Genomic DNA, 144,179 nt, shown 5'->3' on the forward strand with positions numbered 1-144,179 from the left:
CTACCTTCTTCTACTCATTGCTTTGTCCCATTCATAATCCCCCTGCCAACCTAAGGGTCACTCTTGCCAGGACAACAAATAGGCTGAAGGTGAATTCACACCTTTCCTCCTGATCCTCCAAATCCATTCCTCCCTGTGTCCTCCCCAGATCTTTAACAGAAAACCTGCTTTTGTCACCTGTTCATCTCTGATCTCATCCCCATTGGATCCACCAGATCTTTTCCCCCACATTTCCTTCCCCAAAGCCATACCATTGTCCTATTGTTCAACAGGAGCAGGCATTTCTTGAAAACATACAGGAAAGGTAAACACACAGCAGGCCAGGGAAACAGATAAGCCTAATGAAGACTTTCACCATTCTCTGTTCTTCTGCAATCCTATCTTCCAGTGTCATCCCTAGTTCTGCAATGGAACACTAACTACAGTGTTTGTTACTTTCCTGCCCATATCTCATGTGGATGTCAAAGACCATCTCCTCTTTACTTCCCTCCCATCACTCATTATTTTTTCCCATTCCTCAAATCCAGAAAGTGCCACCTGATAACCCACAAGCCACACCTGCCAGAAAACAAGCTAGCCTTATAGATTTTCTCTTTTATGTCTTTTCTCACAGATCAGCTACCCCAGTCTCATCTTAAGCTCAGAATTCATTCATTATTATTAATGTCAATTTTAACTTGCCCATGTTTAATTCTTTAACTTTTATTATGAGTTATGCAGTTTGTCACAAGTTTTATTATTTTTATTTTTTAAAACACTATCTCACCAATGTAATGCAAGTTGACCTCAAATTATCCAGGCATACCAATTGTTAGAAGTTACAGGTCTGTACTATCCAACATAGTTATATGTTCCAAGAAATGCTTTATAAGTATTTTAGCAATTATTATGAAAAACAAATACACAAATCTCATATTTTGTTATCATTGATTTATATGTTCAGTCTATTAATTTACAAAAACAATTTTATTTTGTTTGGAAGTGTACCATTTTGTGAATTAATGTTTTTAACTGCTTTAAAGACTATTTTGTGTACATTGGAAAAAACATCCCTTTGCTCCATGAAAGTATCTTAGCATCTCATGATACTGGAATCCAGGCCACATCGGTAGATTCTTGGAACTATTCTATCAGGTGGGCACACCAGCAAATCTATGAGATTCAGAGTATCTCAGGTACATCTCCCCACTGCAGTAATATTTGTAACCTTGGTTTTTAAGCCACAGGATTCCTTATTCTGTTCTGCCTCTGTAGAAGTGGGGGAATGAAGGAGGTATGTGTCAGAGAATCCCTTCTATGTCATATGACCATGCTTTCCTACTCACTGGGTAGCTTCATGCAAATAAAATACTTCCTATAGTCCTTTGCTGTGGTCAGAGCATCTTCGTGTTCCACTGGATCAACACAACTTTCTAATTGTTCTCCCAGAGAACTGCTTTCATCCTGGCTGGTTGCTAAATCATCATCACTTTGTTGAGAGGAAAATGCCTGAGAAATCCATGTGTGGCAATTCATGGAGGTGACTTCTAAAATCAGAGAACTGCAATTATGTACCATAACCTCAAATGTATAAGTCATAATATACACCTACCATCTCTTCATGAGATAAGGCAGTTAAATTTGGAGCACTGTAATACGAGCTAGTTTTTTGGTTTAAAAAAATAGTCTTTTACATATGAAAGTCATTTCTTGTAGCAGCAGCAACTAAATATACTTGTAAATTATATATACTTTGCTAGCATATCTGAAAACCTTCAAAAACGTAAACTCGTTTATTAAGTCTATCAAGTACAAACTTTTGCTCATGAGTTGAGTGAATTATAGGTCTGAGAACTTGGCATATTTTAAAGGAAAGCTTTGCCTCCTCTGCTCTCATTTTTAAGAAACGCTGCCAGACTTTTAGGGAGAGTTCTTAGCTTGCTGTCAGCTGTGCAGCAGGGACACTTCGCCTAGCAAGCTTCCTGTCATTGGAGGCATAACTCTTAATTACAAAAAATCATCATGGAGTTAAAAACCTACAGGGAAATTAAAAGACTTGCAGCCAAAACCCTTGATAAGGAGATCTACTTTGCACAAATTTAATTGACTTATGTTACACAAACAGGCCCAGTGATTTGGAAAGTCTGTCTCTTTTGCACTGCGGACTAGTTGTAACTACCTAGTTCATTACCTAGAAAAATATAGACATGCTCAAATTGAAGCAAAAAAAAAAAAGACTCTCTGATTTAGAGGAGAAACGTAATGGAAGATCGACCTATTTAAATTAGACCGTGAATCTCTTGAAAGAAAAATCTTTATATGCACAATTCCAATAGAAGCAATTTTTTAAAAAGTTCTCCTTATCTAGTATCCTGAACTTTTCAATATTCAGAAATTAAAATATTTATGTTTCCACTTAGTATCAAAAAGGTGTTACAAAAGTTTTATTAAATAAAATGTTAATAATTAATATATATTAATAGGCACATACTTCAGCTATACCTTTAATTATTTGTCCATGAATGAAATTTCTGATCAATGAAACAAAGCAAAACTGATATGTAAGCCTAAAAAGCAGTTTCTTCTTTTATATCTGTGTATATATGCACATATTATATTTATATGTGACAACATTGACATATTAGGGAATACAGAGATTAAATAATACATGGCATATATTCTAGGACTAGGAAGACTGTAAGATTTGGTTATAAAAGCCAAATAAGAGGGCACCATGACCTAAATAAATTTTATAATGTGTTTACAGAAAAAGAACTATGTTTGTACAGAGCCACATGGAACTTACAGCCAAGTTATTAACACATTGTTTCAGTCACAAAGAAGATACTCAGACAGTTGTGCACACAATGAAAAGCTTGGGTGTCAATAGGCAAAGGTATTTATACCACTGAACTATAGAGCTCAAAGGAAAGAGTGACTTACTGGAATCCTAAGAGTCCAATCTTGAACAGCTCGTGTCATGCTCTGGATAGAGTGACACCACAAAGAAATGATATAAATTTAAGTTGGGGCTGACACCCAGCTATGGAGAAAGTATTCATGAATGAGTTGCAGACTGGTAGTTAGGAAGTGGTATATAAAGGTGATATTGGAATAGAGAAAAATAGCCTGAAATAGTTTTTCATCATTCACTTGTTGTGCGAATAAGCCTTGAGTGCTGGGTCAGATAACCTCATATAAGACAGATCTGCAACAGGTCCATCACAGCTAACAGACCAGCAATGTTTAACTCTCTGCACACTTTTACTTTTACTTTAGTGCCTCATCTTTCTTTTTCCTTTCCTTTAATTTTTCGTATGTTTCCCTGTGAGGCTTTCAGGAGGAAATGTTTTCTTAATAAGTGAAATATTACACACACACACACACACACACACACACACACACACACACCAGTAAACAGCATTGTATCTATCAAGAAGAGCACGGATACTGATTTCATTAAAAATAGATGCATATTAAAATTTTAACCTTAAGAAAATGATAAACTCTCAAGCAGAATTTGAAACTTAAATACCTACTGGTTTGTTGAAGTTTTCTCAAAACATAAATAAAGCACCACACTTCCTGATATTAGCATATCACCTATAAGTCCTATATTTATACCTAGTGAAAATAATGTGTCTCTATACATAATACTACTGCATACTGTTCATCTTCCACTGGGAAATATGGGTAAAATTAGAATCAGATAATTTCTAACATTTCTTTTAGCTATGCATCAGTTACAAATTCTAAGAGATAATAAGGCCTAATTTCATTTTGTATGAGAACATGAAGGACTACACATAGCTATTTCTGCAATTAAAAGATGAATCTTTATTCAGACAGCTCTCTGAATCACCTCACTTTACTTTTGAATTTGAATTTATAAGTAATCATCTCCCTTTCCCTCATAGAATTTTCCTTCCCTGAAAGGCAGGAGATATGATAATTTTATCAATCAATAGCCACTTTAGCATTATGTACCCTAAAGAAGCTCATATAGTTTAATGTACTTACTTCCTTTCGTGTGAATTCCAGGTGCTTTGAAACAAGATTCGCAAATACTGAAAGGCAAATATCCATTAAGAAATGTAGTCTATTCTTCCTTTCTCTGAAAGTGTCAAGATGAGCACTCGTATTTTGTGCATTTCTACCAAGCTGCCCTAAGTATATAATGCAGCTGCATGGCTATTTCTTTTCTAAGTTTCTTATTGATTTTATTTGCATGAAAATAACATGCATAAAATCTTAATTCAAAAATATAAAATAAAATAGTTATTATTTTATTATGACTTCATTTATTTTTATATCTAGTATCATATTGTACTCACCTCTAATGTAAACAAAGTCATAGGAATTAATAGTGTTATCCTTGGCATGTATGCCATGTATAACATCTGAGGATCAAGCTTCAACTAGGTCCCACTGAGAAGGCCAGTATCACATTTGTCTGATTAAATGATAGGGTGAGAAATTCGGAATAAAGTCCTTCTTCTACCTGCTTGCCTAATCTGAATACAAGGATAAGAAGTGTATCCTATCATCTATTCCAAAACAGGTCACATGGTTAGGATACAGATGGTGTGCAAGGAAAGTGTGCTAAACCATTGAGCTAAGACTGAACAGGAATAGGTGACAGGAAGAAATTTGTCTGAGAAGTGAAGGAGCAAGACTGAACGTGTACTGCAAGTCAGTAAAAGAGAGAATCAGTAGTTTTATATTTAAGAATTGCATTGAAAAATGAAACGAAACATTTACAAACACTGAATTTTGTGGTACATGGCTGAATTTATTCTTAATATAATATTTGTTCATACATATTTTTTTAGAATCTGAAATAAATGCTTGCATGCCTCATGATTCAATTATTTCTTAAATTCTTTCAACTTTATGAAAACTCTTTAACAGTTGCTTGATTAAAGATATTGTCTCAGCCAAATATATTTATTTTTTTAATCATGTGGTATTTAAATAGGATATATTCATCTATGTTTTCTTACATGTCATTTTTATGTAAAGTTTTCTTATATCCCTTCTAAAAGAGATTCTTCTAAATTTCCTAAGACTTAAGTATTTTTGTTTTGTCAAAGATAGAAAATATTAATTTGGAATTTCAGGGAAGCACATCTCTAAATGTTCATTTGTATATCTTGGAAGTAAAATACACAGAGTAAAACTGTAAACACATATCAGTGTTAAATACAAATAATATTTTATGAACAAATTTCATCTTAAATAAATAATATATTTTCATGATAAAATAAACGCACATTAATTAAAGCTGGCACAAAATTAACAGAAATTGATATTTACAAAGTGAAGAAGGTAACAGTTATTTTATTATAATACTGATCACAGAAACATATATCTGTCACTAGGAAAAGAAATTGACTAGCTTTGCAGATGTTACAAAGAAAGTATTACTAAGCACTCAGGGCAAGATATTTCACCATACAAACTCCTGCTAGATGCCACTAATATCAGAGAAATTTATGGCCTAGGCTTCACTTTGACACTGCCAGCTCTGGGGAGAGAATTTAAAGATTCATTGCAGACAAAAGATGAATTTAGACTTTTCACAAATATGCACTCTCAGACATGAGTATCTTTGAAATATTTGGAGTTCTGTAATACAATTTAATTTTCTGATGACCTTTGATGAATCTCTGGTATTTATAAATCACATCATTCTATAGTACATTTGCTTCACTTCTTTACCATTTAGTCAACACAAAAACAGATTAAATAATGAGAGGAGACAGCAGAGTTCACCTCACTGTTTTAAAATTAGGTGATCCGTATGAGTGGAAAGAGGCAGGCAGGGTTAGCATGTTACCACCAGACTCTGGCATTCCCTTGTGCATATGCCTACCCAGAGGCAAGGGTTATTACAAGGTCAAATTTTTTCTCATTCTGTTTCCCTTCGTTGAACTCTTCCTGTTCTAAATAATTTAAGATCAACTGTCAAACTGTAGTGAGAATTATAGTAAAATACTAGAAAGGAAAGTATGTACACACTCATACAAACACAATAAATAAGTGTAGAAAAGTAGAATTCAAGTATATTTGTAAGACAGTAAGCATTGGAAAATTACATTTTTTATGATTTGCGTCTCAATTCTTCTCTTACTGTCCCATATGCTATGCAAATATTGCCAGATAGTTACATTCTAAATACCATATTATAAAATTTGCCATTTTATACAGAAAAATATTTATCATATGACTTCAATTTAAAGTAGAAAATCACACTTTACTTAAAAAAAAAAGAAAATAGCCAGCAGGTAGCCATGTAGGGATACTTACTTCTAAATAAAATTAGCAATTTTAATTTCTGAAGTCCAATAAAGTGGTTACCATATTGAAGGTTATAAATATAGAATATTCTAGTTTTTAAACACCTTTGTGGTCAAGAGTAACCTAAAAGCAACCTACAAGAAAGGAAATTACAGCTGAGCAGTGGTCCCAGCCAGGCTATGATGGCATATGTCTTTATTCATAGCACTCAGGAGGCAGAGGCAAAGGCAGAGGCAAAGGCAGAGGCACAAGGATTTCTATGAGTCTGAGATCAGCCTTGTCTACAGATTGAGTTCCAGGACAGCCAGGACTACTACACAGAGAAACCCTGTCTTGCAAAACAAAATAGAACAACAACAAAAAAAAATCAAAGGAAATTAGAAACATCAATATTTGCTGTGAAGAAATAATGGAAGGCCATGTAATAAAGAAGTACAAGGGGTTTGAGTACATATACACACCCAAACAAAACAAACTGGACAAGCAGAAAGGTGGGCCAAAATGTGGCACAGGTACATAATAGAGTATTTCTCATATGTTAAAAATTGGCATCATGAAATCTGCAGAAAAACGAACTAGAAAAAAATCATATTGAATTAACTAAGACCAAGAGAGACAAACATGATATGTACTCACTTATAAGTAAATATTTGCTACTAAATAAGTCATAATCATGCTAGAAGCCAGAGGCCCAGAAATGCTAAATAACAAGGAGGACTCTAAGGGAGATGCATGGATCTACTTGGGAAGGGGAAATAGATTTTCAGGTCGATGCACGGTGGCTGGGGTATGAACAGGAGGGATTGGGTGTGGGAAGAATAGTCGGTAAGGTTATGGGGAGATATGAGTAAAATTGGAGAGCATTTGGGGTAGGAGGATGATGTGGAAACATAGTGCAGTAGAAACTCCCAGGATTCTAGGGTAAGGCTAACTCCTAGTAATGGAAGTTTTAAAGCCTGAACTAGCAATCCTCTGTACCCAAGCAAGCCTTCCAATGGTGTCACTGGGCACTGACCCAGTCACAAAACTTTGCACTACAAATTTGTTCTGCCTGAAACATGTGCTACAGGAATGGTGTCACAGAATTTGTGGCAGTAGTCAAACATTGTCTGGTTTTATCGAAGCCCACTCCACGAGATGGAACTCACACCAGAAACTGATTGGTTAACCAAGACACTACTAGCCCAGAGACTTAGGGTAGGTAAAGCCAAAAAGTACTAATCTTAAAACAATGTAGCATGCCGGGCAGTGGTGACAGATTCCTTTAAACTCAGCACTCGGGAGGCAGAGACAGAAGGATCTTTGTGAGTTCAAGCCCAGGCTGGTCTACAAGAGCTAGTTCCAGGAGAGCCTCCAAAGCCTCAAAGGAACCCTGTCTCGAAAAAACAGAAAACAAAAAATGTATCAATGGTGGCTCACAACCATCTGTAATGAGATCTGGTACCCTCTTCTGGCCTGTGGACATACAAGCAGACAGAACACTGTATGCATAATAAATAAATAAATAATTCTTAAAAAAAATGATTCCTAATGATATTTTACTATACTCACAGATCAGTGCCTTATCCAGTCATCATTTGAAACCTTCCTCAAGCAGAATTTAGGAACAGATCCAGAAACCGACATCCAATCATTATACACTGAGAGAGTTTAAGTAGGATGTTGCCATGAAATCCCCCTACTCCCAAAGCTAAGAAAACCTAGCAAAGTGAGTGAGACAAAAACAGAGGCAGAAATGGTGTAATCCACAGAGATCCAGGATGGAGGACTCCAGGAGAAGAAGGCCCTCTGAATCTGCAAGCAAGTTGTTGAAACCACAATCACAAGGCCTGCACAGATCTGCTGTGCACATATTACACAGCCTTTATTTTAGAATGGGACTCTTGAGCATGAGAACTACTGGATCTCTGATAATTTGTGTGCTTTTAGAACTCTTTTCCTTTTGTTGTTTTCCCTTGCCCAACTTAGATATAATATTTATTCCTTCATCTTGTTATATTTTATCACTATGTCATATTTGGTTTTTATCTCTTAGACACCTGTTCCTTCCTAATGAGAGAAAGAAAAGGGAGTGGATGTGGAGGGGCACGGATTTGAGGAGGTGCTGGGAGGTTTTGAGGATGTGGAAAGTATAATCAAGATATAATGTTTGAAAAAAGAATCTCTTTTCAAGAAAATGAGAAAAAGAATTTACTATATTTCAATTGATAAGTAAAAATAGTTTATATGTATGTTATATAACAATACATATTTACTTATTTATAAATTGTGGATTGGCTTTATCAGGTAATTTAAACTGTTGCTATTAATAATACATATTTAAAAAAAGTTAAGTAGAATTACTGAAACTCTGTATAATATGTTTGCCATTTTGTGTTTCTTTTGTGGTCTTTTAATTCATACTTCAGCTTTTGGTGAGATCTATAAAGAATAATTCTAGTTCTGCAAGATGTTTTGTGGAGAAAGCACTTATGTCACAAACACAAGGAGCTGAATTTGAACCCCATAACTCTTATGAATCTTGTAGCTGTAACACTCTCAGTCTAATGAAAAGATCAGATGGACAGAAACGGAGAGCCCAAGAAGGCTAGTTAGCACTGGTGTCAACAACAGTGGGCAAAAAGAGAGACCTATATCAAGATAAAAGGTAAAGACACAGACCTGAAGCTTTCCTGACACTCACTGTTACACACACACACACACACACACACATACACACACACACGCACATGCACACGCATGCATGCACAATCATAAACACATGGCTACATACCACAGTACACATAGACATAAAATATACACCAACATGCCTAATACAAATGCAGAAAGAATTTTCAAAATCCTAAAGAAATTTAGAATTTGAAAGTAGCATCATTTTACATAAAATATTTCACCCATTGATTCCTACTGTTCACCTCCATTTAAAAATGAACTTTCACTAAAAATTTAAATCATTCCTGACTGAATTTGATGTCTAATAATACAGTTTTACCTACTGTGTATACCTGCAAGAGTACAAATGGATTAACAAAGTGAAAATTTTCCTAAGCGGAGACTGACAACAGGGGAAGCCAGTCATTGAGAACTTAGTTGTCCTTACTAGTCACTTACATATCAATGACACAGCTTTTGTCTTAGTCAGGGTGACAATGGCTCTGATGAAATACCATGACCAAAAACAACTTAGTGTGGATTCCACATCACTTAGATATCACTGTTCCTCATTGAAGGAAGTCAGTGAAGGAACCAAGATCAGACACAGAATCCATGGAGGAATGAGCTTACTGGCCTACTCCTCCTGGTTTGCTCAGACTACTTTTCTATGGAACCCAGGACAACCATCCCAGACATGGTACTATCACAGTGGCCTAGAGCCTCATCCAATAATCACCCAGTAAGAAAATACCTGGTAGGCCTGCCTATGTCCAAATCTTTTTTTTTATTAATTTTTATTTAAATTAAAAACAATCTTATTTTACATACCAATCCCATGTCCCTCTCCCTCCCTTCCTGTCCTCCCATTTCTCCAACCAACACCCGACCCCACATCCCATCCACTCCTCTGGAAGAGTGAGGCCTCTGATGGGGGAATCATCAAAATCTGTCATATCCTTCAAGGCAGGACCTAGGCCCTTCCCTGTGTTTCTAGGCTGGGAGAGTATCCCTCCATAGGGAATGGGCTCCCAAAGTCCATCTGTGCCCTAGTGTTAAATACTGGTTCCACTGCTAGATGTCCCATAGACTGCCCAGGCCCCCCCCAACTGACACCCACCTTGAAGGTCCTGGTTCAGTCCTATGCTGGTTCCCCAGTTATGAGCCCCCAAGTCATCAGCCCCCACTTGCTCAGGTCAACTGTTTATGTGCGTTTCCCTAGCATGGTCTTGACCCCTTAGCTTATCACTCCTCCCTCTATACAACTGAATTCCAGGAGTTCAGGTCAGTATTTAGCTGTGGATATTTGCCTCTGCTTCCATCAGCTTCTTGATGAAGGGTTTTTGATAGCATTTAAGGTAGTCATCAATGTCCAATCTTATGGATTTTTTTCAATTGAAATTCCCTCCACTCAGATAATTCTAGATTGCTTGAGGTTGACCTAAAACTACACAGCACAACTGACCCTTATCTCCTTGACACAAAATAAATCAATTTTCAATTAGAACCTTCCTTTCTTATTTATTCACAAGATTACAAGTTTATATTAATATCACAGTATAAACAGTAAATAACTTTAACAGTTCCAAGTACTTTACAAACTCAAACATATTAAAAATTCTGTACTTTTAGAAATCTAAGATGTCCTTGAAAGTTCAAATTCTATTAACTATGGATACCTGAAAAATAAGAAGGAAAAAACGTTAAAAGAAAGTAACAGTTTCTTATTTCAAGTAGGAATAACCAGTGTACAGTTATAACCTGAACAGAACAAAACCAATATCTAGCTGTAAAAATAACTTAGAGGCTACTGTCTAGGATTCACTCATAATTTTGGGGGTTCCTCCAAATGACCTAGGCCACCTCTCTGACTCAACCTTCTGGATCACACAGAACTAGTCTTGCAGGCTTCACTTCATGGCTGCTGCTGTACTTGGCAGTCTGCCCATGGTGTTGATATCTCTAAAATGCTGGGGTCTTTTATGGAAACTGGGAGGGACTATCATTAGTTGCCACTCCTGGGCTCTCTTTACAGTGCCACGCTTCAAATTCTCCCCATAGATCCTTCAATTCTGGTACTTCGAGATTCTGGCTGTACCTTCACTAGCGGCCTCTTCTGAATCTTACAGTGCCCAACATCAGCTGATCTCCATGATCACTCTCTACATTTAAACACATTATTAGCTAGCAGAATTTTACACATGACCAATTTTGTACCCTTGCCTGCCTCTGAAACAGAGCCTCCGTATGTTGAACCTGACCCCTCCTCCACAAATCATTAAGAAAATGCTCTACATGCTTTTCCACAACCTAATTTTATGGAGATGTTTTCTCAACTAACATTCCCTCCTTTCAGATGACTCTAGCTTGTGTTCAGTTGAAATAGAACTAAACCAGTTCAGGCCTGTCACCTAAAAGAGCAAATTGAAGATCTCAATATGCCATGTTTTCCTGAATTAACCCTTACTTACAATTTATTTCCTAAGACAAATTATCATAAAAGAAATGAGAAAATGAAGAAACACAGAGCCTATGATTCACCTTTTACCACTTGTGTGAGCCAAACAGATTCCAAAATCGGTAGTTGCCCAAAATGAACACATATTCATTACTGGAGCAGCTGGCAATATTTTGTACAAGCTGGGCTCCAGAAATTAATTGTGAATATTAAGAATAATTCCAACCATGGTTGCAGCTGCACTGAATCGTTTTTTGTCCCATAGGCCTTTATGAGGCCCAATTTTTCTTCTATATAACTGAAAATCTGGTACTACAGACTACAGCATGAAATACCTGCCAATTCATAATGAACCTATGCAAGTAAGACATCTGTTTAAGACTCCATGACTTTAGTCTTTTCATGATTGGAACATGCCAAATAGGGAACACCATATGAAGCACTAAATTGTTCTGGCTCACCTTCCATTGTTAGTTAGTTTATATTTTTTTAAAGATCATTTAAATTAACAAGCTAATCAAACTTGAGTGATTGAATTTTTCATGTTTCCAAGAAAAAGAGGCAGTTATAATAATATAAATTCCAAATCAGGTATGTTACCTTATGGTTTTAATGATATAAACTTGAGAAAATCATTGTTTACACATTTAGCAGAAGTTCTTTTCTATTTTTGCTCATGCATAGACATACACACACTGTCATGAGTCCCCCAAAACACCAAGTTGTCACCCATAAAGTGCAAAGGTAGAGAGCAGATGCATTCAGGCACTCTGCTTGCCATTTGAGTTTTGGTGATGCCCAAATGAGCCCTGCTTAGTTCATTCACTGGGCCGTACTCTCCATGTGTCCTCCCTCCAGCCTCTCTGACTCACATGATCTTCCTCTCCCTCTGCTGTATTTTTTATTCAACTAATCATGCACTATTGAAAAAAAAACTAGATGTCAATGTTTAAAAGGGCCAATCCAAGTACCAAGGGAAATAAGAGAGAGAGAGAAAGACAGAGAGAGAGAGAAGAAAACACACAAATTCATGATACACAAATAAAAGTGACATCAATTGATTATATTTTGGGGAATAGAAAGACGGTCACTCAGTTGTTAAGCCAACTAGTTCTTGTGAAGGATCTGTATTCAGTTCTCAGTACACTCTTAGAAGCTAACAAATAGGTATAAGTCCATTTCAGAACATTTAGCATACCTATCTTGTCTCTTTAGACACCAGGTATCAAGAACACATGCAGTATGCATGCATCCATACAAGTAAAATACTTATATACATGAAATAAAGAAAAAACTTTTTAAAATGTTAAAAAATAGAAAAATTATCTTTTATTGAAACAGCCAAAATAAATTTGCATGCATGACTATACACTCTCCGATATTAGGATCATTACTTCTACCTCAAATCAGGTATAATGCCTATATAAATAATACTTTTGTAGATTTGATGATATTGAGCTTGAAAAGTATTATTTTCTCAATATACCCAGAATGAAAGTCAGCATTCAATTTGTCTCAGTAGGTTTCAATTTGTATAATTCCAGGCAGCAAATAGTTTAGACCTATGAGATAGAAAACAAATCAATTTTTCATAGCTTGGAATTTTCCTTAGTTTGAATCAGTGTTCTCTAGAGAGGAGAGTCTTGATAAGCTATTAATACCAAGAGATCAGATTATGTCATATGTCAACAATAAATGGATTCAGCATGCTGCTATCCGTATATGTGATTATTTATAAATACATCTAAATATATACATGTACAGTCATCTATAATTAATTAAAGAAGATGTCATAAACTTGAGAAAGTTGAGAAGCAAAAGGTGTAGAAATTATGTAAATACAGTATAAAATATGATTTTTACTTACCATTCGCATAGACAAATGCTTTAAGAATTTTAAAATTAACTTAGAAGCAACTGGGAGGTTTTACTGGGAAACTGATAATCTTAACAGATAGAAAATTAAATATTCTGAAAAAAATCTAGGAAGCAATGGCAATGAAGCTTTAAATATGATATATACAATATAATTAATGTTAACCAGGCAACTCCCTTAATTATTGATGTGTCTGTAGTAGCCATTACCAGCTTCCATTCTGGCAATGTTTCTTATTGTATGCATTTCTCTGTAGTTTATTTCCTTGTTTATGTACAGAGAGATAAAATATTAAGTGCTTTTATTCCTACACAGCAGAGGTGAAAGCAAGAGAAGAAATCAGAGAGTCTACTTACAAATCAGGAAGAATGTAATCACTGTAAGTCTCTGCTAATTGGCTTATGTTACATTCTCCATAAACATAAGCTTCCTAATAAAGCACAATAACTTGTGTTGAATAGTAATTATTAAATTTGTGACTTTTATGTACATTACCCCACATTATTTCATAGAGGACTCTAGGTTTTAAAATATGTAGGTTGAAAACCTGCACAGAATATGGAGTAACCACCTTATATTATCTCTCATGTAAGCATAAAAACATTGTTCTGAGGACAGTTAAATGATTCTTCTATAGTAATACTCACCTGTCTATCCATGTTAACATGGAATCATTAATTATTAATGTTCTCTTCTGTAGTTTACATGACAAACGCTTATCTTCTATATTTGTAAAATTAACAAATTGGCTTAAATATTGAGTATTGAGACAATACTTTGGTGCCTTAGGGTAAGTGGATTATAGTCTCAGAGTGGCTATTGCATTGTAAATCACAAATCCTGATTCTTGGCTGATGCTGAATTGTCCATTTGGCTATTCGCTCTAATTTTCTGTATGAATAATGCATGGTAGTATTAGCGAATGAGGAGACCATCGATAATGGCAGAAGAGTGTCTGAGTTCCATTAGGTATCACAATCTTAATGTTGTCAGAGCAGTACTCTATTATTACCTAAAAATATGCCTAATTTATCTGTTTAGAACTTACATGCAATAATTTTATGAGTGACACATATAGATACTATAGAAAATTCCAGATTATTTTATTGCATAAGCAAAAGTATTATCAAAATATTATTGAAGCTCAGTTCATTCTGTAATGCTATGGTCTGAGTTCTTCATCATTGTGAGAGGACATCTGTGGTAATATGTGCGTGTTGCACCTATGTTTTTGTTATATGTCGTACTTCTTACTCCGTAATTATTTATTTGTTTAACTTACGTGCATGCATCCATTTTAATAGTAGAAGGGAGATCAACACCATTTTGTGTTTATTAATGGACTGTTAACCATTGGAAATCCTGTGATACGTGGAAGAAGTCACTAAGACCCAACTCTTCTGTATGTACCATATATTTTAATAAATATAGTGTTGCTTTTGTCACCAATACAACATCCAAATAATTAAACTTGATTGTAAATTTATATTATTATATGCTCATAAAATTTCAAAGCCCATGTATGTGGACATATATACAATTATAAAAGCTTTGACTGAACTTTAATAAAATTATTACAAAACAAATGTTTAATTTTTTTCCTTTTTTAAAATTTAAATTAGAAACATCTCATTTTACATGTCTGTCCCAGTTACCTCTCCTTCCCTCCTCCTCTGTTCCCCTACCGAACCACTATCCCATCCTCTTCTTGCTCGCCAGGGAGGGTGAGGCCTTCCATAGAAGATCTTCAAAGTCTGTCATATTATTTGGAACAGGGCATAGACCCTCCCCATTTGTCTAGGCTGAGAGAGTATCTCTTTATGTGGAGTAGGCTGTACCAGTTGGCAGTCCCACCAGCAGCAGAGGAGTGTTCCCCTTTCTCCACATCCTTTTCAGCATAAACTGTCATTGTTGATTTTGATTTTAACCATTATGAGAGGAATCAGATGGTATCTCAGAGTTGTGTTGATTTGCATTTCCCTGATGGCTAAGGATGTTGAGCACTTTCTTAAGTGTCTGTCAGCCAATTTAGACTCCTCTATTGAGAACTCTCTATTTGTTTTGTACCCCACTTTTTGATTTGATGCTTTGGTGTTTTGGTAGCTAGGTCCTTGAGTTCTTTTTATATTTTTGAAATCAGCCCTCTGCGAGATGTGGGTTGGTGACTATTTTTTCCCATACTGTGGGCTGCCTTTTTGTCTTGTTGACTGTATCCTTTGTTTTACAAAGGAAGCTTCTCAGTTTCAGGAGGTCCCATTTATTAATTGTTGGTCTCAGTGTTTATGCTACTGGTGTTATGTTCAGGAAGCAGTCTCCTGTGCCAATTAGTTCAAGGGTGTCTCCCACTTTCTCTACTAACAGGTTCAGTGTGAGTGGATTTATGTTGAGGTTTTTGATCCATTTGGACGTAAATTTTGTGCATGGTGATAGACGTGGATTTATCTGCAGTCTTCTACATGTCAGCATCCAGTTATGCCAGCACCATTTATTGAAGATGCCTTCTATCTTCCATTGTATAATTTTAGCTTCTTTGTCAAAATCTAATGTTAGTATTTTTGTGGGTTAATATCAAGGTTTTAAATTCTATTCCATTGGTCTACCTGTTTACTTTAGTGCCAATATCAAGCTGTTTTCAGGACTATAGATCTATAATAGAACTTGCAGTATGGGATGGTGATACCTCTAGACGTTCTGTTATTATACAAGGTTGTTTTGGTTATCCTGGGTCTTTTGTTTTTCCATATAAAGTTGATTGTTGTTCTTTCAAGGTCTGTGAAGAATTGGTGAAGATTGCATTGAATTTGGAGATTGCTTTTGGGAAGGTTGATATTTTTACTGTGTTGATCCTACCTATCCAAGAGCATGGGAATTTTTTCCATTTCCTATCATCTTCTTTAATTTAGATTCAAAGTCATTGCCACACTTGTCTTTCACTTGTTTGGTTAGCAATATCCCAAGATATTTTATTTACTTTATGGCTATTTTAAAGGGAGAAGTTTCTCTTATTTCTTTCTCAGCCCATTTATCGCCTATATATAATAGTGCTACTGATGTTTTTGAGTTAATCTTGTATTCTGTCACTTGGCTGAAGGTGTTTATCAGCTCCAAAAGTTCCCTGGTAAAGTTTTTTGGGTCATTTATATAAACTATCACATCATCTGAAAATAGTGAAAATTTGACTTTTTCTTTTCTAATTTGTATCCCCTTAATCTCCTTTTGTTGTCATATTGCTCTTACTAGAATTTCAAATACATTTTTGAAGATGTATGGAGAGTGTGGACATCCTTTTCTTGTTCATGATTTTATAGGAATCAAGTTGATTTTCTATCTATTTAGTTTGATGTTGGGTGTTGGTTTGCTGTGTATTGCTTTTATTTTGTTTAGGTAGGTTTCTGTTATACCCGATCTCTCTAAGACCTTTAACATGAACAGGTGTTGGATTTTGTCAAAGACTTTTTCAGCATCTAGTGAGATGTTCAGGTGATTTTTTCCTCAGTTTGTTTATATAATGGATTACATTAATGGATTTTCACATGTGGAACCATCCCTGCATCCCTGGGATGAAGCCTACTTGATCATGCTGGATGTTTTGCTAGTGTTTTATTGAGTAATTTTGTATCAATGTTAATGAGGGATATTGGTGTGTAGTTCTCTTTCTCAGTTGTGTCATTGTGTGGCTTGGGTACCAAGGTTATTGAAGCCTTGTAAAAAGACATTTTCAGTGACCCTTCTGCATCTATTGTATAGAATACTTTGAGGAGAGTTGGGGTAAGCTGTTTATTGAATTTCTGGTAGAATTCTGCACTGTGACCATTTGACCCTGGTCTTTTCATAGTTGTGAATCTTTTGATGACTGCTTCTATTTATTTGGAGTTTTAGGTCTATTTAAATTGCTTATCTATTCTTGATTTAATTTTGGTCCATTTCCTTTAGATTTTCGATTTTTGAGTAATGTTTTAATTTGATACACTAAATTTCAGTGCCTGTAGCAAATATTCATGAAGATCAATTTCAGATCTTCTACTCTTCCATTTCTGTTATCTTGATTTTGTATTCTTAGTGTGAAGATTTTCAAATTCTCCCTCATATGTGTATCCCATAAATCCATCATTTTCTTCTTCTACTAGCTTTTTTTCCTCCACTGTTACCTTTCAGTTGCTCATAAAATTTATCTGTATGTTGCTTAAATGTATTTTTGTGACATCAAAAATCTTTTATACACTCACACAAAGCTGATGGACAGAAGTTTTTGGACTCACTAACAATATGAAACCCCATGGGATTTCACACTTATCTTGTAAATTAAGAGTCATTTTATACTGGTGGAAAACATACACTTCTACTGATTCTGTTTTTACCAATTAGTTGCAAGATACTAATGGCTTATTGCTCAAAAGTAATTGAAATTCAGTATATAAAAATTGGTAGTACATTACCACATCTCAGGGATTGGCAGTTGGATTTTTTACATCATCAAGTTATGTAACCTAGGTTATTACTAAATTTTCAGCTATTATCAATGTTCAGAGTGCTATAATTACTAGCAAATGCTTCACATAGGGCTTATCTATTCAACTAATAATCTTTTTTTGTTTGTTTTTGTTTTTGTTTTTGTTTTTATGAGACAGGGTTTCTCTGTATTGTTTTGGAGGCTGTCGGTCCAGCCTGGCCTCGAACTCACAGAGATCTGCCTGCCTCTGCCTCCTGAGTGCTGGGATTAAAGGCGTGTGCCACCACCTCCCGGCATCAACTAATAATCTTATACTTACAATTTAATTAACAATAAATGGGTTTTACCCCATCTCAAATCCTATTTGTTTAATTAGCTACTTTTTTATTATAATATCATTGTATATCTATATGGAAGTTTTGGGTAACTTGAATCATGTCTGAAGACTTTGTTTACTATAGTTAATGAAGACTTACCCTATAATATTAAGAGGTATTTTTCACCATCTTTTTTTATTATTTTAATTTAAAATTATTTAATTTTAAATAGCTTGCTTCACATGTCAATCCCAGTTCTCTCTCCCTCCCTTCCTCCTGCACCCCCCACCCCGCCACCCCCCCAGCCTCCCAACCTATCGCCATTTCCTTCCACATAGGGGATATCTAGAGTTTTTAATTTCACTCAGGGCAGGGTCCAGGAACTCCCATAAGAGTCCAGGATGAGAGAGCATCCCTCTTTGTGTTATGGACACACGAAGTCCGTTTGTATGCCAGCAATAAACAGTGATCCACTGCCCAGGGCCCCATAGTTTGCCTAGGCCTCCTCACAGACTCTCACACTCAGAGGATCTGGATCAGTCCTCTTCTGGCCTCCCAGCTGTCGGTCTGGGGTCCAAGAGCTCTCTGCTGTTCAGGTCAGCTGTCTCTGCTGGTTTTGCCAAACCATTCTTTGCCAATTTGCTCATCACTCCTCTCTCTCTGTCACTGGGTTCCATGGGTTCAGTTCAGTGTTTAACTGTGGGTGTTTGCCTCTACTTCCATCAGTCACTGGATGAAGGCTCCAGGATGGTCATAGACATCAAGTTAATTACAAGGAATGGGCATTCAAAGTGGTCTCTCAACTATTGCTTAGCTTGCCAATTGGTGTCATCCCTTTAGATCACTAGAGGTCTCACTAGTGCCAGATCTGTCTTCTAACCTATGATTCCCTCATCCCCCAATTCTACCCCCAACTCAACCTTCCTGTTCCCCCATGACCTACTTCCTCTTCCTCTTCTCCCCCTCTCTTCTTCTGAGCTCCCACTCCCCCACACCCCTCACCGTGTTCCCAATCTGTTCAGAAGATCTTGCCTAATTCCTCTTCTCTGGGGTACCATGCATATCTCTCTTAGGTTCTTTCCTGTTTCCCAGACTCTCTGTCAGTGGAAGTGCAAACTGGCACTATCCCGATCCATGTCTAAAATCCATATATGAGTGAATACATACCATGTTTGTCTTTTTGTAACTGGGTTACCTCACTCAGGATGGTTTTTCTAGTGCCATCCATTTACCTGCAAATTTCAAGATTCCATTCTTTTTTTTTTAGAAAAATAACAGGAAAACAAGTATATAAAGTAGAAAGATGTGATTTTTTAATTTATTATTATTCTTTTATTGATTTTTAAGTTTAAATTTAGATTAGAAACAAGGTTTCTTCACAAGTCAATTCCAGGTCCCTCTCCGTTTCCCTCCCCTCAACCCTTGCCCTCCCCCTACCCCCCCAATATCCCCTCATTTCTCCAGGGAGGGTGAGGCCCTCCATGGGGGCATCCACAGTCTGTTATTTAATCCAGGGCAGGGCCTAAACTCTCCCCCAAGAGTTCAGGGTGAGAGTGCATCTCACATTGTTGGATGAGAGTCCAAAGTCCATGTGTATACTCGGGATGAATGATGATCTACTGCCCAAGGCTCAATAGATTACCTAGGCCTCCTCACTGACACCCCCAGTCAGGGGGTCTTGATCAGTCCCATGATGGATTCCCAGGCATCAGCCTGGGATTCAAGAGTTAACCCTTGTTAGATCAGCTGTTTCTGGGGGTTAAACCAGCCCAGTCTTAATCACTTTGGTCATCAGTCCTCCCTCTCTGTTACTGGCTTTCTGGAATTCAGCTCAGTGCTTAGCTGTGGGAGTCTGCCTCCTCTTCCATCAGTCACTGAATAAAGGTTCTGTTTCCCAGACTCTCTGGCCATGGGATTGTAGGCTGGCACTCCCCAGATCTATGTCTAAAATCCATATATGAGAGAGTACATGCCATGTTTCTCTTTTTGTGACTGGGTTAACTCACTCAGGATGGTTTCTTCTAGTGTCATCCATTTGCCTGCAAATCTCAGGATTCCATTGTTTTCTTCTGCTGAATAGTACTCCATTGTGTAAATGTACCACATTTTCTCTATCCACTCTTCGGTTGAGGGGCATCTAGGTTGCTTTCAAGTTCTGTCTATTACAAATACTGCTGCTATGAACCTAGTGGAACAGACATCCTTGTTGTATGAATGGGCATTTTTTGGATATATGCCTAAGAGTGGAGTTGCTGGGTCTTGTGGTAGGATCATTCCAATTTTTCTGAGGAAACTCCACACTGATTTCCAAAGTGGCTGAACAAGTTGGCACTCCCTCCAGCAATGGAGGAGTGTTCCCCTTTCACCACATCCTCTCCAGCATAAATTGTCATTGGTGTTTTTGATTTTAGCCATTCTGACAGGAGTGAGATGGTATCAAAGAGTTGTTTTGATTTGCATTGCCCAGATGGCTAAGAATGTTGAGCACTCAAGTGCCTCTCAGCTATTTTAGACTCTCTATTGAAAATTCTCTATTTAGTTCTGCTGTCCACTCTTTTTTTTTTTTTTTTTTTTTGGTTTTTACGAGACAGGGTTTCTCTGTATTGTTTTGGAGGTTGTCGGTCCAGCCTGGACTCCAACTCACAGAGATCCACCTGCTTCTGCCTCCCGAGTGCTGGGATTAAAGGCGTACACCACCACTGCCTGGCGCAGCCCACTTTTTAATTGGATACTTTGTTGTTTTGGAGACTTGCTTCTTGAGTTCTTTATAAATTTTGGAGATCAACCCTCTGTCAGACATAGGGTTAGTGAATATCTTTTCCCATTCTGTGGATTGCCTTTCTGTCTTGTTGACTGTGTCCTTTGCCTTACAGAAGCTTTTTAGTTTCAGGAGGTCCCATTTGTTAATTGTCGATCTCAGTGTCTGTGCTACTGGTGTTATGTTCAGGAAGTGGTCTCCTGTACCAACTCGTTGAAGAGTATCTCCCACTTTCTCTTCTAAAGGTTTCAGTGTGGCTGGATTTATGTTGAGATCTTTGATCCATTTGGACTTAAGTTTTGTACAAGGCGATAAACATGGATCTATCTGCAGTCTTCTGCATACCAGTACTCAGTCATGCCAGCACCATTTGTTGAAGATGCTTTCTTTTTTCCATTGTATAGTTGTAGCTACTTTGTCAAAAACCAAGTGTTCATAGGTGTGTGGGTTAAAATCAGGGTTTTCAATTATGTTCCACTGATCAACCTGCCTATGTTTGTGCCATTACCAAACTGTTTTCAGGACTGTAGCTCTATAATAGAGCTTGAAATCAGGTATTGTGATGCCTCCTGAAGTTCCTTTATTGTATAGGGTTGTTTGGGCTATCCTGGGCCTTTTGTTTTTCAATATAGAGTTGATTAATATTCTTTCCAGGTCTGTGAAGAATTGTGCCAGAATTTTGATAGGGATTGCATTGAATCTGTAGACTGCTTTTGGCAAGATTGACATTTTTATTATGTCTGAGTGTGTTTTTGTATTGTGTCTTTCCCATCTCTTCTTCTAGTGGGTGCAGAAAGAGCCCCTTACTGGTCTGGTGGTTAGAGGACCAGGGTTCCCTTTTGGTAGGTGCTAGCAAGTCCAATAATCTGGTAGTTCTTCTATTCCTTGTCCTCGTTCTGGTCTCGTGGGTGGAGAAGAAGACCAGGAATCTGGGATGCTTAGCCTCCTACCTGGTCCCTTGGTCCTTTTGCTGGATCAGCTGGTTTCCTGGTCTTGTTGATGGGAGAGAAGACCTGGAGTCTGGGGTGTTTGGCTCTCACTGGGATTGGAAGCTCTGTGCAATTCCCAGGAGATCCCCAGGCACTAGAACACTGGCCCCTATGCAGGGCCTCTTGTACCTGGTCCCACCAGAACAGTTGGTCCCTCCATTGTTTTTTCTGCTCAGTAATACTCCATTGTGTAAATGTACCAAATTTTCTCTATCCACTCCTCAGTTGAGGGGCATCTAGGTTGCTTCTGGCCCTATTATATACAGATGATGAAGTGGCTGAGAAAGAAATCAGAGAAACATCACCTTTTACAATAGCCAAAAACAGCATCAAATATCTGGGGATTATGTTAACCAAGGAAATTAAAGACCTGTATATCAAGAACTTTGTGTCTTTAAAGAAAGAAATCAAAGAAGATACCAGAAAATGGAAAGATCTCCCATGCTCTTGGATTGGTAGGATCAACATAATAAAAATGGCAATCTTGCCAAAAGCAGTCTACAGATTCAATGCAATCCACATCAAAATACTGGCACAATTCTTCAGAGACCTTGAAAGAACAATAATCAACTGTATATGGAAAAACAAAAGACCTAGGTTTACTAAAACAACCTTATACAATAAAAGAACTTCCAGAGGCATCACCATACCTGACTTCAAGCTCTATTACAGAGCTATAGTCCTGAACACAGCTTGCTATTGGCACAAAAATAGCCAGGTAGACCAATGGAATTTAATTGAAAATGCTGATATTAACCACATACCTAAGACCACAAAGAGAGATGCTTTCTCAGCCTGGACTCTTAGGCGAGTGCCTGGACCCTACCAAGAGTAAAATGACAGACTCTAGATATCCCCTATGGGGAAGGATTTGGCTATAAGGTGGGGGGGGGAAGGGGAGTGCGGGAGAAGGGGAGGGAGAGGGAACTGGGATTGACATGTAAAACAAGCTATTTGAAATTAAAATAAAAATGATAAAAAACAAATAATACTGCTATGAACATAGTGGAGCAGATGTCCTTGTTGTATGCATTTGCATCTTTTGAATATATGCCTAAGAGTGAAATTGCTGGGTCTTGTGGTAGATTGATTCCTATTTTCCTGAGTGAAAGCTTGACTTCTTCTTTTCCTATTTGTATTCCCTTGATCTCCTTTTGTTGTCTTATTGCTCTAGCTAGAACTTCAAGTACAATATTGAAGAGATATGGAGAGAGTAGACAGTCTTGTCTTTTTCCTGATTTTAGAGGAACTGCATTGAGTTCTCTCCATTTAGTTTGATATTCGCTGTTGGATTACTGTATATTGCTTTTATATTATGTTCATGTACATTCCTGTTATCTGTGATCTCTCTAGGACCTTTATCATTAAGGAGTGCTGGATTTTCTCAGAGGCTTTTTCAGCATCTAGTGAGATGATCATGTGGTTTTTCTTTTGCAGTTTGTTTATATGGTGGATTACATTGATAGATTTTCTAATGTTGAACCATCCATGCATTCCTGGAATGAAGCCTACTTGATCATGTTGAATGATTTTCTGATGTGTTTTTCAACCCTATTTGCTTGTATTTTATTGAGTATTTTTGCATCGATGTTCCTGAGGGAAATTGATCTATAGTTCTCTTTCTTAGTTGTGTCTTTTTGTGGTTTTGGTTTCAAGGTATTTGTAGCATTGTAATAAGAGTATGGCAGTGAGCCTCCTGCTTCTAGTGTGTGGAATACTTTGAGGAGTATTGGAATTAGATCTTCTTCCTTGATCTTATTTCAACATCATTTGAATATGCAATTCCAACTATCAATTTTGTGTTTCCTGATACATTTGATTCAATCCAAAATGTGCTTATTTGTCATAGAACCAGCTCCTAATAAGCTCTACTTCACAAGATGATCATTTGGATATAGGCTTACAACATATATTATTTAATTTCACAATGAAAACCTGGATAGTTAATTAACTATTCACCACAAGGGATATTTGATTACTGTGATGGAGTTTAAATTTCTATAAAGACTCTAGCAGAGCATGTTCATTTAGACTGTGCTAAGAAACCAGACCTCCCTGGTTATAGCATTCCTGACCAGGGAACCCAGAATGTTTCTGGAACTGCCACTTTTGGAGTAATCCCTCTGAGCAGTGTGTCAGACTTCTGTCTCCTGCCCTTGTCATTCCTTTCTCTCTTTTTTTAGAAGAAATTTATAATTTATAATTTATTAATATATATAAATCTTTAGACAAATGTTGTTTAGTGTTACTCTATTTCCCTGAGCTGTCTTGTCTCTGGTTCTTGGTCACACAAGCAGTGCCAGTTATGGGCTCCTTCTTGTAGAGTGGGCCTTTAATCAAATCAGATACTGTGGTTGGCCACTCCAACAAGGTCTGTGCCACTGCTGCCCTAGCATATTCTGCAGGTAGGATAAATCATAGGTCAAAGGTTTTATGGCTTGGTTGGTGTCCAAGTCTATCGTTTGGTAGTATGGAGAGTGTCTTCAGGCACTAGAGTCCAGAATATAGAAGTGAAGGCTCCATAAAGTCATCAGTTTGATCTCTCCATGTTCAATGAGTTGTGTGGGTGTTGACCTCAGCAATGTGGATACCATGGTCAGTCTGAAGAGGGCAACCCTTTATTTTAGAAACAGCCTGAGTTGTTTGGGAATTTCCATGGGGCCCCCTTGGCCAAAAACTCAGTTGAATGTAACCCCACTGGAAGACTAGCCTGGTGACAAGAGATGGACAGATGAGATTCTGTATCCCACTGCTACTCAGAGTCCTCATTAGGACTAGCTTCAGACATTCCAAGAAGTTTCCATTTCACTAGGTTTCTCCACCACTCTCCAAGGGCTCCCCAATTCTTTCTACCTCTACCCACACTTTTTCCCTCTGCATCCCCCCAACCTGATCACCCTGCATCCTTCCAGAACCAACCCCAGTCTACCTGTAAAATCTATTCTATTTTCCTCTCCAAAGATAAAGAGGTAACTCTAACTGTCATTCAGGAATTGGGCCACAGTCTGATCTAGCTTCTTTGAACTGAATGGGGTAGCAAGTTGGAAGTTGGGATATACCTCTAGTGGATCTATTCAAAATACAGAAAAAGTACCTCTGTCTTTTTATTTGTATGGCTGTCACATAAGGCAGGGAAGGAATCTTTCCTGGAAGGAGACAATAGTGAAAATTAAGATACAAGTCAGTATCATTACACCATGATGCTATGTGCTGGTTTTGAAATGCTTTACTCTTTTTTTATTTAGCATTTATTGATTCTATGTGGGTTTCACGTTGTGCATCCTAAACCTAATCATCTCATATCCCTTTACATCTAACCTCTATTATTGAAACCTCCCCCAGAAAGTAAAATAAAAATTAGAGAAAAACCAAAATAAAAAAAAAAAAACAGTAAAAAACCAAACAAAATTAAAACAAAAAACCATCAAAAACAAAACAAAACAAAACTCTCCTTGGAAGCTGTGGTGTGGCCCAGTGGGTCACACAGTACAACCTTTAGTCGATATTTCCTCATTTATAAGTGTTCATAGCAATGAGTCATTGGTCTGGTTACCTTTTGCTACACTTCCAGTACTGGATTCTCACTGGGGCTTCTCTTGGATATCTTGTTGTATTGTGTCATGGAGGTCCTGCAGCTTTGGATATTCAGGTCCAGCCCCTTCAAAGGCTCCAACAGTTCATAGATGAGGTGGATGTTGAGTTGTGTTAATTCCTAACTGTGCTTTGGGGCCTGAGTGGTAGCTCACCTGCTCTCATGCCCTCGGGGCTGCCTCACCTGCACACATGCCAAGCAGGGTGAGCTTTACCAGGTAAGGTACAGGACCCACTATCCTGATTTGCTGCTGATGGTGAGGGGCAGGACCAGTTCTCCCTAGGGCCGCAACCAGTGAGGAGTGGGCCAACTGTGTGTAACCCTGCATTCACAGCTTTTGTTGGTAAAAGGAGCCAGGGACATCAACTCTAGACCATGGCTGCTGCAGGGCCAGGGACCCAGATCAGTTCCTTGGCAACAGCCCAGGTGTAGACATCACAAGAGCCATAGTTAGCAACACAAGTTAGTCAGATTTGCATGAATCCAGTAGCAGTGTGGCCCTGGAACACCAACATGGTCCCAGGTGGCAGCCCAGAACACAGTTATCCACATAGCCCTAGATAGAAGCAGCAGCCTTGGACATCAACACAGACCCTAGTGCAGTATGACTAAGTAACCAGACATGGATGTTGGCCATGGTTCAGGCCTAGATATCATCATGACCCTGAGTGGAAGTAAAGGCAACCCAGAAGTATATGGCCCCAGCAGCAGGTAGATACTCAAAGATGAGTATGCCTCAGGTGTTGACCAAGAATATAAGCCTGTACACAGCACTTGGGGGCAACAGGATCCAAAGATGTCAAAAGAGAGACTAACTACAACAAGGCCAACCACCCAGACACAGCCCTCAATAGCAGTCTGGTGCAGATGTCACCATGTTACTGGGTGGCAACACAGGGCTTTTAGATCAGCATGGCACATCCCTTGGACACCAACATGGTCACAGGTGGTGACCCAAGCTCCAGGTACCCTTGAGGATAACAGGAACCACAGACAATACTATAGACCACCACTGCTGTGTCAGTACCATGGACCAAGACATGGCCTTTGTTAGTGGCCCAAGTCTGGATATCATCATGGCCCCTGGTGACAAACAGGCCACCCATGTTATCCCTTGACCTTTCCTCACCACTCTTGCCCCTTCAGATCCTCCTCTTTTTTCAGTACATAAACAACTCTCTCTCTCTCTCTCTCTCTCTCTCTCTCTTTCTTTCTCTCTCTCTTTCTCTCTCTCTCTCTCATTCTCCTACATTGTACATATACAACACTCTGGTGTCACATGTGTGGGACTGCTCATGGTTGATTTCTGCAGAGCCCAATCAAGTAGCCTGGAGTGGAGATGTGGTTGTCCTCCATGAAACTTTCAGGGTCTAATGGTTTACTCTTTTTGTTTTTAATTAATGTGAGTTGAAATGCATTTCCAGAAAAATATACAGAGAATAGGTTGGAAAAAATGTTAATAAAATATGAGGTGACCCAGAAAGACAAGAACGCCATATATTCACTCACAAATGTGGTTAGCTATTACGTAAATGATAATCAAGCTACAATCCATAGACTCAAAGAGCTTAGGTAAGAAGAGAGGTCTAGGAAGTGTGCAGGGATCTCCCAGGAAGAAGAAAATAGATTAGATTTTATGAGCAGATGGGGATAGGTAGAGACAGGATCAGGGGAATCAGGTCAGGGAATTGGGGGGGGTGAAGATTGGGTGCAGGAGTAGTGTGCAGAAAAGTAGCTGAAATTAGAGAGGGGCTTTTGGGTGGTAGTGTGGAAGCCTCGTGCAGTGGAAGCTTTGGGCTGTAACATGGTGATCCTAATGAGGATTCCTAGTAATGGGAAATATGAAATCTCAGTTGTCCATCTCTTGTATTCAGGTGAGGCTTCCAGTGGTAGGACTGTGTTGAATTCATTTGAGTTGTTGCTCATCAGGGTCCCAGGGAAATCCACAAACACATAGGATATTACTAAAACAAAAGGTTGCTCTCAAAAAAACTAATAGTGGGGCTCCATTGCTGACAGCAATACCAACACAGCTCACTTAACATGGCGAAGATGAACTGGGACTTTCATGAAGCCCTCAACTCTATTCTAGTCTCTTGAATATGGAAAGGTACTCTGCAGATTTCAAAGAATAAAAGAGGACACCAACCCAGCCATATAACCTTTGACCTACAATCTGTCCTGTCTGCAGACTATGCTAGGACAATGTTGGCACAGAACTTTTGAGCTCAACCAGTGAATGTCTGATTTGATCTAAGACCTACCCCATAAGAAGGAACCCATATACAACACTGCTTGGGTGATCAGAAGCAGATACTAGATAGGCCAGAGATCTAGCATAAAACCAAACACCACCTGTAAAAAAAATAAAAAAATAATTCCTGATGACGTTTTGCTGCTATACACATTGATCAGTGCCTAATCCAGGCACCATCAGGGAGCTTTCTCTAAGAGCAGATGGGTGCAGATACAGAGTCACAGTCAGACATTATGCACAGAGAGAGTCTAGATGGAAAATCTCCAACACACTCCTGCCTCATTTCACAGGGAATGTTGTGAAACAGGAAGTGGAAAGACTCAAAGCCAGAAGGTACAGAATCTACTGGGAGAACAAAGCCCTCTGAATCAACTAAGGAATGTGCAAATGAGCTCAGTGATTAATGCAGCAAGCATAGAGCCTACAGGAGTCTCCAACAACTCTTCTGTGTAGCCATTAGCTTACTATTATTTTGAGACTAAGGGGAAAGTGAACCAACAGATCTCTTATTCTTCTGCCTTCTCATGAGACTCTTTTTCTCCTGTTGGATTGCCATGTCCAATTACAATATGATAGTTTTCGCTTCATCTTTTATATATTATTCTGTCATGTTTGGCTATTATCACTTAGAAGTTTTTTTTCTTTTCTAATGAAAGACAGAAAGGGAGTGGATTTTGAGGAGAGGGAAGAAAGGAGGAAATGGGAGGAGTAGATGGAGGGTAAACTAAAACGAAGATATACTGTTTGAGAAAAATAATCATCAATAAAAGAAAAATATATAAAATATGTAAATCTCTGTTAAGAAAAGAAGATATAATAAATCAACAGTTTATAAAATAGAGATAAAAAATTGTCATCCATCTCCGAAGGAATAAATCAAGTAATTTTGAAGCAGGTTTGGAAGATACCTAGAGGAATATATTATAGTTTAGCACTTAATTTTATATAACACTGATAAGTTCTAATAATAGCCTTACAATACAAAATGTATCTTGTACCTCAAAAATATCTGTGGTTTCAAAGTTTTCTTTGACTAATTAATGTCTCTAATGGGCAGTCTCTTTCTTGAAAACATTGTTTTAAGTTCATCTACTGTATTTTTCAATATGTTTACCCTAAGCAAATGTCATAGCCTACTTCTTTTGAAAAAGAAACAGATACTCTCATGTGTGTATTTCATTGAGTTATATTTTAAGCTAAGTTCAATTCCTCATTCCTGTTCCTGTCTCTAACATATCTTGAGGGATCTTGTTCCAGTGATAATTCTGCCTTTATTTTATAAAGCAATCAATTTTTACACCCATCTTTTCTCTTTATTTACAATAATTCTGTCACTTTCAAACTTCTATTTTCTTTGCATTTTTCACTATCAATATTACTGATCAAAAGAAGAAATGACATGTAATAACTATTTCCTTCCACATTCAGGACATGTACATTTCAGTTTCAAGTTTAGAGCTGAGGTGACTACTCTCATGGTAAGTGGACAGTTCATATTGAAAAAAAATAATACATTGAATCACTTTTGTATCTTTTCTTAGTTCCTAGGATAGCATTTCTTTGAGTTTTGTATTTTGATTTTTCTGTCTAATAAAATCATTAAATCTTACATATTATTAATTTCTTGGGAGGATCGTTGTGCAATATTGGGGTAACAACAAGTATGTAAGCTTCCAAGATATTGCCTAGGATAGATAATTTCATGTCTAAAAAATTTCTTTTTTTTACTTCTTTTTTTACTGAAAATGCTTAGAATATTGTTATTCTAATGTGCACTACTCAGGAGCCTTGATTTATATAGCTTTCCTGTTGAAGGGTGTCCGCTCTTATATCTGGTGATGCTGTCTTCGGCTCCCACATCAATAGTCAGTCTGTCATGGGATACACATTTGTATTTCGAGTCACCCACTCAATTTCACTCTGCAGAATCCACTGAAGCTACAAAATCTCTCTTGGATGTGAAGGCCTAACATTATCTCTTTCTGACCTCTGCATCTGAGCTCACTGAAACTTACTTAAAACCTTAATTTTCATCCTTAGAGGCACATTCCAGAATCTGTCAATTCCTAAATGTAAGAAATGTAGCAGGCATTTGATTTCTGTTTCCATCTTTCTAGATTCTTTATTTTCAAAGTACATAGAAAATCCTGTTGTTTTTACTTTTTTTCCAATTAATTCATTTTCATTAATATACACTTACATTGTTACCTTTTTTGTTTATTTGTTTGTTTTTTTTTTTTTGGTTTTTCCAGACAGGATTTCTCCATATTGTTTTGGAGCCTGCCCTGGAACTTGCTCTGTAGACCAGGCTGGCCTCGAACTCACAGAGATTCTCCTACCTCTGCTGGGATTAAAGACATGTGCCACCATCGCCCGGCTCCATTGTTACTTTTACATAAAATTTTCACTTTCATGACATGCCATACTCCTAACTAAACTTCATGATATCATTTTATCTAGGTCTATTGTTACATAAACCATTTCACTATCATATCCATATCTAATCTCTTTATCCACATTCTAGATGCTCAGGTGTTATTTATCCACTGTCAAATTCCCATAAAAAATCACACAACAGTGCTGTATGTTGAAATATAAAAATAATGCTTCTTTACTTCCTTTTGTTATCATCATAAACATTTGAAAGTGATGTACTATATATAAACAAATAATCAAATACATAATGAATCTTTGCTAATGACTCACTCTTTCTCCACTAAATCTTATTGCTATCAACGAGTATTTAATCCTGTAACATGGGTGTTGTTTAGTAGTAGAGTTTCATATATAGTTATATTTCCATTAAAAATTTGAATTACTTCATAACTGTATGTCTCCCTTCTATTTAATTTCCTTGCAAGCACTAACCAATTTTAATTGTTACAGCGAAAGTTTGATGTTTTAACTAAATAAATTATTTCACTTAAGAATTTTCTCTCACAGATTTGATTTGTTCTTTATATATAGCATTATATTAGTAGTTCATATATATCCACTGTTTTATTATATAATTTGACTTTTACCATTAGCTCTTGAGCATATTTTCAGCACTTTATTCAATCTTACCAATATTTTATATAAATATTTATCTTGGGAAATCATTTTGTAGCTTGTGGTAATTTGAACATTATTTGTTCCTCTAAGCTCAGATAGAGTGGCACTACTAGAAAGTGTGACCTTGATAGAGGAAGTGCGCCACTGTGGGGGCAGGCTTTGAAGTCTCCTGTACTCAAGCTACACCCAATGTGGACACAGACTCCTTCTGCTGCTTGTACACAAGGTTATAGAATTCTCCAGTACCGCATCTGCCTGTATTCTTCCATGTCCCTCTATGGTGAAAATGTACTAAACCTCTGAAATTGTAAGGTGCCCCATATTAATGTTTTCATTTATGATAGTTGCCATGGTCATGGTATCTCTTCGAAACTATAGAAACCCTAACTAGCACAGAGACTGGGACAAGGGCCTGGAGTTTTGAGAGGTTTGTCTTTGATATTTTCCTGAAGAATGTGTCCTTTTTTGTTGTTCCTGTTTCTCTCTCTCTTTTTTTTTTTTTGTTCTTGTTCTAAGAGTGTGCTCTACGATAAAGTGAGGAGTTTTGGATTAAGTCTGTTGGCAGAGGAAATCTCAAAATGCCACTGTCATGTGGTTATCAGTGTTAATTCTATGAAAATTTGTAATGAAAGGGAGCAATGTGAGTAAGCAAAAATATAAAATGCACAATTTGAGGGAACAAGGAGCACTAGGAAGTAGAATTTTGCTAGGTACTGTGTTCAAGGAAATAAACAGATTAAGAAATGGAATGAAGAGCATGGCAGCCTCAGGGCAAGTTACCATTCACATCAGGTTCCAACCTGTGAAAAATAATTAAAGAAAGTCTTGGAACATGCCATTATTTCCAGCACTCAGGAGGCAGAGGATGGGTTTTCAATGAGTTTGAGGCCACCCTAGTGAACAGAGTCAGTCCAGAAAAGCTGAGTTTAGGGAGTGAAGGGTACCATCAAAGACAGAAAGCTGGTAAAGATGCAATTGAAACGTCCTTACTTCAAGGCCAGTCTGGTGTACAAAACAAGTCTCATGACAGCCAAATTTAGGCAGTGAAGGAAACCATGGAAAACAGAAAGGCACTGAAAATAATTAAATAAGAGTGGTATGTTCTAGTCCTAGGAAGCAGCAGAAGTTGGCTGCTTTGTGCATGTTTTTCTGTTTTTAAAATCAAGGATAGAAGGAAGGAGTTATTGAGTCTTCCTCCACAACTAAGGACGCCAGGAATGTGTCAGGGGTGTTGCTGTATGGAGGCCTAGAGAGGCCATTGAATGAAGCTATGAAGGTAAAATATGGATTACCATGAAGAGGCCCCATGATGGTAAAGGTATCAGAGCCATGGGATACCTGCCACAAAGACTTGCTGACACAGATTGGAACCAGCACAAGAGAGAGAAATATGTCATATCAACAACTCATAAAGGAGTTGGAGATCTCAAGAGCCTTTGATATTAGGCATGGAGATGTGCAATTTGGAATTTGCCCATGTAGTTTTTGATCTTGCTTTGTTCTAGTATTTCTGTGCCATTATGTGCTAGAAATTTGTAATCTGATTTTTTATATATGTCTGGAAGTTTGTAATCTGATTGTTTTATATGTCCCTTTTATTTTAGAGGTGATTACAATTAAGAAATATATGAATATTAGAAGAGACTTTGAACTTAGACTTCTAAATATTATTGAGATGGTGATAGACTATGGGAAATTTCGAAGTTGGACTAAATGCGCTTTTGAAGTTGGGTAAATGAATTTTACTAACCACTAGGATCCAGGGAGTGGAGTGTAATAGTATTAATGTAATTGGCCCCAGTAAGCTCATATGGGGGTGGTATTCTTAGGAAGTGTGGCTTTGTTGGAGGAATTGTATCACTCTTGGTATGGGCATTGAAGTCTCTTATAATGAAATTATACCCACTGTGCACATAGAGATTTTCCTCTGCCTGCAGATCAAGATGTAGAACTTTCAATTCCTTCTCCAACAGCATGTCTGCTGTATGCTGCCATATCTTACCATAATAATGGACTAAACTTCTGAAACTGAAGGAACCACAATTTAATATTTTTCTTTACAAGAGTTTCCATGGTCATGGTTTCTCTTCATAGCAGTAGAATCCATTAGACATAGTTTTTGTTATTTTCTTCTTCTTCTGAAGAGGAAATTCCTTACCTCAGTATAGTATTGAACTCATTTTTATCATCTACTCCTTTCCCAGTCTGTCTTGTCTCAAGACTACTATTTGAAAATAATCCCTACCACTTTCGCTTTTTATTAATTGTGTTAGGCAGTAGTATTTTGAAACAAGTGATTTTTTTCACTTGCTCCTTGTAATTTTCAGTAAAGTGGAACATTTTTCCAAAGTATTTTCTTTTCTGATACTAACTATTGAACTTACAGTGTCAGGTGTGCAAGGAAAGCACATCAAAAATAAACTAGTGACTCAGTGTCATAATACATATTACCAATGCAATCTTTTTAATATATTTAGTTATTTATAGATACAGTAGCTTCACAAACTTAAATTTTTTGCGGTTTTAAAGCATTAACATTACATGCACTTCCTGCATAAGAGAAACTGCCTTCACCTAATCCAATTAAGACTAAATAACATGACTTAAATCAAAATAAAGTTATCTGAGACTATACTTTGCTTAATCACTATATGAAAACTATAGTCATGAGGATCATGGCAGTTTTATCACTAGATTTGTGAAAAGCATTTTAAACTACTTGTTTTAAAACACAGCTTACCTTTTAGTTGAGTTCTTTAATCCTTATCTGAAAACAATAATTCTAGGTTTATTAATGATGCTGCAAATTTAGGATTTAGTAATTGAGGATTACCACCGCTGTGAGAAACCCCCATGACTAAGGGAATTTATAGTAGAAATCATTTAACTGAGCGTGTCTACAGTTTCAGAAGCTTAGTACATGATCATCACAGTATGAAGCATGATGGCACATGGGCACTGAAGCAGTGGCTAAAACTTGACATTTGATTCACAAGAAAAAGGCAAAGAGAGAGGGGGGAGAGAGATAGAGACAAAGAGACACAGAGAGAGAGACTAGGAACAACATGCATCACAAGTGACACTAGTGACACACTTAATCCAAAAAGATTACTTTATAAGAACACTACCACTGGAACCACATAAAAAATATCTGACATATGAAGGTTGTTTTTGTTCAAACCACCACTTGTTAAGAATTTTGGTCTCTGGGAAACCAGTACAGGACTGAACCAGGCCTCTTGAATGTGGGTGATATCTTGGTGGTCTTGGCAGTCTATGGGGCCTCTAGTAGTGGAACAATATTTATCCCTAGTGCAAAAATGGTCTTTGGGAGCCTATTCCCCTATGGAGGGATACTCTCTCAGACTAGATACACAGGGGGGTACCCCAAATGATATGACAGACATTGATGATCCCCCATGGAAGACTTCACTCTCCCTGGGGAATAGATGGGGTTGGGGGGGCATGGGAGGATGGGAAAGGATAGGGAGGAGAGGCAACTGAGATTGATATGCGAAATAAGATTGTTTCTAATTTAAACAGAAAAAGAATTTTGATCTCATGTACAGTAAAATGAATTTAAAAAGTGATGCTGGGTCTGGTGCGCGCGCACATGTGTATGTGTGTGTGTGTGTGTGTGTGTAAGCGCATGCAGCATGCACATTCTTTTAGATCAGTGTTTTGAAAACTTTGGGTTGCCATCCCTTTGCTAGTCTAATGCCTCTTTCACATGGATCACCTAAGATCACCAGAAAACACAGATATTACCTTAAAATTCATAACAACAGAAAAATTAAGAGTTATAAAGTAGCAACATGAATAATTTTATAGTTTTAGGCCACCAGGCCATGAGAAATTCGATTAAAGGGACATAGCATTTGGAAGGTTGAAAATTACTGTCTTAGATGAATATATTTTGTTTTAATAAGAATTATAGTGGACTGTTAAGGAACATTATATCAAGGGAAATAATAAATGAATTTATTTATTCTGAACAATTTAATGATGAAATGATAAAATAACTTAATATTATTTCAGGTAACTACATAATAGGCCACAAAATTGCAAGTTCCATTTGACTGATCATGGTTTTTTTCATTATTTAACAATTGTTATTTAGTTTCTTTTGTCAAATTCATATTCTCCTTTCAGTTGTTTATTTTATATATTATTTAAGGAAATAAGAACTTGGCCTATTAAGTAGAGATGTTCACCATTTTCTTTTAAATTAAAAACTTTTGCCTTACATGACAACAACATGCATAGAAATGTATGTATGTAAAGCTATGTCCAAGTTGTTAAATGTTTCCAAGCTCTACTTAGCTATGACCTCAATAGAATTTGTATAATGAAATTAATGTGTGCTGGTCATCTCTTCATGAAGGAAAACTAGATATATATTTTAACACTATGTTTAACTCTGTTTCATAGCAATATAATTCTTTTATATATAATTCCCCTACCTCCTGGTCAACTTTTATCAAGGTAAGACTTTTCCTAGTAACTTGAGGATGCAATGCCAGCAGTGCCCTTCTCAAAGGCCCGTGTTTTGTGTTTTCCCTTTATGAGTATTATGCAGTAATTGTACTTGGAATGAAAAATAAATCTGTTCTGTATGTTCTCAAATGTTTGCTATGCATTCAGTTTTGACTTTTCAATACTGGTTTTAGTTGTAACATTATCCAAGCTTGACTCAATGTAATTTCTTTTGACATTAAAGCTACACTTGAGATGTTGGACTTGCGATTGTAATGCTAATTCTCATACCACAGACATAGCCGTGTTATAATCAGTAATAAAAGCTTACTGAAATATTGCAAAAATTCCTCATGCCCGCATTATCTTTTGATCTTTGATAACCTTTGTTTCCAGATGAAAGTAGTTTACAATAGTGTATCAGTTATAATGAGTACCAATAAACAAGCTGCCTCGCCAAGGGCAAATATAATTCCAAGCAATAAAATTGGATCTATGACACTATATCTTCTACTCTTCATTTCAGATTCATTAACTATTATGGAGATCAATCTTTTTGACACAGTACATTTCTAACCACGTTTATGCCAGAATATGTACTCATTAGCATGCTTGAATTCCATAGCTAAAGTGACAGGGTTTTCCCCCCTGCTTCATAATACCAAATATAATTTGAGAAACAAGCCTTGAGGATTGTGACAGCCACAGTACTTAGATAGATTTTCCTTATATACCTACATGTATTTATGCACACCAAAATGCATTTTGAGAGTGTGCTTATTATATGAAAGATACTACTACAATTTGTTTTCAATTAAAGAAAATGCAACTTTTTTTTTTGGTTTTTACCAGACAGGGTTTCTCTGTATTGTTTTGGAGGCTATCGGTCCAGCCCGTCCTCGAATTCACAGAGATCTGCCTGCCTCTGCCTTCCGAGTGCTGGGATTAAAGGTGTGCATCACTACAGCCCGGCCAAAATGCAACTATTTTATACATTATTTTAAACTGGAATCTTTAGAAACACAATGTATTCTTATTCTTCTCTCAGGTAATTTTATCCATATATATACATATATATAATATTATAGATATATAAAATACATACATATATAATATTATGGATATAGTTGAAATTACTAGATTTAATATCTGAAAATTTATCTTGTGGTACCTTACAACTTTCCTATATATATGTATATATATTAGTCTTTCAAGACTGGGTTTTTCTTAGTAACTTCCCTGCCCGCCCTGGAATTCTTTCCATAGACAGGACTGGCCTGAAAGTCACAGAGATCCACCTGCCTCTGCCTCCCAACTGATGGTATTAAAAATATGCACCACCACTAATTGGATAATAATATTCTTTAAGGTAATATATTTTCTGTTTTTATTCACATGTTATTTTTCACTATAACACATTGGAAGTCAGTTACAAATAGAGAAAAAAACAAAAAGTAAAACGGCACCAAATATAGTATATAGCATACATAAAAATATTTACATGTAATTTAGATTAGTAAATCTTCTGTTATCTCTCCAATAATATTTATATTAGGACAAACAAAAAACCACAGTTGTTAAAATTACAGAATTGTAGTGTCCAGTCCCAATGGACTGAAGACAACAATAAACATGCTAAAATGGATATGGGAAACGCTTGCCAAAGAACTGCAGGAAAGTAAGGAATGCTGTCAGCAGTAGCAGTAGATGTAGTCTCTCCTAGCATATCAGCTGGTTATCCAGTAAAAAAGGTTACCTCTGAAAACGTATATATATACAAGTAATAATAAACAGACTAAATAAGTTGAATTTGTATAGTTAAATATACACACACAATACATATATGTAACAATTATAAAAGAAAAAGACCCACAAGTTTTAATGAGAATAGGGTTGGTGAGATGTTCATGGGGGTGACTGGAGGGAGAAAAAAGGAAGGGGAGACTTGATGTAATTATATTATAATCCCATAAGATGAAAACATGGAAAACCTAAAAATAGCTAGAATATAACTATCGCAGGACTCAAAGAAGATTTACATTTTATAAAATAAAAGAGACTGAAGTATTCTTTTTTTTAATTTAAATTTAAATTAGAAACAAGGTTGTTTCACATGTCAATTTTGGGTCCCTCTACCTTTCCCTCCCCCTGAAATGTTCTTTTAAACTAGCACAGTACAGTATCTTCTCAGACTTTCCTTTTATTTGGATGCACTCCAGTTATTGAAGCTTCCTTAGAGGGAAAGCAGATGGCAAATTTGAGGATAAATAAATAGTTGGACGTGGCTTCAATGGGCAGTAGAGGAGGAAACGTAAGAGGAGCTTATAAGAGACTTGCTTGGAAAGAAAAGGAAGTTTATTTGGCTTGAGTGGTGGTTCATACCTCTAATTCCAGGACCTGATCTCCATGCCAACCTGGGTTACACAGTAATGTGCTTTTAACAGAGAAAGAAATAAAACTTAAAAATAACATTTTAATCAGAAGATCTGTAATAATGGTTTTATCTGGGAAAATGTGGTTTTATTTACTTTTGTCAAGATTTTGAAGAGACAGGTAATACTCACAAAAAGATTATTAAGGGAATTGATACATGACTTCTTATTATCTAAGGGAGTTAGGAAGGGGAACCCATCCTTAAACATTTAAAAGAAGTAAAATCCTTATGAGACTTGTTTGTAATCACTTTTAATTGGAAAAAAACAGCAGCTGGTTTAATGCTAAATTTCGTCATATGTCTATAGAATCACCTCTGTTATTAAACCTGCAAATATTCTGATTTTTTACAGAATTTTACAATGTTGAAAATGGATTAAGACTATCTGCCTAATATACCTTGAGGAGAGTCCTATGAACTCCAGGAGTACATGCACAATTCACATTTTTTTTTCTGTAACAGCAGTGAAACACCAATCTTATTTGTTCTAGCTGAGGTGATAGACTAAAAATCCTGGGTTCTTAATTGGATATTAAAAATAAAGACACACTGAATGGGAGCAAAACCTTATTACAGCCAATTAGGTCACATTTCCTAATCTTTCTAAATAGTCCTTGAACTAGTGCTACAGTATTCAAGAATATGTGTCTATGAGGACTACTCTCATTCAATCCACCACAATAACTCTTTCTTCCAAATTTTCCAGGGCCTACATTACTTTTTATTTTCTTAAAACTTTATGTTGCTTCCATACCATATGGAGTTGACATTCCAACTGCACAAGATTATGTGTTGTGGAGACAAGATCCACGTAAAATTACTTTTTTTATTTTTATTTTTATTATTTTTGGGGTGTTCAAGACAGGGTTTTTCTGTGACTTTAGAGGCAGTTCTGGAATTAGCTCTTGTATAGCAGGCAGACTGGTCTTGAACTCACAGAGATCCACCTATCTCTTCCTCCCAAGTGCTGGAATTAAAGGCTTGCGCCACCACCGCCTGGTCTGCACAATTCCTTTTTGTCACTTTTAAATTTGTATGAGTTTGCATATTAACTTACTCAGAATAGTGGTGGAACATTTGAGACTTGAAAAAAGAATATAATATATATGCATATATATATATTTAATCATCTATTGTATACAGCCAGAAATATGTATCACTAACTTCAACAATATTTTCATAGTTTACATGCCAAGGATAGCCACTGTATAGCATTCCAATAGTGAAAAGCATTATATTAAATTTCTCAATGAGGTAACAAAGAACACAACAGAAGCACTCTTAGAGAATAACAATACTTTCTTTTCCCTTCTTTTCAACTTATTAAATCCAAGTTTGGTTATTTTAAATATGTTATAATATATGCTTAAATCATGGTGATTAAGAGAGAGGCATCCACAAAGAAAGACACCTGAGAACACAGAGATGTCTCCCTTAGAGAGAGTCTTTGACTTCCGTGTATTTTGTTGCCCCAAAGACTCTGAATTTTATTTAATCATGAAAGATGAAATCAATTTATCTATAATACTCCTTGACAGACATGGTTGGTAAACACTGTGAGTAGTTGAGACACATTACTTAGTGATATGGGATGGAATGTTTCCTTGTCTTCACAAAAGGTGTGTGTTCCTTTAGAGGCTCAATGTTTTTTGTTTTGATTGTTTGTTTGTTTGTTTTTTAATATTGGGCATTGAAACCAAGGTCTCAAAGGAGCTAAGCAAGCACTTGGGATTAAGGTTCATTCCCTGCCTGAGCTTCTGAAATTTTAGTCCCAGGAGTTATCCATAATGGGTATATGTAGAATTAATACCTTCCTTTGTCACGTCTATTTGACTGTTAGAGTAGAAGAATGCTGGTAAACAACCAGATATTTATGGGTAAATTGGGGTTCTTCTTATTTACAAGATAAAAAAGTACATGAGAAATTTTGGAAATAAAATACTGAGATTCAGTCATTGAAGATATTTTGGGTAATCATCAATATAAAAATACACCATGAAAATAAATCTCAGATTGTAGTGAAATTTCCCTGTGAGAATGCCTCCTGAACACAACCCTTCACATAAAGTTCCATGATCCCTTATTTAATTGTGCTGACTATTAAAGATGTGTCTATTTGGTATTGACACAGGAATGGTCTGAACAATCATCACAGGTGGGGCACAATACACTTTAGGCAATTATGCAATTTGTCTTTATTTATATATCACAATGTTGCCAGACTTCAGATTATTTTTAAATAAGGGATTCATTTTTACAACATTATTGAAAACAATATGGAAGAATATGTAGTTTATAGGTCACAACTAAACTTTTAATTTTTTAAATATTAGCACCTGGGTATTCTTATTTAGCAATGTATATTATGGTGTTATCCTAATGTTTTTAAAGTTAATCTTTAAGAAGACAAATGTTTCACATAAAATGTGAATTTTCAACTGCAAAAAAGAGGTACTTGATTATACAGACTAATTTATTACATTAAATAATTAAGATAAAGCTACACAAGGGGTATTAGCATATAAAATTTAATTGCAAAGTTAAATTACTTGTGTCAAAATTACAAAATTAATGATGAAAACAAACTGGAATTTGTTTACAGCATTCCTGATGGGCATTCTTATCTGTGGGGACACAAATTATGAGCAAGGTCATGATTTAGTTCTTGTTAAGTCAAGTATATCAACTGGCAGTTTTTTCTCAATATTACTTATAGGGAAATAATAATGAAAAGTTTTAGCTAGATGGAAATTTGTACAATTTTGGTCAAGGAAAATCACCCCCTACCAATCGTTTAGTCGATAGCCATCTATCATTTTGTTTTTGTTTTGTTTTCTAGGAAATTTAACATCTTGTCATGTCTGTGAAAAAATAACATTTGCATCAGTGTCCTGGATTTTGATGAGTGTTGTAGAAAGAAGAAAACTTCATTAGGAAAACACTATCCCTGTATTCCCTAGTTCATTCTACTTCTTTGTCTAGGATGGAGGTTTGCGATGACAAGGCAAAATGCCTAAGTGGTGATACTGGAAGCAGACATTGACCATCTGTAGCTTTGATCCTTACTCTTTATCTTTCCTTTAAATGTTTGCCAACCATCAAAGCATGGAAGTTAATACTAGGGCCAATATTAGGAAATCTTTCTCATTCTCCTACAGCTGTGTTCTTCATACAAATTGTCTGAACATAATAAAGTGCTTTTGCCATGCTAGCCTTAGTTACATGTCTGACTATGTGAGTATGTGTGCATTTGTGTTGAAAATTCAGGTGTCATTCATTGGTCTTTCTTGTGTGCTGGATGATGTTGTATACTGAGTAAATGGTGACAGAAAGTAATATTGATGGAAAAATATAATTGGAGTGGTAGGGATTTCCATGTGGGTAAGGTGTTAAACTTAAGCTTATTATCAGAATAACTGGGCATAATGGTGATGTTTAAGGTCTTTCTCTGAACCATATTGACTAGGCTTGCCTATGACCACAAATTATTTATAGTCACTTTTTGGGTAATGTCTGTAAGACCCAGATAACTTATTTTATAGACCTTGTCACTTGTCTATAGCTCATGCCAGCATTATTTGCAGGCAAGTAACTGAATTCATTAAAATTAATGACCTTTTTTCATCTGTGTGTGTGTGTATGAGAGCAAAGTTGCAAGGATCAGAAAAGGCACAGAAGTATGATTAAAGTTTTTACATAATGTTATAGCTGCCTTCCATAAGGAATCATCAAAATCTGTCAATTCATTTGGGGCAGTGCCTCCACAATCCCCTGTGTGTCTAAGCTAAGAGAGAATCCTCCATGGGAAATGGGCTCCTGGAGTCCGTTCCTGCACTAGGGATACATCCTGGTTCCACTACCAGAGGTCCCATAGACTCCCTAGTGCTACTAGATGACACTCACATTCAGGGGGCCTGGTTTGGTCCTATGTTGTTTTCCAAGCTGTCAGACTGGGGTCCATGAGTTCCAACTTGCTCAGGTCAGGTGTTTTCTGTGGGGTTTCCCAGAGTGGTTTTTAGCCCTTTGTTCATCACTCCTCCGTCTCTGAAACTAGATTCTGGGAGTTTGGCTCAGCGCTTAGCTGTGGATCTTTGTTTCCACTTCCATCAGCTACAGGATGAAGACTCTAGGATAGCATTTAAGGTAGTCATCCTTCTCATTATAGGGGAAGGGCATTTAAATAGCCTCTCCATTATTTCTTAGATTCCTAGTTGGAGGTCATCCTAGTGAATCTCTGTACAATTCTCTAGTGCCAGATTTCTCTTTAAACCTATAGTGGCTCCCTTTATTGATGTGTATCTTTTCTTGATCTCCTCTATTCATCTCCCCACTCAGTCATTCTGATCCCTTATGTTCTCCTTATCCCTGCTCTTCTCCCTTCCTCTTTCTCTTCCCTCTCTCCCCGATGCTTCCAATTTGTTCAGGGGGGTCTTGTCCATTTATCCTTCACTGGGGGATCATGTATGTCTTTGTTACAGTCCTCTTTGTTTCCTAGCTTCTGTAGAGGTATGGATTGCAGGATCGCAATCCTTTGCTCTGTGACTAATAACCATATATGTGTGAGTACATACCATGTTTGTATTTCTGTGACTGGGTTACCTCACTTAGGATGGTTTCTTTTAGTTCCTTCTATTTTCATTCAAATTTCAAGATTCCCTTCCTTTTTTTCTGCTGAGTAGTATACTCCCTGTAAATGTACCACATTTTCTGTATCCATTCTTGAGTTGGGGGCCTCTAGGTTGCTTACTTGTTGTGGCTATTTTTTTTTTATTTTAATTTTAAATAGCTTGTTTTACATGTCAATCCCAGTTCCCTCTCCCTCCCCTCCTCCCGCACTCCCCTTCCACCCTCCCTCCCACCCTATTGCCAAATCCTTCCACATAGGGGATGTCTAGAGTCTATCATTTTACTCTTGGTAGGGTCAAGGCACTCCCCTAAGAGTCCAGGCTGAGAGAGCATCTCTCTTTGTGCTATAGGCACATGAAGACAGATTGTATACCAGGGATAGACATTGATCCACAGCTCAGAGCCCCATAGGTTGTCCAGGCCTTCTCACTGACACTCACATTTGGGGGGTCCAGATCAGTCCCATTCTGGCCTCCCCACTGTCGGTTTGGGGTCCAAGAGCACTCCCCTGTTCAGATCAGCTGTCTCTGCTGGTTTTGCCAGCCCATTCTTTGCCAATTTGCTCATCATTCCTCTCTCTCTGTCACTGGGTTCCTTGGGTTCAGTTCAGTGCTTAGTTGTGTGTTTGCCTCTGCTTCCATCAGTCCCAGAATGAAGGCTCCCGGATAGTTATAGACATCAAGTTCATTATCAGGAATGGGCATTCGAGGTGGTCCTTCCACTATTGCTTAGCTTGCCAATTGATGTTATACCTTTAGATCACTCGAGGTCACTCTGGTGCCTGATCTGTCTTCGATCCTATGATTCCCTCTTCCCCCTATTCTACCCCCACCCCCTCAACTTCCTGTTCCCCCATGACCAACTCCCTTCCTCTTTACCCCTCTATTCTTCCCAGGTCCCACTACCCCCCCTCGCCCTGTTCCCCATCCATTCAGAGGATCTTGTCTCCATCCTCTTCTCTTGGGTACTATGCATATATGCATATCTTTTAGGTTCTTTCCTGTTTCCCAGACTCTCTATCTGTGGAAGTGCAGACTGGCACTATCCTGATCCATATCTAAAATCCATATATGAGTGAGTACATACCATGTTTGTCTTTTTGCGACTGGGTTACCTCAGTCAGGATGGTTTCTTCCAGTGCTATCCATTTACCTGCGAATTTCAAGATTCCATTGTTTTTTTCTGCTGAGTAATACTCCATTGTGTAAATGTACCACATTTTCTCTATCCACTCTTGAGTTGAGGGGCATCTAGGTTGCTTCCAGGTTCTGGCTATTACAAACAATGCTGCTATGAACATAGTGGAGCAGATGCCCTTGTTGTATGAACCTGCCTCATTTGGATAAATGCCTAAAAGTGGAATTGCTGGGTCTAGTGGTAGATTAATTCCCATTTTCCTGAGGAATCTCCATACTGATTTCCAAAGAGGCTGTATGAGTTGGCATTCCCACCAGCAGTGGAGGAGTGTTCCTCTCTCTCCACATCCCCTCCAGCATAAATTTTCTTCGGTGTTTTTGATTCTAGCCATTCTGACAGGAGTAAGATGGTATCTCAGAGTTGTTTTGATTTGCATTTCCCTGATGGTTAAGGATGTTGAGCACTTTCTTAAGTGTCTCTTGGCCATTTTAGCCTCCTCTACTGAGAATTCTCTATTTAGCTCTGTACCCCACCTTTCAAGTGGATCCTTTGGTGTTTTGGAGACTTGTTTCTTGAGTTCTTTGTAAATTTTGGAGATTAGCCCTCTGTCAGATGTAGGGTTAGTGAATGTCTTTTCCCATTCTGTGGATTGCCTTTCTGTCTTGTTGACTGTGTCCTTTGCCTTACAGAAGCTTTTTAGTTTCAGAAGGTCCCATTTGTTAATTGTTGATCTCAGTGCCTGTGCCACTGGTGTTATGTTTAGGAAGTGGTCTCCTGTACCAACTCGTTGAAGAGTATCTCCCACTTTCTCTTCTAAAAGTTTCAGTGTGGCTGGATGTATGTTGAGATCTTTGATCCATTTGGACTTAAGTTTTGTACAAGGCGATAAACATGGATCTATCTGCAGTCTTCTGCATACCACTACCCAGTTATGCCAGCACCATTTGTTGAAGATGCTTTCTTTTTTCCACTGTACAGTTTTAGCTTCTTTGTCAAAAATCAGGTGTTCATAGGTGTGTGGGTTAAAATTAGGGCTTTCGATTCGGTTCCATTGGTCTACCTGCCTATTTTTGTGCCAATACCAAGCTGTTTTCAGGACTATAGCTCTATAATAGAGCTTGAAGTCAGGTATGGTGATGCCTCCTGAAGTTCCTTTATTGTATAGGGATGTTTTGGCTATCCTGGGCCTTTTGTTTTTCCATATAAAGTTGATTAATGTTCTTTCCAGGTCCTTGAAAAATTGTGATGGAATTTTGATAGGGATTGCATTGAATCTATAGACTGCTTTTGGCAAGATTGCCATTTTTATTATGTTGATCCTACCAATCCAAGAGCATGGGAGATCTTTCCATTTTCTGGTATCTTCTTTGATTTCTTTCTTCAAAGACACAAAGTTCTTGATATACAGGTCTTTCTCTTCCTTGGTTAACATTATCCCCAGATATTTGATGCTGTTTTTGGCTATTGTAAAAGGTGATGTTTCTCTGATTTCTTTCTCAGTCACTTCATCATCTGTATATAATAGGGCCACTGATTTTTTTGAGTTTACCTTGTATCCTGCCACATTGCTGAAGGTGTTTATCAGCTCTAGGAGTAACCTTGCGGAGTTTTTTGGGTCACTTATGTAAACTATCATATCATCTGCAAATAATGAAAGTTTGACTTCTTCTTTTCCTATTTGTATCCCCTTTATCTCCTTTTGTTGTCTTATTGCTGTAGCTAGAACTTCAAGTACAATATTGAAGAGATATGGAGAGAGTGGACAGCCTTGTCTTGTTCCTGATTTTAGAGGAATTGCTTTGAGTTTCTCTCCATTTAGTTTGATGTTAGCTGTTGGTTTACTGTATATTGCTTTTATTATATTCAGGTACGTTCCTGTTATCCCTGATCTCTCTAGGACCTTTATCATGAAGGGGTGCTGGATTTTGTCAAAGGCTTTTTCAGCATCTAGTGAGATGATCATGTGGTTTTTCTTTCGCAGATTGTTAATATGGTGGATTACATTGATAGATTTTCTAATGTTGAACCATCCCTGCATTCCTGGAATGAAGCCTACTTGATCATGATGGATGATTTTTCTGATGTGTTCTTGAATCCGGTTTGCAAGTATTTTATTGAGTATTTTTGCATCAATGTTCATGAGGGAAATTGGTCTATAGTTCTCTTTCTTAGTTGTGTCTTTGTGTGGCTTGGGTATCAAGGTAATTGTAGCCTCGTAGAAAGAGTTTGGCAGTGACCCTCCTGCTTCTATTGTGTGGAATAATTTGACGAGTATTGGAATGAGCTCTTGTTTGAATTTCTGGTAGAATTCTGCACTGAAGCCATCTGGGCCTGGGCTTTTTTTGTTTGGGAGACTTTTGATGACTGCTTCTATTTCATTAGGGGTTATAGGTCTGTTTAGATTATTTATCTGTTCTTGATTTAGTTTTGGCAAGTGATATCTATCCAGGAAATTGTCCATTTCCTTTAAATTTTCAAATTTTGTGGAGTACAGATTTTCAAAGTATGCCCTGATGTTTCTCTTGATTTCCTCAGAGTCTGTTGTTATGTCCCCTTTCTCATCCCTGATTTTGTTAATTAGCATGTTCTCTCTCTGTCTTTTGGTTAGTTTGGACAGAGGTTTGTCTATTTTGTTGATTTTCTCAAAGAACCAACTCTTTGTTTCATTGATTCTTCTCAATGTTTTCCTGGTTTCTACTTGATTGATTTCAGCCCTCAATTTGATTATTTCCTGGCGTCTGCTCCTCCTGGGGGAGTTTGCTTCTTTTTGTTCTAGAACATTCAGCTGTGCTATTAATTCTCTAGTATGACTGTTCTCCATTTTTTTCATGTGGGCACTTAGTGCTATAAACTTTCCTCTCAGCACTGCTTTCAAAGTGTCCCATAAGTTTGTGTATGTTGTGTCTTCATTCTCGTTGAAATCGAGGAAGTCTTTAATTTCTTTTTTTATTTGTTCCTTTACCCAGGGATGGTGCAATTGTCCATTGTTCAATCTCCATGAGTTTGTAGGGTTTCTGCGATTTGTGCTATTGTTGAATTCTAATGTTAATGCATGGTGGTCTGATAAGATGCAGGGGGTTATTCCAATTTTTTTGTATCTGTGGAGATTTGCTATGTTTCCTATTATGTGGTCAATTTTAGAGAAGGTTCCATGTGGTGCCAAGAAGAAGGTATATCCCTTTGTATTTGGGTGGAATGTTCTATAGATGTCTGTTAAACCCAGTTGGGTCATAACTTCTATTAATTCTTTTGTTTCTTTGTTAAGTTTCTGTCTGGAGGTCCTATCTAGCGGTGAGAGCGGAGTGTTGAAGTCTCCTACTATTAGTGTGTGAGATTTTATGTGCATTTTGAGCTTTAGTAATGTTTCTTTCACGAATGTAGGTGCCTTTGTATTTGGGGCGTAGATATTTAAAATCGAGACTTCGTCTTGATGTATTTTTCCTTTGATGAATATGAAGTGCCCTTCTTCATGTCTTTTGATTGATTTTAATTTGAAGCCTAATTTGTTAGATATTAGGATTGCTACGCCCGCTTGTTTCTTGGGGCCGTTTGATTGGAAGATCTTTTCCCAGCCCTTTACTCTGAGATAACGTCTGTCTTTGGTGTTGAGATGTGTTTCTTGTATGCAGCAGAAGGAAGGGTTCTGTCTTCGTATCCATTCTGCTAGTCTGTGTCTTTTTATAGGTAAGTTGAGGCCATTGACATTGAGGGATATTAATGACCATTGATTGGTGATCCTTGTTTGCGCTTGATTTATTGTTAGTGAAGTTATTTTGTGTAGTTTCTCCTCCCTTTTTCTTTTAGTGTTTTGTAAAGTATGATTCTATATTGCCTGTGTCTTTGTGAATGTAGTTATCTTCCTTGGCTCTAGGTTTTCCTTCTAGCATTTTCTGTAGAGCTGGATTCATGGATACGTATTGTTTAAATCTGGCTTTGTCATGGAATATTTTGTTTTCTCCATCTATGGTAATTGAGAGCTTTGCTGGATATAGTAGTCTGGGCTGGCATCCTTGTTCCCTTAGCGTTTGTAGGACATCTGACCAGGATCTTCTGGCTTTCATCGTTTCCATCGAGAAGTCAGGTGTAATTCGGATAGGTCTGCCTTTATATGTTACTTGGCCTTTTTCTTTATCTGCTCTTAATATTTTCTCTTTGCTCTGTAGGTTTGATGTTTTGATTATTATATGGCGAGGTGACTTCTTTTTCTGGTCAAGCCTATTTGGTGTTCTGTAAGATTCTTGTACTTTCATAGGCATATCTTTCTTTAGGTTAGGGAAGTTTTCTTCTATGATTTTGTTGAATGTGTTTTCTGTACCTTTAAGTTGAAGTTCTTCACCTTCTTCTATACCTATTATTCTCAGGTTTGGCTTCTTCATGGTGTCCCATATTTCCTGAATATTTTGTGTTAAGGATTTGTTGGTTTTGAGATTTTCTTTGGTTGACGATGCTATGTCCTCTAATGAGTCTTCAACACCTGAGATTCTCTCTTGTATCTCTTGTATTCTATTGGTGATGCTTGCATCTGTAATTCCAGACCGTTTACTGAGCTTTTCTATTTCCAGCATCCCTTCATTCTGTGTTTTCTTTATCGTTTCTATTTCAGCTTTTAATCCTTCAACTGTTTGAGCTGTTTCCTTAATTTTCTTGGTTGTTTTTTCTTGGTGCTCTTTAGATTCTTTGAGAGATTTGTTTATTTCTTGAATTTTTCCCCCATTTCATGGATTTTTTTGTTTGTTTTTTCTTCTATTTCTTTAAGGGATTTCCTCGTTTCTTCTTTGAGGCTCTCCATCATCTTCATGAAATAATTTTTAAGGTCTGTCTCCTCTTCTTCATCTATGTAGTGCTTTTCAGGTCTTGCTGGTGTTGGATCCCTGGATTCTGGTGGTGTCGTGTTGGTGTTTCTATTGCTGAGTGATCTCTTATTCTGTCTTCTTCCCATCTCTTCTTCCAGTGGGTGCTGGTGGGGGCTTTCTGTTTCCACTGGTCTCCTTCCTTACTGCAGCTGAAGCTGAAGCTGGCCTCGCTGGGGTTGGGGTCTTGGAGGGGCTGATCTCTTTCCTGAAGCTGGGCTCGCTGGGTTGGGGTCTTGGAGGGGCTGATCTCTTTCCTGTGTGGGCGGCTCTTCTGAAGCTGGGCTGGCTGGGTTGGAGTCTTGGAGGGGCTGATCTCTTTCCTGTGTGGGCGGCTCTTCTGGAAGCCGGGAGCGGCCCCGAAGATGGAGGGGGATGGGTGATGGGCGGGTGGTCCCAGCCGGGGACCCAATCTCACCTGAAGCTGGGCTCACTGGGTTGGGGTCTTGGAGGGGCTGATCTCTTTCCTGTGTGGGCGGCTCTTCTAGAAGCCGGGAGCGGCCCCAAAGATGGGGGGGATGGGTGATGGGTGGGTGGTCCCAGCCGGGGACCCAATCTCACCTGAAGCTGGGCTCGCTGGGTTGGGGTCTTGTAGGGGCCTGTGTGGGCGGTTCTTCTGGAAGCCGGGAGTGGCCCCGAAGATGGAGGGGGATGGGTGATGGGCGGGTGGTCCCAGCCAGAGACCCAATCTCACCTGAAGTTGGGCTCGCTGGGTTGGGGTCTTGGAGGGGCTGATCTCTTTCCTGTGTGGGCGGCTCTTCTGGAAGCCGGGAGCGGCCCCGAAGATGGAGGGGGATGGGTGATGGGCGGGTGGTCCCAGCCGGGGACCCAATCTCACCTGAAGCTGGGCTCGCTCTGTTGTGGCTATTACAAATAATGCTGCTATGAATGTAGATGAAAAGATGTACTTGTATGAATGTGCATCCTTTGGGTATATACCTAAGAGTGGAATTGCTGACCTCTATCATCTTCACAAAGGCATTTTAAGGTCATTTTCTTCTGCTTCATTTGTGTTGGCATGTTCAGGTCTTCTCGTGTAGAACCCCTAGTTTCTGGTAGTGCCATATTGCTCTTAATGATATTGAATGTGTACTTTACTCTGTATCTACCTATCTCTTCCTCCAGTGAGTAGAGGTAGGGCATATACTTCAGGGGTGTCTCTTTTTCTTCAGTTGGTATAGGTAGGGCCTTACTCTTCCAACATGTGCAATTGGTGTACACATCTTCTGGATGGCCTGGAGTGTTTGGAGATTGCTCGCAGGGCTCTGGGGCTTGGGCGTATTTCTTACATCAATGTTTCATGCTACGGATGAGAAAAACTCTTTCTGGATTCACCAGAGGACACTTCCCACTCTGGTTAGGTGTGAGGTGTGAGGTGGGTTAAGACTTTGGGTCATCACTCTTTATATTTTTCTTTCCATATTGGCAAATAAACCTCTTTCCTATCCAGAAATGGGGTATATTGCATTGGGTATCTCCATGAGACAATTTTACACTCTGAGGGATTCCTCTGTCACCAGAAACATCTTTAACCTCTTGTCTGAGAGAGATAAAGTGCCTATTCTTTGGAGTATGTATGATAAGGTTCTCACAGAAAATCTAAATTAAAAGATCAAAGTGTCAGTAACTAGTAGACACAGACAAAATTGTATAATTAGAGATTTGAGGAAAATTATTAGAACAGACCAAATATTAGCCAATAAAAGAATGATCTTATTCATGATGTGAAAAGAAACTAATATAATTAGATGATCTATCCAAATATTGCAAAAGCAAATAAAAATGAATAAATTCTTGTCTTAATATCCAGAAGCAAGAATAAAGTGAGCCAAATACACGGCTCAAAATAAACCAACCGACTGTTGTACAGTCCAAAAAGAGTGATGAGTCTTCAACCAAGGGAGCAATAAGGGAAGGAAAAGAACCCATGTTTACAGCAGGCCTTCATCCAAGTAAATTATCTGCTAAAAGTTGATCTTTAGGAGGTAGCAGGTGAAGGCCATACCCATGAGTACAAAACATATGCATCCAGGAAGTATGCAATAGTTTATTCTTCTGCCAACTATGATTGAATACATTCAAGTAACATGGATTCAGGTTGTCTGAAAGAATATATTATGACAATGAAGTAGTTTCATTATACTTGTATAATGGAAAGCAAAATAAAGTAGAAAATCAAGATATATCATGGAATACATTAGTGAGACTATAGTGTTGATAGGTAAATATGCTAAAGTTCTCCAATGCTAAGTCACATCATCCTTAACATTTACATTTTTGGGCATCTGTAAATACATTACAAAATTCTTATCCTAATGGTTAAAGGAGTGTTAGAGTAGACACAGATTCTGACAAAGAATGGCTATTAAGGAACTAGATATCCCAAAATAATTTAAAAATTTTTAATGTTCAAACTCATCAAAATCATAGAGTTCTAATAACTCAATCAGCCTTGTAGTCACTGATCAATTCTAGACATTTCAGCTCTAAAGATATTTGAAATTGCAATGTTTTCAAAATTATATAGGCACCCTGCCTAAGGCTGTGAGGATTTTTTAATATTTTAATTTTACATTATTTGTATAAATATTTTTCTTGTATAAATATTGGTATAAATGCATGCGCATCATCGGGTGGTGGTGGCGCACGCCTTTAATCCCAGCACTCAGGAGGCAGAGGTAGGCAGATCTCTGTGAGTTCGAGGCTGGGCTGGATCGATAGCCTCCAAAACAATACAGAGAAACCCTGTCTCGTAAAAACCAAAAAAAAAAAAAAAAACCGAAAAAAATGTATGTGCATCATGTTGGATCTCCTGTAACAGGGGTTACAGATGGCTATTAATAAAGAGCAGCGACTATTTTAGCATCCCTCTAGCCCAGAAACTTACTTTTAATAGTTATTTTGAAAATACTCATGAAGTCTAAGAGGCCACATATTTACAGTCAGTCCTTTGTCATTTTCTCCTTCAATACATGTTTTTATTTAAATTACAAACATGAATGCTTCATATGTCAATCCCAGATCCCTTTCTGACTCCTCCTCCCTTGTATCTCCACCAGCCCTCCCAAAGCCACACCCAATCCCCACATAATTCCCCAGGGAGGGTGAGGCCCTCTTTGCGGGGATCTTCCAAGTCTGTCATTTCATCCAGGGCAGGACCTAGGCCCTTCCCCATGTGCCCAGGCTGAGAGAGCATCCCTCCATATGTCTTATTAACTGATTCTTAACTTTTATAAAATATCAAATAGAAAAATAGGACCCTTCTAATTGATTGGATATATTTATTACCAACTCTAGAAGTGCTAAACTATATAAATTCATTTTTGAGGGGAGGGTTGAGACAGGGTTTCTCTGTGGCTTTGGAGGCTGTCCTGGAACTAGCTCTTGTAAACCAGGCTGGTCTGGAACTCACAGAGATCTGCCTGCCAGTGCCTTCTGTGTGCTGGGATTAAAGGCATGTTCCACCACTACCTGGCCTATATAAATTCCTTTACTTCTCTTTTTGTAAATTTAGATTCAATAAATATACTTATGTAATACTTTCACAATAATTTAGATTACTTCTTATTTGAGTCTTTCATATAGTTATTTAATTTATTTGAAATTATTTTGGATTGATCTGTTTATTGTTGTGGGTTAGCCTGCTTAGACACTCCGTGGGAGAGGAAGTGAGAAGACACAGCACCAGAGACTCAAACAGTAGGAGTCTGTGAGTTGAAGAGCATGCTTCAGACTCATATATTAAGGAAGGTGAGCCTGCCTTTATGCCCCTTCCCAAGGTCCCATAGACTCAGGTTGCTAACAATGTTGCATTGTCCTTTCCTCATTGGTGTCTCTAGTCAGGTGTCTCTTCCTGAGCAGTCTCTTGGGGTAGAGGCAGTCTTGGTGCTTGACTCAGGGAGGTGCCTGCAATGCATTCTCATGAAGCCTAGTCTAGATATCTGCAGCTTAGGTAGGCTAGCTGCAGTTTCTCCTACAGTTTATGTTTATATTAATGTAGGCTTTCTTTCTTTCACTTCTTTTCCAATTTTATTTTGTAAATTCATATTGTTTCATTGTTAAGAAATTAGATCATTAATACAGTTCTCAATGTACAATTTGAAGAAAAGGAAACTCAGGAAATAATCGTTTTCTCTCTATATGTTGTAATTCATTCTCCAATACACATAGTGAATCCGTTTATTTGATTTTTGCTCTATTCACACTATAATTGTTTTTACAATGATACAAAGTCACAAACATTAATGTATTGTTTTTTCTACTGCTACTTTAAATGGTCACTGTGTGCTAAGAAATAGTCCATACAGTTCCTACACCTTCCTCATGTTTATACCTTCAGTTGACTACTGCATGTATTTACTACTGCAAATACTAATATCCTGTTTTTGATAAAGCAGATAATTCACCTCTCTTCAGTTTTAGTAGAATTAATAACTTTATTTACATAATAGTTTCCAATGCTATGATGATTTATTTACATGACACAGGAATTAATCCATTTAGCTAATACAAACATTATTAGTTTCCTAACTATTGAAAATAACTATTATTCTACTTTTGTGAAAGACACTCTTTTCAGGCTAAACACATTGAAAACATCTTATTTGAAACCTAATGAAAGTAAATTTTATAATACTAAGCTCAATGATTATATCTGTGTGCATGTACATAAGCAAACATGGTATGCAAATTTAGATTCTATATAATATTTGTTTAATAAATTTAGAATCATAAATTTCTGTCCTTTCTAAATTACTGTTTTCATTTGTTCAACCATCTAGTTGATATTCAACAATAAATAAATTTTATACAATTTTGGGGGGTATATGTATGTTTATAACTTGATGCAAACTGCTATTGATGAAATATATTATTTACAGAGTAATATAGACATACATTTAGGTAGACAGTTCACAAAGAAAATGATAAAAAATATTTTCAAATGTCTTATGGTTGTCATTATATGCTATTATATTTATTATACACTATTTTTAGTCTTTATAGCCATCACTGAGATGTCCTAAGATAAAACAGACTTTATATATATTTTTTCATGTATTTATCAGTATGTATGGATGTAAACAAATATTGTTAAGTTTTTAGTTGTTATAGCAGTATTTAATTCACTAATGTAATGGAGAAATGCCTAGGTTAGTCTATGAAACATGGAAATAACTAGAATACAATCAAGGGAAGAGTAAAAATTCTTGAGAAAATGATAATGCAACTTGAATGTGCAGAAATTTTTTCATGGGTGAAGTGGAAGATGATGTAGAAGCAAAGGCAACTAACATGGCTTTGTTTAAGTAAACAATAGCAGAAAGGAGAATTCTTGAGGTATCAAAGTGTTAAAGGCTTTAGAGGTTTTCTCTGAGCGTCTCAATAAGTAACATAGTAAGAGACATAAGGACAGTAGGTATTCATCAATATTAGTGTCTTAGTTATATTTCTGGGAAAATTCACCACTAGACTGCCCTCTGGTCAAGTCAGTGGCCTGTTTTACCTTTTTTTAAAATTTTAGATTGTAAAATATAATTTCATATTCTTTCTATTCTCTTTTCTCTGTTTTCTTAATTCACGATGGATGTGAGAAGGCCAAGCTCATGGTGGGCAATGACATAATTGAACTTGTGGTCCTGGTTGATATAATAACACATGCTGGAAAATCAGTGGGGAACATCCTGTAAGAGGCACTCCTTCATGATTTCTGTTTTAGTTATAGTCTCCAGGTTCCTGCTAAGAGGTCCTGCCCTGATTACCCTCCCTTATGAATTCAGATGTGACAGCCAAGTTGCTTTTGGTCATTTTGGTAAAATAAATTTTGAAACTTTAATTTAGTAATTAGTTTTACTTGAAAATGTATTTTATACATGGAGAATACAAAATCATTAGCATTTAATATATTTCATAAAAATATTACTGAAATCCCTAAATTGACATTTTTCACTTCAAGATTGGGACTATGACCACAAAATTATGAAGGTATTTTGGAAATTAAGATATCATACTCATCATCATTTAATAATAAACATGCTTAACTGGATATTTAAATTATTAAAGCTCATATATTCCATAAATCATATTTTGTGCAAATTTTATGGCAATAATTATGTCTCATGTACTAAAATAACATATTGTAAAGTAAATATAGATAATAGGAAAATTTAATGTTAAAAATTACTATACATTCTGTTAGACTATTTTCAAAAACATGTACATTGATACTATAAGAAGGAAAATGAATATTTATATATTCATGTTTCATGACAATTATTCTTAAATACAAAAGTAATTTTTATTTATTTATTTATTTATTTATTTCGATCTGGTTTCTTTAGCAAAATCTTCATTTTCTTCTATTAAAGGTAAATATTGAAAAATGAAGCCCAGTTTATTGGTGTTGAGAAATATCTCATTCTCTTGGACTGCAAGCTCTTTCAATTTCTTTTTATTTGAAGGCTCCCACCAAAAGAAGGGTCTAATTTCCTCTACCATCTATCATCTAAACTGAAAGATTATTCCTGTACTATAAGCCAGTAGGGTTTTCTTCATTGTCATGGTGTATTAATAATACTATATAAACTGTTAACATTTCTCACATTTTTCTCTTCAATTGCTAGCATGTCTAACACTTTTAGGGGGTGTTAGTTGTCTTGAAATATGGCCCAAAGGCTCATTGACAGAAGGCTATAATCTCAGTTGGTGAAATCATTGAGGAATGGTACAAAGTCGCTATAACCTGAGGGATAGTTGCAGGAAATAGGATTAGTGCAGTGTCAATGATGGGATATTGAGACACACTGTGTTACTTTCCTACTGCTATGATGAAACATCATGATTACAGCAACTTAGAGATCAGAGGACTCATTTGGGTCATTTTTTTCCATAGTCGTGAGAATTCATTATGACTGAAAATCTGGACAGCAACCAGAAGATACGATGTTTGAGCAGAAGCTAAGGGCCCACAATTTGAACTACAAGAAAAATGCAGAGAGAATGAGTAGGGATGATGGGAGGTTTTGAAACCACAAAGTTCAAGTTCACTGATGCACTCCTTCTAACAAAGCTACATTTAGTAGACCTCCAAAAACAGCACCAACAATTTGAAGCAAGTATTAGAATGCTAGAAACTATGGAGGTTGACTTATTTAAATTATCACGGCACATTACTCTCTTTCTCTCTATATTCCTATCTGTCTGCTTCCCAGAAGCCATGAAGTGACCATATATCCCAAGTATGTACACCATGTTATAATGGTCAACCTTATCATTAATGAAGAAACAACTAACCTTGTGGCCATGTGTTGAAAATGCACAAATTCAGAAATGAAAAGAGGAACGTAACAAAGACACTGGGGAAATCCAGAGACTAATCAGGTCAGACTTTGAAAACCAGGGAGCTGAAATTGACATGAAAAGCAAGCTTGTTTCTTATTTAAATTTAAAAAAAACAAGATAGCCTGGCCTAAATGAAAAAGAAAATATTTTTCTAGTTCTTCATAGGCACAGAACTTTTCTTTAAAATCCACCTGATTGTTACCAAAGCCCTGCCTCTTACACCAACTGCAATGTAAAAATAAATGTCTGCTGAGTTGCAAAAAAGAAAAAGAAAACCTGTACTCCACAAAATTGGAAAATACAAAGGAAATTTAGATTGTGTCTCATCTCCTTTGCAAGAGGGCAAGAAATTTTGAGACTACAACGAGCTATCTTATGTAATGTCAACTGGAGAAATCCCACTGATACTTATCCATAATCTCTTCTGAGATATCTTTATGCTTTACATACTTTGAAAGTTATAATCTTATACTTAGACCACGTATATGATTACCAAGTTGTTCAAGGGATATTCTGTGCTAGAAACTAAAGAAGTTAATGACATAAAGTCTCAAACTAGAAGAAATCATTTAAAGTTAATGATTAAATTTGTTGAATGTTCAATTTGTATATGAAAGATCCTCTGGTCTTGAAGCTAAGTCTTGTTTTTTCTTTTTCTTTTTTTTTAATCTTTACCTCATGGCTAAGTTTTTATTCATTCATTCAAAGAAAATAACAAAATTGAAAATAATAAGAATAAACAAAAACTATCATATAAGGTTTGGATTAGACAAACCAACAGAAGGCAGAGTCCAATAGAAGGCACAAGATTAGAGACCTACTAGTTTGAACACTCAGGAATTCCATAAAAACACTAAATTGGAAGCCATAATATATACAGAAGACCTGATGCAGACGGACTCAGGCCCTGTGCATGATGTATCAGTCTCTGTGGTGCTTGATGTTTCTGTATCTGAGAGTTCAAGTGAGATTTGCTCATGTTGATTTAGAGAGCCTGATTTTCTTAGTGTCCTCCATCCCCTAGAGCTTCTTTTTCTTTTTTTGCTAATTATTTTCTATGATGTTTCTGTTACCTGAGATCAACTATAATTCTGACATAGCACATTTCAGAAGTGAGTGATTCATGAGTCTCTAATTGCTGACCATTATGTAGTTTCACAATGCATGGGTGGTGCAATCTCATAACCTTCTGCTGTCCTGCTCAAGCCATGTATATCCACTTGTTGAAGAGATCCAAGTCCAGCACGACAAATTTGAGCTAGTCATTTAGTAGCTACCTTGGTTATCAGTCACTTGGCATGGTGTTGTTGCAGGTTGTTTTAGCAGCCAAATGTTAGTTAATAATACTACCCAAATGCCAGGGCTAGTGATACTGGCAATCTGGATGTGCTAAAGAGCTTTAAAGTACTTATCTTTGCTACTTTTCGGTTACTGTGATAAACAACTAGGACAAAGACATCTTGTAGAAGAAAGAGAGATTAAATTAAAGGAATAAATTACTTGGGCTTAAGTTTCAGTGGGAAAAGAATCTGTCATTGCACAGAGACACAAAAGCCATCAGCAGGTATGACAGCAAGATCAGAAATCTGAGTACAATCATCTTGACCTTTAAACTTTAATCAGAGAAATACAGGTATCTGGGAATGCCTGGAATCTTTAATGTATCAAAGCTTATGCCAAGCAACATATTTTGTTTAGCAAGGCACAACCTACTATGAGCTAAGTATTTAAAGGCCTGAGGCTCTGGAGAACATTTTTCATACAAACTATCATAGTTCTTCCTTCATGTGAAAATTTGGTGCAAATTCTTAACTTAATAAACAAAGAAACTAAGACATATACTGAGTATCTAAAATAGTTAATCTATTAAAAATTTGATGGCTGTCTTACATACCATCCTAAAACCTACATCCAGTGACTGATGGAAGCAGAGACAGACACCCACAGCTAAACACTGAACTAAACTCCTGGAACCCAGTGTCGGAGAGGGAAGAGTGATGAACTAAGAGGTCAAGACTGGGCTGGTGAAACCCAGAGAAACAGCTGACCTGAACAAGGGGGACATCTAGGACACCAGACTCATGGCTGAGAGGCCAGCATGGGACTGATCCAGACCCCGTGAATGTGGGTGTCAGTGAGGAGACCTAGGCAATCTATGGGGCTTTGGGTAGTAGATCAGTATTTATCCCTGGCACACAAATGGCTCTCTCAATCTGAACACTTAGGGGAGGGCCTAGACACTCCCCGGAACGAAATGACAGACTCTAGAGATCTCCCATGGAGGGCCTTGCCCTCCCTGGTGAATGTAGTGGAGACTGGTTGGGGGTTAGGGAGGCTGATGGGTGGGAGTGGGCCGGAAGGGATGGAGAGGGAACTGGGACTGACATGGGAAGCAAGTTTGTTTCTAATTTAAATATATAATAAAAAGTATTTCAAAAAATTTAAAACATAGAAGTGATTTTCACTGCCTGAAAGTTGAACTCATGGTGTGCAACAAATAGTTGTGGAAATGTTTCAAATAAACAGTTCAGTTCAGGTCTGACTGGCAGCAGTTCTATGTTTCATAGAGAATATCTACCAGAGATAAAATCATACTACTATACACTGTACTTAAAAGCTAGATAATACAAGAGAGAGGAGAGAAGAGAAGAAAATGGTAGAAAAAAGTAAAGACAATGGAAAAGATCCAGCATATACATTTTTTATCACACCTCTTCTAATTTTGGATGAGGAACAAAGACAATTATCATTGAACTATGAAATTCAATGAAAACTAGGAGTTTTGAAGGAATGACACAAGTGCAGTTTGTGAACTGACTTATTCTTGTCACTTTCTGTGTACAGTAGACCTCAGTGGATAAAGCAGTTGTGCCATTTCTTTCTCTGAGCAGGAATGTGGAAGGCCTTATGCTCTTTCAGCACGGCACAGGATTTTGCCTTCATTCAATGAAGGGTACAGCAGAATTTATAAAGGTTCTCCATTGTCAGAAACATGGCAACTTGTTTCTGCAATCATGTGGGAAACTTAGAGGATGGGAGGATGGGTTAGCTTCTTTATTGGACAGCTGGATAAAGAATAATTAGCCTTAGGAAACATTGGACACTTCAGGAGGGTCAATCTACCTTAGGAGTCAGATTCTGGACTGATCACAGGCCACTGAAGTACAACCCTGCTGTGACATTGGAACATTGCAACTTTCCTATATCCCTGAACTTGCTAAGCTCCATCTGCTTCAACTTCCCTGTAGGTACAGACTGAAGCTAAAAAGAAGAAGATGGATGGTGTAAGGGAAAGCCAGCATTTCCTCTCCTGTCACAGGCCAATAAGCAGCATGTCTCAAAAGTGAAAGCATAAATTTCAATTTTTGCTGAGATGTTTGAATTCCTTTGAGAAGTGTAAGCATGTGTTCACTGGATTAAAGTGATATTGGTTGAAACTGTGATTGTGAGAATATATATATGCATATATCCATGTATATGCCTATCAAAAATGTAATAATACCTGCATTTTCTGCTGAGAGTAAATGTGCAACTTTGTTATTGAAGAAAATTTAAGGTCAAAAGGATTATTAATAAGTCCTGGTTGGTCAAGGAACAGTCCCCCAAACATTTGTTGTTTGAACAACATGAATATAGCAGTATGTATGCTTAGAAGGTCTAAGATTCTAACTGTGTAGTGAAATAATTGTTTCATTCTTCAGTTTTAACTCTAATTCCATCTCAGCTCTCCAATGAATGACAGTGTATTATCATCAGTCCAACGTGCTACCTCCCTCCAAATGAACATTTACCAAGCAATTGGCATTTATCTCCTTCAATTTTCTAAAGTAAGTCATGAGCTCATGGTTCTGTCTCCTTTACCTGATTGTCTTTCTTGCTTGATTGCATTTTTCTCCAATAAATTTTCCCCCTACACTCAAGGTTTTGTTTCCTGTTCTTTGATATCTATTGGTGTGTGTGTGTGTGTGTGTGTGTGTGTGTGTGTGTGTGTGTATGTTTGCATAAACTTATAAATAAAATTTGAAGAATCATTGTTTGTGTGTACATTGTTTCAGGACTTACCACTCTACACTGAAAAACCAATAAATGGCTCCTCCCAAAAACAGGCTAATTCTTGTTCTCTAAATGTTCACTTGTTGCCTGTAGTTCTTTTACAAGGAATGAGACCTTACAATATTTCTGCATTTCAGTTTAATATTGATATTTTATTATTAGACAGGAACATAACAAAAACTCAGTTCTTAATGCAAAATAAAGACATTCCAAGTGTTATTTTATTTCACCCCCATTCCTAATCTAATTCAAATATAGTACAAATAGAAATAACTTTTGAAAAATTGACAGGAAAAAATCATTTGTTTCTAAAGTAGCAAAACATTAACAAGTCATTCATGTTACTTGAATACGTATTTTGGTGTTTAAGGATTATGCTAGCAAACAATTTATGCTTCATTGTGTAAAACTGTATTTATGGTTAATTCATACACACACACTCTCTCTCTCTCTCTCTCACACACACACACTGCTTGTGAATATTCAGTATATACAAAACTTGATATCTTGACTAGGCACGTGGTTTAGTCAACAAAAAACTTACCATGCAAATGTAAGGCTTTGAGTTTGGATCTTCAGAATCCATCTATGGTGTTAGTATCTTGTCATGTCAAAGCTCCTATTGTACTATGAGCTTAGGAAACAGAAGAATCCCTGGAAGCTGTTGGCCACCTGGTCTGGCAGACAGTGCTGCAAACAAGACACACTGACTAAACCAGTTAGAAAGAGAGATGGTGTAAGAGGTTGGACTTCCAAGAGTGCTGTCATATACACATCTTCATACACAGATGAATATACACACAGATTAAACATGGTCAAAGAGTCTTGTTATAATTTTAACAGATATGAAAAGTGTTTCAAAAAACAATTACTTATGTATATATCTGTGGAATAAGCTGCACTTAGTAGTATATATGCTTATATATTATATCACAATGAATTATACCACAAATATATAAATGTGTGTATTAGATTTCTTTCATTAGAACAGTAACAAATGAGTTATATTAAAGTCATCACTAAAAGGCAACAAAAATATTGTAATAAAACCAGGAGGAAATAGTTACAAAAATGGGCATTTTACTTAAAAAGGAGTCTTTGTGCAGAGCAAGATTGTGAAAAGAAAATCATGTCTCCTAAACAAACCAAAATAATTTTAACTGTGCAATGTTTCATTGTGTATATATGTGTGAATTTTATATATAAAGTGGGACAGGTAGATGAAAAAATGTATATGGTTGCATATCAGGTATGATTCAAAGCGAAATCAAAACCTCAAAATATTAATTTTGTTGCTTTTAATTCAAGTTAACCACTTTTTTAAAGGAATAAATATAATGTTTATTTTTGACTTTCAATCAAATAAAATATGCTTATGCATGCAATTGACACTGATAGGTGTTTGGGAATTATATTTGTCATTTATATTTCTCTTTTTATTTGGGGGCTGAAAAATAAAACCGTAGACTGCTTTCACTTTAAAGGGTAAAACATCTATTATTTCAACTGTTTTGAATGTTATTGTTTCTGACAGTTTCATGAAGTATTAAATTAAGCAATGTCCCTTGCCTCCTTTGTGATGACTTTCGAACTTAGAGGTATGGAGGTCCTGTTCAATATGGCTTCACCTATTTCTCATTTCCAATTGATACTTCACATATTCTTGCAGCTAATTTAGTAGATATGAATTCTAAGTCCTATCCATATTACTGGTACTTGATGCCAAACTATATTTTGATCTCTTTTGTTTCCCGATTCCATTTCTTCACGTGAGTGTTTTGCTTGGCTTTGCAGCAAATTTCTGTTTGAATTATTGTAATGGAATCCTTTATGTAATGATGTAAGCAAAATTCACAGTACAAATGTCTAACTTAACATTTTTAATAAGAGTAAGCCATAATGTTATTAAATATCAAATAAAATATCTTATATATGCTAGTAAGTTGACCAAATGTCGCCTAATATTTTCCTTAAAAGTTATTGTCTTATAATTTTAAAATACATGTGTAAATGTTTCAGTTTCAACTATAGTGTTAATGTCAAACTTTACCCATATTATTAGAATAAATTTTCACTGATAATGAAATAAAATTAATTAAAATGGTTAAAAACTTTTTCATTAATGTTGCAAATTTCTTTTGGAAAATATATCCTAATTTCTCATTTATCAGATGCACTGACAAGTATCTTTTCCCCCTCTCTAATTAATATAATTTGTTTCAAATTTTAAGGAGGAAAATATGCATAACTAAATGCCTGATTATTGGGTTATTAGTGACAGTATCACGGAAATAGAATTGTACACTTGAATATCTATAGATACATATTGTTATTTTTGACCTATATTTTCACATTAGGAATGATCTGACTAATTTATATCTATACTGTATAACATAAATACTAATTTGTCTAACATAAATACTAGCAAACATATTTATGATAAATATTTCTCCCTTTTCCTCTTTTGTCTTTATCATGATTTATTTATTTTAAACATTAATGTAAAATTTCAGCGATATTAAATGCATTCATGTTTAATTTATCTTTCCATCATGCTATGACATGAAGAAATAACCTAATACTTTAAGATAAAAATTAAAATTTTATTTATATATGTAAATATCACCAAAAATAATAAAACAATATTGTTTAATTGTAAAGATGGTTGGATTTTCTGCAAGTGAACCCAGTAACAGGTGACTGACAGAAAAACTTCATGTTTTAAGCTTATAAAAGTAATCTGTCTTAATCTTTCATCTAGAGCAAAATTGACTAATTTGTATTTTGGCATAAGTAAAAGACAGAGCTGTCTATTACTGTAGATATTCACATCATTTTAAGAAAATTCACTCTCATTAAAATTTAGAGCTGTGGTTCCGTTGACATTTCTTTTACAAGCTGCCCAATTATCCTCATTGTGTCTTTACTCATTAAAATTTGTTTCACCACAATACCTCCTAATAATGTTAAATTTGATAACACTACATCAAAGTACTTTAATACTGCTTAGGTAGAATAATAAACCTGAACTCATTTTGTCTCTGACAATCTAGACATGAGTCCCTATAAATAGAGTTGTCAAACACCAAAAGACCAGGAAAGACTGACAGCTGCCTTGTGTCTTTAGGAAATAAATTAAGTGTTTTCCCTTTTAGAATTGTTAGGATACTTAGCAAAATACATTTTCCCTGCATTTTGAATAAAAACCTTATGTTTTTTAACTATTGTTACTTAAAGATCTGTGAGCTTATACTATGTATAGCTTCCTGGCATTAAAAAACCTGTAAATTCTATTTCCTAGGTAGTGCTATTTACATTTGTTCTGACTACAAATAAAAGGGCAACAGAACCTGGAAAGAAAATTGATGTTGAAAAAGTGAATTGTACTACATAAAATACAAGTGAATCATGAAGCAATTAACCTAATTTTACAAAATAATGAAGGAATCAGGTAATCATTATTCACTTGACTGGGTGCAAAATCATAATGAAAACAATCTTCTTGGTGTCTTTAAGGACATTCCCAAAAATGTATAACTGAAAAGGCAAGACCCATCCTGGATGTGCATAGAATCTCTTTATGGATGAACTCATGTCCTGAATAAATGAAAGAAGGAACTGAATAATGACATGCCCCTCTCTCTGCTGAGTATGGGAGCAATGTGATGAGCCACATCCCTGTGGCTACACATCACTGTCTCCATTGACTGGATCCTCAAAGTAGGAGTTAAACAAATTCATCTTTTCCCAAGTTGCTTAGTGACAGGTATTTCCTGATATAAATAAGAAAACTTAACTACTACAAATAGTGAAAGTATTCTTCATATCGGTACAGCACAGGATCCTTAGGAAAGCTACAGCATAAGAGAGTTCAAAGTCATGATTCCCACTGACTAGCTGAGGCCTTGGAAGATAAAGGCTATGAAGAGATTGTGCTTTCATCCAGGGTAGACACTCGTCTTGATCATCTTAAAAACTCAGTAATGGCCTAACAAAGAAGTCCCTGACCTTACCACATATGCATTATCTTCACTACACAATGCAGGAATAACAAATTACTAGGATGACATCCTTGAAGGTGAATATGACTCACCTTTCATACATATAAGCACAGGCTTTGGAATAATGCCAAACAATAATTTCCCAAACAACCTTTGTAGAGTACTTTTTGAAAAACAGATTGACTAATATCTAATGTCCTTGGGAACTCAAATTGGCTCATAGGAGATATTTGTTTATTATAAACTCTCCTCATAATACATTCCTAGGTGTCATCACTTTTGCTATCAAAGACACTTTTAAGTGCCAATTGTTAACAGGAGATTCACGGCTTTGTAAATATGCAGTGTTTCTTATGAACTCTCTTTTTTTTCTTAATGATCAAAAGACCTAGTCACACATGTTCAGATATTGCAAAGTTTATATGCCGTTTACTGCTTTATTCCAAAAGTTAAATGCAGTAAGTTGGGACTCTTTTCATTTTCCATTTTTTAATTGAAAATAGATTATTCTCTTATACTGTGCATCCCAACAGCAGTTTCCTCTTCCACTATTTCTCCTAATCTCCCCTTCCTCTAATTTCTCTACCTGCCCTTTCCCCCCGGTCTACTTCTTTTCTGTTTCCTTTCATAAAAGAGGAGGCCTCCAAGAGACAAGAACCAAGCACAACAAAGCAGAATGCAATAACACAGGAAAAAGTCCTTATTCAGAGGGTGAAACAGGTAACCCAATAGGAGAAAGAGACCAAAGAGCAGGCAAAATAGTAACAGACACACCTGCTCCCATTGTCATAAGTCTCACAAGAATAACGAACTAACAGCCATAATATATATGAAGAGGAGCAGGTACAGATCCTTGCAGACTCCGTGCTTGCTGCCCCAGTCTCCGTGAGCCCATATGAGCCCTTTTAGTTGATTCAGTGGGTTCTACTTTCTAACTTCTAATATATTTTCTCCCCCTCTTCAACGGGCTTCAAGTTCCATGTGGAAGAACCCAATGGAGACCACCAATTTAAACTCTTATCTCCACAGAATTTCTGGCTTTGGGTCTCTGTATCCATTCTCATCTGTACCCAGCCTGAGGAAGCCTCTCTGGTGAGGATTGGACAAGTCACCAATCTGTGAGTATAGCAGACTATTACCTCAAATTATTTCATTTTTTTCCAAAATTTGCATGTATGAATTAGTATTTTTCTGACTGTCATGTTTAGTTCTACCATATGACACTGGGATCTGCTACTTTGGGTACCTGATCACCCAGGCAGTGTATGACGTGGCCTCTGTCTTCTGGATTGGCTCTCAATTTACACCAGACAATTTGTTTGCAGTTGCCACAAGTTCTGTTCAATCATTCCCATAGCTCATCTGGCAGGCAACACAGACTTAGAGATTTTTGTGGGTCAGGGTTTCTCTTTCCTGTAGCCTTGGGAGTTACATTCCCACACCAGAGACTAGAGGTACGGGTGAAGTCTCCATGTGGGCAACAGTTCTACCACTCTACCATTCAATGAGCTTTGTGGCTATTGTCCTAGGCAATGAGGACCCACTCTTAGGTTTTAGGAATGACTTACTGTCCAAGTATCAGCCTGGGTTGTTTAGGAATCTCCACTGCACACCCTTTAACAACAACTAAATGCATCCTAGTGCCAGACTACAAACGTCAGTGAGATCATACTCCATATCACTCATTAATTGGAGTCCTTATCAGAGTCACTGTATAGTATCCTGGAAGTTTCCAGTCCCCTGGGATTCTTCACCTCCCCAGATTTTCCACATTTCAAGCTGTCTCTCCCTCTTGCAGATATGATCCCTTTAGCTCCTGCTCTGCTTGCACCCAGTCCACCAACAAAATCTATTTTATTTCATCATCCCAGGGAGATTCATGAGTTCCACACCCAGACCCCACCTCTTTACCTAACTTATCTGGGTCCATGGAAGTATCCCCCTATAATTGAATACAAGCCATATTTGTCTTTCTGGGCCTGATTGATGTCACTCAGTAGTTGTGACCATCTGCCTGAAAATTTCATGATGGCATTTTTAAACAGCTGAATAGTAATCCATTACATAAATGTACCACATTTTATCTATTCTTCAGCTGAAAGACAGGTATGTTCATTGTCTCTAGTGTCTGACTATTATGAATAAATTTGCTATAAACATATTTGAGCAAGTAAGGTAGTGTCCTTTGATCATAGACCCAGGAGTGGTATAATTGGATATTGAAGCAGATTCATTATCAATTTTCTGAGTAGCAACCATGTTGCTTTCCATAGTTACTGGATGAGTTTTCACTTCTACCAGCAATGGAAGAGTATTCCCCTTCCTCTAAACCCATGCCAGAATGAGCCGTCACTTGTGTTATTGATCTTCGTCATTCTGACAGGTTTAAGATGGAATACTGAGAGACCCCAGCTCAACATTTTTAGACCCCAGTAACTAGCAAAGCACAGAGTAACTCGTTCTTCTGCCCTCTCCTGAGAAAACGGTGACCTCAAGATAAACTTAAAAGATAACACTCCCTGATGCAGGGACTAGCTCACCACATTCCTGCTCAATGTTTAACTGTACTATGACCAAAGAATGCTTGCTTGACATAACCAATAACCTTCCAATTAAGGCATGAGCTATCACTTAATTTCCCCATTCTTTATGGCGTTTGCCTAACTCACCCATTCTTTATGATTTTTCCCTTTAAAAACCCCCCCTACTGCAACTACTGGTGGTCGAACTCCTCTGTCCCTGCAAGGGTTACAAGCTCGGCCCCAGTGAACTGGTTCCCCCAAAAAAACCTCGTGTGCTTGCATCAAGAATGGTCTTTCTTGAATTACTGGGGTGTCAGCTTATTCTGAGACTTGAGTGAAGGTCATCCCACTCTGGGGGTCTTTCAATATCAAGGTAGTTTTGATTTTCATTTCCCTCATAGATAAACATGTCGAACCTGTCTTTATATGTTTCTCAGTATTTCTCTATTGAGAACTCTGTGTTTAGATCTGCATCCTATAATTTAATTGGAGTATTTACTGTTTCAGTTTTTTGGGGGAATCTTTATGTATTTTGAAAATTAGACTTCTATCTGATGTGGAGTTATTAAAAATATTTTACCATTTCGTAAACTTCCACTTTATGCAGTTAATATTTTACTTTGCCTTAAAGAAGGTTTTCACTTTCATAGGGTCCCATTGATTAATTGTTGACCATAGTGCCTCCTCTATCAGTGTTTGTCTCAGCATGTTGTCTCCTGTGCCAATGCATTCAAGACCATTCTCTGCTTTCTCTTCTGTCAGGTTCAGTGTGTCTGGATTTTTGTTCAGGTTTTTGATCTGCTTGCACTTGAGTTTAAGCAGGGTAATAATTATGGATCACTTTGTGTTCTTATAAATTCAGATGTCCAGCTTGAACAGAACTGTAGGCTGAAGACCCCTCTTTTTTCACTGTGTTTCTTCAGCTTCTTTATCAAAAATAAGGTGTCCATAGGTGTGTAGATTTATGTTTGAATCTTCAGTTTTATCACATTTTTCAACCTCTTTGTTTTTATGTCAACACCATGAGCTGTAAAAGGTCTATCAGTAATTACTTTGGAGTATTGATCAATATTGAGTTAAATCTGTAGATTGCTTTTGGTAGAATGACTAGTTTTACTGTGTTTTTTTAATTTTTAATATTATTTTCAATTATTGAAAATATATTCTTCTCTCAAACACTATGTCCAAATCACAAATGCACATTCTTCTATTCTTCTCAGTTATCTACAATCTCTTCTTTTCCTCAGATCTACTCCCCATTCATTTTCTCTTCAGAAAAAGCAGGACTCCAAGAAATGACAGTCAAGTAGAAAAAAACAAGATACAATGAGACATGACAAAAATCCTCATACTGATACTGGATAAGACAATCCAGGAGGAGTACAGAGTCATCAGCACAGCTAAAAGACTCAGAAATACACTGTTTCCACTGATAGGAGTACCACAAATACACTACCACCAACACATAAGCATTTTTCTGTCTTCTCAAATTCTTTCCTCAAAAATCTCAAAGTTTTTTATCATATGTCTTTCACTTCCTAGGTTAGAGTTGTCCCAAGAATTTTTTTAGTTGTGGCTATTGTGAAAAGTGTTGTTCCCCTGATTACTTTCTCAGTCAATTTAGCATTTCTATATAGGGGAGGATCCTACTGAGATTTTTCTCTCAAGTTAATTCTGTATACTATAAATTTTCTAAAACTGTTTGTCAGCTATAAGATCTCTGTGCTGGAATTGGCAAAGAATGGGCTGGCAAAACCAGCAGAGACAGCTGATCTGAACAGGGGAGAGCTCTTGGACCCCAGACCGACAGTGGGGAGGCCAGCATGGGACTGATCTGGACCCCCCAAATGTGAGTGTCAGCGAGAAGGCCTGGGCAACCTATGGGGCCCTGAGCTGTGGATCAGTGTCTGTCCCTGGAATACAAACAGTCATCGTGTGCCTATATCACAAAGAGGGATGCTCTCTCAGCTTGGACTCTTAGGGGAGTGCCTGGACCCTACCCAGAGTGAAATGACAGACTCTAGATATCCCCTATGTGGAAGGATTTGGCAATAGGGTGGGAGGGTTGGGGGAACGGATGGGTAGTGCGGAAGGAGGGGAGGGAGAGGGAACTGGGATTGACATGTAAAACAAGCTATTTAAAATTAAAATAAAAAATGATAAAATATAAAAAAAGAAAAGGAAAAAAATATTTCTGTGCTGGGATATTTAAGGTCACTTATATATACCATCCTATCATCTGCAAATAACAATACTTTGTCTTCTTCCTTTCCAATTTTAAGTTATTGGTGTCTTTCACTTTTCATATTGTCAAAGCTTAAACTTCTAGCACATTGAATATATATGGAAATAGTGGAAAACCTAGGCTTGTTCTTGATTTTAGTGAAATTGCTTTGAGTTTCTCTCTGTTTAAGTTGATGTTGGCTATAGTCTTGCTGTAAATATCCTTCATTATGTTTAAATATGTCCCATTGATCACTAATCTTTCTAGAACTTTTATTATGAAAAGGTGTGGGATTTTATCAAAGGCTTTTTCAGCTTCTAGTGAGATGACAATATGATTTGTTTGGTTTCTTTCAGTTTATTTATATGGTGGATTATATTTACTGCTTTTCCTATGTTGAACCATCCCTGCATCTTTGGGATGAAACTTAATTGATCATGGCAGATGATCCTTTTTGATGTATTCTTAAGTTCCAAGTATTTTGTTAGTTTTGCATCTATGTGTAAGAGGGAAATCGTTGTGTAATTGTCTTTCATGGTTGAGTCTTAATGTGGTTTATGTATCAAGGGTAATTTTGTAATTACAAATTGAATTTGGCATTGTTCATTCTGTGTGTATTCTGTGGAGTGATTTGAGGAGTATTAGAGTTGAATCTTGTTGAAAGTCTGGTAGAATTCTGCACTAAAACCGTCTAACCCTGAGCTAGTTTATATTAACAGATTGTGATTGACTGGTTCTGTTTTGATAGGGATTATAGTTTTGTATAAATTTTTGTGTGAACTTGATTTAACTTTAGTTAGTGGTACTTTTTGAGAAAATTCACCATTTTTAAATAAATTCCATTTTAGTCTATGTAGGTTTTTAAAGTATGATCTAATGATTCTTTGTATTTCCTCAGTGTCTTCTGTTATACTCTCCCTTTATTTCTGATTTTCTTAATTTGTGTTTTAGAGTTAGTTTGGATAAGATTCTACCTCTCTTTTTAATTTTCTCAAAGAACCATATCATTGTTTCATTGATTATTTTATTGCTTTCCTTTTTCTTTTTTATTTCAATTCTGTTTGATTATTTCTTGCCATCTACTCTTCTTGGGTATGCTTACTTCTGTTAATTCTAGAGTTTCAGATGGGCGGTTAAGTTGTTCACATGTGAAATCTCCCATATTTTGTAGGCACTTAAGAGTTGTGAACTTCCCTCTTAATGTTACTTTCATTGTGTCCCATAAGGTGGGCATGTTGTACATTCAATTGAATTCAGAAAACTTTTTCTTTTTTTTTTTAGTTTATGTTATGACTCATTTTTTATTTAGTAGAGTACTCCTCAGTTTCCATGAGTTTGGTCCCTATTGCTGTGAAGGGAAATCATGGACATGGCAACTCTTATAAACAAAAACATCCAATTATGGTTTGCTTATACTTCAAAAGTTTTATTCATTTCACAATGGAGAAGATTATTATGTCACACAGGGAGACATTGTATTGGAGAAGGAGCAAAGAGTTCTACATCTAGATGGGCAAACAGAAGAGATGAAAGATATTGGGCTTGCTTTGATCATTTCAAAACTCAAAGCCCACCCTCAGTGACAAACTTCCTTGAACAAGGCCCAACTACACTAACAAGGTCATGCTTCCTAATACTTCCACTCCCCTGGTGACCTGGAATTCAAATCTAAGAGTCTATGTGGGCCATTCTTATTCATACCAGCACAAGCCATTTCTTCTTAGGTCCATTTGGTTGGTATAACATTTTTCATCCAATTACACTAAGTTAATGTCTATCTTTGATGTTGATGTGTGTTTTTGTCTGCAGAAGAAGGATGGATCCTCTTTTCGAATTCATGCTGCAAGTCTGATCTTTTCATTTGGTAATTAACATAGCTGATATTGAGAGATATGAATGACCAATGAATGCTTATTTCTCTTATTTCCTTTCCATTGTTGTTATTGTTTTGGTATTGTGGTGATGTTGTGTGTGTATGTGTGTGTGTATTTGATTCCATTAAAGGAGTAAATCATTTGCATTAACATGGTGCATGTATATTCATAGATAGTCTTGAAGCACTGAAAAATAAAATATGAAGGGATATTTCAATTAGTCTTGCCTTCTGAAGCAATAAAATACAGATGAAATAAATACTATGCAAAAATGAACTTGAAATAAGACTAGTATTCATTTAAAAATCAACAAAATAGAACTTATAGAGGTGACATACCTTTTCAATTCAGTAAAGGTGTTATTTGCTGTTGTTGAAATTTCACACAGAGTATGTCAGTGCTAAAACAATATGTGATCTATAAATTTGTTTTTCACAGGGAAGTTAAGGTAATAGGTCATATACCAATAGAAAATAATAAATTTAAATGGAATCTAAAATTATTTTCAAGACATAACATCCAACTCCCTGAATTTATCCTTAAACAAATAATACATCCAATTTAATAACCTGATGTGAGATAATGCTCTGGTTCACTGTAAAGATTTGTTATCTTTACAAATTTGTTACTTGTTCTGGCTTAATAATAGCCAGGCAGGAAGGATAGGTGGAACTACCATACTTTGAGAATTATGGGAAGAGGAAAGACAGAGATGGTTGACCAAGCATGTGTCTAAACATAGATTAGAATTATGGGTTAATTTAAATTGTAAGAATTTGTTATCAATATGTCTGAACAATAGGCCAAACAGTTTATACGTATGTATTTTCCAATGTATGTGTGCACATGACAATTCATATGAGTTTGGCGGTCAGCTGATAACTTGTGGGACATGGTTTATTACTTCCACCATGTAGATTCTGGGATTGTATTGAAGTTATCCAAATTGGTGGTAAGTGTCATTACCCTTTACACAATCTCTTAGAAACCAGAATTAGATTGTAGTTTTCAATGGAATAATTATATTTCTATTTAGACAAAAGTCATTAATTTTGAGATTTGATTCCCCTTAATATTTTACTACACATTTTTAGAAGATCTAATTTTATGAATTTAAAAAAAATGTGTATTCATGGATGTCTGTGTCTGGGGATATGTATGTGAGTGTACACCTGTGAAGATTAGTGCTGCCACATGCTCTGGAAATAAGGATACAGGTCAATACAAGCTACATGACTGGGCTATTTTAATTGAAAATGGGTCCTCTCAAAGAGACTTACATGCTTAACTCTGATTCATCTCTGTAGCTTAAATGTACATCCCTGGCTGGCTTTGAACTATGATTCTCCTGCCTCTGACTTTTTAGAATATCTCCTCACGTCAATCCATTCTTACCAAATCTTCTGATCTGTCTTTGAAATGTTTCCCAAAAGCTCATGTGTTAAAGACTAGTATCCTGCTATGTCTTTACTATATTAAATGGTACTAGTACATTCACTTGTATAAAAAAACAGTACTGTTTGTCTTCAATAGTGACAATTCCAGTTTGTATTCATGCTGTTAATGTATGAAGCTTTGTCCGTTCAACATCCTCACCAATTATTTATTGCATAACTGATACTTTAGTGGTTCTCATTATTCAGAATAATATTATCCTATTGAAAAAACTTAATATATCTGAATAGTTTTCTGTTTTGATTTATTTTTTTCTTGAAAACCAACTGATCTCAAGTACATGCTTTTTTTCAAATATTTTGCTAAATGCTACCAATAAAAGTCAGCAACCATCACTAATGCTCTCTTTTTCAGTCTGTTCCAGTAGAGCCGAGGCTTACAAGCCATATGTCTGGTTCCAGCATCATACTGGTTTAACCAAGCAGTTTCTACTGGATAATGAAAGGCAGGATATTTTTAATGATACCCAAATTCAATTTGCAAATTTCCATATTAAAAATACTAGCTATGGTGCTGAAAATATACTGCCTCAAACATCAGTGCTTTTCCACAGTGGTCTGTATTTGCTCAGGCAAATTGCTACTGGTGGTGTAGTTCTAATTGCACTGGATATTCTCAGGTGACTGTGGCAAATTATCTACATTTAGATATGTAGTTTTCAAAAATTGCCTTCCGTTTCAAATATTATTGCTAATAAGAGGAAAAAGTCAAGAATTTGCAAACTTAGAAGTAACAAACCACTTCAGATTATATTTTGTCATTTTGAATGCATTCACATGGCCTCAGCAACATGAAAGAGGAAGGCCATACATAGCAAAAACTCCAAAGGATGGGGTGGACCAGACAGATTTGTGTTGTAGCCAACTTCTTCCATGCTGCTGTTTACTTCCAAGTCATAAAGGAATACATTTCTGACCCCTTTTCATGTAACTAAGACAAAATTAATAGTTAGCAAAAGGTTGAAAGGAAGTTCTTTATAGTTATATATGTGACCTAACAAATTGCAAGATAAAACTGCTTCAAGTTGCCTATATCAGAAAGCAAATAAAATACAACAAAAACATATAGAGAATGACAATTCATGACTGAATTAATTTTTTAAAAATTTGCAGTCATGCATTTTGAACTAAGGTACAAGCTAACAGACAGATAGGTTCAGCAATGGAGGTCAGCAAGAAATTACATGAGGTGGAGGGTCTTCAGGAAAAAAATGAGAAAGTCAGCAAAATCAGACTTAGGATTTTAACTATGATACAAAGAGAAGAAAGGATAGAGGAAACAGAGACAATGTGTTTTTTTTTTGGTTAGTTTTGTTTTGTTAGAACTCAGAAAAACAGTCAGTTTTAGTAGCAAAGGTCTCAAAGATACTGTATCATGCAGCAGCAGAGGGGCTTCTGCAAGCCATAAGTACATCATCTCATTAAGGAGATAATTATTCCTCTCCTCTAAGCATGTGGTCATGGGACAAACTCAAGATGAATTTCATGCTACTTTATCTGCAAGAGCATTGGAAAATTATATGTTATTCTAATATTTGGACCAGAGCAGAATGCATGCCTCTAGGTAGGTCCAGAAGTAGAATTTGGGTACCATTCCTTTGAGCCACTGGAAGTTGCTGTCTATTAATGAGCATCTAGGAAACCTTGAATATTACACTGTTTTATATGCTAACTTGAGGAGGGACAACTGTGATGTTTCTCTTTTTTTAATTGTGAAGGAACCAGGAAGTGGGGTTTAAAGCCGATGAGGGAGGATGGGTCCATCTTCAATGACTTCCATTCTTCCTAATGCCTCAAGCTATATAATACATTACCCTCAATAACTGAGAGGATAAAATTATATAGAAATGCAGAGTCAAGTGTTTGCTTGTGGCAGAAATTCATCACAGAAGAGTTTAGTGTCTAAACTATTGGCTGACTCTCGACTTTGGGGAATGCTTTAAGGGGATACAAATACATGAAATTAGATAATCATATGAGTGCTTGAATGTATATCTACAGTAAATCAAAAAAGATAAATTTAAGATGGTAGTTACGTATACTAACTTTAAAGGTTAATAACATTACCTTTATGGTGATGAGAGTTACAAATGGTTTTCACCATTACTATTCAGAGACACAATTCAATCACTGTACATAAAAATGATGGTGATATCTGCCATGGTCTTGGTATGTATCTGAGGATCTAGTTATCGTATAAAGGCATTAACAGGAATATTATAAATATACAGGAAGTGCTTTGTTTTCTCATTGAAAATTCATGAATCATTTAGTCTAATTACAACATCTTACCTAGCATGTCAGTAACCCAGGGGAAGTGTTATAAATGTTGGATCATTATTTTCTTTTCAAAGTTTAATCTAGTTTTTAATTGTTAGTATTAACAATCATTTTACTCTTCAGTTACACTTTCCTGCTGGGAGTTTAAGTGCATGAACATGTCTAAAATTTAACCATTTACTTTTGTGTTGTCCAGGGCAGTTGAAGATCTGATCCTTGTCTCAGGGGACACTCGGGTCTTGGTAGGAGTCTATGACTTCTGTATTCTTTCCTTACTAGTTGTGCCATTTTCTTGGATAAGTCACTTCATGCTGACCATGTGGTCTCCCTTAGAAGCAGTAGGCATTTTTGCTCTGTGTTGACCTTATTTTATGAAGAATGTGGGCTGGATATTATATAATACCCTTGTCTCCATGGCCTCTCTGATTAAGAAGACACATGACTTACAAGAATAGTAAAGGTCTTTAAGAGGATTCCTCTCATTCTCAGGGTTCTGACTGAGGTTGTTAGGAAACAGACAAGACTGTTTGCTTTCTTTTTAGGCCTTTTGTCTACAAAAGCACAAGCTTCCAAAACTTTGATTGTTGAACCCAGAAAAATGAAAGTTTTTTTTTTCTTGTGGTATTAACATGTTTGCAATAGTTCGGAAAAGCACAGACAAACAAGCAAACAAATTTAAATAAATCTTGATTAGACTTTTTTTGTTCTTTAAGCAAATTCTTATAAATGGTACTAATAACAGACACATAACTTAAGAGAACTCTATTGGTTTCAATTGAGATTTGATTCAATATATTGAAACTTGACTTTGGGAAATTTTGTATTTTGAGAATCCTACACACATCATGCCTAAGTCTCATTTTTTATAAAACTGTAACTTACATTGAAGTTTTGTAACTTATTTAAGCAATTTTGCTTTATTCTTCATTTGGAAAATCCAGCCACCTTCTCTTGAGATAAAATATTATACAGAAGTTCCTCTTAACCAAAATTATCATAATTTTTGCATCCTTCTGACATTTTTACACCTATTTACTGGATCAATCTTGTTTTATTTCAATTTTACCTCCGTAAGAAATATATTAACAATAACAGAAATTTACTAGAGAAATTAATTCAAATTCTATATAAGGCATAACATAAAATAATAGAATTACATATATATATATATATATATATATATATATATATAAGCTAAAAGTCTTTTGTCTGATACAAGTTTTCAGGTAAACATCATATAAAAAGTGAGAGAACCAAATTTTTAAATATTAACTATGCAATTATAATTTAGAAAAGAAAATGAAACTGTTCTCTGTTAAATAAAAGAGGGCAGAAAATCTTTGTCTTTGTTCTAGTGAATCAAAAGTAGAGAGACAAATAATTCGGTGTCCAGTATGCCTAGGAAACTCATTGTTGAATCCCATGATGTCTACTGGACCCAGATCTTTGTGCTGTGCAGAACTTTTGCAAAAACTTGCCCAGACAAGTGGTATCATTTCCTGGGTTTTGAGCTGAGAATTTGGATTATGAACTGTAAGAGAAATAAGAAAAACCTGGAGACAGATATTGTGGTTCTAACTGAAAATGAGAAAAGCAAAACAGCCAAGTCACCAGAGAGCTCTCAACTCAACCAATGCTCAGACCAAAGGGGTGATTCACTGACCCTCTGATTATATCTCCAGACTGCACTGCTCCTCACCAAATCTCAGACTGATGCCTGAGACTGCACTGGTCTCCTTATAATCTCTCTCATGCTGGGATTAAATTAGAAACAAGCTTGCTTCACGTATCAATCCCAGCTCCATCTCCCTCGCCTCCTCCCTTGTCCCTCCACCAGCCTCCCAGTCTCACACCCAAACACCACACCGTTCCCCTGGAAGGGTAAAGCCCTCCATGGGGGATCTCCAGAATCTGTCATTTCATCCAGGGCAGGGCCTAGGCCCTCCCACATGTGTACAGCCTGAAAGAGCATCACACCTTGTGAAAAGGGCTCCCAAAGTTCATTTGTACACCTATGTAAATATTGATCTACAACCCAAGGGCCCAGAGATTGCCAAGGCCTCCTTACTCACACCCACATTCAGAGGGTCTGGATGAGTCCCAGCTGGCCTCTCAGCTATCATAGTGGGTCCAAGAGCTCCTTCCTGTCAGGTGACCTGTCTGTGAGTTTCACCAGCATGGGCTTGACTCCTTTGCTCATCCCTCATCCCTCTCTGTCACTGAGTTCCAGGAGTTCAGTTCAGTGTTTAGTTGTGGGTATCTGCCTCTGCTTCCATCACTCTTTGGATGAAGGTTTGGCAGTGGGATTGCTGGCTGTCTCTGCCCTGATCCATGTTAAAATCCATATATGAGTGAGTATGTATCATATTTGACTTTTTGTGACTGGGTTACCTCACTCAGGATGGTTTCTACTAGTGCCATCCATTTGCCTTCAAGTTACAAGATTATGTTGTTTATTTTTCTGCTGAGTAGTACTCCATTTTGTAAATGGACCACATTTTCTCTACCCAGTTTTGAGTTGTGGGGCATCTAGGTTGCTTTGAGGGTCTGGCTCTTACAAATAATGCTGCTATGAACATAGTGGAAGAGACTTCCTTACTGTGTGAAAGTGTATCTTTTGAGTATATGCCTAAGAGTGGAATAGCTGGGTCTTGTGGTAGACTGATTCTCATTTTCCTGAGGAATCTCCATACTGATTTCCAAAGTGGCTATACAAGTTGGCACTCCCAACAGCAGTGGAGGAGTGTTGCCCTTTTTCCCCATCCCCTCAAGCACACATTTTCATTGGTGTTTTTGATTGTAGCCATTCTGGCAGGAGTAAGATGATATCTCAGAGTTATTTTGATTTGCATTTCCCTAATGGCTAGAGATGTTGAGCACTTTCTTAAGTGTCTCTCAGCCATTTTAGATCCTCTATTGAGATTTCTATTTAGTTCATTCCCGCACTTTTTAATTGGATTCTTTAGTGTTTTGGAGACTTGCTTCTGGAGTTATTTGTAAGTTTTGGAGATCAGTCCACTGTCAGATATTGGGTTAGTGAATATCTTTTCCCATTATGTGGGCTGCTTTTGGTCTTGTTGACTGTATCTGTTGCCATACAGAAACTTCTCAGTTTAAGGAGATCTCATTTATTAATCGTCATTCTCAGTGTCTGTGCTACTGTACTAATTGGTTCAAAGGTACCTCCAACTTTCTCTTCTAACAGGTTCAGCGTTGTTAGATTTATGTTGAGGTCTTTGATCCATTTGGACTTAAGTTTTGTGCATAGTGATACATGATTCTATCTGCAGTCTTCTTCATGCCAGCATACAGTTATGCCAGCACCATTTGTTGAAGATGCTTTCTATTTCCAGTACATAATTTTAGCTTCTTTGTCAAAGATTAGGAGTTCATACATATATGGGTTAATATCAGGGTATTCAATTTGATTCCATTGGTCTTCCTGTCTATATTTTGCCAATATCAAGCAGTTTTCAGGACTATAGCTCTATAATAGAGCTTGAAATCATGGATGGTGATGCCTCTGGATGTTGCTTTGTTGAAAAGGTTTGTTTTGGTTATCCTTTGTCTTTTGTTTTTCCATATAAAGTTGAGAAGTATTCTTTCAAGGTCTGTGAAAAAATGTGCTGGGATTTTGATAGGGATTGTATTGAGACTGTAGATTGCTTTTGGTAAGATTGTCATTTTTACTACATTGATCTGACCTATACAAGATCATGGGAGATCCTTCCATTTTCTGGTGTCTTCTTTAATTTCTTTATTTAAAGACTCAAAGGTCTTTCCATACAGGTCTTTCACTTGTTTGGTTAAGATTCCCCCAAGGTATCTTATGTTGGTTTTGGCAATCGTAAAATGTGATGTTTCTCTGATTTCTTTCTCAGCCCCTTTATCTTCTACATATTTCAGGGCTACTGATGTTTTTTGGGGGGGTTGATCTTGTATCCTACCACTTTGTTGAATTTATTTATCAGCTATAGGAGTTCCCTGGTAGAGGTTTTGGGGTCACTTATATAAACTATCATGTAATCTGCAAATAGGAGAAGTTTGACCCCTTCCTTCCCAATTTGTATCTCCTTGATCTCCTTTTTTGTCTTATTTCTCTAGCTAGAACCTCAAGTACAATATTGAAGAGGTATGGAAATATGGGACAGCCTTGTCTTGTTCCTGTTTTTAAGGGAATTGCCTTGAGTTTCTTTCCATTTAGTTTGATGTTGGCTATTGGTTTGCTGTATTTTGCTTTTATTATGTTTAGGTATGTTCCTGTTATCTCTAATCTCTCCCAGTCCTTTATCATGAAGTGGTATTGGATTTTGTCAAAGGATTTTTCAGCATCTAGTAAGATGATCATGTGATTATTGTTTCTAACCTTGTTTATATGGTGGATTACATTAATGGTTTTCATATGTTGAACCATCCCTTCATCCCTGGGTGAAACCTACTTGATCATGGTGGATGATTTCTCTGATGTGTTCTTGGATCTGATTTGCTAGTATTTTATATTGAGTATTTTTGCGTCAGTGATCATGATGGCTATTGGTCTGATGTTCTCTTTCTTAGTTGTATCTTTGTGTAGCTTGGGAATCAATATTATTGAAACCTCATAGAGACAGTTTGGCAAAGACTCTTCTGCTTCTATTGTGAGGAATACTTTGAGGAAAATCTGTTCTTTGAATTTGTCATAGAATTCAGCTCTGAGGCCATCTGGACCTGGGCTTTTTTTTTTCCCTTAGGAGACTTTTGATGACTGCTTCTATTTCTTTAGGCGTTATTGGTCTATTTAAATTGATGATTTGTTGTTGATTTAATTTTTGTAAGTGATGTCATGAAATATATTGTTTTCTTAATATATAGTGATTGAAAGATTTGCTGAGTAAAGTAGTCTGGGCTGGTGTCCATGGTCTCTTTTTTTTTTGTTTGTTTTTGTTTTTTATGAGACAGGGTTTCTCTGTATTGTTTTGGAGGCTTTCGGTCCAGCCTGGCCTCGAACTCACAGAGATCCGCCTGCCTCTGCCTCCCGAGTGCTGGGATTAAAGGCGTGCGCCACCACCGCCTGGCTTGGTCTCTTATTGTTGGTAGAATATTTATCCAGGACATTCAGGCTTTCAGAGTTTCCATGGAGAAATCACATGTAATTCTGATAGGTTTGCCTTTATATTATATTTGGCATGTTTTCTTAGCTGCTGTTAATATTCTTTTTGTATTCTGTATGTTTGGAGTCTTTATTATAATGTGTCAAGGGGTCTTTTATTGTGGTTTACTCTATTTGGTGTTCTGTAAGTTTCTTGCACCTTCATTGTCATGTCTTTCTTTAGGTTGATAAAGTTTTCTTTTATGATTTTCTTGAATATGTTTTCTGTCCCTTTGAGGTGGTTTTTCTTCCCCTTATTCAATTCCTATTATTTTTATGTTTGTTCTTTTCATGGTGTCCTGGATATTTTGTGTTAGGGGTTTGTTGGACTGAAGGTTTTCTTTGATCAATAATCTATTTCTCTTAGTGTGTCTTCAACACCTGTAATTCTCTCTTCCATCTCTTGCATTCTGTTGGTTATGCTTGTATCTGTAGTACCTGGCAGTTTGTCCAGCTTTTCTATTTCGAACATTCCTTCAGACTGTGCTTTTTTGTTGTTTCTACTTCAGATTGCTGCCCTTGTATTGTTTGAATTGTTTCTTGCAATTTTTGCTTTGTCCTTTTCTCCATTTCTTGGATTTTTGGTTTGTTTTTTTCTTCTATTCCATGCATTATTTTTGGTTTGTTTTTTCTTCTAACTGTCTAAGGGATTTTATCTTATCATCTTTGAGGGCCTCTATCAGTTGACATATTTGTTTTTGTTGTTGTCGCTGAGTGTGTTTTTATATTGTCTCCTCCCCATCCCTTCTTCCAGTGGGTGCAGAAGGTTCCTCCTCCTCTTCTGGTGAAGACAGGACCAGTGGTGCAGGCAAGTCCAGTGCTATGGTAGCTCTCTTCTTCCAGGTCCTGTGGGTGGAGAAATGGACTAGGATGCTGGGGTAGTTTGCCTCCCACCTGGATGGAGACCATAGTGACAGATCCCAAGCACAGGAGCAGGAGACTAGTATGCTGGGTTGGGTTGGCTCCCACTGCTGGGATGAAAGATGCAGTGGCATCCCCAAGCACAGGCCTCAGTTTACCTATTCCTGTTGGTGGAGAAGGAGACAAGGATGCAGGGTTGCATTAGCTCCCACTGGGATGGAAGCAGCAGTGCCAGAGCTCTGTCATTATTTTAGAGAGATCCAGTCTCATGTAGTCATTGGTGGCCTTGAACTCAGAGATCCATCTGTCTCTGTACCCGAAGTCCTGGGATTAAAGTTGTGGTCATCATTGCCTGACATGTACGACTGACTAATACAGCTAGCTTTGCATTCTGTTCTTCAGGCAAGCTTTATTGGATCATATACAATATGTCAACATAGTTCAGAGACAGACAAAACAGCCTTTCCTCCTCTTGGAATGCTTTCAAAGAGGAAACACTTGACTTTGTAGAATCACCCTATGACAACTTTATATATTTCTTTACTTTTTATGAAGTCACAAGTGCATGACAGCTGACACTCATGATCAGAGTGGAATAAGCCAACATGTGCTCACCCATGACTTACATAAGATTCTTTCTGTGACTTGGAGATGAACAATTGCTTGATATTCCTGATAGCAGTTAGGGTATACTTGCAAAGGGTAGCAGGCAACCTGAAGGATTTGAAAATAAAATGTTCCCATTTATATGAGCATATAATACTATGACTGACAATCTCTCTAGATCTCGTTTTCTCTCATCTTCAGTATATATTGGACCAGTCTTGAGTTCAGTAAACATGTCAGCTATTACTTTTGAAATAGAAGATGAACAATTATGCATGCATTGATCAAAGGATGCAAGGAAGTCTTCTGATTTTATTTTGTCCTTCACCCAGAGAATCATCATGATGACTGTCCTATCTCCATGACGAACCCTAAAGTGAAAATATGAATTAGTAGCTCAATAGACTTGCTTTGAATATTGTGACCTTTAGGAATTTTTCCTGCATTTTTCCTGGTTAGGTTTGTACTGATTGTACTGGATCAACAACCAATTAAGACTTGCAAATACTGTTCTATCCATATCAGGAAACTCAGTCATTCAGGATTGATTATATAACTCAGAAAGTTTCAGATCTCCATTGAGTGTTGAACCATTTCTATTTTCCTTAGATAGTCACTTAAATTTATTACTTCCAAGCTCAAATAATGTTCTTCAGTCAGGATAAAGAGAAAAGCACAGTAAAACTTAGGGTAAAATTCCCAATTCAGTTCATACTACTTGTATCAAAAAAGTCATGTTGTAAATTATTATATCATACATTTACATAGAGAATGTAGGCAGAGTGAAGCTGAAATTTTGCTTATCAATACAATTTGTAGGGTCCTGGCTAGTAAGAGCCTTTGTTGACAAAGTTTCAGAATTGGTGGAAAGCACACAATCCTAATGCCCAGTAAATATTTAACCCTCAACTCTAACTACCAAAGGTACTAAAAAAAAACCTGAGCATTTCATGTTAATGCTGATAATTTGGATCTTAACTCTTGTTGCCTAGAAAATTAGTCTGTACTAACCAATGTAACTTCTCATTAGATTTTGACTCAGTTCTAAGACGTTTTCTTACCAATAGTACAAATTGCGTTCTCAAGACAAAGAAAATAACAGAGAGGAAAAAAAAAAGGTCCATACTACTCTACCATTATTTATTTACATTTATGTTTCCTGTGTTCCATTTTCTCTAGAATATTACCTCATGAATCCAAACTGTATGGAGAAAACACAGAATTAGATGCCTTACTAAAGAAGAGAATACATGACTAGCCATGATGATGATGAAGGAAATCCAACTTTATAAACAGAAACAAACAAAAATGTCATGTGGATCTTGATTTTAAGATACTGATATGGCAAGAATCATTAAAAAGGATGAGAAGAGTAGAGTATACTATAGTGGTGGTGTTCATTTGTAAGCAAAAAGGAGAAACTGAATAGACAAATCATATGAGAACATCTTAAGATAATTCCAGAAAGATCACGTACCTGTATATGGGTAGGGTATTCAACATCTTCAGCAACAAAGTTTTTTTTTTTTTAAAAAAAGTTAATCTTGTTATAAATTCTGATCCTTGTGTGATGTTTTCATGACTTTAGAAAATTTAGTGCCTAAGTACCTTATGTATAGGCACATCTTTACTCTCAGGACACTGTTCATTTTTCGTTAAGTGTTTAGAATGGATTTAACTGGAATAAAGCTCTTGCTTCTTTTCCATTTCTTTCTGGGAATCATAGAGTGAGTGATCAAGAATATCATCAGCACATGCACAAAGAATTTTATAATTCTTCAATGCTACGTAGAGTTTCCTAGAAATTCTATTTTTTTTGTTCTTCTTGTTGATTGAATGTTTGAATAAAAATGAAATTTAAAATTAAAGAATAATATGTTGGCACATATATTTATAAAAGTACAATGAATTCTAACATTATCCATATATTATCTGTTTTTATGTAGTGTAAATGCTACATAAGAAAATTATATGGTGATGAAGGCTTGATAAGAAGTAGACTATTGAGAATATTCTGAGCAGCAAGTACTTCAATAATAACCTCAAAAATCTGTGTGAATTATTTAGCAAGAATGGAGAGAACAGAAGTAAATTATAAAGAAAAATGAAGTAATCCAAAACATGAAATGAAAAACATTGGTAAGATTTATCAATAAAGAGACAAGATTTTCATCATAGTCTATGCCATTATTCTAAGTAAATATTTGTTGATGATTTAGAGTCATTAAGCTAAGGTTAAGTTAAATTTGGATCAACTTTTTTTAAATTTTTAAACTGTGATGAAGTCTTATTGTGGAAAAAAATATATACGTAACTAATTGATAATGCCCATGCATATTGAAAATATATGCCTATTGAAAAGCTTTTCCTAAATGTCAAAAACTATTAGTAATTGAATATTTCCTTAAATCCATTATTCATACAGTTATTATTTTAGCTTTTTACACACTTTTACATGTACTTTGCTGCTCTGCCAATATACGTGTGTGTGTGTGTGTCTGTGTGTTTGTGTGTTTACATAAACATACACTGGCATTATAAATAAATATAAATAAACATTTGTAACAACATCATGACATTTCTGTCATTGAAAAAAATTCAAATCAACTTTTACAAAGTATTATTTTATAGGCTTAGATGTTATGGTTGACGGTCTGTCTATGCACCATGTGTATACCTTGTGTACACAGAGGCCATAAAGAATAATGGATGCCTTAGAACTAGAATTACAATGGTTACATGATACCATATGAATGTTGGAAAGTTAAGGCAAGTCCCCTGAAAATGGAGCCAATACTCTTAAGCACTGAAACATCTCTCCATCACAAATAAACATTTTAACATATTAACAATCTTCACATAAAATAATACAAGATAGAATTTAGGTATGTGTGTATTATCATATTTCATAACACATCATAAATTTGCATAGTGCCCTTTGTTGTAAAGAGTTATATATATTTCTCACATGTTTATTTTATTAAGTGTATAATCAAAATACATTTTAAACTTTATTTATTACTATATATAATAAACTTTCTATGTATATTTATATGTGATTATGCCTTTGGGATAAATGCTTGGAAATGAAACCATTAAATTGAAATGAATGAATGACATAAATATTTCAGTCCAAGCTTTCTCCTGTACTACAAATTTTCACAATGAAGGAGACATAAAATTGATTAAGCAATAACTATATACTTTACAGATTTTATTATAGCACAGACAAGCTTGGATTTAGTAACTCTCAGCAGTTAACGCTGTCAAAATGACTGCCTAAACAATATGTATCATATATTACAATCATGCAAGATAAAAGCTGTTAAAATCATGAGAATGGATATGAGATAATCTGCTAATAATAATGCTAATAATAAGAAAGGGTAAAGCAGAACAGATTATTTTAGAAGATTCAATGAAACCATAGACTTTTTATTGTGGTGCCTATATGAATGGCATTAAAAATTATTGTTTAGATAACTATAGAAAATATTTATATTAGTTATTTTGTGTTAAAAATGCAATAGCATCATTGGGCTACAAATGAAATGGAAACTAAATGTGGAAAAGTTTCTGTTCATAATCATGTTTCCCCCTTCCTTTTGCTTTTACCTTGTAAGTATTGGTCATGAGAATATGCTTAAACCATAGATTGTTTTATGAATAGCCCTGTGTCAATTTCTCATCTGTCTGTATTTTAGTATAACCAAAGCAGAGACTCACTAGCAACAATGAAGCAAGCCTCTTATTCCTTTTGTCTCTTTGAACATTTTCGTTTTCAAAGTATTGAATGTCTCAAATATATGAGTGATAAAAGTTTTTCAAATTTGATTGAGAAACTTTATTTTTATTTTTATTTCAAAAGTATGAATATTGTCATACTTTGGAAAATATATTATCTATTTATAAAATTACGCACATTTTCTTTTCAGTTACAGATTTTTAAACCATATGTATTTTCAGTAATTACATTAGCAAAGTTTTTTTCTTTTGAAATTTAAATTTAAATTAGAAATAAGGTTGCTTCACATGTCAATTTCAAGTCCCTCTCCCTTTCCCAACCTTCCTCCCATGCATTCCCACCAACCGATCCAATATCCCTTCATTTCCCCAGGGACGATGAGGCCCTCCATGGGGGTATCATAGTCTGTCATGTCATCCAGGGCAGGGCCTAGATCCTCCCCTAAGAGTCCAGGGTGAGAGATCATCTCTCATCGTCGGATGGGTACCCAAAGTCAATATGCATACCCGGGATAAAGACTGATCTACTACCCAAGGCCCAATAGATTATGAATGCCTCCTCACTGACACCCACATTCACGGGGTCTTGACCAGTCCCATGCTGGATTCCAAGCCATCAGTCTGGGATTCAAGAGCTAACCCTTGTCAGGTCAGGTGTTTCTGGAGATTAAACCAGCCCAGTCTTAATACCTTTTCTCCTCAGTTCTCCATCTCTGTCACTGAATTCCTTGAGTTCAGCTAAGTATTTAGCCGTGGGAGTCTGCCTCTGCTTCCATCAGCCATTGAATGAAGGTTCTATTTCCCAGACTCTCTGGCCATGGGATTATAGGCTGGCACTCCCCAGACCTATGTCTAAAATCCATATATGAGAAGGTACATGCCATGTTTCTCTTTTTGTGACTGTGTTACATCACTCAGGATGGTTTCTTCTGATGCCATTCATTTGCCTGCAAATCAGGATTCCATTTTTTTTCTGTTGAATAGTACGCCATTGTGTAAATATTCCACATTTTCTCTACACACTCTTCAGTTGAGGGGCATCTAGGTTGCTTCCAAGTTCTGGCTATTACAAATAATGCTGCTATGAACATAGTGGAACAGATGTCCTTATTATATGAATGTGAAATTTTGGATATATGCCTAAGAGTGGAGTTGCTGGGTCTTGTGGTAGGCTTATTTCCATTTTTCTGAGGAATCTTCATACTGATTTCCAAAGTGGTTGTGCAAGTTGGCACTCCTACCAGCAGTGAAGGAATCTTCCCCTTTCACCACAACCTCTCCAGCATAAATTGTCATTGGTGTTTTGATTTTAGCCATTCTGACAGGAGTAAGATGTTATCTTAAAGTTGTTTGTATCTCATTTCCCGGATGGCCAAGGATGTTGAGCACTTTCTCAAGTGCCTCTTAGCCATTTTAGACTCATCTACTGAGAATTCTCTATTTAGTTCTGTACCCCACTTTTTAATTGGAACCTTTGGTGTTTTGGAGACTTGCTTCTTGAGTTCTTTATAAATTTTAGAGATCAGCCCTCTGTCAGATGTGGGGTTAATGAATATGGTTTCCCATTCTGTGGGCTGCCTGTTTGTCTTGCTGACTGTATCCTTTGCCTTGCAGAAGCTTCTCAGTTTCAGTAGGTCCCATTTATTAATTGTTGGTCTCACTGTCTGTGCTACTGGTGATATGTTCAGGAAGCCAACTCCTATACCAATTTGTTCAAAGATACCACCCACTTTCTCTTCTAAGAGGATCGATATGGCTGGATTTATGTTGAGGTCTTTGATCCATTTGGACTTAAGTTTTGTGCATGGCAATAGACATGGATCTATCCATATTCTTCCACATGCCAGCATCCAGTTATGCCAACATCATTTGTTAAAGATGCTTTCTTTTTTCCATTGTATATTTTTAGCTTCTTTGTCAAAGATCAGATGTTCATACACGTATGGGTTAATGTCAGGGAGTTCAATTTTATTCCATTGGTCTACCTGTCTATTTTTGTGCCAATACAAAGCTATTTTCAGGAGTACATCTCTATAATAGATCTTGAAGTCAGGGATGGTGATGCCTCCAGATGTTGCTGTGTTGAATAAGGTTGTTTTGGCTTTCCTAGGTCTTTTGTTTTTCCATACAAAATTGATTATTGTTCTTTCAAGGTCTGTGAAGAATTGTGCTGGGATTTTAATGGGTATTGCATTGAATATGTAGATTGCTTTTGGCAGGATTGCCATTTTTACTACATTGATCTCACCTATCCAAGAGCATGGGAGATCTTCCCATTTTCTGAGGGCTTCTTTAATTTCTTTCTTTAAAGACTCTAAGTTCTTTTGATAGAGGTCTTTCACTTGTTTGGTTAGCATTACCCCTAGGTATTTTATGTTCTTTGTGGCAATTTTAAAGGGTGATGTTTCTATGATTTCTTTTTTAGCCCTTTTATCATCTGTATATAGTAGGGCTACTGATTTTCTTGAGTTGATCTTGTAGCCTGCCGGTTTGCTGAAGGTGTTAATCAGCTGTAAGAGTTCCCTGGTAGAGTTCTTTGGGTCATTTATGTAAACTATCATATCATCTGCAAATAGTGAATGGTTTACTTCTTCCTTTCTAAATTGTATCCCTTTCATATCCTTTTGTTGTTGTATGGTTCTAGCTAGAACTTCAAGTACAATACTGAAAAGGTATGGAGAGAGTAGTCAGCCTTATCTTGTTCCTGATTTTAGTGGAATCGCTTTGAGTTTCTGTCTATTTAGTTTGATGTTGGCTGTTGGATTGCTGTATATAGCTTTTCTTATGATTAGGTATTTTCCTGTTATCCCAGATCTTTCCAAGACCTTTATTACGAAGGGGTGTTGGATATTTTCAAAGGCTCTTTCTGCATCTAGTGACATGATCATGTGATTTTGTTTTTCTGTTTGTTTATATGGTAGATTCATTGAGAGATTTTCATATGTGGAACCATTCCCACATCCCTGGAATTAAACCTACAGTGGTAGCTTACCTATACAAGGGTGAATGATTGTTTTGATGTGTTCTTGGATATGATTTGCCAGTATTTTATTGAGTATTTTTGCATCTATGTTCACAAGGGATATTGGTCTGAAGTTCTCTTTCTTAGTTGTGTCTTTGTGTGGCTTGGGGATCAAGGTTATTGAAGCCTTGTAGAAAGTTTGGCAAAGACACTTCAGCTTCTGTTATGAGGAATACTTTTAGAAGAACTGGTAAGAGCTTCTCTGTGAATCTGGTAGAATTCTGAACTGAGGCCATCTGTACCTGGGATTTTTTTGGGGGGGGTTGGGAGAATTTTGACAACTGCTTCTATTTCCACAGTGGTTATAGGTCTATTTAAATGGCTTATCTGTTCTTGATTTAATTTTGGAAAGTTGTCCATTTCCTTTACATTTTCATATTTTGTAGAGTACAGTTTTTCCAAGTTTGACCTGACGATTCTCTGAAGTTCCTCAGAGTCCATTCTTAGGTCCCCCTTTTCATTTCTGATTTTGTTAATATTCATGTTCACACTCTGCAGTTTGGTAAGTTTGGACAAAGGTTTGTCTCTCTTGTTGATTTTCTCAAAGAACCAACTCTTCGTTGCATTCTCTATATTGTTTTCCTAGTTTCTACTTTATTGATTTCAGCCCTCAGTTTGATTATTTCCTGGAGTCTACTCCTCCTGCTTGAGTTTGCTTATTTGTGTTCTAGAGCTTTCAGATGTGCTGTTAATTCTCTAGTATAACTACTCTCCATTTTCTTGATGTGGGCACTTAGTTCTATGAACTACCCCTGTAGCACTGTTTTCCAAGTGTCCCATATGTTTGGGTATGCTGTGTCTTCATTCTCATTGAATTCTAGTAAGTCTTTAATTTCTTTTTTATTTCTTCTTTGACCCAGGAATGGTGCAATTGTGCATTATTCAATTTCCATGAGATTGTAGTGTTTCTGCAATTTGTGTTGTTGTTGAATTCTAATTTTAACTCATGGTGGTCTGATAAGATGCATGGAGTCATTCCATTTTTTTTCCTGCTGAGCTTTGATATGTTGCCAAGTATGTGGTCAATTTTTGAGAAGGTTCCATGTGGTGGTGAGAAGAAGGTATATTCTTTTTTATTTGGATGGAATGTTCTATAGATGTCTGTTAATCCCAATTGGGTCATAACTGCTATTAGACCCTTTGCTTCTTTGTTAAGTTTCTGTCTGGTATTCCTGTCTAGTGGTCATAGTAGGGTGTGGACGTCTCCCACTATAAGTGTGTGGGGCTTTATATGTGATTTGAGTTTTAGTAATATTTCTTTTATGAATGTGGGTGCCTTTGTATTTGGGACCTAGATGTTCATAATTGAAATACATCTTGGTAGATTTCTCCTGTGATGCATTGGCAATGACCTCCTTCATCTCTTTTGATTGATTTTATTTGAAATTCTAATTTGTTAGATATTAGGATTGCTACCCGGCTTGTTTCGTGGGTCCATTTGATTGGAAAATCTTTTCCCAACCTTTAAATCTGAGGTAATGTCTGTCTTTGAGGGTGAGGTGTGTTTCCTGTATGCAGCAGATTGCTGGGTTCTGTCTTGGAATCCATTGTGTTAGCCTGTGTCGTTTTATGGCTGAGTTAAGAGCATTAATATTGATGGATATTAATGACCATTGATTGCTCATTCTTCTTTGATTTGGAATGGTTATTGTTGGTGGAATTATGTGTGGAATTCTACCCCTTTTTTCTTTTGGCTGTTGGTAAAGTGGGATTATCTAATGCCTTTGTTTTTCTGGTTGTTGTTAACTTCCTTAGGTTGGAGTTTCCTTCCAGAACTTTCTGTAGGGCTGGGTTAGTGGATACGTATTGCTTGAATCTAGTTTTGTCATGGAATATCTTGTTTTCTCTATCTATGGTTATTGAAAGCTTTGCCGGGTATAGTAGTCTGGGCTGTCACCCATGTTCTCTTATTGTTGGTAGAATATCTATCCAGGACCTTCTGGCTTTCAGAGTTTCCATGGAGAAATCAGGTGTAATTCTGATAGGTTTTCCTTTATATGTTACTTGGCCTTTTTCCTTAGTTGCTCTTAATAATCTTTCTTTATTCTGTATATTTGGGGTCTTGATTATTATGTGGCAAGGGGCCTTTACTTGTGATCCACTCTATTTGGTGGTTTGTAAGCTTCTTGTACCTTCATTGGCATGTCTTTCTTTAGGTTGGGAAAGTTTTTTTCTATGATTTTGTTGAATATGTTTTTTGTCCCTTTGGTTGGTTTTCTTCATCTTCTTCTATTCCTATTATTCTTAGGTTTGGTCTTTTCATGTTGTCCCATATTTCCTGGATGTTTTATGGCAGGGATTTGTTGGACTTAAGATTTTCTTTGTTTGATGTATCAACTTCTCCTTGTATATCTTCATCAACTGAGATTCTCTCTTCTGTCTCTTGTATTCTGTTGGTTATGCTTATTTCTGTAGTACCTGACCATTTGCCCAGCTTTTCTATTTCCAGTCTTTTTTCAGATTGTGTTTTTTATTGTCTTTATTTCAGTTTTCAACCCTTGTACTGTTTGAACTCTTTCTTGCAGTTTTTGCTTTGTCTTTTGTCCATTTGTTGCATTTTTTGGGTTTTTTTCCATTTCTTGCATTTTTTGGTTTTTTTCTTCTATTTCTTGCATTTTTTTGGTTTGTTTTTCTTCCATTTCTTGCATTGTTTGTTTGTTTTTTCTTTCATTTCTTTGAGGGATTTTCCTATATCCTCTTTTAGGGCCTCTATCATTTTCATGATGTTGTTTTTAAGGTCACATTTGTTTTACTGTTGCTGAGTGTGTTTTTGTATTGTCTCTTTCCCATCTCTTCTTCTAGTTGTTATATAAAGAGCCCCTTTCTGGTCTGGTGATTAGGGGACCAGAGTTCCCCTTGGGTGGGTGCAACCAAGTCCAATACTCTGGTAGCTCTTCTCCTCCTGGTCCTAGTTCTTGTCCTGTGTGTAGAGAAGAAGCCCAGGAATCTGGGGTGCATAGTCTCCTACCTGGTCCCCTGGTCCCTTTGGTGGAAGAGAAGACCTGGTATCTGGGATGCATGTCTTCCGCAGGGATGGGAGGCTCTGTGTCAGTCAGTAGGCAGTCCCCAGGCACTGGAAGGCAGGCCCAGATGCAGGGCCTAGTTTACCTGGTCCCGCTGGTCTCGATGGTCCTGCTCAACTTTAGCAAAGTTTTACATTATGACTGAATGACCCATGATAACCTGAACATAAAGCAATGTGATGTTTCTTTCCCCTTAGTCTTAGGCACAGGAGGCAGAATGCTTTTATCAAAGGAAGAAAGAATTGACTTGTCTTGGTCACTTTTTTTTTTTTGCTGTGAAAAATTAACATGACTTAAAAAAGGATGCATTGAATTGGTGGCTTGCTTACAATTTCCCAGTTTTAGTAAGTTATCAGCCTGAATGGTGTTGGAGCAGTAGCTGATGCTATGTCCTGACACACAGGCCAAAAGAGAAAGTGGAAAGAGAAACACTGAACCAGATATGGGCTTTTGAAATCTCACCCTCATTTAAGATTTCCTTCAATAAGGTCATACTTCCTAATTCTTCTAATCCAATCAAAGAGTTCTACTTCCTAAGTATACAAATATAAGTGCCTTCAAACCACCACATGCTTGTATCCCTGCTCCTTTCTTTATAAGAAGTAAAACATGCTATCGTAGCCATCACACACACAGGTCCAAGTGGCTCCTGCTCCTAATGTTGTTCTGGATAAAAATGGCTGAATGGGTGATTTCCATATAAAGACTGTAGTAGTTTGAATGCAATTGCCTTACCTAATCTCATAGGCAGTGGCACTATTTAAATTAAATTAAATTAATTTAAATTAAATGAGACTTTCTATGGTCATAATTTCTCTTCACAGCAATAGGAACACCAAGACTGAAGTTGGTACAAGGGACTGATCTCTTACTGTGATAGGCCTGGACATGCTTTGTTTGGAGTAATATGAACTTTGAGAGTTTGACTTAGGAAATCAGTGGAATGCTTGAAGTTTTGCTTAATGAGCCATACTAGTAGGAGCATGGAAGACAGTGGTGTTGACTGTGATTTGATGAACTGTGTGTATAAAGATGTTTCAGAGGAGAAGAATGTTAGTATGTGGCCTAGAGACAGGTATCGTGATACTTTGATGAAGAAAAATGGCTGCTTTTTGACATTGTCTGAAATGTCTGCCTGAGGCTAAAGTGAAGAAGAAATCTCAAAACAGCCTAGTATAGATTCTCTTGTATGGATATTAGTAGTCACTCTGATAAAGATTATAATGAAAGTGATAAAATTAAGAAAGGAAAATATTTGATAAGAAAAAAAAAACAGCACCAGAGGGAAGAAGGAAACTAAATCTTGTGTTCAAGGAGGTGAATGGTTTAAGAAAAAATAAAGGGTATGATGACTCCAGAGCAATATCCCACCCATCCTACTTTCCAACTTATGAAGAGGAGAACATGAGGAATCAGGAATGCTAACTTGTGGAAAGAACCGAGGAGAGCAAGAAAAGTGACAGAGGGTGTCATTATGGACTTAAAGGAGAAACATGGAACTAGGGAAAATCCCAGGAATCCACAAGAATGACCCCAGCTAAGAATCTAAGCAATAGTAGAGAGGCTGGCTACCTTTAATACTCTTGCCCTATAATGAAATTGATGACTACCTTAAATGTCATCATAGAGCCTTCATCCAGTAACTGAAGGAAGCAGAAGCAGAGATTCACAACTAATCATTGAGCTGAACTCGGGAATCCAGTTGGAGGAGTGATGAGCAAAGGGGTGAAGACCATGCTGGGGAAACCTGTGTTTTGGGTGGATTGGGATGGGACAGGTATTCTGGTACTCTGGAGTCACAGAACATTGAGTGTTACACAGCTCAGATGGAAAGGTATCCTGGAGCTTGGGAGCCAAGGACTACCACAGGCCACAGTAAGCTTAGCTGCTTACAGCCTTGCCTCAGGGAAAGGCTTCCCAGTGTATCTGCTCCACCCAGACAGGAGAGGGTCTTCCAGCAGGGGATGTTCATCCAGTTTAGAAGTTTTGCTCTGGCAGGTGGTTTCCTGGGGTAAGTTGCTACAGTTCAGCTCTGCTCCCAGGGAGTGGAGAGAGCAGTGCAGCAACTCTGCTCTGCCAAGGGAAGGTTTCACAGCAAAAGTGTTATAGCCCTGCTCACTGCTCTGCCCAGGGTTACCTCTGCTCCACTGCTGCTGCAAAAGAAGATCTTCACCAGTTCACAGAACGGGTTTATTGGAAGGAAGCAACTGGACTGGCCAAGCTGAACATGCACAGAGCTTATATAGGGATTCTTGGGGACGGGAGAAGTTTTTCCAGGGTAGGGATTGGTCCGATTTCAATGCTGAGCTCAGATTGGCTAGAACTCTTGCCCAAGGATTGGTTAGTTTTCTGCACAGGATTAGGGTCAGATTTGGCTCTGGTTTCAGGGCCAAAGTATGTTTCTTTCTCTGGTCCTTTTTAAATTTTGGCTCCAATTTTAGGGCCAGGTTGCGTTTCTTTCACTGACTCTGATTCCATGGACAAAGTGTGTTATTTTGGCACTGGTTTCAGGATCAGGGTACATTTCTTTGGTTCTGGTTGCAGGGCCAAATTGTGTTTCTTTGGCTCTGCTCAGGGTGTGTTTCTCTGGCTGGTCCCTTTTCCCTACAAAACCCACAAAAAACAGCTGAACTAAGTAATCGGAAGTTCACATACTCCAGACTGATGTCTGGGGAACCTGCATACAACTGAACTAGCTCCACTAAATGTAGGTATCAGTTTGGTGGGCTTTTGCAGTCTATGGGTCATCTGCCAGTAGAAACAGTATTTATCCCTAGTTCATGTCCTAGGCTTTTGGTGCCCATTCCCTATAATTGGGTACTTTTGCAGCCTAGATATAGGGTGCAGGTTCTTGGTTGTACTATTAGGAGGTGTGGCTTTGTTGGAGTAGGTATGGCTTTGTTGGGGGAAGTGTGATACTGTGGAGCTGGACTTTGCTGTTTCCTATGTAAAGGATACTTCCCATAGTTCCAGAACTTTTCCTTTCACCTGTAAGATGTAGGTCACACAGCTACTTCTCCAGCTCCATGTCAGTCTACTTGTCACCATGACAAACTGTGGTCATAATGGACTGAGCCTCTGAATTTCAAGCTGCCACCTCAATTAAATATTTTCCTTTATAAGAGTTGCCATGGTCACGGTGTCTGTTCACAGCAATAGAGATCCTAAGACAATGACAATTGTGTACTCAAAGCAGCAAAAAATGTGTCTTCAATATCAGAAGAGATTTCACTGACCTTCTGAGCTTATATTAGAACAAGTTAAAGCTTTAAGTTCATTGATATGGATGAGTGTATTTTGCATTAGGAAATGTATATGAACTATATAGGAAAGATGAACAACGTTAAATTTTGGACAATTTATTTCTCAAAGTTTCAACTGTTGGAATCTTCATAACTGTGTTCTCGTTCTGGATCATAAGTACCATCTGGTCTCCTTAAGAGGAAAGATTCATTAGAACATGTTAAGTCATGGATTTATCAAGCTTGGAAGATATTAATGGATCAAAATAATTCCTGTGAGGGTAAATTAGGATAAAATGACAAATTCTGACTTTTGTTTCTAGCCTTACTCTTTTTCAGTAAGTGCTATCAATCAAATGTGATTTCTTCAAATGCCTGCCTTGTGATCAATATAAACCCTATTTCTTTAAAAATTACACACACACATACACACACACACACACATATATATATGATATTTTGCTACTACAGCACAAAACAGACAGGAAGTTTTACAAATTGATAGTCTATTTATAGGTTCCTTACATGAATTACAAACAATAAAAGAGAGTATGGATTTAGTAGTCCCTTTCCATGAAGATCAGATCTAGAAATATAAATAAATGAGAAGACTCCCTAATTCCAAATATGTACAACATAGCAGTTAACAGGTGTGTTATTGTATAAGCTGTAACAAATGTTGACTTCTTCAAATTATTTTGAAGTGTTTCTTTCAATAATGAGAGCATCCCTTTAAAATTCCATTTCTTAAACATAAACAAATAAACTGTGCCTTATCATGATAGAATTATTGATTATTGAATCAATCCTTTATTCAGTAATTGATAGGGATTACAATTCCATTAGCATAAAGTCAATGCTTAATTACAAAAGATAAACAAGGAACCAGTCTTATTAGTAGATTCTAAAGTAATTAAAGAAAAGGATAAAAGACAGTACCAGGATGAAATGAAGTTGAAGTACAACGTTCCTATTGAAATTGAAATTATTTGCTACAATAACTTATTACTTGCCTTCAACTCTCCTTTAAATGTCCAAATGCTTTTATTCAGATTGTATCAGTTCTGTGCTATAAATTGCTAATTACCTCATTCAGGTTCTTTTGGTAACTGGTCTCTATCTTTATTATGAAAGTTCATCCAAAATTCTTTTATTTAAATATATCTATTTTTTATTTTTACATTATATTTACATCAATTCTTCCTTTTCTTTACCCCTCCCCAATATGTCCCATGTAACCTGACCCACCAGCCTGACTCTTCAAATCCACACACTCTTTTTTTCGTTAATTACTGCTTTGTGTGTGTGTGTGTGTGTGTGTGTGTGTGTGTGTATGTGTTTGTGTATGGGGTGAATATATTCTGTAAGTGTACAGCTGTCCATGAAAACCAGAACATAGTATTGGGTCTTTAGAGGCAGAGTTCCAGGAATGCGGGTGCTAGTAACAATCTCAGGGCATCTGGTAAAGCAGCCTATCTTCCTACCCACTGGGCCATTCTTCAGCTCATAGAAATTCCTTGTGAAACTATGGAATTTAATTTTAGAGTATTTTTCCTTTCTCTGGCATATTTTGAGTATATAAATCAAGGTTAGAACACAAAAGTTTTGTTTTTGATTTTCTTTGCATGGTCTGTGAGGGTTATCCTTTAAGCATCATGGGAGGCAGGAAAAGGAACCTTGAAGAAACAATCATGAAAACTCTCAGTTCAGCTCCACTTATCCATGCTGGATCAAATTTCAGAAGCCTAATGCCAGGCAGCATATTGTCCACATATTTAAACATAGTGCAATTTGGATACAAAAGTTTCCTAGTGTAATACAGTCCCTGTTGCAAAAGAAGATATATTATGCTGAAATTCAACTCAATGTATATGTTGTTTCTCCCAAGAAGATGGGATCTAGAAATAGGGTACCTGTGTTAACTTACAGGCCTAGGAAAGTATCCAGTATGGTTCTGGTCATACAGATACTACAGAGATCATTTGGATTACTATTCACTTCCAGTCCTCTTGTGGAGCTTAGGGGTAGACCCCAAACATACTAGTAATATAGGATGCTTTGACTATTAGCCACCTTCTGGTCCTATTTGTGGGAAATGATATGGCTTGACCAAATAGATATGTGGATAACAAGGCTATTATCCACTTCCAATTCCCAACTTTCTCGGTTGAAAATCAGTTTAATGTTCTTTCCTTTGGAAGAAAAATCCCCTGTGCTTAACATTGCTGTTTTCCCAGGTGATCTGTGAGTACAAGAACCTTCATGCTCCCAACATTCCCTTTTTTTCATAAGAATTTTGGTTTGGCCTGATTTGAATTGCTCCATATCCCGAGAGGCTTCCTGGGTTGTAGAAAGTTTTCATCTGGAGGTTCCACCTAGAGGCCTGTTTTTTTTCCACACTGGCCCAGGGACACATGGTGGGAATATACCCTTCTCCCCCACATCTGCTCTTAACCAGGCTAAGATAAGCTACAAGTTGGCCACCCAGGGAATTTTTTAGTTTTATATCCTCTGTGTCCATGGTTTCTGGATACTATACTCCTGCCCTTCCCTCAGCAACCCGTGTCTCACAGCTCCTGTCTTGTTGGCTAGGGTAACTGTGCCTCCAGATTCCTACCTATCTGGGAAGTAGGACCCTGAAAATTCTGCCCTGACCTTGCTCCTCCAGACACTCTCAGTTGTCCTTCTAGACTTTGTTTCAATTAAGAAATTTTAGGAGAACAAGTTCCATCAATAAGCCTCCAAACAATATGCAAGGGTTGGGAAATTAAATATTGAGAGATAATTACTTCCTTCTAGATTGGTATGCAGTCTTTTCTTACTAATCTAGCTCCAAAATTGTATGTGGGTGATGGACTCCTTGAAGGTCATAACCTGTACAGTCACACAATATTTAAGGACAGTAGCACAATATACAGGAGACAGAGGGGGAAAAGTAGAAATAAGGTTAGTTACTGATAGGAATATAATGCTGTAGAACATGTGTTATGGTAGATGTTCCACCCAAGCCTCCCTCCAAACCTTGCTGTATCTCAGAAAGCCTGCCAAATGATGACCCCTTCCCCAGAGATGCTCATGACCATTCACACAGGGTATTAAAACTGCCTCCCAGAAAATAGACTCCTAGTTTTTCAGTTTCTCTTTCCTGACTACTCTCTGGGGTGCTGGAAGGCCATCTTGGAGCTCTGTATCTATTAAATATGGGGTTTTCTAATTCAGTTTGATTTGGCCTGATTTGGATTGCTGCATATCCGGAGAGGCTTCCTGGGTTGTAGAAAGTTTTCATCTGGAGGTTCCAACTAGGGGCCTGTTTTTTTTCCACACTGGCCCAGGGACACATGGTGGGAATATACCCTTCTCCCCCACATCTGCTCTTAACCAGGCTAAGATAAGCTACAAGTTGGCCACCCAGGGAATTTTTTAGTTTTATATCCTCTGTGTCCATGGTTTCTGGATACTGTACTCCTGCCCTTCCCTCAGCAACCCGTGTCTCACAGCTCCTGTCTTGTTGGCTAGGGTAACTGTGCCTCCAGATTCCTACCTATCTGGGAAGTAGGACCCTGAAAATTCTGCCCTGACCTTGCTCCTCCAGACACTGGCACCTCCCCCACCCCAACCCCTTCTATGGGGCCAGGCCACATGTTTCATTTAGTTGTCCACACTCCTCTCATTCCTCCCCCTATTCACCTCTTCCCCCTTCCTCTCCAGGACAATGGTCAAGAAACAACTTCTTTCTCTCTATCCACCTTAAGGTCAGTAATAAGACATTTATTTGCAAATAGCCTATTTGTTTTCTCATTCTTCAACTCTCTCTCTCTCTCTCCCTCCAAACTGAACTATACAAGTTTAATTTTATACAAGTTTTATTTTAAATTCATAGTTAATAACTAAAGAATATTGTTAACAGGTTTAGTAATATTTTATATTTTGGGAGTTATATAAGAATTTTAGTAATATGAATGATTTTTCTGATCTATCATTTATTATTAATCTAATCCATCCTGTTTTTGGCTTCATATGTCTTATTTCATTTGAAGTACATGAAAAAACACATATAAACTACTAAGTACATGGTGATGATGCAACTGTTTTATTATAGTAACAGCTACTATGTTTTAGATATTTACAGTGTCACAGGAAGCCATTTAACATAATGTAAAATAAAAAAATAATAAGTTCATTCTATAAGTTTGTTTTTATGAATTAAACCATTAAATATGAAAGGAAACTGGTCATAGAAATACTCAGTAGGAATTTTAAATCTCTTTCTTTTCCATAATTTTTTACTTAACTTTTTATGCATGTCACTTTCAGTTCCCTCTTCCTCCTCTCCTCCCCCATTTCCCAGTCCTCCTAACCCCTCAGCCCAACTCCATCCCCACTCAGCTCTCCAGGGAGGGCAAGGGTTTCCATGAGTGTTTTTCAGAGTCTGTCACATCATCCTAGGAAGGGCCTGGGTTCTTCACCATGTGTCCAGGCTGAGAGAGCATCCCTCCATGTGGTATGGGCTCCCAGAGTCCCTCTGTATGCCAGGAATAAATACTGCTGTATTCTCTAAGGTCCCACAGATTGCCAAGGCCTCCTCTCTGTCACTCAGGTTCACTGGGAAGGATGTATGGATCAGTCCCATGCTGGCCCCTCCGTCATCAGTCTGGGGTCCATGTGTTCCCCTTGTTTAGGTAAGCTGACTCTGTGGGTTTCCCCAGCCTGATCATGATTCCTTTGATCATCACTCTTCTTTGTAACTGGGTTCCAGGAGTTCAGTTCAGTTGACAGCTGTGGGTGTCTGCCTCTGCCTCCATCAGCCCCTGGATAGGAGTTCTAGGATGGCATATAAGGTAGTCATCATTAGCTCTTATAGGTAATAAATTTTCAACAAAATCCTGATTTTAACCACAACTTAGCCAACCTCAGTAATGATCTTGAAGTACAGAATAATACAACATATCATAGGTAAAATTGGCCTTAAAAACAGCAGTAAATATTGATTCATTTTTTAGATTGTAATTATTTCATTCCTTTGCCCCAATCTTAAGAAATCCATTTATTGAATCACTAATAAATAAGGTGCTCATTTGTTTTCAATTGGACTTGACTAGATAGCTAAGCAGCACCTTTAAATGTCAAAGGAGAGCCTACGGAAATAGATTGGAATGCTAATCTCTGTACTAAAGGTCTTCTATGGAGCAGTAAATGAAAAAAATGTGCAGGAACATTGTTTTAGCACCTGTTTTATTGCCTGCTCTTGATGTAAGTAGTGTACTTAAAGACAGCCCCATTGGTTACACCATATGGTTTGTAATCATTAGTGTAATAATAGATGTACAATTTAAAGTGGAGCTCAACAACAGAGTGCTATTGTTCCATGACATTAGCATAGTAGGAGAATTTCAGTGAACTAACCCATTCCCAATTAGGAGTCCCTAACACACTTAGGTTCCTAGCACAAGAAATGTTGGAAGATGGAAAAGCAAATGCACAACTCTATTCTTTAAACACCAGTAAATATTTAGATGTTTGTTTGACACATTTGAACCTAAATTAATGGCATTTTAAATAAAATAATCACAGCACTGGCAAAATAATAGTTAATATTTAAAATAGAGGAGTTGCTGTTATCCTTTGGCTTACTATCTCTTAATTTCTGTTGTGCAGTTTCAAATAGCTTGAAACTTCTACTATGGAATTGCTTCCACATTATATCCCAAGAGTAATCCAAAAGTCCTACTAATGAAAAACAGCTAAGTACATGTGAACATTTTAAATATAAAGACTTCTATGTAAAAATTACACAACTAAAAGTATATTTTATTGTACCATTAAGGTGTAAATTAATAAACATAAAAAGACATGTCAATATTAAAATAATTTAAACAATCAAAAAAAAAGTTTTGGAAAAAGTAGATGACTTGAAGTCTTATAACATGGCAATACTTCCTTTATGGGCTTTACTTCCTGACTGTAGAGCATTGAGGCTATGCACTCCTCATGGATGTGTTACTATGCATTCCCCATCATAATTTGCTCTAATCATTTAATTTAAGAACTACTATGATTTTTTCCTTTGTTACTTGGCACTATAAGATATTTGATCATAACAACAAGAAAAGTACACCATGTTTATATAATTACAAATCATATGTGTGTGTGTCTTATACAAATATATTCATATACATATATGTATATATTTAAACTGGATGATTATATGACATGTAACAAAAATATTAATTTATAGAAGATTATACCAATTAATACATAGATATTTCTGTGAGGCTGGTAAGTTATTTCATATTAATTTCTACCAACTACAGGATAAAGAGAGGTATTCTAAAAGATTAATCATGGCCTGCGTAATTTTCATGTTCAAAGAAGGAAATCTTATTTGCCATACAATTCTTAAATATTTATCTCTGATTATTTAATCTCCTCCCATATTCACAAGACCTAAGTTTCTTTTTCATTTTTTATTATATGAATATGAATTTTATCTATATTGGTGTTTTGCCCATATGTCTGTATGTCCATCAAAAAGTGTCATATCCCCTGAAACATGGTTGAGAACCACATGGTTTATATTGGCCATTGAACTATTGTTCTTTGTAAGAGCAACAAACAGCTCCTGAACAATGATACATCTCTCTAGCTACTTATTTTTTGCGTTGGTGCGCAAGCGTGTGTGTGTGTGTGTGTGTGTGTGTGTGTGTGTGTGTGTGTGTATGTGTGTGTGATGCAGATGCCTACAGAAGTTAGAAAAAAGTGCAAGATTTTCTGGAAGTGGAATGATAGGCATTTGTGAGCAACCCATTGTGGGTGCTGAGAACTGAACACAGATCCTCTGCAAGAAAATTGTACTCATTACCACTGTGACTTTTCAATACCTAATGATAGCATATAATATTCAATTACCTATGGACCTTCTAGAGTCTCATGCTTTTTGAGGGTGCCCTGTGAATACATGAGGATTTATTATTTAAACTTTTGTCACTATCATTTCTCTATGAAACAGGTTTTATAAGTACAATTACTTTAATATTTCTCACTCTCCCAAATGTAAACAATGACAATGAAAAAAACCATTTGCATTTTAGTTCCAAAAATATCTGGAGAAAATGGTTAATAGCATTTTCTTAAGGATCAGTAAAGCTTACCAAGAGTAAATGCCATAAAAACACATTCTTACCAATTTGGAAAATGGAAATGGGTGAAGAAAAAAACTGAACTCCTGGAATTCAGTGACAGAAAGGGAGGACTGATGAGCAAAGGGAAAAAAACTGGGCTGAACAAGGGGGAGCTCTTGGACAGCATGGGACTGATCCAGGATCAGAACCCTTGAATGTGGGTGTCAGTCAGGAAGCCTAGGCAATCTATGGAGTCTTGGGTAGTATTTATCCCTGGCATATAAATGAAATTTGGATGCCCATCCCACAATGAGGGATGCCCTACCATGGATGAAATGACAGATTCTGGAGATCCTCCATGGAGGGCCTCACCCTCCCTGGAGATTGGGTGGGGAACTGGGGGGCCTGGTGGGTGGGGGCACAGGAGGAGGGGAGGGAGAATGAGCTGGGATTGACATGTGAAACAAGCTTGTTTCTAATTTAAATAAAAACATGAAAAATGTAACACTTTAAGTAAAATTATGTAACATAATAAAAAGTATATAAAAAGAAAAAAAGATTAAAAATAAACAGTGGCTAGATGTATATGGAAATGGATACCTTTATTAAACCTGAAAACAATTCATGTTTCAAGCTAAGCACAGTTAGATATTCCTAACTGTGTAGGATGTAAAATATAATCAGATTTAAATTTCACAAATTATTTTAGGACATGGAGCTACAGCTCACTTACAAAAACATGTGCCTGGCATGTGCAATCCCAGGAATAAAGTCTGCACATACTTTACTAATACACACACACAAACACACACACACACAGAGAGAGAGAGAGAGAGAGAGAGAGAGAGAGAGAGAGAGAGAGAGAGAGAGAGAGACTTTTACACAATCGAGTGTACATGTGCACGCATGCAAACCACAAAAGCATGTGCATGCATGCAAACACACAGGTGCACAGAGGCACACATACACATCCCATGGCACTCACACATGTGCGCATATTCACGTACACCACATACACTCATACATTATACACACAGGAACACAAAAAATGCTTGCTCCTTTCAGTGACTATTCCAGAGCCAGTTAAAATTCTCCACTTGTTCAATTTATTCTAAATCTATTTCTTAGAATTTAGCAGGACACAACTTCTGTTGAAATCAATAAAATTACTCATGTGTACTGAGAAACTCAATATATATAGCTGTTGAATTGAACATTTATTATTAGATCTTTTTGGTCTCTTTATTCATATTATCACAGTCAATGCTATATTTTCCAATATTCCTTCTCTAAATATTGCTGCTCTTATACCTATGGAAAATAGTTATGTCCAGATATCTAATTAAATATTTAAACTCACAAATCCCTTATCCCAAGATACAGCCTGATCAGTCCTTTGAGATCATTGCTGGCTCTGGACAATGTACCCCGAAATACAAGCTGTTCTGTTTACTGAGATGCAAGGTCACCATATTTTAGGTCAGTGACTTATCATTGTGTACTTAAACTTCAAGAGGAGGGGAGGTAAGACAGCTTGACCTGTCTCTGACTTCAGAGTGTCAAGCAGGAGTGTGTCCTACAATAAAGGATATGGACATTATATCTCTAGTTACCTTGTGGCTCAAGTGAAGAGAAAATACTTTGAAACTGAAGCTTTTCTAAGTACCTCTTAAATCTTGAAAATCTCTTTATCCATGCATCATGTGGGGCAAGAGTGGCATATGTCTTTGTGTGTGTGTGTGTGTGTGTGTATGTGTATATCTCAAAGTAACACAAACACACACACACACACATATATATATATATTATCTTTGATCATTTTCTATGCTCTTTACTTGCGGTTTTATCAATCATCATAATTTTGAAGTATCTTCTTTATTTTACATTTTATTACTTTTAATTTTTCTTTACTTTTTCACACATTACATCTTGACCACAACCTGCCCACCTTCTCCTTCACCCTGGATCCATTCCTCCTCCATTTCATTTTAGAAAAGAGCAGCACAACAATAATCAATAAAACAAGGCACAAACTTTCATATCAAGGTTGGGCAAAGCAATGCAGTAGGAGTAAAAGGGTCCCGTAAGTAAGCAAAAGAGTCAGAGACACTCCCACTCCCATTGCTAGTTGTCAAACAAAAACCACAAGATAATCACAGTCTGTATTCAGACTCTTGTATGCTCTGTTCTACTTTAAATTGCCTGATTTCCTATGATCTCTACTTACTTGATTAAGTGGCTTGAGTTCTTATGGTGTCTTCAACACTCCTGGAAAGGTATACATTCAAATAAGATGTTGAAGTATTATTTCTCTCTACAAATATTATCTATCACATCAATCCTTTTCTAAGAGCATGATATAAACTGCAAATATGATATGATTCTTGTTTGCTCAAGCTGCCTACACAAAAAACAAATGGTCAACAAAATCTGTTGATTTCTCTCACTATATTATCTCATATATTCAAACTTTCAATTTCATTTCCCTCTGTTCTGGACCAATTTTCTTTATTGACAGTTCTTCCTCATTACATAACCAAAATTTCCCCTCAGTTCATTCTAAGTTCATATATAACTTTTCAAATACATTACTGCAAACATACATGTTAACATTACCCTTGCCTCTAAAAAATATGATGTGTTTATGAATAGTTGTGCACTGTGGATTTAAACCAGATATTTCTTTAACTTTAGGCTGTGCGGGATGCGTGCATGTGTACGTGTGTGTGCATGCACGTGCGTCTGTGAGTGTGCATTTGTGTGTGCATGTGTGTGTGTGTGTGTGTGTGTGTGTGTGCGTGTGTGTGTGTGTGCGCTTTCAGTTTCTGGAATAAAACTCTAGACCAGAGTGCTATATAGCATGGCTTTGTGTGGCTCTTCATGGTATTTCACCCAGTGGACTAAATACTAATGAATGTCTGCCACACAAGAACACAGAGAAAAGCCACAACAATAACCTTGCAAGGGCAAAAAAAAAGCTGCAAGCATAGAAGTCTTACAGGTCAATTTCTGGGGATGATTGGTAGACAGTTTATTAAGGACATAAAGAATAACATGATTAGTGCATTTAAAAAATACTGTTTTCATTAAGTACACTCTATCTCTGTTTCCCTTCTGTCCACTCCTCCCAATCTTCCCTCACCTCCCCTTCCCCCAGATCCAGTTGCTGTAGAAAATTATTTTAAGTTGTCATCTTGTATTGGCTGATCATAATGACCATCATACCCAGGGACACAAAGAACGCTTCTGACCTTGAAGCATTATTACATTTTTATTCAAGACAACAGAAATTAAGAATAAAACAAAATTATTTTTCTTTCCTTCTGATGTTAAACACCGCTTAATCTCCCTAGGATACTGAAAAGTATATTTCTATGTTTTAAAACTTGAACCTGAACAAAATTAATTTTGCCTAATGAACAGAAAAATACAATTTATTTTTCAATAGGTAAAACATCCTATAATGTAAGGAGCCCCTGAAACATTAGCTTTTGAGTGATTTCCTGACTCATACTATGAACCTCAGTCTTGCAAACCAATGTTCATGTACTTGAGGCATCTCATTCCTTTTTAAGCTACTCCAGATACAGTTAATGGTTACAGACACTCTGTTACATGCTGAAATCCACTGATACATGTATCTTTTCCTTCATGACTCTCAACACACAGGGTGTCCTCTGAAGTACACTGTTGGGGAAGTCCTGTGCATTTGTCAATAAAGCACTGTCTGGCCTATAGGGAATCTAGATAGGAGGGACTAGGAGTCCAGAAGGACTCTGGGTAAGAAAAAAACACAAGATTTGATATGTAACCGCCATGGAGTAGGAAGCCCGGAATTATTCTCCGGTAAGAGAAGTACTTAGATTAACAATTATGGGGTAATTACTTAAGTCAGAGCTAGCCAGTAAGAAACAAGCAAGGCCAACAGCTTCATAATGAATATAGCCTCCTGTGTGTTTATTTGGGACTGATGTGGCTCTGGAACCAGGCTGGCGGGAAGGTTTCTCTCAAGGAAAAAGCCACTCTTTACAGTACACCTTTACCATTAGAAGTAGAACCCACTCAGTGTATTCTACTTGCATTTTTTTGGGTTTTTTTTCCGAGACAGGGTTTCTCTGTGGCTTTTGAGGCTGTCCTGGAACTCACTTGGTAGTCCAGGCTGGTCTCGAACTCACAGAGATCTGCCTGCCTCTGCCTCCTGAGTGCTGGGATTAAAGGTGTGCGCCGCCAACACCCGGAATTCCACTTGTATTACCTTTCTCTCTGTGTCTCAACTGTGGTTTTCCTGTCTTCCAAGTGGAAAGGCTTTCCACACTTCACTTCTCACCCTTATCTTCTTCAGTACTTATCTTGCTCTCAATTATCATCCTCTTCAATGTAAGAGCTTTAAAAAACGACCCTATGTGTCTATTTTCTGAAGAGTAAACACCTAGTGTTAACTATATTTTACCATAAATGTTTCCCACAGTGATACTAAGGGATGTAGATCATAAATTGGAGTGGAGGAAAATAAACCAAGTTTCAGAGCTGACCTTCACAAATATCAAACTGCTACAATTATTGGGTGAGTTTTATTGGGATAGATAAAGACTCATCAGCTAAACTCAGCTTCCTGGATGTTGTAGGAAGAAAAGCACCTTCAGGGGAAAGAGTGGGAAGGCAAGTGAATTGTTTGTTTCTGAGAGTGTGACTAACATGTTTATGAAACTGTTCATAAAATCCCCTATCCGCATTTATAGTAGGAATGGGCACTCAGATTATTATTGTTTGGAGACTGTTGATAATAGTGAAAGATCCAATGTTGAGATATTCTAAGCTGCTAAGAGAATGGAAGGAAGACTGAGGCCCTAAACCCTGGGAAAGTGAGTTTCTCCTCAGCCCCACTTACTTTAAAAAATTTTTTTCATAGTGCACTGCTGAAGCCAGACTGGAAAATTTTCCCATATTCTTCTATGAAGGAGACAAATTTTACATACTTCTGCAAATATACTGAGTCTCCTTGTTTCTCTGAATTTGTACCTTTTATATGTTGATGATAAGGTCCCTTACTACTAACTCAGCTTCAACATTGGTGATTTTTTTTATTTTTCCAAAATAATATTTTTGTTGATCATTTGGATATCTCACATAATTGAGATATCACAGTCACTTCCAAGTTCACCGCCACCCCTATGACCTCCCCCAAAGAAACACAAAATATATCCCAAGTCCAATTTTTATTGCTAATACACTCACTGGAGCATGGTCAAACTCCCAGTGGCCAGGTCAGCCCCTTGAAGAAAACTCAGTGTTTCCTCATCCCCACCCCAGCCAGAAGCCATTAACTGTTAAGGTCTACACATTTGCGTCCTTATCACACTTTTTAAGAGTTCTCTTCAATGGCTTCCCATCTAGACATTTTCTCATCTACACTTTTTCACAGAAGCCTCCTATATCTCTCATTCTCAGCTGTGAGTCTATAGTCAGCAATACCACCACAAAAGCTTCCTTTATGTTTACAGTCAGACAGTCAACAATAGCACAGAGCATGACTTCCATAAGATTTATGGTGTGGAATATGGCATGGTCTCTGGCAGCAGTATAAACCATGGACATGAATGTAGTCTGTGCAAGGGCAGTGTAGATCAACATGGCCTTAGGTAGACCTCCATTTGTCCTTGGGAGGTAAAAGGGACCATGGTCTCAGGCAGAAGCACAGACAGCCAACACCAATGTGGCCTCTGGTGACAACAGAGATGACAGAAATCAAATGAAACCCCAGTCCACCAACATCATCAGCATAGCCTTCAGCAGCAGCATAGACAACAGACATCACCATGTCCTCAGGTGGCAGCACAGACAACAGACATCTACATGAACCAATGGCATCAACAGAGCCTGAGGTATCAGCATGGACAGGGACAGCAGCAACTTGAACTCTGGGGCAGTTCAGCGGGAGGGAGAGGCAAAGTCTGTGCTACCTCCGGGATGCTGCACAACACCCAGCCAACCCCATTTGACATCCACATGCTCTGGTGTCCATCATGACTACCTATCTACTTCTGCCTCTCTCCACTGATAATGCACCTTTCCATTCCTCCATCTTTCCCACCCTGCCATCCATATTTGTCTGTCAAAATGGCATTTCAAATAGCAAGAATTGTTTACATGAATAAAGAATATTAAAGTAATAATGTGTGCATTTTAAAGTACATTCTCTTTAGGTGTTAGATCCATGTGCTGAATGTGACATTAAGACAGATCAAGACAGTAAAAAAAAAAGAGAGAGAAGAAACAGGAAGAAGCAATGATTAGGCAACAAATAAAACACATACACAAAAGGGTTGGGGGAGTAAGGCACTGTCAACATTTGCAATCAAAGCTTTCTTTGCCTTCTCAGTTAATATATATTAATGACTAACGTATATTGTAAAAGCTAAAATAATTGATATAATATGCAAAAAAGTCAATGAATGGAAAGAAAGGATGCTGGGAATATTTTCTTCTTAACACTGGTGAGCATGGGTCATCACAAGACACATTGTAGTTTAAGGTAGATAGAAGTTACCCCTTCACAATATTTGATTCATGGGCCAGGATATTCAAACCTGTCCAACACCAAATGTTCATAGAATCATATCATATCTCCTAATCATTTCCCATCCTTTTCATGACAAAAGGCCACACACATAACTTAAACCTGATAGTCTCTCACAATTATGGAGGCTAAAAATTTGATATAAATATATTTTCAAGGCCATATTAATTTTGAAATCTTGAGGGAAGATTTCTTTCTAAGTATTTCTTGTCTCTTCTTATTTTTTGTTTTTCTCAATAATCCTTTGTAATTTTAAATTACTTTTTCTTTCTTTATATGAGCTTTGTGTATTCATTGTCATTTTCTATCTAATAAGTCTTATATTGAGCTTGAGTGTACCTTAATTCAGTGTGATTCCATCTTGACCTTTAAATGCTTTTTAAAACATATTTATTTAGGAGGAGGGATGGGTGAATGTGAACACACGATTGTGTGTTTAGTCAGAATATAATTTGTCGTAGTTAGTTTCTTCTTTAAATTTTATCCTGTAGGTCCCTGTGGTTGAACTCAGGATAGGAGACTTGATTCAAGAGCTGTTATATGCCAAACTATCTCATTTGCCCCTCGTTTCATCTTTAATCACATCTGAAAAGACACTTTCAAAATTAAGGACACTGTCAGAAATTCAGAGCATAAAGTATTGGTAATTGTAGCTTTTGTGTTACAACTCTACTTAGTAGCTACTGACACAGGCCTTATTTTAGAGTATAAGGATGCTGAAGTCTCAGTACTACAGTATCACAGTCCCTTTGCAGCCAGAGCTGGTGACTCTCAATGGCTTTTTACAACTCTTCCAGTAACCTATTTCTTTCTTTTTTCTTTTTTTCTTTTTCACTCATTTTTCTTCTTAGCCATTCACTAGTATAGTCTATATGTACTAGTCACTAGTATAGATTTTGCTAACACTGGCCATAGCCAATCTCTAAAACTGAGAAGATTTACCCTAGATACCAGCAAGTGAGACTTTGGGCTATCAGTCATGGAAAATAACTTTTCTTTGTGTTACAATCTTGAACTGAACTATCATTGATAGAGACCTCAGTTTGTTAAAAAAAGAAAGAGTTGTGTACAGGAAGGAGTGAAGGTTTATTAGACTTCTCAAAAGAGTTTTAGACAAGAAATGTCCATCATAGGCAGGGGAGATGTTCCTTCCAGATTAGACTAAGGATAGATATCTGTCTTCCTAAGGCACCTTTGGGTGGGCTATGGTCACGTAACTGAGGGTAAGGGTACTCTGAGTATCATCTTAAGATATCTTGACCAAATCCAAGTCTCCCAACTAACAGAGTTCTCTTTCTGAAGCAAAAGTTAGTGAGAATGAATGACAACCAGGCCAACTGTTGTGGGTTTTAAGTTTGTGTGGCCTATATATCTATGAAAGTTTCTGGAAATCCCCTGAGGAGCAGTGCAGTTCTAAAGAATCTGGAACTCTCTTGATGACAACTCAATACCTATAAAGTAGCTCATTGACAGCTCCTATTGTCTTCACAGATTGATGTTGCTGATGTGGTGGTTATTGTAGATGCCAATGTCACATTAGAAGTAGTAACAACATTGTTCACAGGCATACTAGACTCTGACCCTAAGTAGGTAACAGCTGTAGTTTCCATTCAAACATCTAAACAGGGCTTTTCTTCATGTGTCTGAGAATAACTTCCTTGTATTTTTGAAAACTGACTTCTTGGCCAAGTCTGGTAGAAATGTTCGACAACTGTAAGTCAGGCAGCTAAAATACCTGCACCATACAGTTTCCATTGTTTAAAGGCAGAAGTAGTGAAGGATGCTCCAACTTGAACTGAATATTCAGATTCAGTCAAATTTACCACATAGTAACTAAACCAAGTACTTTGGGAGGGTCAGATCTGTTGATGTTTCTCTAAGTTAAATATAACTTGGGGGTGAATATTATTCACTATAGTCACTTGCAAATTGTGTTCACATTTTTAATTGTTTTAATAAAAATATTTTAGTAGATCAAGACTAATAGGATCCTCTCATTATCTTAGGTAGCATTTTTAACTAAAATAGTTCCAAAAGTATCTACCACCTAGTTAAGAGAAAGTCTGTGTATGAAAATCATATTTATTATTTAGAGTCAGCATTTTCTCTCTTCTGTTTTTTTAAATTAATTATTACCACTTCAAAGTCTTCAACTGTTATGAGATTAGGAGTAAGTAGCATTTTCACCAGTGTAAATGAAATAGTGGTTTTTGAAATATTTCAGCTCTGTATTTTATTGTATTTCCTTTGATGGAGAATAGCAGTGTCATCCTGTGTAGCCCAGACTAGCCTATTTACAGCAATCCTCTTGTCTCAGTCCCTCATGTGCTAAAATTTTAATTGTGTACCATCATGTCTAGAATTTCAAATTCCATGATTGAAAATATAATTAAAATATCACTTAATTTCTTTTTGTTTTTTGAGGTAGGATTTCTCTGTGGCTTTGGAGGTTGTCCTGGAACTAACTATTGTAGACCAGGCTGACCTCGAACTCACAGACATCTGCCTGCCTCTGCCTCCTGAGTGCTGGGATTAAACTCGTGAGTCACCACTGCCAGACCCTCATTTACATATTTATATAGTAAATTAATTTCAATAATGAGGGACACTGACATGTAGTCATTGAGGAAAACTGACAAACTCATAAAGGGAACATTTTAAAGCCAGCTAACTCCTATCAATTAGAATAAAGTCATTAAGACATGATGATTTCAAATAGACACTCTATTAAATAATTCTTTGTTTCTAACATTACATAATAGATATAATTTTTGGAAAGTAAAGTGATTAATACAAATATATGAAAAATGCAAATAGAAAAGGCTTAATTTTTGAGATTGTGATTTAATTATAATATTTCTCCCTTCCTTTTCCTCCCTTGCATATACACATCCTTGCTCTCTTTAAAACTTGTGATGTCTTAAACAATTGTTCATATATGTGTGTATGTATATACATGCATATTCCTAAATATAACCTGCTCATTATGGGCAATTACATGTAATTCTTAAACAATTGTTAATATATGTGTATATGTATATACATGTATATTCCTAAATATAACCTGGTCATTATGGGCAATGTTACATGTATGTATGTTTTCAGAGCTTACAATTTGGGATTGGGTAGCCAGCTGGTGAGCTCTTGTCTTGGGAAGACTGTTTCTCTGTTCCCAGCATCCCTTTTTTGCCTATAGTTCTTTGTGTGAAGCAAATGCTTCATGGGCTTTTACCCATCCACTTTGGCATGTCTACTGGTTGACCTGTTTTTATGTAAAATCTTGAAACTTATGTGTTCTTATACTATTATAGTCATGTTTAAGCAATATAATATTTATTTCAGAAGTATTGCATCATTAAATATCTTAACATTAAATCTTACCTTCACATGGAAGCTTTTATGCTGATAATATTTTGGATTAGGGGACTTAATCTTTTTATAAACAGTTCTTAAAATAAATGCATACGTACAAAGAGTACATGGAAACATGCAGCATATAGTAAAATAGACACGAAGCCTAAAGGAATAGCATGTGTTTTCTCTCATTGTTTCTTTTCATTGTATTGCTCAGTCAGTATATTTGAATGTATATAGTGTTCATTTGCAGCAGGACATGTAGAACTATCACCAAACAGAATGATTTAGCCATCCAAGGGAGGTGGCAAAATACAATGCTCAGCTCTGTTGATGACAATTGGAGGAGAGATGGGGATGTGGAAGGAGGGAAATATGGTGTGTGTGTGTGTGTGTGTATGTATATGTGTGTGTCTATGAGAGAGAGAACCAAAAGATACACTCAAGAACTCATGTAAACATGGTGCTTTTAAACAATGTTTTTTCTTAATTTTCAATCACTGTCTCCCTCCAGTCGGGGAATTCTTTCTCTACCAGTCAGTGAATAACTTATCTTGACTGTGCTCAATCCTGGCATGTTTCCGAGGTACCTGCAGTGCTCATTCTGGCTGTACTGTATCCCACAGTATGGGCAGATGGCTCCAAAAAATTGACTAATGCAGACAGCAGTCGTCTCTTTGGACATGTTGTGAAGGGGTGAGACTTCAGACCTAAAATAATGTTTTCTTTCTCTTTCCCTGATACCAAATATGATGAAGTTCTCTTAAATATCTATCTTCATAATGGATACTATTACCTCTTTCTCAAATTTCCTGTATATCCTGAAATCAGTAATGATATACTAAGAAAAAAATAACCTTTGGGGCACTGAATTCCTCAGGATAGCAAAGCTGTGAAGCCAACGTACTAGGAAATAATTATATGCTGTAAAGAAGCATTTGTAATCATTGCTGTATTTAGTGATATACCAGGTATGTCAATTTTTCATTCTTAGAAAGAAAGGCTAGAAAATACCTACAATCCTTGAACAAAATGCAGCATAATATAATATAAAATGTTGCTGTGTGATTCTCCACCTTGCAAAGATATATCAAAAACAATATAATTGACACAAATTAAGTTTGACAGGTAGCTCAAAGAATGACTTAAAATGCACTTTTCTGCTTTCCCAGAGAGTACAGGGGTGTCTCGCCATCAAAATGGCATAATCTCTGAACTGCATCCCATTTATTTCTCTAATCTACAAACTTAACTGTGAGAAAAAGAGATTAAAGAATGTCACATCTGTGCAGACATGTCATGGAACAAAGAGACTCACATCAGGTGTATTTATGAGAAAAATTGCCAACTAAAAATTGAGGTTGGGGAGTGTATCATTTCAGTGTATCACACAGGAAAGTCTCTAAACATTCAGAGTTAAAATCTACATTTGAAAAGATTTTATCTGTTGGAATTTAAGGGAATAAATTATGTTTATACTTTATTCTCAATTTTTAAAATTCTTGGATAGGTTATAGAATAGCTTAAGAAATTCTCAATGGAGTTTGAGATAAAGCTCAGTGGTAAAGAGTGAACAATGTTCTTGTATAGGAACTGAACTCCTTTCACAGAACACATGTTAGGGAATCTCAGAGCAGGTTGAAACACTTGAGTCAGAAAATCTAATGGCCTATTCTGTCTTTCCTCATCACTGTTACTCAAGTGCACACACTCACACATAAATACACACACTCACACATACATACACACACACACAAACAGACACACTATTAAAATAAACATCTTAAAATATTCCATTTGAAGTGATGCAAAACTTTTACTGAGGAAGTTATGTGCATCTCAAAGACAGACAATTCCTGTAAAAAGAAGCTTTTTCCTTGAGAGAAGCCACCGGCCAGCCTGGTTCTAGAGCCGCATCAGTCCCAAATAAACACACAGGAGGCTATATTAATTATGAAGCTGTTGGCCTTGCTTGTTTCTTACTGGCTAGCTCTGACTTAAGTAATTACCCCATAATTGTTAATCTAAGTATGTTTCTTTCCGGAGAATAGTTCCGGGCTTCCTACCCCATGGCGTTACATCTTGACTCTCCTTGTGTTTCTCCTACCCAGAGTCCTCATGGACTCCTAGTCCCACCTATCTAGATTCCCTATTGGCCAGACAGTGCTTTATTGACAAATGCACAGGACTTCCCTGTAAAGAGAAGCTTTTTCCTTAAGAGAAGCCTTTCCGCCAGCCTGGTTCTAGATCCGTATCAGTCCCAAATAAACACACAGGAGGCTATATTAGTTATGAAGCTGTTAGCCTTTGCTTGTTTCTTACTGGCTAGCTCTGACTTAAGTAATTACCCCATAATTGTTAATCTAAGTATGTCTCTTACCTGAGAATAGTTCCGGGCTCCTACCCCTTGGCGTTACATCTCGAACTCTTTGTGTTTCTCCTACCCAGAGTCGTCCTGGACTCCTAGTCCCTCCTATCTATATTCCCCATTGGCTAGACAGTACTTTATTGACAAATGCACAGGACTTCCCCAACATCTCCTCTTTTCTGTTTAAACAAAAAGAAAGGTCTTAACTTTAACATAGTCAAATCATATATAACAGAACAGTTATCAAGTAAGAATACAGTTACAATATTTTGTCTATCAACATTTAGCAAGATTTAAAGAAAATATCATCTATCTCATTCTTGTGAGTCCAAAGTCCTATATGTAGTTTATCTCTTATCATAACTAAGGAAAACTATAATTATAACTCTCTATCTTCAACTCCATCAAAGACCACAGAAGGATAATATATAAACACTAGGATTGACAGAGACATCTTACTGCCTGCACAGTCACCCGAAGTTCCTCTGTAACGTTGGGGCATCCATCTTCAGCCCATAGGCCACAATGTGTCCAGAAGATTTCTCAGCAAAGCAGGAAATTTCAAACTGTCCATCTGCATTGGCAGTCTGTCAGTCATTTCCCTGTGTCCTGCAGAACGTCTCCTAGACTCTTCCATGAAGCAGGAACCCTGTAAGACTGAGTTCAGCAGTCACTTTCCTGTGGGTCCTGTATGTCCAGATTATACAACAACATTCAAGCAGTACAGGCAAGAGCAGTTTCTTGCCCAAATGGCCATTTTCTGAAGGTCTTTGAAAGGTTTGAAGACTGTCTACCCAGCTCAAATATGTTTCTGTATATCTAGAAAACCTAACTTACCTAACTATAAGTTCTATTATAAGTAACTATAGTTTGTATTTAATTATGCATAATTTTTTAAATGATCAGTATAAGCACAATACTTCATCAAGAGGAGAAATATACACATCACAAAATTAACCTTGAATTTGTGTCAATAAATGAAAAACCATACCCATAACATAATACCCCTTTTTACCATTAATAAGAGATCGGCTGTGATCATTAGCCAATTATAAACAAAGATTTATAAACAAGATGGGAATTAGGACATTGCTCATTCCAAACTGCTTCGTGCTGGAAGGGGGCGCTGTTCATACCATGGGGATCATGACAGACCTCAGAAACCTGTATAAGTCCTTATTTTTAGGGTCTGTGAAGCTCCATCATCTTAGCTGTCTCAATTGTTGGAACACCTGGCCCACTGCTTCTGGAGGTCTTGGTTCATCAAACCACAGAAGCCTGGAAGGAATCCTCAGCTTTTCATTTTCTGTAGAAACGTAAACAAAATCTCCTTTTCCAAGTAACATATTCTTTTTTTTTCATATTCTTATACTTAAAATTTGAAGTTAAGGCATTTTTAAAAGATATAAGTTGAATTAATTCAGTAGCATTTATAATCAAGTGTACTTTAGCAGTTGTTCCTTCCTGAGCAATCAAAAAACTGAAAAACACAATAGCATACATTATCCAGACTCTCTGTGTATTTTCCATCTTTGCATGGCTTATTTATTTATCTATTATTACTTTATTTCTTTTACTTTTATTTATTTTTCTCTGATACAGGCTTTCTGTTTGGAAATCTGCCTGCCTCTGCCTCTGTAGCAATTCCTACCGGAGTATGCCACCACAACGCCTGCTTTTCTATTTATTTACAACTTTGCCGTTTCATTTTCTCTCTCAATCTCACATATATTTTTAAACACACTGTAAACCTTTAGAGGTTTTGTTTATCCAAGTCTGACTTTACTGTAAATCTTTACGTTTTTCTGGCCACGTGTCTTATCTGTTAAAACCGCAGCAGTTTAAACTATACTTTTTTTTTTTCAAGATGGCAGGCATAAGCATGACTCCAGCTGTCGGCTTAGAAATGTGGTCACTGACACTTCCAGCTGTACGTACACACCTTTAAATCGTTAGCAGAGTCTCTTAAAAAAACCTTGCTGGTTTGTTTTGTTTTGTTTTGTTTTTTTCTTTTTATGCCAAGTCAGGAAGACTCCGGTAAGCGAGCCACATGAATCTCAGCTTGTTGCTAGCAAAACAGAGACCACCTGAGAAAATGCTGTTACCAAAATTCTGTGCTTCTCTCCATTCTTCTGTTTCTAAAATTCCTTTAAAGCTGTTGTCATTCTATGTGGAAATTCAATCCCGCTTCTGACAACCATTTGTAAAGGGAAGCTTTTTCCTTGAGGGGAGCCTTTCCGCCAGCCTGGTTCTAGAGCCGCATCAGTCCCAAATAAACACACAGGAGGCTCTGTTAATTATGAAGCTGTTGGCCTTGCTTGTTTCTTACTGGCTAGCTCTGACTTAAGTAATTACCCCATAATTGTTAATCTAAGTATGTTTCTTACCGGAGAATAGTTCCGGGCTTCCTACCCCATGGCGTTACATCTTGACTCTCCTTGTGTTTCTCCTACCCAGAGTCCTCATGGACTCCTAGTCCCACTTATCTAGATTCCCTATTGGCCAGACAGTGCTTAATTGACAAATGCACAGGACTTCCCCAACAAATTCCTATAATGCTTTTTAGTACACTGATGTTTTAAAACACTGAAATTATAAGCAAATAAAGAAATATGAATGGTGACTGAACTAGACACTGGAACCTTATGAAACAAATTAATACCCTCAACTGGAGTCCTGCTTTATAGAAATAAAAATGTTTGACTCATATCACAAAGCTTTAGTAGAAATAGTTAAAGCCAGTTAACAAACCTTTGTTTACTAGTTTATATTTAAATCGAAGTATTTTTAATCAGTGGAGAAATGATCACATTGCCATTAACTAGACTACAAATTGCCTTTAGGATTTGGTAAAATTTACAAGTAACAAATCAAAAACTTTATCTGTATATAATAATTTGAGTGCTTCTGATTCTTTTACGAATTCATTGATATTTATGTGGCTTTTCTAGAAGCTAGACTTCAAAGAGAAAACAATATCATTAAGAAAAAAAGATAATTTCTCAAAATTCACCTTATGGTCTATTAAACATTCAAACTCTACTCTGAATATATATATATATATATATATATATATATGTAAAACACAAGCACAGATAAACACATATGTGTGTACACACAAATATATATATATGTGTATACATATGTATATAAATTTTATTTTTTCTTCTTAAGCAAATATTGCGATAGTTTACCAGTTGGTGTCATCCTTGTAGATATCTGGAAATCTCACTAGTGCCAGATCTCTCCTCAAACCTAAATGACACCCTCTGTTGCAGTATTTCTCATCCTAGTCTCTTCTATTCTTCCCCCAACTCAAACTTCTTGCTCCTCCATGTCCTCCATTCTCATCCTCTTCTCCTCTCTTTTCCCCAGCTCCCTCTTACCTCCCACCATGCTCCCATTGTGTTCAGATCTTGCCTCATTCCTGTCCTCTGGCTGAAGATGCATATCTCTCTTAGGGTCCTTCTTGTTTCCCAGATTCTTCCAGTGGGATTGTAGGCTGGCACTCCCCTGATCATACCATGTTTGTCTTTTTGTGACTGCGTTACCTCACTCAGGATGGTTTCTTCTAGTGCTGTCCATTTGCCTGAAAATTTCAAGATTCCATTGTTTTTTCCTGCTGAGTAGTACTCCATTGTGTAAATGTACCACATTTTCTCTATCTACTCTTCAGCTGAGGGGCATCTACGTTGCTTCCAGGTTCTGGCTATTACAAATAATGCTGCTATGAACATAATGGAACACATGTCCTTGTTGTATGAATGTGCATCTTTTGGGTATATGCCTAAGAGTGAAATGTCTGAGTCTTGTGGTAGACTGATTCCCATTTTTCTGAGCAAACACCATACTGATTTCCAGAGTGGCTGTGCAAGTTGGCACTCCCACCAGAAGAGAAGGAGTGTTTCCCTCTCTCCACATTCTCTCCAGCATAAACTGTCCTTGGTGGTTTTTATTTTAGCTATTCTTATAGGAGTAAGATAGTATCTCAATGTTTTCTTTTTATTTCCATTTCTCTGGTGACTAACGATGTTGAGCATTTTTTTTGTTTTTGTTTTTGTTTTTGTTTACGAGACAGGGTTTCTCTCTATTGTTTTCAAGACTGTCTGTCTAGCCCGGCCTCGAACTCACAGAGATCTGCCTGCCTCTGCTTCCTGAGTGCTGGGATTAAATGCGTGCGCCACCACCCCCCGGCTTGTTGAGCACTTTTTTTAAGCATCTCTCAGCCATTTTAGACTCCTCTAATGAGAATTCTCTATTTAGTTCTGTACCCCACTTTTTAATTGAATCCTTTGGTGTTTTGGAGACTTGTTTCTTGATTTCTTTGTAAATTTTGGAGACCAGCCCTCTGTCAGATGTGGGATTATAGTGAATATCTTTTCCCAATCTGTGGGGTGCCTTTTGTCTTGCTGAATGTGTCCTTTACCTTATAGAAGTTTCTCAGTTTCATGAGGTATCATTCATTAATTGTGTCTGTGCTGCTGTTTTGTTCAGGAAGTAGTCTCCTGTACCAATTCATTCAAGGTTACCTCCCTCCTTACTTGTGTCTTGGTTAGATTTTCTATTTCTATCATAAATTATTTTAATTTTTAAACAAAAAAGAAATATTGTTATAAAATTCAAGACTTCAGAGTACCTATCTCAAAAGCCATCATAGCTTGTGTTAAGATGTCATTTGTGTAGACCTCAGCTTAACCTTCAGGGACATATTTAGATCTATCTCCAAATGCATAGGGAACTTCATTAGATCTAGCAATTTTTTAAAGTAAAATAAACCAGCCGGGCGGTGGTGGCACACGCATTTAATCCCAGCACTCAGGAGGCAGAGGCAGGTGGATCTCTGTGAGTTCAAGGCCGGGCTGGACCAATAGCCTCCAAAACAATACAGAGAAACCCTGTCTCATAAAAACAAAAAAAAAAAGTAAAATAAACTTGAACTTGAAAAGACAGAACATACAAACAAGAATTTAAAGAACTGAGTGTCATTCAACAAGCTATCAATATTGATCTACAAGATAGTCCTCTATTTTAACATAATCTCATAAGATTTGTCATTTGAGATGAGAGAGGGGAAACCTGTAATCAGAATATATTTTATGAAAAAATGTCTTCAATAAAAAGTTTTAATTAATGAAATGAAAAGGACCTTAGTAGAGGTTTCCTGTTGTAACTTGGACAGTACCCAAAACTGTCTGTGGTCTACCTGGATTCTGTAGATTTATGATTGAATAAAGATTAAAAAACATAAAGAAAACCAAAATTATCCAATGTTACAGAAAAAAATCTATGAATATTTTTGTAGGCATTCAAATGTTTCTAAGACTTCTTATATTATTGGTTGTGATCCTAGCCTTTAATGGCTGAGCCATCTCTCCAGCCCTCTAAGACTTCTAAAAATATTCAAACCACACTTGTATTAAAGCTCATTTAATAAAACTTCTGATAAATATCATAATAATATACAAATACATATGCCAGTATAACTTAAGAAAATTCTATTTGGTAGTTAATAATTAGATGCCTCCCTACTTTATTCCATTTATAGCTCAGTTTTCAAATTTTATTTTAAAATATGCACAAAATTTAGAAATTTTGCTTGTTCTTGTAAAGCTCTTCTGGAGATCCTTAGGGTATAAAAACCTAGGGTTTTATGAACATATAATAATTCATGTCACAAACATATGATGAATATTTACAATTATTTATTGTTATGGATTTATGTAAAATTAGGAGAAATGACATATAACTTGTTTGATTTCAGTTTTCACATAATTTACAAAATATATACAAGGTTATTTCATATTTTTGTCTATTATTTAAAACATATTTGTAGCTATGGCTGGTTTTTATATAGCTGAAAATTCTCTCTACACAACTAGAAGTGGCAGATGAATGTGATGATATATTTTTTATTATCTAATAAAGTCATTGGAGAACAGAATGCAAATCCAGCGACACTAGTTAACTATAGAATCTGGGCAGTAGTGGCACGTGCCTTAACCCCAGGACTCAGGAGACAGAGGCAGATGGGTCTCTGTGAATCCAAGACTGCCCTGGGCTACTCGAGAGTGAATCAATCTAAAAGAGTAACATAGTTCATGCTTTTAATCCTAGCACTAGAGAGGTAATATCAAGAAGAAGCACAAGGTCTCATGTGGAATTTATTTTCCAGTCACAGAGAAGAAAAGACCTCCATTTTAGCTTGGTAGAGGTAAGAATTACTGACTGGCTGATTTGCTTTACTAATAATCTTCAGCATGATTGATTTACTAATCTTCAGCTTGAGATTTGTCTCTGGGTTTTTATTATTTGTGCTACATATGAATAATTTTTAGAGCATATAATACCACTCCATATCACTTCTCTCTTTTTAAATTTCCTTTGGTTCAATTCCACTTAATATTTGCAGTTCTGCCTCTTTAAATTTGCTTCAGCCTATTTCCATTTTTGGTTTGTATATGGGTGAGTTTGTGTGTGTGTGTGTGTGTGTGTGTGTGTGTGAGTATGTGTGTAATATAAATAACATACTTTGTAAAATGGAGAACCATTTACCATTGTGTTTTGATATTTGTGCTTTCATGTTGATTCTCTCTTATCTTTAACTTTCCACTTAGTATTGATCATTCTATTATTGATGCTACTGTCTTTGGTACACTTACTTTAGTGTAACTTTGTATAACTATATTTTAGACGTTCAAAATAATTTGATATATAATTTAAAGAAATTTTGCATGGGATAAATTATAATGAATATTTGAATAAAACTGAGGTTTCTCCCTTAAATTTGCTCCTAGATCTAATAATTACCAAGACTGCTGTGCTTCAGATATATACACTGCAACAATTTAGTCTCTAGTTACATAGCTTATTCTTATTGGGTATTTCTGTCTCTACCAATAAAGAATTTAGAAATGGGTTTGATTACTAATTGTAGGTATCAACTGGACAACAGTGAGGAAAACAAGTGGGTGATAACCATTATTTCTTAGAATGTTTATTAAGTGAAATTACAGTAGGAAAGAACTGACATTTGAATAATTGGACCGAGGAAGATCTGCAATTACAATATAGATGAGCAACATGTAATCAGACGTAATAATAGTGGAGAGTAAGAGATAATTCATCCATTATTTTAAGAGGTGAGATAGACTTCATCTACTGGAACTAGAAACTAGAATTCCAGGTTTGCTTGTCTTTCCCCTCAGACTGAGGGATGTGGGTCGCTGTCTTTCCTATTGGAAAATTTTGGGCTTGGCCTGAATGCTTCATTAATTTATGTCATTCTCCACTTTAGTGGAGAATGAAAGAAACCTCACCTTCTACAATTATCATAGTTAATCTCTATGTAAAGATATATCTACATCTATATCTTACTGTATTACTTCCATTTGAGATCCTTAAATAATATGCCATTTGAGCTGTATAATTTGGAAAAGGTTTAATGAAGAAAATTTTAATATAAAGGAAAAACACATAAGAAGATGCAATTCCAAAGAAAAAATATTAATTTATCTTCAACATCCATCACTGATTACAAGACAGTGCTGTGAAGGGACAGGCAATATAATTCCTGTCACTGTGTTCTTTCTTTCCACAAGAAAGAAACCACACTTTGTGCTACTTCTGCACTATTGTTAGCTAACTGATTGTTACCGGTTAGCTACAATGAGAAGCCAAAAAGGAAGAAATCCGTCAGATGCAGGCCAAATAGACATGCAATCTAAGCATAAAGTAAGATGGGGAAGAATGGAGAGAGATTCTGGAGTGACCAATGAAATTTGCCACACTATTGCATAGGATGTATACTACGTTTGAGACGTTCCAAACAAGTCAGACTTTTTTTTTATCAACAAGTGAAAACCTTTTTACTCTCTTCGGGTTTTATATTGCTGTGATAAATACCATGACTAAAACAACTTGGAGAAGAAATGAGCTCTTAGACTTATAAATCCACATAACACATAGAAGAAAGTCACTATCCCCTGCAGTCTGTGTGTACCCATCAATCACTAATCAAGAAAACACTCTGAAGAGATGCCTACAGGAAATCTGAATGAGACTTCCAAATAACCCTAGTTTGTGTCAAACTGACAACAACAAAACAAACAAAAAACACAGAACAGACCAAGATGAAAGTTCTGGCAAGTAGTAAGAGTGTGAGACATTCAGGTGCCTAGATACTGTATCATTCTATGATGGAAGGACAAACACATTAACTTTGATGGTTTCAGTGAACTTAGACATTCATATCGCAACAATGGTGAGTAAATAACAAGACCTGTGATTTCTGTGACTCCTTCAATGTCTCTCTACATAAATGCAAAAAAAATTCTTCTTCCCAAACATGTAGTGCTACCAGAAGTTATCAGATTTACTTTTTTCTGCATGAGAAAGGCATATTCTATTTTATGATAACTCCTTATAATTAACAAAGAACATATTTAGATTAAATTTATACTAAAAATCAATTTGAGGCAAGAGTTGACACTAGTGAGATCTCCAGAGGTCAACAAGGATAACACCAACTGGCAAATTAAGCAATAGTGGAGAGAGTTCATTAATAGCCCCGCCTTGAAGATAAGGTTGATGCCATCTTAGAACCTTCATTCAGTGATTGATGGAAGCAGAGACAGATACCTACAGTTAAACAATGAACTGAACTCCTGGAACCCAGCAACAGAGATGGAGGAGTGATGAGCAAAGGGGTCAAGACCATGATGGTGAAACCCACAAAGACAGCTGACTGGATAAGGGGGAGCTCTTGAACACCAGACTGATGGCTGAAAGGCCAACAGGGACTGATCCAGACTCCATGAACGTAGTGTCAGTGAAGAGGCCACAGAAATAACTGGGACCTTGGGTAATAGATCAGTGTTTACCATGATGTATAAATGAACTTTGGGAGCCCATTCCAAATAGAGGGATGCTCTCTCAGCCTGGAAGTTTGGCAGTTAAAAATAAAGAAAAGAAAATAATTTACATTAATCCATATATTCCACAATACAATAAATGACTATAATTAAAAACAATAACTTTCGAGCCATGGAAACAACAGTATTAAATATTTTCTTTTAAATTTTGTTTAAACTTGTATTAAACAAGGAAACATGGATTTTGCAACATGCTCTGAGATAAGATATACTTCCATGGAGCTGTGGAAAACTGTATTTGATACTTGCACCCATGCGCCTCCTAACAGGATCTATACAAAGAAGCTAGGCAATACAAGATAAAGTCTGCAGATACTTATCAATTTACAAATAAAAATAAAAATATCTTCCTATTTCTTCTCCTCATGGACAGAAGTCATAGCACCCCAGACAAGGTCAACTATAGAGCTTTCTGAATATTTGCTTTGAAAGATGCTGGAGGGAGCTTATTTATTAGGAGACACAAAACTTAACTAAATGCCATCTTTTCTTTTGTACCTGGGTCTGTGCATCACAAACAATGATTGAAAGTTGAGATTAAAAATTTTTGGCTCTCTGACTCTTATATAAAACTCTTGTTTTCTACAGGAGTAATACTCATCTGGAAATACATTCAAATTAATAAAACTCACTTATGAACTTGAAAAATATTATTTAATAACTTAACTTACTAAGAACATAAAAAACCATATTTTAAAAACCTGCAGACTATGCCAGAAATAAAAAATGTCACACACTTGCACATAAAAAATTTACTTGACTGCCTGACTGCCTGATCTTGATTCCTTTGGTTATCAATCTTCTTTGTAACTGGATTCCAGGGGTTCAGCTTGGTTCACAGCTGTGGGTGTCTGCCTCTACTGGCAAACCCACAGAGGCAGCTGCTCTAAACAAGGGAGAACACATGGACCCCAGACTGATGAAAGAGGGGCCAGCAGGGGACTGATCCAGACACCCTCCAACCAATCCTGGCTGACAGAGAGGAGGCCTTGGCAATCTGTGGGATCTGAGAGAGTGGAGCAGCATATATTCCTGGCATACAAAGGGATTCTGGTAACCCATACCACGTGGAGGGATGCTCTCTCAGCCTGGACACATGGGGAAGAACCTGGGCCCTTCCGGTGATGATGTGACAGACCCTGAAAATCCCTCATGGAGGCCCTTGCCTCCCTGGGGAGCAGAGAGGGGTAGAGTGGGGATGATCGGTTGGGAGGATTGGGGTGGGGGAGGAAGGGAGGGAGAGGGAACAAAATGTGACATGCATGAAAATTTAAATAAAAAATATATGGAAAAAAATTTACTTGACTGGCATTGTAAAGCAGCCATGTCATGTGAGAAAGGTAGAATTCCAAAGTCCACATTTGCATGTATGTGGGAAATTAAAATTCAGCACTGTACTCTCAGCTTTTTATTAGTAAAAGTCACAGAAGACAGCATAATTGCATCATTTATCACAGTGTTCAGCTATGGTTACTGATCAATTGATTTTATTTTTTCACTTCTTAATTTGAGTATATTTTCTTCTCATATTAAGCATAAATAAGGACTACAAGCAAACAAAATATACCACAGTGGGAACAAATATATTCCAGAAGATTCAGTTAAAAATATATTAAGTTACAGGGAGTTAGGGGTTTCAAATTGTGCTGAGGAAAAGCATGCTGAGAATTTGACATTTGAACAAGTACCCAAATTCAGTGAAATAATTGGTTAAACTAATAAATAAGAGGAAATATGGTATGCCATATAATGACAGAGTGGTTTTGGCCAGGATCTGCATATGTGCTTGCATCACGATGAGTGAAAATAAATATTCTGACCAATGAGCATAAGCTGGAGAGAAAGCATCCAACAAACATAAAACATTTACTTCATTTACTTGAATGGTAAAGGATATTGATTTTTGTTTCTAGTTTGAGAAGAGAATTTAGGAAAATGGTAGAAACAATAAGGTCTGAAGACAAAAATCATTTGTAATATATGTCTGTACTTGAAGCAACATCCACATGGTAGAGAGAACCAGATGAGATGGGTGACGATTATATTGTAATATTTTAATTATTTTATATTAAAGCACGTGTATGTTGTTTGTATGTGCATGTGGGTAAGTGCATGTGAGCAATATGGTAGTTTCTCAGAAAATTGGAAAGCATTCTACCTCAAGACTCAGTTATACCACTTCTGCACATATGTTTAAATGACACTCCATCCTATCGAAAGGGCACTTGCTCAACTATGTTCCTAGCAGCATTTTTCTTAGTAGCCAGAAGGGCCAAAGACATCAGATAAAACCCACAGACACAACTAGTCTGGCTTAACTCAGAGTCTCATTGAACAACTAGCAAGCCTGAGTGGGACATACCTGAGCCATCTACATATATGCGGAGTTGTGTAGTTTTGTCTGGTTGTGGGAGTCCATCAGGGCCATGGACTGTCACAAATGCTCAGACTGCCTCTTGGGAAGCTGTTTCTCATACTGAATTACCTTTTCAGCTTAAATACAAGGGAAGGTGCTTAGTTGCACTGCAACTTGATATGCCATGCTTCCTTAATACCCTTGGGAGCACCACCACTTTCTGAACTAATACAGAGGATTGATGGACACGGGTGCATAGGTAAGTGAAGGAGGGAAAGGATAGAGAGGTGGGAGGGATGATCCATGATCTTCAAATAAGAAAAATAAGCAACAAATTGAAATCATAGAAGATTAAGGATTCTAGAGAGATGGTTGCAGGGACTCATTTTGGCGGGTGAAATATACCCCTGAGATGATACCCAGGCTCCAGTCAATTTTCATCAATTGTATCCCCTATCCCATCCCTTTTCTGCTCCCCAGGTAGGATGAGGCCCTCCTGGGGAATGCTCAAATTCTACCATATCATTTGGAGCAGGGTCTAAACCCTCCCCAAGTGTCTAGGCTGGGAGAGTATCTCTCTATGTAGAATGGACTCCCAAAGTCCATATGTATACTAGGGATAAATACTGATTCACTACCAGAAAACCCATTGCCCAGGTCTCCTAAATGACACCCACATTCAGGAGATCTGGGTCAGTCCTATGCTGTTTTCCCAGCTATGAATCTGGCGTCCTTGAGCTACCCCTTGTTAAGATCAGCTGTTTCCGTGGGTTCTACCCTTTACTCATCACTCCTTCCTCTCTGAAACTGGATTGAAGGAGTTAGGTTCCGTGTTTAGCTGAGGGTGTCTGCTTATGCTTCTTTCAGTTACTGGATGAAGCCTCTAAGATGGCATATGTGGTAGTAATCAATCTCATTATTGGGGAAGGGCATTCAAGGTAGCCTCTCCGCTATTGCTTAGATTGTTCGTAGATCTCTGGACATTTCCCTAGTGACAGATTTCTCATTAAACATACAATGGCTCCCTCTATGATGGTATTTCTTTTCTTGCTCTCCTGGTTCTTCCAGGGACTCAGTCATCCTGCTCACTCATGTCCTCCTGTCCCCTCCTCTTCTGCCCTTCTCTTTTTCTTAGCTCCCTCCCAGATCTCCCCATGCTCCCAGGTAGCTCAGGAGATCTTGTCTCTTTCCCCTTCTCCAGGGGACCATGTATGTTTCTCTTAGGGTCCTTCTTGTTTCCTAATGTCTCTTGCAGTGTGGATTGTAGGCTGGTAATCCTTTGCTCTATATCTAACATACATATATGAGTGAGTACATTTCATTTTTTTTGTGACTGGATTACCTCACTCAAGATGGTTTTGTCTATTTCCATCCATTTGACTGTGAACTTGAAGATTCTATTTGCTTTCTTTTTTTTTGCTAAGTAGTATTTCATTGTGTAAATGTACCACATTTTCTTTATCCATTCTTCAGTTGAGGGGAATCATGGTTGCTTCCAAGTTCTTGCTATTAAAAATAATGCTGTTATGAACATAATTGAATAGATGTCCTTGTTATATAAATGTACAACTTTTGGGTACATGCCTAAGAGTGGAATTGTTGGAGCTTGTTGTAGACTGATTCCTATATTTCTGAAAAACCACTATGCTGATTTGCAATGTGGATGCAAGAGTTTACTCTTCCACCAGCTGTGGAGGAATGTTCCCCTTTCTCCACATCCTCTCCAGCATGCATAAAATGTCATTGGTGCTTTTGATTATAGCCATTCTGACAGGTGTAAGATGGTATCTCAGAATTGTTTTGATTTCCATTTCCCTGATGGTTAAGGATGTTCAGGACTTCCTTAAGTGTTTTTCAGTCTTTTTAGATTCCTCTTTTGAGAATTCTCTATTTAGTTCTGTACCCAAATTTTTAATTGTATATTTTGGAAATTAGTCCTCTGCCAGATGTGCGGTTAGTAGATATCTTTTCTCATTCTTTGGGCCCATGTTTTGTTTTGTTTTCTGTGTTGTTTGCCTTATAGAAACTCCTCAGTATCAGACCCATTTAGTAATTGTTGATCTCAATGTCTGTGCTACTGGTGTTATGTTCAGGAAGGGGTCTCTTTTAACAATTCATTCAAGGATATCTCCTACTTTCTCTTCTAAGAGGTTCAGTGTGGCTGGACATATGTTGAGGTCTTCGACCCATTTGGAATTAAGTATTGTGCATGGTAATAGATAATGATCTATCTGCAATCGTCTACATGACAGCATCCAGTTATGCCAGCATCATTTTTTGAAGATGTTTTCTTTTTCCCATTTTATAATTTAGTTTCTTTGTCAAAAATCAGGTGTTCCTAGTTGTGTATGTACATATCAGGGTTTTAAATTCAATTCCATTGTTCTGACTTTCTATTTTTGTACCAATACCAAACTGTTTTCAGGACTATAGAGCTTGAAGTCATGGTTGATGATGCCTCCGGAAGTTTCTTTATTGTACAGAGTTGTTTTGGCTATCCTTGTCTTCTGTTTTTCCACATAAAGTTGAGTATTGTTCTTTCAAGGTCTGTGAAGAATGGTGCCAGTATTTTGACAGGGGTTGCACTGAATCTGTAGATTGCTTTTGGCAAGATTGCCATTTTTACTACGTTGATTCTACCTATCCAAGAGCATGGGAGATCTTTCCTTTTCTGTTATCTTGTTTAATTTCCTTCATTAAAGACTCAAAGGTCTTTCACTTGTTTGGTTAGCAGTAACACAAAGTATTATATGTTGATTGTGCTATTTTAAAAGGTGATGTTTTTCTAATTTCTTCCTCAGTCCATTTGTCTTCTGTATATAGTAGGTCTACACATTTTTTTTAGTTAATCTTGTTTCCTGCTACTTTGCTGAAGGTGTTTATCAGCTGTAGTAGTTCCCTGGTAGAATTTTTGGGGTCACTTATGTAAACTGTCTTATCATCTGCAAATAGTGAAAGTTTGACTTCTTCTTTTCCAATTTGTATTCTCCTGATCTCCTTTTCTTGTCTTACTCCTGTATCTAGAACTTCAAGTACAATATTCAAGAGATATGGAGAGAGCGAACACACATTTTGGAGGAATCTAGTCGAGTTTCTCTCCATTTAGTTTAATGTTGGCTGTTGCTTTATATTAGTTTTTATTAATTTTAGGTATGTTCCTGTTATCCCTGATTCCCTAAGACCTTTATCATGAAGAGGTATTGGATTTTGTCATAGTCGTTTTCAGCATCAAGTGAGATGATCATGTGACTTTTCTTCCTCAGTTTGTTTATTTGGAGAATTACAATATTGGAGTTTTGTATGTTGAGCCATGACTGCATTCCTGGGTTGAAACCTATTTGATCATGGTGGATGATTGCTCTGGTATGTTCATGGATTTGTTTTCCAGGATTTTATTGAGTATTTTGCATCAATATTCATGAGGTATATTGGTCTGTAGGTCTCTTTCTTAGTTGTGTCTTTGTATGGCTTGGGTACCAAGGTAATTGAAGTCTGGTAAAAAAGAGTTTGGCAATGACTCTTCTGCTTCTATTTTGTGGAATACTTTGAGAAGAATTGGTATTAGCTGCTCTTTGAAACTTTGGTAGAATTATGCACTGAAACCATCTGGTCCTGGGATATTTTTGGGGGGGGGGAGGGTTGGGAGACTTTTGATGACTGGTTCTATTTCATGAGGGTATATAGATCTATTTAAATTGCTTATCTGTTCTTGATTTAATATTAGTGAATTATATCTATCTAGAAAATTGTCCATTTCCTTTAGATTTTTGAATTGTGTGGAATACAGGTTTTCAAAGTATGACCTGATAATTCTCTGGATTTCCTCAGTGTCACTTGTTCTGTCTTCTTTTTCACTTCTGATTGTGTTTTCTCTCTTCCTTTTGAAAAGTTTGAATAAAGGTTTGTCTACATTGTTGATTTTCTCGAAGAACCAACTCCTCCCAGGCAAGGATGCAGGGGCCGCTCTCCCAAGGGCTGTAGCTGTTAAGGGGTAAGGACTGCTCTCTTGCTCTTATGACCTGAGATTAATGTCTCTTTGCATTGAAACCTTGTAAGTAAACATATATTTTCTAACAGGTATGCTGTATGGCTCACTGTGTCATAGTACAGGTTTTATGATGAGATTTTTTTTGTTTTAGTTTTTCTCCTTTTTTTTCATTCTCTTAAATTTTACTTTTATTTTAGTTTGAAAGGGGAAGTTACAAGAGCAGAGAATTATTATAAAGGTACATATAAAATCGATATGCTAGATGCGAAAGAACCAAAGAATCAATTAAAAGAATGTCTAAAAATAAAAAATGCATTTAAAATACTTCACTTTGATTAAATAATATAAAAGACATAATCCAGTACACAGTAACTGAAAAAATTTTTCTTCCTCCAAATCTGATCAAGGAAGTCATTCAACTACAAAATGAAAAATTCAAATTTGAAAAAGAAAATAAGAAAAAAATACTGTACATAAATGGAAATGCATCCATACCCATAGACTGTCAAAATTAATGTGAAATGGTTATATTACATAGTCAACTAAATCTCTAGCTATTTCCAAAGTCATTATTCAAAGACATAGGAAATCAATCCCAAACAACCATAAGGAAATACCTAAGAACCAGAAATAAAGATTCTGTGTAGACAGATTAACTAAAGACTATCACCACACCTGAGTTCAATATGTATTATTGGTATAATAACTTTAGCATCCTAATACTGGGAACACAAGCAGCAGATATATAAATATAATGAAACATAAAACACATAAATAAACTCACACAATTTGAGCTATCTTTTTTTTACAAGGACTGCAAAAATGACATTTGAGAAAGTGCAGGCTCTTTAACAGATGATATTTAGATATCTGTATGTACATAAAGTTAGAAAAAGATCAAGATAATAGATTTGTGAATGTCTTTCTGAGAATGATCCTAAAAGCTGAGTTTAAAGCAAAGCATAAACAAATGGGACTACATGTAACTAAGGAGAATTGCCTCAGCAAAAGAATTGGAGAAATTTAAAAAAATAGGAAAATAATCTTTTAATCATATATCTGGCCCAGAGTAGTATCATAAATATAAAAGAACTCAAAATATAAATAAGAATGTAACAATTCATTTAATTAATTAGTCTATAATGGGATTTACTTATTGCAAGATTAAATGAAACTAGCCAATAAACACACAAAAATGTTCAATATCCTTTTTCAATAGGAAATAAAAAATAAAATAATGCTGCAATTCAAGTTCACACTATTCTGAATGTCTATCATTAAGAAAAGAAATAAGAAATGCTCATGAGGATGTAGGTAAAAGTGAAGACTTTCATTCTTTTGTTAGGGATTTATGGTTTTCTTGCCAACGTAGAATTAAGTATGACTGATTCTCAGAAAATCAAAAATAGAACTACCATTTGATTTAGCTATTTCACCCTTTGTAGTGTATACAACAGGCTCTAAAATAAGCTCTAATAGTGATATTGAAGCATCTATTTATTTAGCACTATATAATTATGATCTATGTATAAAATTTATTTTAACATTACTTAACAGATGGATGGATAAAGAACTATAGCATATATACACAGGCAAATGTTCATCCATAGGAAGATTAAACTTATAACAATTTCAAGAAAATAAATGTACAGTATATTACAATGATTGAAATAAATCAAATCTTAAAACAACAATCATGGGTTTTCTTTAATTTTCAGATGCTAAGTAGTATAGTGATAAATAAAATCTTACATTTATAAATCATAAGACATGGAAATAAAATCAGGACTGGAAAATAGAAGGGAAACATCCATAAAGGGAGGAAAGAACAGTTCTGGGGAGTAAAACAATCTTTATATACTAGAGGGTTCTTTTGGAACTTTTCAAAAGATAGAAAGAATTTGATAAGGCAGCCCAAGGCATAGAATAAATACAGGTATTAGACTAAAGTGGTATCATCATTTCACAAGGATGTTTAAATAATTAATATCTAGAGTAGATAGAGGTTTCCCAACACTTTAGCAAAAGACGGAGTAAAAAATTATGAATATTCATAGTCATTCTATATACAAACATCATATATGCTGAGGATATCATGGGAATATTTCCATTCACAGTAGCCTAAAAATGAAAGTGTAGAATTAAACCTATCCAAAGAAATAAAATATTTTTACAATGACAACTCTGAATTTCTGAAAAAAATCAAGGTAGATACTGGATTGTAAGACTTCTTATGTTCACATGCTGATATTAACCATGCTCAAATGATTATCATATGAAAAACAATTTACATACTCCAAGAATTCCCAAGCAAAATACCCATTGCCTTCTTCACAGCAAAAGAAAATAAAAAACCTGAATTAATATGTAACATGACTGACCCTTGTAACCAAAGAAATCCTAAGCAAAAAGAACACTTGAAGGAATGGGAGGTGAGGAAGTTTTGGGTGAAAGTGTGCAACTGACAAGGATCATAATGCCCCAGACTAAGGGGAATTGGCAAAGACTTACTCTGAATATTAACAGGTAGAGGTTATATTTCCTTCAAGATTTAGGGCAAGGGAACAGGAAATGAAATGGAATTATGGTAACAGCGACATATGGGAACTCACATGTCATTCTGAGTTTAATATGTCATGTGAAATTCTTCTGTAGAACAAAGGAGACAATTACTCAAGTGAAAATAAATTCCAAAGAGTACCAAAGAACCATTTGAGTCCATGTATTTGATGGGGGATTCACATCCTAAATATGAAAACAACTCAAAAAAGCAAGAATCAAGAAAACAACATAGTTTAAAAAACTTGTCTATTGATCTGAACATAGACTTATCAAATGAACTAACAAGCAAAAGTGGCTACTAAAGATCTAAAACAGTGCTCAACAATTTTAGGGAATGGGAAAAGTGCAAATTAAAACTTCTAGGAGATTTCATTTTACCTCAGTCAGAATATCTAGCACAAAGAAAACTATTGACAGCAAAGACTGCAAAGATTCTGAGAAAAGGTAACCCTTAGTGTTGTTGAGAAGGAAAGCACATGCTTTGTGAATCAGTTTGGATAATCATCAATGTGATAAAATTATTTAAAGCTAGGATCTAAATGGGGCCACATATGGTTTGTTGACACAAAAATCAGGAAATAAAAGTACTACACTCACAGGACAAAATGAAACTGCTGTTGTGGGGGCTCCAGCAGACACATTGTAGCTGTTCATGCCACCACTGCAACTGTAACCCCCATTCCAAAAGAGAATGCCAACTAAGCCATAGCTCTGCCAGCTCTCACACCATCCAAGAGTGCATGTCCCTTAGTCCTCAGTTCTTTCTGGCTATGTACCCAGAGAAGACCATGCACATAAGGCCAACCCACTCCATTCCCTTGGTCATTAGATCAAATGGCCAAATTGTGGCAACAATGGATCTGCTATATGATCAAAATACACCAGTCTTTGGAATATACCAAAATGTTTCAATCACAATTACAGAAACTCTTACTCATTAATATACAACATTGTTAAATTAAGAAAAGTTTGAAAGTGGAAGCAATATTGATATCCATCAACTGTTAAATGTATAATGAAAATGTTGTACTTACAGTGCAATACTACACAACTGTAAAGAAAAAGGAAAAGACAAAATTTATAGGCTAGTCGATGCTATTGAAATTTTAACAATGTTTCTCTTGTGAAATTATTTTGAGAGCCAAACAATATAGCCATCAAGTTATCAAAGAATCATTGCCTTCAAAAATATTTCTTCTGTATCATTATGACTTGAAGAATTCACAAATCACACCAAAAAACGACTTTGTCTGAATTTCCTAGACTACAAACATCCCCATTGTGTGCTTGGTAATATGAACAGTAATATACTACATTGTTGAAGTTGGCAAAGAATACTAGTGAAAGAATAAAATAAGCTGTATGATAATCTGATGCTACATACAATTTAATTTAGTAGATATATAAAAGTTTCAAAGCAAGAAATCAGTAAAATATTAACAAAGCACTAGCAAGGAATAACTATTGACAGGATTTAAGTCTTTTTGTATTTGTATTTCCTGGTTCATTAGAGCATATTTTTCTGTGTTTAGAGACCAATTTCTACCTTTATTATTTCTTGTGTTGCAGTTTATTGTTTTTAGAATAGCAGACGCATGGAATGTTGGTGAGCATATCTCTTCTCTTTATCCCCATTCTCCCTTTTTTGATATCCCCCTATCATTAGCTCTCTTTGCTCCTCTTTTCAGCAGTTTTAATTACTATGGTTCTTAGATTCCACTATTTGTGAAACAATGTTCCTTGAAGATTTTATTTTTCTTCCAATAATATATATTAAGTAACATTCTTTGAAATGTTTAATTAAAATGGTCATACGTCTAAACAATATAAAAAAAGAATAGGGCATGTTGTGTCACCTACTGCTTATTGTTTTAGATTTCACATTTTTCTCTGATAGGTGAGTGAGGAAAAGGGAGAGAGAGTCAGAAATGAATGTTTGTACAATGTTCTTTGTTCTGTTTTTCTTATTTATTTTTATAATTTCGGTAAGGTTTATTCCTTCACATTTCATTGTACTTGGAGAACCAGGCTGTGGCTGGGTAGATAAAAAGATGATTATCTTTGAGAACCATGCTTGCTTCACTTTTGTTTAAACTGACTTTGAAATTTAACATTCATCATAAAACATCTGTAAATCTGGAAAACTCCATACAAAATATAAGCCCTAAATTTTTTTATATAAAAACTGTAAAGGGTACCTCAATGTCTATTTCAAAACTGCTTTGATGAATACAGAAAAGGTCAACCTAAAAATAACTAAACCTAGTCAGTTAGAAGTATACTAACACATGTCCCATTTAATAACCGACTCTAAATAGGCAGTGAAGTTTAAGTAGTTTCATGAATGCTAATTCTTACAGAAAAGGATTATGAACTACCTACTGACTTCCTTCCTACAATGTCAAACATTTATGAGTCACTGACACGGTAACATAGCAGAAGGTGAATGACTGACATGAGTGGGCTTGTGGGAAGAAACTGCTGCAGCAGGGCGGCACATTCAGAATGACATGATGTCCTGAAACAGAAGCAACTGTGATCCCATCTGTTTAGTGATCCTAACTGCTCAAGTTAAAACCTCCCTATGCAAGCAACATATTTCCTGAGAGATACAATTTTTATATCCATAAACACTCAAATGCCATAAGTGTGAAGTATTTTCAGATCCCTCTTACATATGTGGTTAGCTATTTCTATAAGATTTCATTCTCTGACACATTGAGCAACAAGGAAGAATTGTATGTGGGGACTGTGGATTGGCTAATCAATTTTATCCAAAAGCAAACAGTGATAGCATCCAGAAAGATTTGTTTTAAAAATGGCATATGAATCAAGTTTGTTTCTAATTTTAAAAAATATGTACTAACAATCCCACTGCCAGAGAGTCTGGGAAACAGAGAAACAGAGCCTTCATCCAGCAACTGATGAAGGCAGAGGCAGATACCCACAGTAAACACTGAACTGAACTCCTGGAATCCGGTGTCAGAAAGAGAGAACTGATGAGCAAAGGGGTTAAGACAGGGCTGGTTTAATCCACAGAAAGAGTTGACCTGAACAAGAGGGAGCTCTTAGACCCCAGATTGATGGCTGTGTGGAAAACATGGGACTGACCCAGACCCCCTGAATATGGGTGTCAGTAAGGAGGCCTAGGTAACCTATGGGGCCTTAGGTAGTATTCATCCCTGGCGTACAAATAGATTTTGAGTGCCCATCCCACAATGAGGGATGCTCTCTCAGCCTGGACTCTTGATGGAGGGCCTAGACCCTACCCTGGATTAAATTACAGCCTCTGGAGATCCACCATGGAAGGCCTCACCCTCCCTAGAGATTAGGTGGGAGGCTGGGGTCCTGGTGGGGAGGGAGAGGGAGCTGGGATTGACATGTGAAACAAGCTTGTTTCTAGCTTAAATTTTAAAAAGTAAGAAAAAATAAATAAAAATCATACAAAAAAGAAAAAAAATATGTACTAAAATAAAAAATTGCATGAGATACTTTTAAGTGATCGGTAAGTGTAAGTTGTTTCAAATATGTACTTTTATCATATTCTTCAGTAATTTGAAATCTAGGAAAAAAAGTAGGTTTCTGTGCTCTCACCCTCTTTTAGGTCTCTGTGTTCTCTTATATTATTATTTCCCAAAGACAGTCCTCAAAAAACAATAATAAATGTTAATACAAAAATAATATGTGAAATAAAACACATGAACACACATAGTAAAATTACATTCTTTGTTTAGAGGATTCACAAAAGAAGCTTCAAATCATAATTTGTGTATAGGGTAAGGTTAAAAGAATAAGTTAATCAAGTCAGGATTACACTACAAATCAACCAGTTCAAGGATGAGTTAATATAGGCAAAGATCCATGTTAATAACTACAGAATGAAAGACAGGAAATGACTACAGCTGGCATGGGAGCTGGGTAATGATTATCAGCTCCTAGAGTAACTCAAGAGATTCTGCTGTGGAAAACCTTGTGGGTCATCCAAGCATAAGTGATGGGATAAGTCAAATTTAGATATAAATAGTCACAATAGGTTTGTAACTGAATTATGCTTGAAGAAATATCTCACAATAAATTAACTGTTGGAGATGAAGCCGACGATATAGGTTCTGAATCTGCCATCACTGTTAATATTAATGCCATGATAACAAATTAGTGGAGACAAGAGTCATGCTGACTTTGATAAGTTATAAAAGCCAAATTCATATTGTAACAAGTTAGTAGATTATAATAAAAACAGATGTTATTCTTTAGAAACTATTGCCACACCTACTCCAACAACACAACACCTCCCAGTAGTGCAACTCTCTATGAATCAATAGGGGCCATTTTCTTTCAAACCACCACCCAGACATTTGAAGTTGAATTGAATGCATTTTATATTGTGCTACGGCTACAGGCCTATGGAGGACAGGGAGCAGAATGTGGTAGTTTATACAATAATGACTCCCACACAATTATATATTTGAGAGGTTTGTCACCAAGGATTGGTGCTATGTGAAAGGATTAGAAAAATTAACCTTTGTGGCCTTGTTTTGGAGGAAGGGGCTAGTTAGGCTTTGAGGTTTCAACATCTTATATGAGTAGAGTCTCCCCTGCCTGTGGATGAGGATGTAGATCTCAGCTACTGCTTCAGTGTTTTTTCTACTCCATGATAGTTGAATAAACACCAGGAACGTCATGCAAGCTCCTGACTATATGCTTTCTTTTTTAAAAGTTGCCTTGTTCATGGTGTCTCTTCATAGCATTAGAACAGTGACCCAGACACTACATATATCCCATACAAACATGTACCAAATCTCAAGGGACTTACATTCCATTTCTAGAAATTAATAATACAATAAAATTATTAAATGCGATAATCTATGTCCTTCCTAACTTTTAAAATCATGCTAGGTAATTGTAGATTCAGCAACACCAAGAATTAAGTGTGAAAGATATTCACAGGAAGTAAATGTTTTGAGGCTTACAGTGATGAGAAAAAACGTTTTTGTGAAACTATTCAGTCCTCCATGGAAATGTGATCTTTGAAAAAATTGTGGAACATAGTGAGGAACTTCATATGGCAATTTGGAAAAAGGTACACTGGAAAGAATAGCTGTTAAAGAGTTCCCCCCAGTGTAAATCCACTTTCTAGGATAACAGCAGCTTCTTCTTAGCATGAATGTTACAGAAGGTTCAAAGAGAGGATGATTGATAAAGAACTCAACATTTTCTCATTATCTCTAATTTTAATGCAAACAGAAAATTGTGACTGCAGCCATAGGAACATTATGATAAAATAGTACTGGAATATGAAAGAAAATTTTTGTAGAATATTAGTTGATGGTGTATTATATTTTGTTATGCTGTGGAACTAAATGATACCAAGATGTGTTTTGAATTCTTTTATGTTGCAGTTGTTGAACTCTGTGAAGCTGTGTTGCTTTGCCTGCCTAAAACAACTGACAGGTCTAAGAAAAAGTTGTACAGCCAATAGTAAGGCAAGAGAAAGGATAGGTGAGCCTGGCTGGCAGAGAGAATAAAAAGGAAAAATCTGGAAAGAGAGTTTGAGGAGCAAAATGAGAGGAGGATGTCAGGAGTTAGGCACCCAGCTATACAGCAGGCTATAGAGTAAGGGGATCCTGAAAAGTGATGAGGAAAATAAGAAAGGGTGTTAACAATCAGCATTATTAATGCACATTATAAACCATCCTGTAAATAGCATAATTATGTTCTCTATTTTATACAATTTATAGGAAGTTTAGAAAAATAAAGATGCACCAGATGTCACTCTGTCGCATACTTGTGGCACTCTGCAGAGTTTGAGCAGTATGCAACGTCTCACAATATTTCTCCCACTTCAGTATATATCTTCTTGCTCTATAAGAGTGAGACAGGCTCATTGGAAGCTGTAGCCCAGAAACACATTGATGTCAGGAATTCTGCATGCCTCTAAAATTTTAAAAAAGTTTGTAGAACTTTGTGTATAGGTGCTATAGTCACAGTTCAAAATCAAAACTTAAACACACCAACATGCATTGGATGTTATACCAATAATAACATAATATATGACAATATAAATATATTATATAAATAAAAGCTACACATTAAAGTATTTATTTTAGCATGATTTTCAATGGTTGTTATATTTTACTTTATTCTACTTCATCCTCCTATCAGCTCTGAATAAAATTATTTGTGAAATGCCATTTGGGATTTCGTAGCTGAAAAAAGGTCAGGTCTCTTATAGTAAGCAAAGTGGAAGGAAGAATTCAGAGATCTTACATGCTGCTGGGCGATTTGAATGAACAAGGCACATGTTACCATTTCACATATTAGCTGTAACAATATATTTCATTTTAAAAGTTAAATTGAAGATATAGAGTGTGTTCATGCTGCATGTTTATTTAGGTTTTAACCTAAATAAAATGTTTTTGCATTGATGCATTCTCTGACTTTTCTACCTAAAACCAATCCAGCAAATACTCTCAAAACAAGGAACAAAGTTATTTCGGTAATACTTTTTTTGTCTTCCATAACTCTTATTGTTTTCATTTGCTGTTCGTAAAGAAGACTTGTTAAGTTCTGAGATCTTGGTAGTAATAAAAAACCATTTTGTATTAATAAATATTTCACATAATATTTTACTTTAAAACATGTAGATGACACACCTACACATTACATACATACTATATCTAAATGACATATTATCGTGCGTAGTAAAAGAAATTTGATTAGTAATGTACTATGCATCACCTTTTTCTTTTCTAATCATACCATTGTGATTAACATTTTCATCTGATTTTATTATTTGACTTGATGAGATGGTCAGATTTTGTCAATTTAATTCAACCTGAGGCACCCAGGAAGAACCGCTTTCATCTGAGAAAGTATCTCAATGGGATTGACCTGTGGCATATTTGTTGCAGGATTTCCTTATTTTGTGAAGATCCATCCCATTGTATGCAATGATGACCACATTAAGGAAAGCAAGCAAGTAAACAACTTACTTCTACGGTCTCAACTACATTTCCTGGATTCAGGTTACTTATTGAGTTAATGCCTTATCTTCGCTGATGATGGACCAATGAAATAAACCCTTTACTTCTAAAATTAGTCTTGATCAAAGTGTATATCAAAACAACAGAAATCAAACTAGGACAGTTGTAAACACTGATTTTGCTTTGGTTTATCTGACATTAATTTGCATTCGTCCATTATGCAAATAAGTTTCACTTGCTCTCATTTTAATGAACAATTTATGCATAATATTACTGTGAATAAGAAATGTTTAAAAACTATCCTATCATAAATTTTATCATTCGATAATTAAGTAGTATACAGGGAAAAGTTGATGCTGCATTCAGCCTTTATTGTCAAACAAAATTGTAATATGAGTTACATGTAAAAATTCAAACATCTTTGAAGCAACATTAAACAAAGAAAAGGAAATTGAGTGCCAGTTATGTTTCTATTGTTAAGGTGAGATTATGACTAAGAGAAATTAGAGAGGAGAGGGTTTATTTGACTCACAGATCCATCACTGAGATATATCTACACAGGAATTCAGAAATCTGTAGGAAGGAAGTGAAGATAAAAGCATGTAGTATTGCCACTTGTCACCCAGCTCTTACTCAGTTTGCTTTCTTAGACAATTCAGAATCTTCTGCCCAATGGGGCACCAGAGGGTCTGGAGGGTCTTCCTATACCAAATAACAATAACGAAAATGTTCTGTAAGTTGCCAATATGTTAGTGAGATGGAGGTATTTTCTTAACTGGGATTTTCTTTTCTAGTAGTCTTCTTGCTTGTGTGAAATTGACAAAAGCAATAAAGCAAATAAACAAACAAAAAACAAGTTATTCAGCCAGAAGAAGTTTTAATAAAATATATAAATTATCCTCTTTTGTATAATATATTATTATCTAATTAATATAATCTTATGAATGGACTTTTTAATATTTTTTGGTGGTAGGTGAAACATACACTTTCAATAAATTTCAACTTGAACATGACTGACTTCTTTGAAAATCATTGCATTGTTGCTTAGATTTTATATTACTAGAAATTAAAATATGGATTCAAGCCATGAGCTGGTGGCGCACACCTTTAATCCTAGCACTCAGGTGGCAGAGGCAAGCATATCTCTGTGAGTTTGAGACCAGCCTGGTCTACAAGAGCTAGTTCCAGGACAGCCTCCAAAGCCACAGAGAAATCCTGCTTCAAATAAATTTTGATTCATAATGTTATATACAACCTACCAATGTTTAAAAGTTTTCTAGTGTGTGACATGGAGGATTAAATTTATATTATTAAATATATGTTAACTTAATTAAATATTAACTCTTAGAACCATTAGTCACCAATGTCTAATATCTGCTGAATTGGACATTACAGATCAATGCCACAAATTTAACATTATAATTTCAACATTTGCAGTTTATTTATTTATATTAAGAGAATAATTATTTTAATAATTAGTAAATATATTACAATTTGACTTAGAAAAATATGCTATGTAAATATGTCATTGTTGGTAGTGGTATTTGAAATAATCATTATTAGGAAAATATTAAATGTTATTTTTAACAGTTCTTTCAAAAAGGCATAGTTTCTTATGAAAGTTTCAGTGTTTCCATTATTTATCAAACATTGATTCATATGCAGGCAGTAAATACATGAGAGACAACAGAGTGATGATAGATGTATAAATGATAGGTATGTGCTAAAATATGGGTGCATATACATATATATATACATATATATATTGTATACACATATATATATATATAAAATATCAATACATACTAGAATACTATAGAACTACAGACACAATATGGCAACCAGCAGCAGGATCTTGGTGTCTAACATATGAAATACACATCAATGTGGCTTGTATGAACTGAGATGTATGATGTACATTCAGATTAAATACACCTTAAAACAGAATTTCTTGATTTTATATTGAATTGAAAGTAAGTTAAAATTATGGTTTAATAAAAGACAATTTTTTACTTGGTTATTTTTACTCTCTAACACAAAACAACTAAAAGCCATAAGTTTATTCCTGGATCACATTGAATTCATGAGGACAGCGTTGTTCAAGTATTCTATTACATTTCCAATGTCACTCTGAATTTTATCTTTCTGACATATTCAACCATTATTAATGCATGAATGGATAAGACATGATTTCACCCTGTAAAGAATAATGATAAACATTTTATGAATAATAACATTAATTATATATTCTGTCAAATATGAAACATATAACACAAGGGAAGAGGACACAGAAAAATCTGCTTTCCATCAAGATATTTGGTGTGATTCCTTATTTTCAGCTTCTGAATTCAGAAAGACATCATGTGTTTTTAGTTCATAACAACCAAATTGATGACATATATAAGATTTATATCTGTAGAATGAGTTACAAATAGCATTGTTATGGTAATAAAATACTTTTCTTGGAATGAACTCCTCCATGAAGCAATTTTATTTTTTTAATATTTAATTTTAAATAGCTTGTTTTACATGTCTATCCCAGTTCCCTCTCCCTCCCCTCCTCCTGCACCCCCCTATTATCCCCCCCAGCCTCCCACCCTATTGCCAGTTCCTTCCATGTAGGGGATATCTAGAGTCTGTCATTTCACTCATGGTAGGATCCAGGCACTCCCCTAAGAGTCCAGGCTGAGAGAGCATCCCTCTTTGTGCTATGGACACATGATGTCTGTTTGTATTCCAGGGATAAACACTGATCCACTGCTCAGGGCCCCATAGGTTGCCCAGGCCTCCTCACTGACACTCACATTCGGGTGTTCCGGATCAGTCCCCTGCTGGCCTCCCGGCTATCGGTCTGGGGTCCAAGAGCTCTCCCCTGTTCAGATCAGCTGTCTCTGATGGTTTTGCCAGCCCATTCTTCGCCAATTTGCTCATCGCTCCTCTCTCTCTGTCACTGGGTTCCTTGGGTTCAGTTCAGTGTTTAACTGTGGGTGTTTGCCTCTGCTTCCATCAGTCACTGGATGAAGGTTCCCGGATGGTTATAGACATCAAGTTCATTATCAGGAATGGGCATTCGAGGTGGTTTCTCCATGAAGCAATTTTAAAATTTCTTTTAAGGTGTTGGATATATCACTCAGTGATACAGTTCTTAGGTATAAGTGCATGAACTTGAGTTCTTCTAAGATTTTTTTTGCATGTGTGTGGTTGTATTGACTTAGCAGCACGTTGTGAAGAGATACAAAGACTAAGGTTACTTAGAGGAAAATATTTCATTGGGAACTTGCTTAACATTTTAGAGAGTTAGTTTACTATCATCAATACAGGGGGCATGACAATTGACAGGCAGGCATGGAGCAGGAGAAGTACCTTAGAGCTACATCCTGATCCACAGCCATTAGGCAGAGGGAGAAAGAGAAATACTGGACCTTTCTGGATTTTCGAAACAGAGTTACCAAAGCTCCTTCAACAGGGCCACTCCTCCTGATCCTTCCCAAACATTTCCTCCACCTGGAAACCAAGAGTTAAAACATATATGCTTATGAGGGCATTATCAAACAAACCAAAAATGTAATTTTCACTATGAGATACCTGTGATGTGGGCACAGGAGTTTGGCTGTGACAGGAATTTTCAAAAGTGGATCCCCACACAAATGTTGACATCCATTCAAGGGATTTTCATCACTGTGACAAGTATCTCATTAGAGTATTGAAATTGTAGCATGATAACACATAGTATCATGTAATCCCAGTTCAACTCAGGAGAGTACAAAGGTGTTATTTATTTATTTATTTGTTTGTTTGTTAATTTTTCCACACATGTCTTTAACCATGTGGTAAACATTGCCCATCAGTAACACAATGAAATATTGGCTTCAAAGGGAGTATAGTTTATTAGAAAGAAAAGTATAAGTTGAAATATCAAGGTTGTGTTTAGGCCAGTTTGCTTCAAAATGAGAAATAATCAATCATAAGGGAGCTAGGAAGTAAGGAAGAATAGGCCTGCCTGGCTTCCTGCAAGAGAGGAGATCGGGAGAGATAGGATTACTGGACTTGTATGTTTGGAATGGAAATTTATCTTGTGCAACTGTATGTGTTATCTCAAGAATTGATTTTCATGGTTGCTCAAGGACTAATATAATTTATATTATGCAAGTATTCACAATACAATGTTATGATTAAAAGAATGTTCCTGCTTGTTGCTTCATTTTCTCTCTTTCTACATCAATTTGTTTTAATGTTTTGAGTATTTATATTCAAATTATAAACAGAATTTATGCATACACAATATAATATAATATAAATCCAAACTAATTATGATCACACACACATTTCTATCTGAAACAAACATGTGTTAAAATATTCAACCATTATAAAGGTTGCCCATACTCCATTTATTAAAATCTTCATAATAATCTCATGACATAGGTGACAAGATCATGATGTGAATGTCCAAAAAAATTGAGATATGTAATAACATAACTGGCTCATTTTATATGATAGATAACAGAACCAAACTCTGAAATACACATCCTTATTAATATTTTTTTCTATTTTTACTTCTATATTTGTGAGTTCTCTCTCTCTCTCTCTGTATATGTGTGTGTGTGTGTGTGTGTGTGTATGCTTGTGTGTGCACATAAGATGCCTGAGAAAAACAAGCACAGAAATTAAATTGATTTTTCACTATCATACATTGTCTTCTCTAGATATGCATTACATTAACCTCAAAAGCATTCTAGAATGATTCCAACTAGAGAGGTAAGATAAAGTGGAAGTACATCTGCATTTTGATAATATTAAGTTTGGAAAATGTACAGTTATTGATCATTTTTCTTGAGAAATGTTAAATACACCCAGATTGAAAAATCAAGCTAAAGCTATGGACAACTCTTTCTTGTAAAAGCTAAAGCAAAGGAGAAAAAAGGGAAAATGTCAGTAAATCATATAAAGTGTTCTGGAGCTAAAAAAAATCCTATGGCCAACTTAAATATTTATTGCTGTACTTTAATTTTATCTCCATCTCCATTTGAAAGCAAGAATTTACCATCTTCTATCTACCAGTGATATACTCCTGCACTTGAAAAATATTAATTGAGTTTCTAATATCTCCATTACCAAGACATTTTCCATGATCTTCTTAGTTCTAGGGTATCACTTGAAAAGAGGGCGGAACTAAATAACTAGACTTTTCAGCACATATTTGTAGGTTACTAAGGAAAGAAAATGTGACTAAATTTACTGTTGGAGAGAAATCAGGGATGTTGGCATTCTGGCCATTGAGGTATACAATAAGCAAAAATGACCTCCACTTGCACATAGCAGTTAGCTCATATTGCTCATAGTGTACTAGCTAATAGCAATAATTTAGTCAGGTAGAAGTCATTTGAAAACAAATAAAATCAATGTTGACCGTTCTTACAAACAGTATAAGGAAAGACTGTTATTCATGTGCAATTTTGGCATAGTTGCTACTCATGTATAATATGGAACTATTTCCATTTTAAATCTCTAGACATTATGCTGCAAACTGTGCTCAATTATAGTGTGAGCTCTGACTAGTAATTTTCAATGGTCATTGTACAAAAAGACTCTGTGTGAGTCCTGACCTCTTAGAGTCATGTTAGTTTATTTTTTAACTTCTTTATCTTACAAGGTCACAGTAGATTTCATCTGTATCTTCCTATCTGAGTGTTTTAATTGCAAGGCTTACATTATCTCATTATATATACAGTCAAGCCAAGCCTATGAACATACATTCCTGGATTTGCCATCCAGCTGTGTGTACAAGATTTGGCTGCTTGAATAGAATTAACTACTTATTCTTTTCAATGTGGACACAAAAGTAGAAATAGAATTCGACTATAAATTTACAGTGTGAAAAATGTCATTTTAAACTGGGCATGGCCATTAGTTATAATCTAGTACAACACATTAAACTTGAAGTTGACGCAAACAAAGCTGGCAGACATTAATTATTTTTAAAGTTATATGATAAAGTAATGGCAAATGAACAACTAGGACATATTACTGGACTTTCCAAAACAAAGTTCCCCATTGTGAATTGCTACAAATACCACGGCTGTGATCAATGCCTTTGCATTTGGCACTTGTCACTCTAGTCTTAGCTTTCTGTCAAAATAATGACTTGTCTTAAAGTTATCAGCTCACGCTTGCATACAGATTCTTATGATATGCCCTAAACTTGATGTAGCTTAAAATATTATTTTCAGTCCTAACTACAACAAAAACAGAACTCCATATATAAATGTTAAACTAGTTTACAACATTTTTGTGTTCCATGTTTCAGATTCAAGAGGAGGAACCTATGTGACCTGATAGCATTATTTCTGTGTCTAGCTCTAACCTCTG

The sequence above is a fragment of the Mesocricetus auratus genome, unplaced genomic scaffold, assembly GCF_017639785.1.
Source record: "Mesocricetus auratus isolate SY011 unplaced genomic scaffold, BCM_Maur_2.0 Super-Scaffold_2245, whole genome shotgun sequence".
NCBI classification, from domain to species: Eukaryota; Metazoa; Chordata; class Mammalia; order Rodentia; family Cricetidae; genus Mesocricetus; species Mesocricetus auratus.